Source organism: Cupressus sempervirens, chromosome 6 (genome assembly GCF_028749045.1).
Source record: "Cupressus sempervirens isolate cs-2001-9-10 chromosome 6, ASM2874904v1, whole genome shotgun sequence".
In the NCBI taxonomy this organism is placed as follows: Eukaryota; Viridiplantae; Streptophyta; class Pinopsida; order Cupressales; family Cupressaceae; genus Cupressus; species Cupressus sempervirens.
The window spans coordinates 662,502,085-662,646,263 of NC_143123.1; the positions used below are offsets into that span (position 1 = coordinate 662,502,085).

At 36.5% G+C, this 144,179-nt stretch overlaps 1 protein-coding gene across 2 annotated transcripts; it reads right to left on the reverse strand.

The window, feature by feature from the left end:
* Positions 1 to 16,226: 16,226 nt before the first annotated feature.
* Positions 16,227 to 113,040, reverse strand: LOC149553926 (uncharacterized). 2 transcript variants are annotated; one of them, XM_089789263.1, is made up of 7 exons: positions 112,561 to 113,040; positions 90,494 to 90,869; positions 30,922 to 31,118; positions 22,971 to 23,115; positions 17,357 to 17,516; positions 16,892 to 17,009; positions 16,227 to 16,631 (listed from the first exon to the last, which is right to left on the reverse strand). In XM_089789263.1, exons 1-6 carry the CDS (start codon positions 112,614 to 112,616, stop codon positions 16,984 to 16,986), a joined length of 960 nt encoding a protein of 319 aa, XP_089645389.1. In that variant the 5' UTR covers positions 112,617 to 113,040; the 3' UTR covers positions 16,227 to 16,631; positions 16,892 to 16,983. The 2 variants fall into 2 exon arrangements, with proteins under 2 accessions (XP_089645389.1, XP_089645390.1); XM_089789264.1 differs by having other exon boundaries at positions 90,494 to 90,817; positions 112,561 to 112,959.
* Between the last annotated feature and the right edge of the window lie 31,139 nt (positions 113,041 to 144,179).

Here is a 144,179-nt window from a genome sequence, read left to right on the forward strand (position 1 = left end):
TTCACATTCCTTCAGAATGAAAAGACACCATCATATTAAAAAACACCTTCAAAAAATTGATCAACTAATTAAAAAATAGAGACCTATATTTTGGATTTGAGCTTGGTCAGCAATCCAAAACACCTCGTGAAAAGATGAGGTTTTAACTGGAGCTTAGAAATCAGATTTTCTGAGCTAAGTCTTTTTAGACTTTGAAATTCAATCATTTTTACAGCAAGCTGAAATACCGACATTTTTCAAAAATGTTTTCTTAGAGATTTTCTTCTGATATAAATTTTTTAAATCGAAGAGCGTAGCTTCTTTGATATTTCTCTTCCCAGTTAGTCTTCGATGAGAATGATAAATATCTCCTTTGAAGATGTCCCTTTTGATGTAGTATTTTTCATCCAACAATTTTGTTCTTTGTTGACTAGTGGCAATTTTGGATCTCTTCGACCAACTCTGAATTACGCTCTGAATTTGTTGTATGAATGAATTTAAGTTGGAATCATTTTGGTAATACTTAGCTTTTGCAATGGTCTGTAATGGTCAACATTTCAAAATCCCATGTCAATGCGATGTTATCGAACAATACTTTGGCAACAATCAATTCAATTCCAGCCTGATCAACCATCACTGATATCTCCAGTCTCCAGATTGATGATATTATAAGCATCTTTCATTGATCATAATAATTTCGGTATAACATACAACTACGAGAAATTTACATCTCATTGAAACCCCTATTCTCATCGAAATCCTTTACATAACTCAGGATTTTTTTAATATAATATTTATTTGCTGATTTGGTCTCATGGAAACATATAGTTTTATTGAAATACTTTCCACCGCTTGCCGACGTGATTTCTTTTTATGAAGTATAACATGCCAATCAAGTTACGTTTTTGTCTCATGGATCCACATGTTTTCATCGATAGGATTTTATGTGGAAATGCAACTTACATGAGCTGCCATCTATCACTTTTAACTTCTGGTGGGATTGCATCACATTTATTTGCCTTTCGATGAATTTTTTTTCTGCCGAGGATTGCATTTTCATATTTTATCGATGCTCGAGCTTTCATTCAAACTATTTTCTGACATTGAGTGGGCTTGATCATCGAAAATGCTTTTCGATGAGACTTCCTTGCTCGTTGTAGTCTATTTTCAGCATATTTGATATTATAATTTCATCAAAAAAACATTTCTTTATTTTATTCATGGTAAGACCTTGCTATTGCTGAGAATTCTCAACTAATGTAACCATTTCTCGCTTTGTTTGATGCTTATATTTTCATGTAAAGGACCTTTTCGATAAGACTGAATCCCCTTTTATCGACATTAATAGGATGCCTTGCTCAATTGGTATTTGATGAAACATAACAACCATCTTTTAGATATTTTTTGCTCACAATGCAACCTAATAACTCAAACATGAATTCATTTTAATAAAATCCTGAGCTAAAGCACCTTCTGATATGTGTTGGAATATTTAATGCAGCGTTGACGTTTGCCCCTAGAGCTAAACGCTCACCTACCCCTTTGACGTCCAAAACAGACAGAAAAATTAATACGGGTAGGTGAAGTTTTTCAAATTCTGAAAAGAGGGGGAAAATGGTATGTGACAAAAGCAATGTTTATTCATTCATTCATTCAGTCAGATTATTCAGATTTTCAGTTCAGCAGAGCAGAGAAAAGGAAGAAGAAAAAAGTGGTCAGCAAATCCACTTGTTGCAGAGACAGAAAGAAGTATGTTCCGTGTCTCCAGTTGCACGTGACTCCCCTGTTCATTCTGTGAGTTTGTTGTTGTTTTTTTTTGTCCTGTTGAAGTAGTAATTGCTCCAGACACCATTGTATGCAGCCATTAGAGTCGCAGGTTTAAATTTTTTTTTTTTTTTTGAAGTATTAAAGTTGTTTGAAGTTTTACCAGTTTAGAGTTATTTTAGGGTTTTCTAGTTGAAGCCGAATGCTCCCAGATTTTGTAATAGTTTAAATGAAAGATTGAATGGAAAGCAAGCATGCATACTTGAATCTATCTCCCTCTTCTATTCATTGCATTTGACAAGTTTGTTTGAAAGGTTACAGCTTTGGGTTTCTGATTTTAATGGTGAAAGCATTCACGTTGAATTTCTCTAAGTTATAATATTTCAGTTGAGATAGAACACTCGGCACCTATTGCATTTGTGTGTGCCAAGCTCTTCTTGTGCCGAGCATTTCCTTTGTGAGTCGAGCTCACTCGGCATCCATTGGTGTTGAGCTTTCTCCTTTGAGTGCCGAGCTTACTCGGCACCTATTGCCTGTCACTCGGCACCATCAAGTGCTGAGCAATCTGTCACTCGACACCTTCAAGTGCCGAGCAATACTGGCACTCGGCACCTTCATGTGCCGAGCAAATATATAAGTGCCGAGCAAAGTTTTTTTTTTGTTAGAGTTGTGAGTTTTAAATTTTTTAATTTATATTTCTCACAATATGTAGGTGATTCATGGGTCACATACACTTTTTAGGGTTTTCTCATTATATAGACCCCAAAATTTTGCAGAAATTTTGAGCTCCAGTATAGTGGAATATGGTGGTTTCTTTTGAGCAATTTCTTATTGCTGCTCCTGAGCACAATTTTGATAATGGGTAATGCCCTTGACAATGACTAGACATCTTTTGTAACCATGAATATTTCTGCAGACTTATTGCTCCGTCGATCTGCTATGACTGGTGTCCCTATTATGGATGACGTTGGTGAGAAATATATCATGGGTCCTTATAGTGGAGGCAATATTACATGGGCAACTTTAAGTACACATAACCTACACATGTCACTCCCTATCAGCTGTTATCTTTCCCGACATGTAGTTTGTGCCGACAATGGAGGAGAAGTTTATTGGCTTCCAACATGGAGTTGCATTGGGATAAGGAAGTCTTCATTAACCATGTTTGTTTTTTAAGGTGCCTCAACTCTCCCATAGAATCTTTGTGTTTATGGTGGATGGGGATTGATGCCTACTTGTTTTGTTGCTACTGCATTTTTATAGTGGTCATTAACGTATGTCTGAAAGTTGATATATGGGTCTTCCTCAACCTTATTGGTAGTTATAAATCTTTTGTTCTATGTTAAGGATATTACTTAGATCCTCCCAATGATTTGGCCTGAGATGTTCTAGCTTAACATCTTGCTTATATGAGGCCGGCTTGGAAAGGATGTTTTCTTGCCCCCGTCTTGTTGCAATCTAGGGTCTCTAGTGAAGTTTATCCATGGTGTTTTAAATTTGGTGGAAGGAGCATGTGTGGTTACGATACTTGGATCCTTGTTAGTCAAAAAGGGTCTTTTACGTTTTGTTTGTAATGCTTTTCTATTCATGCCTTGTCTATTGTCATTATCCCCTACCTAAGTAATGGGGAATGGTGTTTACACTCACTAATGAAATCCTATAGCCCAAGTGTGTGCCTGGCCTTCAACCTATTGTGATTTTATGGGTTTTCATGTTGGTACTTTAAGGATAAACCTTGGATTCTGTCAAGGTTTGTTGTGCTTCTGTGGTAGTGGAAAGAATGTTCTTGCGGTGACTGGAGGTGTGGAAGAATGTGTTTTGCTTGATGGAAATGTGATGCTCCAACTCATAGAGGGGCTTGGGGATGTTTACGAGTCTTCTTAGCTTCTCCATATTGTAAGTTTGAAGATGATGCCTATCTCAATTTCTGTGGTTGATCTTCTTCACCCTCTATAGTTGGGTTATAATGGAAGTTTTCTCACAATCAGTTTTTTATTTTACTTTTACTAGACTAACCATTTTAGCTAGTATGAATAGTGGCCTTGTTTCTTCTAGTGGCGGTTGAAGTTTGTAGCTGACATTGGAGTTATTCTCATCCCTACTAAGGTGGGGTGTTTTTTATTGACTATGGTAAGGACTTAACCCACTTAGTTTATTTCTTCTTCTTTCTCAATTATTATTGAGGTGGAAGCATCTCTTATGGAGTTGGGGGCTTATTTAATGAAGGAGGAGGCTATTAACTTTGGGTGGTTTTCTCTTTTCGATCTTTGCTTAGTCGTGGTATGAGCTTGTGGATGGCTCTTCATGTTGACAATCTTTTCCTTTTCTACTCCTATTAAAGTAGGCTCCTTGTTTGTTGCAGTGCAAATATTTTTGCAAATGGGGGTGCCTCTTTTATTTGGGGGTGTTGTTCTTTAGTATAGGGTGGTTTCTAATACCACTTTCACCCATTGTGAAGGCTTGGGGAGCCTTTCAAAATTCGTTTGTTCTTTTGTCCTAGTCGTTGGAATGCTAGTTGTCTCTTGTTAATGGACTTTTTCGCTATGTACTATAAGTGGCCAATTGTGGCCCTTTGTTCCCTAAGATGCCTTTTTAAGGAAGGGAAGTAAATCTACTAACAAAGTGCCCTTTGTGCCCTTGACTTGTAATAACCAACACCTTTTGTAATGTGTTGTTGATCTCTTGACAACCCATGGACTATGATTGTGTAAGAGTTAGTCCCCTTGTTTAACTACTGAATTCAAATTAAAATAATTGACTTGGACTTCACAACTATTATTAACATCAAGAACATTACATAATATACCCTAATAGATGAGCACGAGAAAATTTCCTAGGCCCTAATCTAAGTGTCATGCATGGTTGAGTAAATTAGAGTGCATGTAATCATACGTAGACAATTGCAGGGCTCCTTCTACCATCTAAATTGTATGAGTACAACTATTTATTAAATGAACAAGAAGTTAAACCGTCATTGTGATATATGTTGTCCCAAACCTAACCTAATGTTTTAATGAGATTTTGATATATTTATCAAATCTTAAACTTGGATGTCAATGCATGAAAGACATTAACGTGTTCTTAAATTACTTCACCTTGTAAATGTTTAAGGCACCTTGACATATTGGTCATATAGTTTCCAACAACATAAAATGCAATAATCATATATTTATAATATAGTACCCTCTATAAATTGAGAGTATTATCTACAATATCAAAATCTACTTTGCTTTATGATAAAAACACTTTGTGATGGACGTTTATGGCTCTTCTCGCCCAAGTATTTCAAATGTTAGAGTTTTTACAAGCTAGAGTTGTCATTGCACCAAAAGATCAATTTGTCAATGCCCAATACAACCACTAGACTTACAGAACACAGGAGGCGGTTAAGCCATGTCACGAATCTCAAAGGGGAACATTGGCAGTTAGAACAATCACCCCCTCAGCGTTACCTGAGGAGATTCAAAATTGTGACCAAGCTCTGATACCACTTGTTACAAGCTAGAGTTATAGATGCACCAAAAGATTGACCTGTCAATGCCCAATACAACCACTAGACTTATAGAACACAGGAGGGGGCTAAGCCATGTCACAAATCTCAAAGGGAAAAAGAGTGTCTATGAAGGTTTGGGTGTTAGAGGGTTTTGTTGTTGCACCATCTAGCATCGATAGATCTCTCTTGATGGATATTTCTTTTGTGTCTATGCCTACCACTCCTATTTATGTGCCTAAGGTGGTTGGGGCACCACCTCTACAAACTTTAACGATCCCTCTTGTTGTTGTGTTGTGCTTGGGGAATTTTTCCCTAGGATCTTCTGGTTCATCGTGTCAAGGTGGATAGTGCTTGAAGATGTTTTCCTTGGGAAATTTTGCTCCCCCTTTTTGTAAGCTCCTTTTGTAGATAACTTGGGTCGGATGCTATCATTTCTTCTCCTAGCACTTGTGATTTTGGCCCTGGGGTTGTTAATGATGGGGTTCCCCCACCAAAATTTGTTATTTTTGGTGGAAGGGGATATGCATGTGCCATCAAATATGTTTCTCCCAACCCTTCTACGGTGAAAGCTCGACTTATTTCTTCTAGCAAGGCCTTCCCTAAGGTGGTTTGTGGCCTAGATGTGGACAATGCACATTTTTACTAGTGTTGTAGTTTGATCAAAAGATTCTTAGGTAAATTTACATTATTAGGCAACTATTTCTTGGTGGTCCTTAATTTCTATTAACATTGAACTCTACCTTTGTGATTTATTTGTTTATTTTTGCTTCATTTTCTTCTAATGAAGATCATGTTTTGGTTTTGAACACATTGTTAGTTTGGGGGAAATCACTCCCTTTCTGCCAAACCCTGAACATTATCCTTCAACCCTCTTATTGAACCACTCAATGTGTGTTCAATGCTGATTCTCTTTCCTAATCTCTCACTCCATTTTCAGAGATGTTTTTCTTTGAGACCATTAGAAATTATTTTGAACACTTTTCAAAGGTTGATGATGATATAACCACTTTGAGCCATTCTACTTTCAACCACAATCTAGTTGATATGGCTATCTCCACATTGCTTCTAGGGGATGTGGTGTTCATGGTTGGGGAGCAACCATGGACTCAAGTGTTTGATGATGAGGGCCTTCCCTTCTATTACCAACGTCATGTATACATGGTTTTTTATTGTACTCTTTTGCATTGTAAGCTTGTTGCTACTTGGTGGAGGGTGTTGACTTGGTGGTCAACACCTCCTTGGAGATTTGTGCCATGGATCCAGGTAAGTCTCAACATTTGTATCAGACATTAATAGTTTGAGCTTTTGATGCAATGAAAAATGCTACCTACAATTGGTATCAAATCCCTTGGGTCACAAGTTGAAGTCTCCCTTCAATTGGAGCTGAAGGCTTCGTCGGTGCTAAGGGGAAGATTATTGAGTGTTAACTTGGTGGTCAACACCTCCTTGGAGATTTGTGCCTTGGATCCAGGTAAGTCTTGACGTTTGCATTAGGTATTAATAGTTCAAGCTTTTGGTGCAGCAACAAATGCTACCTACAATTAGTATCAAAGCCCTTGGGTCACAAGTTCGAGTCTCTCTTTAGTTGGAGTTGAAGGCTCGGTGTTGAGGAGGAGATTGTTTAGAGTGTTGACTTTGTGGTCAACACCTCCTTGGCAATTTGTGTCACGAATCCAGGTAAGGCTTGACATTTGTATCAGGCATTAACAATCTAAGCTTTTTGTGCAACGACAAATGCTACCTACAGATACAACTTTCAACAATGATACTTTGTCTTTGTATATATATATATATATAAAATATCTATTACAACAAAATTATATCTGCATATTAACATTTGGGATATAATTGTGTTTGTCTTTCAAATAACCTTAGGCTTAAATCAATGCTATTAGGGTATATAACCTTGAATTAACAATGGGGTTCAATGAGTTTGGCATCTCATTCCTTTGCATATTCTTTTTTACGTAGTGATTTTTAAACTTTTAAATTGAGACCCTTTTTCTTACCTTCCTAGTTACTTTTCTTAACTCTAAGGGCTCGTTTGGTTGCTGAATACAATGAGAATAGGAATATTCTTTGTTTGGCACGCCAAATTGGAATTGAGAATAGGAAGACATGTTTTCATTTTGCCCCTAACATGAGTATGTCTATGCCAAAAAATATATGTTATTGGAAAAGGTATTCCCAATCTATTTTTTCTAAATTATATAATTTTTCGGGTCCGTCGTGGTTACACGCGTAAGGATTAAATCATATTGGCATCTACTCATATTACAATGACTTGATATTTTCTCTGTTATCGTTGTTTGTAATAGGTATGTTGTGTTGTTTTTTATTTGTTTCAGTCGTGTTATATTTGTATTCTATCTTCCTCTATTCGCTCAATAAATATAACATCAAGATCGACAATAAAAAATGACTTAAGATACCGATCCCCTGCAATAGTTTAAACTTGTTAGTTAAAAAGAAACGAATACAATTGGGATTGGAAAAACCTAAGGTACAAGAGAAAGTGGTGTACCAATTGCCCTGGACATTGCAAGTTCTCCAAAAATGTGATAACCTTTCCCCCTATCACCTCGATCCTTTCCATTTTAACCTCTCTGTTAGGCTACAATCATGTCCGATTCAGATACATATAGAGCATTTCATTTTGAAACTCTCCAATTTATTATAATGAAATATGATACAACAGAGAGAGCATTGAAATATACAGATTGTAACTATATCAGTGATGTGACCTCACTTTATGATCTACAAAAAGTGAAATGGCTCTTCCCACATGAGATAAAATAGCTCTTGAATCACCGCAATTAGAAACAATAATCTTGTGTGGATCCAATAGTTTTAGGGACAATTGGATCTCTAATGCATTCTTCAATCATTGCTTCACCATCACTATCTCTTCTAAAACCTCCTCCTGCAAACTCAACATCAATTCTAGGTAAACAATCAGAAAACACCTTTTTCCATTTCCCTTGCCAATTCTTGTACAACCAAACAAAAGAGTTTCACATCCTCAATCAAATTCTAGGTGAACTAAACAGGACTGGAATTGCCAATTCCCATTCCCATTTTCTATTCTAATTTTCAATTCCTATGCCAACAACCAAACAGGTCCTAACAAATGATAGTCAATTCTACATCAAAGATGTTGACAATGAACAATATCTTTCAATCCCATCAACCTGATTCGCTAAAAGCTTCATGTAGAGGCAAAAAATCCTACAAGCTACAATTAAAATTAGATAATCTTATATTTCACAAGGTAGCCTAGATTTTTTTTAATTATTTAAGCAACCTAACAAGGAGGTCAACCCTTACAAATACAAGGCTTGTAGGGGAAAAAACTAGGCCATCGATGTCACATAGAAAACACGAGATGTTGACTAGAAATTTATACACAAAGCTAGAAGGCTAGGACCCCTTCAAAGGAAAGGTCAAATTCACACTATAAGAGAGATGTGTGATAATTGGAAGAACAAATCTTCCCATGCCATAGTACAATTGCCCAAGTGATGTTAAGCTCCCCAATGAAGAAAAATCCACTATGGCAACTATTAGTCAATGACCAAAACATCGAAGAAGCTAAGTAGTATCAATAAATACACAATGTAGATACTTGGTGTAGAGTATAAGAACCAATAGGAGTAGAATGGTCTATCCACATAGTTGGAAGGGCTTGCTTCTGAAGCAAGTACAACATCTAGAATTACAACAAGAAGATAACTCTAATTAGCAGTAGAAACTTGACCCCGATCATAAACGAATATTATCTAGATTTTTAGCAAGGGTTTCTTGTTCAACATCAACTCGTGAATCCTCCAAGGAAGAATCAAAATTAGAAGCAAAGACTATCAAATGGTCCTCCCTACCATCCCTCTGTTGAGAGTGTTGACTTTGGTCAGCACCTCCTTGGAGATTTGTGTCAAGGATCGGGGTAAGTCTCAAAATTAATAGTTTGAGCTTTTGGTGTAATGAAAAATGCTACCTACAATTGGTATTAGAGCCCTTGGGTCACAGGTATGAGTCTCCCTTTAGTTGGAGCTGAAGGCTCAATCGGTGGTGAGGGGGAGATTGTTGAGAGTGTTGACTTGGTGGTCAATACCTCCATGGAGATTTGTATCATGGGTCCGAGTAAGTCTAGACATGTGTATCAAGCATTATAGTTTGAGCTTTTGGTGCAACAACAAATGTTACTTACAATTGGTATCATAACCCTTGGGGTCACGAGTTCAAGTCTCCCTTTAGTTGGAGCTGAAGGCTCAGTCAGTGTTGAGGGGGAGATTGTTGAGTGTTGACTTGGTGGTCAACAACTCCTTCCCAAGGAATTTTGTGTCGTGGATCCAAGTAAGTCTTCACATTTGTATTGGACATTAACAGTTTGAGCTTTTGGTGCAACGAAAAATGCTACCTACAATATCATGTATATTACTATAATGATACAAGAAATCAAATGAATGTGTTTGTATCTTCATGCATTAAAACACATTTAAAAAATAGTTCTATTGTATCAATATACATGGGGAGAAAAAAGATATATCATGATGATTACAAGAAATGCAACCACTATCTTGTGTCTTTTTGTTATATATAGATCACAAAACAACACTATATAGGGCCAACACTATCAAAGTTTACAAGCAACATAGAATATTGTAATCTAATGTTAATTCCTTGTAACTTTGACAAGACAAGTGTTTTGATTTTCAAATCAGTCTGATTTGGATGCATGAGTTCCCTTAAGTATTGTTCACTAGAACATATTGTCCCCTCTAGACAAATCAACATCTTCCTTGTGGCTTTTATAAGCCTTCTTATTTACTAGTGTGGTTAGTTAGTTACTAACTATTAGTAACTCTTGGAAAGGGCACCAATCTTGAGGAAAAAATCATGTTTTGAAGTAGGCTGACCTAGAGAGGGATATGTCCATTCAATGAACATGCCCGTTGAGTTAGGTATAAGGGAGGGCTAGATTGCAGATTAGAAGACACCGAAATCTATAAGTATGCTCTTCTAGCAATCTGCCCAAATAGGATCATCTATAGGAGTGTAAACATTTGCAAAAGATCCATGACCTTAAAATGGTATCAAAGCCTAGTTGCAAATGTATATATAAGAAAAGAGAATAAGATTCGAAGAAATAAAGTCAACAACACATTTTCAGAGTTTGATAAATTTGGTCAAAATGTTGTTCGATAGAGTGAAAATGAAAGATTCAGAAGATGGGTCCAAAGGAGGTAGACAAAGGGTCTTACATGGATTTAAATCTTTGCAGATGACAATACCAAATGTGAAGACACCCTCTCTGTCTCCAAAGCAGAGGCCTACATAGAAATAGCTTTTGAAGCATATTGAAGTCGAACAATAATTTTAAATCTTGGATTTAATTTCGAAGTGTTTTATTGAGATGACAAAGAAGTTCAACAAATATATGTTGAAATGATTACGAATGTGAATAAGTTATGAATAACGAAATCAATAGAAATGCTTCACTGCAACTATATATGGATAGTCCCAGACATTCAAACTATGTTGAACACATTCTTTGAATCCCTGCGACGGTTGTCTCTATCTAAATTGTCATCTTCCTCAATATTTGATGATTCCTATCCTTGTTGGCTGGAAGATGTACTTCTTCATATGTTCATTGGTTGGAAGACTCACTTCTCAGTATTTTATGGTTCATATGTTTGCTAGCTGGAGGACATATTTGAATTAGTTTGATTATCAAATGGAACGATCGAAGAATCATGTGTTTGGGAGCCATGTGCATACATAGTTGTTGGCATTCAAAGAGTTGTATGTTGTATAACTATTGGAAATCAAAGAGCCACATGTATACGTGGTTGTTGAGTTAGACATATCATATCTAGTGTCTTCTTTTGTAACGATTATGTCATGGTTGGTGATGTTTTTAATAAGGAGTGGTTCATTTATGTGTGAATTTCTATCCTTGGTATCATTATTCTGGTTTGTAATTGTCATCTAGTTGTATGTCGTGGTAGTCGAGTAGCTAAGCAATTTCCATTCTTTATGTTGACATTGAGCTTTATCCTGACTTGGCTCAAGGAATTCAAAGGGTTCGTTCTACTGTAATGGTTTATTATCAAGGATGTCTTGCAAATAAGGGAAATAACTAGTTATCTCATACCAACTAGGAGCGACATGAAATAATTGGCAGCCTATGACATGCATAGTCAATTCAATCAGAGATTGAAGATGGAAAATTCATTCGTTCATTCAAGCAAAGACCAAGGGTCAAGGGTCACTATAGGGGCACATATCTACGGCCACCATAATATCCACGACTTAATTGTTCAAACCAGGGAAAGTTCACGTTAAGTAAAGCATGACTAGCCACTAAGGAAGCCTACTCAAACATGTATGTGTAGGTTAGAGAGAGACGATTCACTGATGTGTTCCATTTTATTTATAATTTCAGAAGAGGGTGGATTGGAGGGATGGTTACCATCTTTACTCTCTATATTATATTATAGTAGAGGAGATTGAATATGGATTCAACCATGGAGAATTGAGAATCCCACTATGGTATTGCTCAGTTTTTAGAGTATCTGAGAAGTATAATTAGTAAATAATATGAAAGAGAAATAAAGAGACGTGTGACATCTAAACCACCAACTCTGCATGCAAAGGAGAAAGTTGTGTTAAATCTAGTGGTGACTGCATAAGCATGGATTTCCTTCCACTGGGAAAGACTCCGAGGAAACTGCACGCAGGAAAAGACTTTGTTTAAATTACGAGCTATAATTTAAAAGGGAGAGCAAAATTATTCGATATGCATGTGCACTAGTTGAAGGCCTATTTGACTTGTAATAACATTTGGCAAAATCTGAAGTATTGATGTGCATAATGGATTTGACTTTTGTCCTACCTATAGATTGCCTTTATACAAATTTCTTGAAAACAATAATATCTCCATCATCAATATTGGTTGTAGATAGATTTGAGGTGATCATCGACAAGTGTAAAATTGTTTGTTAGTTCTTGGATATGAAGACATTTGGAGGATTTACAGTGAGTAAGCCAAATGCCGCTTTACTGAAAGAAAACTCTCATTCAGAATAAGTTTGATCCACTATAAAAGGGAACCTTGGAATAAAAACAAATGATTCTATCATCTTAGACAAACTCGACTATTTTGTTTGAGAAGGAGTTCATCAATGAAGATAACTCGTGGATAGAATCACTGATGAGATGCACATGGATAAAGATTACATCATGAGACTATAGATCATTTTACTCAAGGCATTTCTGATCTTCTCTCAAGTCTAAGAGGGAGTGTTAATGATTGTGGACTAAAAAAGATGCATTCTATATAACCTTATAACTATTCAGATTATTAGTATTGGTTCTCTTAGAAAGAAGGGACATCATGCTATAACACTAAGATCATGGATATTAGCATGGTATGCTTTCTTGACAAAAGGAGAAACTAAATGATCTGCAATGGTGAATCTTGACTCAGAGGGAGTAGACTATGCTTTATTGATTCCTGAGTAATAAAGAATTTGTAGCAGAGAATCATATCATCTTATAAGAAGGTTATATGTCAGAGAGAATACCTAGAAGATCAAGTTGACTCCCCAATATCTAGGTTATACAAATTCAAACTGAGTGCACCATGTCAAGATGGTGTATACTCATAAAGTACAAAAGCTTTCATCAAGGTTATGATGGAAAGATAAGTATCTATTGTACTTGAGCTCTTCTTTTACCTTATGTCTATAATATCTTTCATTTATATTTTGTATAAGAAGAGTATATGCCTTGATTTTGTTTTCTGAAGAATGTTCTTGTAGGAAAGAATTTTGGATTTAGAGGGAGTCTGACATCTCATCAAGGCAACCTTGAATAAGGAGCTCAGAAGATTCGATATCCAGTAGGAGTTTGGAAAATCTAAATTAAGCAACCATCTGATGAGCCTACCTTTATAAACATCATGGTGTGGAAGCATTTCTCAGCAAACAGTCTTGCAGCATCATTTTGCAGTAATAGAAAACAATCCTCCAACACAAACTTGTAGTGATAGCAAATGATCTTATGGTGTTTTAAATTAGTAGAGGACTACTGGCAAATCTTGAATAGATTCAAGATTGTGTTGTGAAAAAGACATTTCGATGTCTATGAATCACAACTTTAGACTTTATCCTTGAGTACTGGAAATTAGAAAGAAGGTATTCTTATCAAACCTCTCTGAGATTGATCATCTCAAGAAAGATCCAGATATGATTGAATTGTTTTGTATTCTTATGATAATTTATATTATTGTCAGGATATTGATTGTTATGGGGCTTCACCATTTGTGTTTGTTATTTAGAAGGTGACGATCTTTGAAATAATGAACACTTGTATAAAAACATTATAAGAGGTGACGATCTCTGAGATAATGTTCTGACTAGTAGAGAATTACTGGTAGATTTGGATGAATCTAAGATCATGTTGTGATGGAGGCATTTCTATGTCTATGAATTACAACTTGGATAAAGGAAGAATTTAATTATTCTTTGGATTTTATCCAGTGTACTGGCAAATCTTAATTCAGGATCATGTTGTGTGCCTATGAGTCACAACTTGGATAAAGGAAGAATTTAATTATTCTTTGGATTTTATCCTATGTAAGGCATTCTAGTACTGGATTGCTAGTAGAATCTAGATCTTGGACGAAATCAAGATCATGTTGTGACAGTGACATTTCTAAAACTCCAGATGTCACAACTTGGGTAAAGGGAGAATTTAATTATTCTCTAGTCTTTATCCTAAGGATTGCATTCTATGCAATACTGTTATCACAAGCTCAAGTAATACTTCACATTACAAGCCTTGTCAAACACCCTGTGTTACAAGCCTAGGTGATTTGATAGTTTGCATTACGAACGATGCTTAATGATTTGATCACAAGCTCCCGTGATAACTCATATTACAAGATTTGTAATATGATGTGTTTTCAGGTATCATTTGTATAATGATACATCATGCTTGAAATTCAGAAAGGTATAGAGTGCATATCTATGTTTAGTCGTCTCTATTAATGTTGATAGATACGTTTCTATCACTTATCAAGTTAATAGGGAGTGTTAATTCCTTGTAACTTTGACAAGACAAGTGTTCTGCTTTTCAGATCAATTTGCTCTGGATGCATGAGTTCCCTTAAGTATTGGTCATTAGAACATATTGTCCCCTCTAGATAGATCAACACCTTCCTTGTGGCTTTTATAAGCGTTCTTACTTACTAGCGTGGTTGGTTAGTTATTAACCATTAGTAACTTTTGGAAAGGGCACCAAACTTGAGGAAATAATCATGTTTTGAAGTAGGCCAATCTAGAGAGGGACATGTCCATTCAATGAACATTGAGTTAGGTATATGGGAGGGCTAGATTGCAGATTAGAAGACACATCGAAATCTATATGTCTGCTCTTCTAGCCATTTGCCCAAATAGGATCATCTATAGGAGTGTAAACATTTGCAGAAGATCCATGACCTTAACAGCTAAGACATAGTGGTGCGATAATGTGTTCTTAGGATGTTCATGAAGCTAATTACAAATGTCTCATGTGTCATCGTATCATGATGATATTCAAGCATTATATTCTATCAAATTGATTGCCCTCTAAAAGAAATTGTCCTCCTTGCAATAAGTTACAAGAATGCATGAATGATGTTTTACAACTTAAATATTGATGAATCATTTTGCTTGGGAAGAAGCATACTATTATTTATTTTTTCTATTGGGTAATTAGCGCATTTCGATAGTAAAATTTTTGGAATTCCCCCTAAAGGGAAATTTGAGGTCTTGCTGATTTCATTTGTTTAAGTCACCTTTTCAACTAATTTTGCATAAATATCTATACCTATATAGGCCCATAGAACTACTTTTGCAAATATATCTGGAACTAAAACAAATCATAAAGGCAATAAAGTTAAATAAACTTCTTTAATCATGTACATCTAGTGATTGTTGACCCATTAGCTATTGAGGAAGCTGATAAGAAGCATCCTCCAAAAGATGGCATTTCATGCGTTCTTATGAGATAAAGGTTTTTTCTCACATCACAATGTATAATTTTATGTTGCAAGGAATCCTTATGCCCATTCTCGTGGGATAGAAGAAGAAGATGTCTTTAACATCTACAAGGCTAAACATAGCCTATGGGACAGCCAGCCAAATTCAGTAAATCATTATTTTCCTATGCAAGTTGATGATAAGTACCCCCAACTTCTCAATGTGCTTCTCGCTGAATAAGCAATGCCAAGAGCTAGCTGTTAAAATTTTCATACAATACAATGTTGTTCAGTTTCCACAATCCCAGAATTGCAAAAAGAACAAACTCGCTCTTCCCACACCACTTTTAATGCTGCAAAGAAGGTTATGGAAACTGTGCACCAAAACTTCCAAGGTGCAAATAGTTTTAGCACTTACCAAAGAAACAGAAATAATACTCAAAATCAATAATCCTAATCATATTGCTGGGTATGTCCCAGTCCTGAGATAATACACAAGACTGCACAAAATTGACCCATCCCACTTGAGGGTCAAGTCTGAATGTTCTTGACACTTCTTTAGCATTCAAGAAATTGATGATGTGGATGCTGATGTTTAACATGTGATTGATGCTCTAGTTACTTGAGCCATACCTAAACAAGATGAACAACATCTATTATTGACTTCACAGACTCTTCACTCATTACACTTACAAAATTCATGCTTTGAGATGGATTATTTTGTTTCTGATATCTATCACTGAATTTACTTACAGGTTCATTAGAATCCTTATCTGGTTTTGCTTTGGTATGGATTATTCGTTTGTGCTGGGTTTCTTGACTTTGGAGTATTTTGAAGTTAAGTAATTTCATAATCAATGCTTGGTTTGATGAATCCAATCAATAAGCAATAAAAAATATAACTGCATGGCTCCTTCACAGAGAACACAACAGAATCATTACACTGTTTTTTGCACCTTGAACTGATAATAGGAAAACAAAGAATTTAAAATTATTCATTTTCAGAGTAGTTGAGGAAAGAATCTACATTGCTGACACTGGCATGTTGTGATGGTTAAGTTGTGTTGTTGCTCTTGCCATCAAGGTTCACATCCCATTTGGGATGAGGTCCTTCATTTGTAGCCTCATGTTTACCCTTGAAAAAAAAAAGGAAAGAATCTACATCTACATAATCATCATCTGCTTCTGCTCTTGTATAACAAAATGCAAATGATCAGGATATATAACAATACACAAATGATCAGGAGAAAAATGTCCAGCAGACACCTCACTGCCCAAAACGTTCAAAGGACTCTTTCGAACATAGATCTATTGGGATTTCCGAGATCAATGTGAATGGAGTTCGTTGGTATGGAGAAGATTGAAGACCTGGATAAAAGTGCAACAAAATGAGTAAGTTTAAGTAAAAGTTTTTCACAAAATCTGACGAAAGAAAACACTAATCTCAAAATATTATAGATATTGAAATTGAAACTATTTCAGATATGGCTTATAGCTATTTCTCCACCTAATAAGAAAAACCTTTGGAGATGGACATCACATAAAAATTTAAAACTATAATTTTGTCAGATTTGCATTAATAATGAACATATATTGAGAAAAGATCGCATTGCTTTGTGCCTCTGTACCTGTGGTATATTATAAAGTTGCTACCACTTTGACTGTTGGCATTGACCCCTGCTGAAATTCATCTCCTGACCAGCTTAGATGCTCAAATATATCATAGATCTTTTATGGATAATCTTTCTGATAAGCAACATAAAATAGGAGTAAATACAATAGTCAAGAAATGCCAGTCAATTGCATTTCCTTCATAGAGAAAATTATGAAGGAAGAAAAAACCGTGAAAGATTATCTTCATAAATTGGGAGTTAAAAACGTATTGAGATAAAACCACTAAATATAGAAAAAAACAAAAAAACTGTATTAGAGACTTGCGTGAGAATTATTATTTAGCCAACTGGAAAAGAAATATACCAAGTAACAGTCTTATTTCTCAATGACAAATAAATTTCCTAAAGAGGCGAGGAAAGCTCATCATTAGCATATTCTACATATTTTCAAGATACAGAAACATACAACATATTACTCACTTATTAGTTCATAAGTTACAATCATAGAAGTTCCTGACAGTGACATGCTCAAAAAACGTGGTCCAAAGCCTCTGTACAATCCTTTCCAGCCATCTTCTTTCAATAGTTGTCTTGTTGTCTTCATAATAGATGGTCTACCTTCACCATAATTATCCATTACCTGAAAATATGGGTTGTAATATCCACATTTCAAAATAAAACATAACAATAAATAACAATATCAAAATTAAAATAGAAATATAATATGCTCAAAATATAGAAAATATATTTAAAATTTAATATTGTAATAACTAATAATAGTTAGTAATCAATTTTTAATATTAATCTTTCCTAAGATGATAATTATATCATGAGTCAAATCCAACTTTGTCTATGACTTAATATGGCTTAAGTTACCAGAGGATGTGGACAGGAATCTTAACAGGTTTCCAACAGACACATTCTTGTCACTAGAGCAACGAGAGTAAGCACCACAACATTTTTTAGATTGTTCATTATTAACAGATTACAGTAGTCTGCTTTTTATCGTTAATTACGAGATGTCTAGCAGCAAATCACAACTTTTTATATCAGACAAAAAACAATGGATAATAATTGACAGGTGCAATTTATATAAACCATGAGATGCTGCAATTAGGAAAGGAAGATAATCAGTGATTAGTCAAAACTTCACATTGTTATCACAAATTGATTTAATGCGGGGATGCGATCAGCTTGAGGAATATGCTTGTGAAGAGACATCCCCTTTCAAAAGAAAAGTCCACAAGAAGCAACACTCCCTTTGTTTACCGCATGGGTAAATAGATTAATGCACATAGACAATGAACAAGAACAGCAGATCTCCTTCTATTATTCGCATATGCTAAGAGATTACATACAGATGATGATTTACAATGATCTCCAATAGGTATATATACAACCCGTCGAATCTTCCCGAAGGGGTCCGTCAGCTACATGACAATGCTAATCTACTAGTCGGCTACACAATCTTTACCGACAACATCAACCTGTTGGCGACACGATCTTTACCGACGACAACAACCCATCAACTACACAATATTTACCAACAACCACCCGTCGGCTACACAATATTTACCGACGATAACACCCTGTCAGCTACACAATATTTGCCGACGACATCATTCCCCCAAAAGAAAAAGTTGTCTCCAGACAACAATTACAAAATATCCGAAACAAATTAACAAACAAAATACATTAACTGATGAACTACAACAAGATAAATTTTCTTCTGTCACATCACTTTCACATTCGTCCTGTGCCTGTATCAAGCTGGTCTCCAACCCATGTTGCATTTGTAGCCTCTGCTAACACAATACTATCTCCTTAATCAAGCTAACCTTGATAGCCACTCGTGTTGCTTTCTCTACTTCCAACTCCTGCGTACCCTGAGCCAAGTGTCATTGAACTGCCTTCAACTAGATGATCAGCTCCTCCCGAGCTCTCTATGCATCCACCAAGACAGCTTCACATCCAACACCTACTCCAAGTGCCTCAAAGTGTAACATCCCTCTTGAAAGGCTTGCTTCGCTGATCTCTCCACCTCTGGCAGACTATGCTTGCAGTAGCTCCAAATCTCATCAAACGGTCACACTTCCCATGATTGATAACCGCACCAACTGGGGGTCTAGGGGGCATCGCCCCAGCTCTAGGTCTCATCAATCGGTCACACTTTCCACGACTGATAACTGTACCGACTGGGGGTCGGGTCAAGGGGCCGATACGGGGCAGGGTCGAGGGGCAGCGCCCTCGCCGCCAAGACCAAATTAGCACTCCGAAACCCACAAAAAATTGCATGGAACACACCATTTTTGTGATTTTCTTCCAATTCCACACCCTTTCTGGCAACTGCTTGTGTTTCCTACCTGATTATATCTTTCTCTTCCCCTCGGCATCATACATTATTCATTTTAAACATCTTTGAGCTGTCGTCGTTTTTTTTTTTTTGCTCCTTTACTTCTGACTACTTCCTTCTGCCTTCACTCCTGGCAAGACCCCTGATTGCAGGCCTATGATGCCCTGGATATTATCACGAAGAACTTTCCTCTATTACTTGCAACAATTTACTAACCTCCACGAGAACATCAGCCACAAGAATTCATTACACGGAAGAATTAAACATCCCTGCCGAAATCATAAACACCTTCACCGAGATAGCATTGTCCGCGGAAGAGGTGCTCTACAAGAATGAAGTCTGCGGAAGAAAAGACTTAGCCGTGGTGAAAAGGTGAAGTCACTGACAAACAAGATGCAATCCGTGAGGATAAGGAGGTAATCGCCATGCACGTCCATTGTGTAGTGCTCTGCTTCATCAGTCCTAGCGCTGCTTTGTTGCCAATACAATGCCACTGACCTTGTAATGTCGCCCGTGGAGGGAGTGGAGGTACGCCTACGGGAGAATAGAGAGCCGAGGCTGTTTTAATGTAACCCGCGGAAGGGAACAAGATGAGACACCTGCGGAACACAAAGTAATACGCCAAGGAGACAAGGTTGCACGTGGAATAGTGCGTGGAAAAAGAAATGCCACGGATGAAAAATTGAGGCCGCGGGCACGAAAGGCAATCCACAGACCTTTCCGCAAAACACATTGCCCGCGAGACATTGTTATTGTTATTGTTCGCATTGTTGTTGTTCTGCCCACGTCTATTATTTCTGTATCCTCTGGACGTGGCACCCTCCGTGCTTGTGTTCCTGCTCCCTTCGAACACAAAAGCCTCCTATGTCAGGAACACTTGTTGAGGTCCTCTGGTTTTCATGTTGAAGGGGCATTCTTTTATGGAATGTCCCATGATCTGGCAGATCTCGCATAACTGGTTCTTTGGACAGGATCCCTTTGTGTGACCTTCTGTCTTACATTCCATGCACCATAGCTCACTTCCCTTTGCTTCTTTCTGCATGTTCTTGAATTCCTTCATCATCTGGATCATGTCCTTCTAGAGAGCTCGGACCTTTTTGCTACTATTTTCATCATCGCTGCTCTCTTCTTCCGAAGACGCATTGTCGTCTGACTCGAAGGAGCTACTCTTCTTCTTCTTTGTTTTCTGCTCACTTTCCAAGTTCATCGCCCGATTGTATGCTTCAGTGTATGACAACAGCGGCACAATCTTCATCTTCTTTTGCAACTTCGGGCGTAGACCCTCAATGAACCATCTTTTTTATAGCCCATTTGCCGGCTTATTTTCCATTTTATTTATTAAGTCTTTTAATTTTCGGGTGTATACTCGGACAGTTTCATTCTTCCCTTGCTTTGTATTGTATATCTCCACCACGATCTCATTGTCGTCACACAATAGTTGAAATTCTGTGATAAACTCCTTAATGTTGTCCAGACTGGTTAACTTTTGGGGATCAGTATCAGCAAACCAATCAATTGCGACACCTCGTAGGGTTGCTCAAAATTGCCAAACCCATTCGTTTGTATCTATTATGCCATTTGCCCTCCAAATCGTTTCGCATGTTTTACAGTGTCAGATTGGATTGGCCATACCATCGCCATCAAACTTCGGCAACTTTTCCTATGGTCCCGCCATCACTACTGGATTTTATGCACGGGCGTTGTTCGGTCCTGCAACACTGGCGCTGTTCGCTCCCACACCGACACTTTGCACTCCCACGCTGGCAATATGCACTCCCGCACCGGTGATCTGCACTCCCACACCGACACTCTCCAATAGTTGTCTTATCTCCAACAACTGTGTTCTCTAGTCAAGAAGGGTCTTCCCGTTCCGGAAGTGTATTGCAGACGAAGAGTTCACTCCACGCTTGTGCTCCCTCGGCACTCTGAGCCGTGCAAGTTAATTCCCTTCTGTCTGGATTCTCTTCCCTCGGCGAATATAGGTTCAAAAATTCCTCCCTTGCTTCTTCCACCAATTCCACCCGCTGTCAAATCTCCTCCAACAATTCCTCAGTGCTTTGGCGTCCGTTGGCAATCTTCTGAAACCTCCGTCGGCGTTCGGCCTGCTGCGCCAAAATTAAATTTCCTTGAGTTGTGCGGATTTCATCTTTGTCCTTTAGCTTATTCTTATTTTTGTTTAACTGATTCGGCATCAGTCTTCATTCCAGCCTTTGTTCCAAGTCCATCAGGCAACGGCGCCAAATGTTTACCGCATGGGTAAATAGATTAATGCACACAAACAATGAACAAGAACAATAGATCTCCTTTTATTATTCGCATATGCCAAGAGATTACATACAAATGATGATTTACAATGATCTTCGATAGGGTATATATACTACCCGTCGAACCTCCCCAAAGGGGTCCGTCCGCTACATGACAATGCTAATCTACCTGTTGGCTACACAATCTTTACCGAGGACATCAACCTATTGGCTACACAATCTTTACTGACAACAACAACCCGTTGGCTACACAATATTTACTAACAACACCCTTTCAATGATAAGAGATAGGATAAGTAGGAGAAAGGGATGGTGAAGGGAGGTACTGTGGGTTATATTGACAAATCAACAAAGTCTGAATTCATTGGCTAGCAATAAGTGGACAGCAAGAACACTACGATACTACTCTACTACATATAAAATTTAAATATATACAAGGGGTAAAGAACCTTTATATAGTCCATTATGTATATTATGTGTTAATAAAGATGAAATCAGAATCATCTATATATAATGTATATATCTAAATGCTCTATAACATATCTTTGAATGAGCTAATACACACACACACACACACACACAGATCTATCGCTACTTAGTAATTGAAGAGGAAAGGACTTAAGTGTTTCCAGAGAGGGGCAGTCTAAATCCAGCCAATAGGAAGATTTCCAATATAGGGTAGGGATCAATGTCCCTTACAACTTGAGTACGGTCCCAAGATAGCATAAAGGCTTGGATCTATAAACTTTGAGGGAGCTTATTGTGTTTGATCTAAGTCCTTCGGTTCCTTCGGTTATATTCATATCTTCTCCCTCCTCAAATTGTAGTAATAAGATCAACATTGACATTAAGTATTATAAATAGTAAAATAACCAGAATACCTAATATGTTTTGGCATGATAGACAACCATTTTTCTTATTTTGAACTATGGAGTGACATAGATTCGATTCAATGCAACTTAGTCCATTCAGTTTAAACCATAAGAATATTAGCAGGGTTAACTCTGGTTATAATGGGCCGATACCTAGCAGGGGACATTACACGGGTAGTGACAACTGAGATTAAAAATTGAAGCATGAAATGTAGCATGAAGCATAACCAATATTATCAAATTAGTAAATATAAAATGCATTCCCTAATTATCATCTTTATATAATAATACCCATGCTACAAGTAAAGCAGGAGCATAAAACAAAGAAATATAACTCATAAACCCAATGACCAGCCATAACAATGAACAAAGCTAGGGATTTATTTATCACTTATAATGTACAGAAAGAAACATGACTATGCAGTTTGTTCAGTTGTGCTCCTAGAACGGTCAAGTGTGTTCAAATCATCTAGATTAAAAAATATTGTTTTAAAATTGCAGTAAACTAAAAGTGTTGCAGACAAAATGCATTATACATGGAACTTGTTCTTCAAAGAAAGATAAACTAGTGCTTTGGAATAGATTCACAAATATTCTCAGGTCACCTGAAGACGAGTTTTTATTGTATCCAAAGGAGTGGTCAAAACAGATTGGACAGCACCTGCCAATGTTCCCGCTGTTGCTTGCACTAAAACAATATTCCCATGTGTTGGTGATTTTTTCTCTGAATCTTCTCCATAACCCAAGCCCCTAAAATCAACAACATTTGATTAGATCAAAATACAAAACACATTGAAAAATGGCAATAGACATCTGACAAATAAAGAATGGTAACCTTAGGCCTCTCATCTATAACAGTCAAATGAACAATGTTGATGTAGTAGAACTGCCATATAATGATATCAATTCAAGCTAATACCTCAATCATAGTACTCATAAGTTTCCTACTGTCCATGTTGAATAATAGAAGGAAAGTGAAGGAGCGGAATGCAGATTTGAACTTTAAAAAAAGAGGCAGGGGGTAGCAAGGTTTTTAAAAAGAGTAAAGACAAGAAAAATGAATTTAATTTTATATTTGATTAAAGTAATCCTAATTAAATGAAACATAAGAAAATTAGAAATAGTGTTGCAAGTGGCAAAGATTTAAAAAACTTATGTCTAATATCAGAGTACCCGGAAACTCCTTACCCCTCCTGTAACGTACAGATTCCCGTATCCAATATGGCCCAGATACACATTGAATGCTATACCCATGTGTATCCAAAATATCTTGATTTTCCAGCTGTGCCGAATACTATGTGATTTAATGTTTTTAAACTCTGACATACTCTTCCTAAGTTTTATTTTAAAAACTTCTTTCATGCAACATTTTAAATTTTTTTGGTACAAACAAAACCTACACCAAATGAGAGAGACAAATGAAATGTTTTTCTATTTCAAAAACCCATATTTTGGGTTATCTTCCAATGCAACTCTACTATTTTTGCATACTGTAAAGTGTTAAATTAACTTAGAATTATTTCTGCAGTATTTGAAGAAAAAACTTTGCTAATAACTTAGAAAATTGTTTTAAATGTGTATGTGTTTTGTATTAATGTTATCTCCAGCCATATATTGGCGGTCTTCAAAATGGCTGCATCTGTATCCGATACCGTACCCATATTTATATCCCTATTCATGTCCATGCAACTTTGTTTAATTTTAAAGGAAAAGATCCCAAGTTAGAATTGGAATAAAACAGCAAACCTAATGATAGAAAAACTAAACAAGGAAGAAAAATTAACTAAAAAGGGGGTTATGAGATTGAAAAAGGAAATTATGAAGTAGAAGGAAAGATGAACAAATTAAGACATGAAGTAGAGGAAACAAGATGAAGGCAAAAATTAAAATTCAAACAAGAAATTGAAATTGCATTGATAACTTAATGAAAAGTCCTAAATATCTTAAATAAAGAAGAAGCTTAAGGAGAGAGAGCTTTGAGAGAAGGTGCCACAGCTTGAGCAATAAATTGAAAACCCAGAGAGAGAGAGAGAGAGAGAGAGAGAGAGAGAGAGAGAGGGAATAGCTTTCGCAAATTGCAGTTCTAGGGGCTTCATTATGATACATGTATAGAAAATTATTTGTCTTTATGCTTCAACAATCTGCAATCTGACAACTGCATTTCACTCTTCATCTGTTCATTTCGGGTTAAAATTTTGAAGTAGAAAACATCTTTCCTTCAGAAATCTCAGACATGCATGTTTCCAAGAGCATGTGAAGCACTGGTAAAGTCCAGAGATCAAAACATTCATTAATGCTGTAGATTATCAACTAGAATAAAATAGACCATGAATGTAATAAAAGATCCGATCAAAATCAAGTCAAATTGTGATGCCCACTTTTTGTAGTTTTTGGGTTCTGTTTTTTGTTTCTGTGTTTTTCGTGCAAGGAACAACAAACTGGAAAGAAAATAAAATGCTGATAACTACTGTAGATAACTGAAACTCACTACATCAAATCCTCAATTTTATTAGAAAGAAAATATAAAACCCTTGGCACTTCATATCAAAGTTATACTCCACATATTACTGGAAAAATGTAAGACAACAGCATACATAGTCATCATGGTTCAGGTCTGATATTGAAACCATAGTTTAAAAATTCGTTATCAGCAATAGCTTGGCCGGCCCAAATTTTCTGAAAATCTCAGAATCGGTAAAAACTCAGCAATAAATCGGCACTTTTATCGAACATTTGAAAATATACAATTTCTTAAAATATTCGAAAATATGCATACATACACACCAAATTTGTAAAAACATATAATGATTTAAGATATTCACCATATATCAATCAAAGTTTACATTCGTGTATAATATATCCTATATCAAATAACTTTCACATGCTTTATACAATTAGACCAGAACAAATGGGATCTATATGAGTTGTTTGCATTCTTGTATAACATATCCCACATCAAATAAGATTAAAGTCAAAGTAGGAAATCAAACTGGTTGGCCATGCTCCACATGGTCAAAAGGGAAAGCTAAGTATAAATTGTAATCCAAAGCCTCCAAAGCCAAAGGATGAAGTCAAGAAGAACAGGACGATAGAAGTGTTTTAAAGCAATGAGCTGAAACAGTTTCTGTTGCATCTTAAGCTTAGAAAATAATGACAAAAAATGCAGAGGTCGTTACCTGTTCAAAATCAACTGCACCCGCAAAAAACAATGAGGCAACTGCGGACAAGCAAAATGGCGAGGGGCAAAAACAGCAGCAAATAAGCTTTCGTTCACAGCGTAAAGGTTTTAAAAAACCTAAAAAACTTTGACCGCCGCTGACATGGTTTGTTGACCGAAATTTTGGCAGAGAAACCGCAGGTTTTTGGCATTTTTTTCCAATAATTTCGGCCACCGAAATAGGAAATGTCGCTGCTCATTTTGCCCGATAATATGGCAAGTTGAGTCACGCTATCTTGCGGTATTTTCGTTTTTCACACGATATTTTAAACTATGATCGAAACATTAACACAAGTACAATCTCAATAATGTTACAATATTTCTGAATTTTTGCAATGTCAAATCTTTCTACAAGATGCAGAAATGGAGTAAGTTGATACCAAACAGTCCATTCAGCCACCAAAAATGCTAACAAAAAATGTGTCAGTGTTTTGTCCTTACTATGAAGCTGGAAAATGGTGTACAATGCAGATCCTAATACTCTAGGGTGTACAAATGATGATCATAGGCTGATTGCTCCTCCTGTACATGATTCAACCTCTACAAATGTCATGAAAAAGCATGGAAAATGCTGATCGGGGCCTTCACAACCCTGTCCAAACCCCTCAATCTGCTGTTAACCTTCAAAATGGATGATATTAGCAACCAATATGATGGTACAGCACCTCCAAACTCTCCCAAAACAGTGTGTATTTGATATACGGAAGACACTCTAGGTAAATATGCCAATGTCAGCAATAATATATGCAGAATAACTGATATATGTGTGACCTTGGGCTGGTTTATGGCTATAAACGATGTTAAATAGTCTATACAAAAATGGTGTTTCACATCTCGCAAAAAATAATGATGAGCATTAAATTCTGCAAATCCAACAATGAAACTCTCCAAGTGCCTATCACCGGATTTGTTTGCAAATCTAATCACCCAACCTGAAATATATGCACCAAAACTCTAAATCAGCACGCCATGCAACTCTCATGTAGAATTGCACATGCTAGAGGGTGGAAGTTTTTTTTTCTCACCTCCAAAATGAAAATCCAAGACGGTTTGTCTTCAAAGCTCTCTGAAATAAGCCAAAAATTTGTCTATGGAAGAGTAGAAAGGTCAATGTGGAAAGTGAACAACATGCCAGAGTGAATGCTAGATACAGAATGTGGCTAGGCAACCCCATTTTACTTTACCAAATTGGGTCCTTGGTTAATAATTTTACTCCAAAGTACTTCAAAATAGAAACACTTTTTATAACTAAGCAATTTAATCTTTCAAATCAAACACAATAATATTATAACTAGTATAGATATCTTAAATAAATCTATCTAAAGAAATGCCGATAGACATCCACTACAAAATAATTATAATTTAATTTACTACATCTAAAATTGTTTATATTTCCCTTATCTTCATTTATTTAATTTTTTACTAACTTGATCTTTTTATTTTAATTTCTTAAAAAATGGATGATTTATATCTCCAAATATGCTAATTTAAATGGATATTTTATGTGGTATTTATTTAATTATTTTTAAAAGTATATTCTATTTATAATAAGATTTAAACTATTGACATGTAGATGGTTGTCAAATTTAACCTATAAAAATAAAAGTTAACATTAACACGCTCACACCATCCCACTCCCCCGTTCTGCTATTGTAGAATGCCTATCGGCATTAACTATCGGCATTAACAAGTTGCCTCTTAAATTAAAAATTATTTCCCTTGCTTTTCCCTTTAGCCTACAGAAAGTGGGGATAGGCTAGAGGTCCTTTCCTTGGTAAAACCCAAAAGTCCACAAAATGGTAAAGGATGTGTGGGTTGAAAGAAAAAAGGGAACTGCGCAAAGAGAGGGAAGTTCTTTGGACCCAGCCAGAACACAAGTAAAACTGATGCATTTTTGGAAGAGGGACTGGTAACATGGCACAGAGGCCACAGAGGAACAGCTGGAGAATAACTGCGTAATGGGGCAGTGATGGGCATAGTAAGCTGTGTGAATAATTCCCAAGATTTCAGGCTGCGTGAGATGCCAAAAAGTCAATCCTATGCATCAGGCAAAGTTTATAGCAGAGGAAGTGGGTATTAAGAAGTTGCGTATTGACTCATAAGGGGCAGAGTGATTAAGATCAGCAAAGCTCATTTGCAAGCAAGAACATAAATTTTTTAAAAAGACCTGCAATTCTATAGAAGATAAATCAGTGTGCAAGAGAAAATGAATTGCAATAAAAACAGAGGAATTTCATTAGGATCCAAATTCCTCGTAACCATGTTTCTCTGTTCACTTTAAATAAATCTTAATAAACTGTCTTTGAAGCCTCCAAAAGTAGCATGTGCAGTTCAGGGATCGGTAATTGTTTTGGTATTTGAATCTTGTTGCTGCTATTTTACTGTCTGGTAACACATGGTAAATTAGACTCGCTTCAAATGGTGAGCTCATGAAATATATGTTTTGACTTTTATCGAATCCACGAATATGATTAGACATGTTTATACTGATCAACCCTATTTGGGTTAAATTTATGACTAATGAACTCCATGGTTGTCAAGACAAGAAACAAAACAGAACCCGAGAAGCATGATTGCATAAAAGTTTTTTTTTTAAAGTGCAAAAGATCATTCTTGATTATTGGAACAAGACCACCCCCTTGTATCTTCTACAATTTTCTTTGTCCCCAAAGTATTACAAGACAAAATTGGTGATTACTTTCTTTACCAAGAAGGGTGGCACCATATAGAGATGAAGAGATTGCTACTAAGTACAAGAGCACATTCAAAGGAATATTCCCCGATGTAGATATACAAAGTGCAGTCTCAGAATGAGTTTGGCCACTAGAAAGAATCGTGATGTTTACACTCTTTGAGAAAGACACAAGAAAGACATCCATGAATGGGATTACATACACGGCCAAGGCTCTATTTACCTACAATTTCTTTCAATAAAAACTTATCTCAAATATGCATCTTTTATTTGTTTTACTTCCTCATTTTTTCATTGCAATACATTATAATTTGTTTAAAAAATTGTAAAATGTTGGATGCAAATTCAAAAGTTGCATGTGCTTCAACTGAGCAAAATCAGAGAACATGCTCCTCAATCCACTCAGTTAAGCACAGCCAACTGACAGTGATTTTTTTTTTGAGGATTTGGTATTAATGCACTACAGATTGCTTGTCTTGTCATATAAGAAACTCACTGACAGTGGAGAGCTGACAAGGAATTGGGGTCTAACTCTACATGTGTCAACTTAGACGCTACTATTGCACAACTTGCCGAAGTCTATATTGATGAGGTGGCTTCTAGATATGACATTGCTGGTGGGAATGGCATTACAGCTGATTGTGGTTCAAATGAAACTGAGCCAAATGCTGAATATAAAGCTCCAGACAAAGAACAAAAAGTAGATTATTGAATACTGATTCTAATTTTCATTTTGTATGACTAAATTATGAGTTTATGAGTATTAGCCCCATTTGCCCCAGAGACGGGAACCTGGTACTTCGGAGACAGGTATGACTATTTATTCAAACTAGGAGACAGATATTTTAGGTATATCAATTTTTAATATAATATAATATTTTATAGAAAATCTGAAAATATAATGAGATTGAGTTTTCAAAACAAGAACACTGATAAAGTTTATTGTCAAACATTAACTTCGAAGATTAAGAACACAAATTGAAATGTCATACAATCATCATATCAAAGTTTCAAACTGATTAGTGATTATATATCAAGAAAATCTTGATCAACAGCAAAGATGATATACAAACAAAAAAGTGAAACAAAAATCAGAAATCTTAATCATGGTCCTTCGCTATGATGCCCTCGACAGAATACCTCACTGAGTAACAGTACTGGATACGTGTACTAGTACTTGATACACGTCCCAAGGGTATGGGTATGAATACCCATGTAACTAAGGTATTATCTTTTTCTGCAAATTATGAGGTATTTAATTATTATTTTTGTTTAGTGGCAATTATAAGTATTACTGATTCAAAAATTTTAATAAAAATAAAACAAGTTATATATATCCATATAATGCAAACCCATACCCAAGGGGGAAAAATTGGCATACTTGTATACTCAAACCCTAAACCCGTACTCATCTCCCTACCAAGACTGACAACTAAGTTTTCAACTATTTGAAAAGCGAAAATAATGTAACAAGCTCTTGTAATACTAATGAAAACTAACCAGTGGTTAATAATACAAGAAAATTGTACACAGATAAATCACAAAATAATTTATTAGTAGCTAATAATTCGACAAAATTGTAGGCCTAGGGAATGGCTGACAATCATTGATGTAATTGTGGCATTGATTAGAAACTCTAAAGCAACTCATCCTATTGAATATATAAAATAAGCAATAAAAATAACACATCAAGCAACTAAACTTGTGGGAAAAAACTATGCCCCAAAAAACTCAAGACCTCATTATTAAGCAGAATTCAAAGAGACTCAAAGAGCTCCATTCATAAAAAATTCATTAAAGATTCTATGCCTTCACTATCAAAAAAGAAAAAAATGAGGAATTCGGTATATGCATTGTGGGATTTAAGGACTCCACAATAACAGTGCACTTTGATGTTCAATTTGTTCCTTATATGCTCCAAAGTGAAAGATATTCACTACATTATAAGAATTATCACTTCAGAATAGTGCAAGAATAACTCAGTATTATCTAAGTGACTCGTACAGAATTCTAGTCAACATGAGTACAGGTCAACATACGTTTATCATTAGTTAATTGGAGTGCAAGAGTCAAAATGGAGAGCACATCTTGTCGACTTACAAAACCATCCATGCTGATCTTATTATGGTTCTCACAAGGTCCTTGATCTTACTTTCATGTAGAATTCCTTCTGTTTAAGAATATTGTAGAGCTGATCAACTAACTAAAACAGTATTCTGATGACAGAAAATAACTCAAAAAAAATTGGTTTTGAAGCCCAAACAATTGCACAAGTATACTCTTAAGACATCCATTGCCCTTCTCATAGGACAGAAATCATTGTTCAGTTGTCTCAGAAGCAAATCCATGACTAACAAAATACTAAATTTTCTGGGAAAGGGATTTTTGCTCCAGTCATTCAACAAAATGACTATTTTGTCATATTTAGAAATTTATTCATTCAAATGTTATAGAATCCAAAGAATGTATTCAATGAGCACCATCTATGAAAGAAAATGCAGTAAAATGCTACGCCAAAACACAAGAAGCGATTTAAAGTTTGGTGACTGACATTTTAATATTCTCAGCAGCTGATATGATAATAGTTCTCAAAATATTAAAGGATTAGATTTTTTGCTATCAAAGAAAATTATCAACACATATGTACCTCCAAATCATATGCTGTGCAAACCCATATGCTCCCCACCAAATTGCAGATGCTGGTGAATTAGAAACCAATGTCATCCCAAAGCCCCTATAGAGTCCACGAATGCCCTCTGTCATGTAAATTTTATGCACAGCATCCACTGCTCCATTAACCTTTGTCATATTAGGAAGGCCCTGAACCATTAACCTTTGACACACCTGTAGAAACATATAGAAAAGAAAAATTAAAAATAATCATACAACACGTGCAATCTTGAGTGGAAAGATGTATTGAAAATTCTTACAAAACAAGATAGGAGAAATACCACAGAATATTGAAAAGAATTGCAGCTTATCTTTTCTTATTTAAGTGCATATTTTGAACAGATACATTGCACTCCATAGAGTAACTTACACTTAATTTGTATTTGGACTATTTTTCAGGTTTTATTATTTTGTTCTTTAAAATATAATAAAAGCTTTAACTTTGATTCAATCAGCAAATGAAGTTATGTTAGTGTGATTTTGACATTCCTGCCATGTCCATGACAAGTTAATTGACAAATCAAGTACTACCAGCTTTTGTACTTTCAAGGTAGCTCAAGATACTTCCAAGATGAAAGATTTCCAATTGTTGGCATCCACCTTAAGTAGTATCAGATATAAATGTGTAAAAGGATCCAATGTTAAACTATGGCACCTGATGTCAAAAGCCATTGTCAGAAATATGCTAATTAAAAACTAGGATCATAAAGAGCATATGCCACATTGTAAATCTACAACCCTACAAGTACAGATCTAAAGACATGCTAACACTTAATTGTGCTTGTCAGACACAACACAAATCAAATCACTTATAGAATCTATAGTTAAACAAGTGCACAATATGTGTTATCTTTGAAGACTATATAAATACAAATGTACACTCTTCTAACTCAAAACAAATGTGCATCAGCAGGGAAAAGAAACGTTGGATTTAACCCAGAAATCGATGATAAACAACAATAAGGAAGATCCAAAAGATACAAGAATCACACAAGATTATCCTGGGACAACCCTTCTAGAATGAAGGAAAAACCTAAGCACACAACAAAAGATCATTTTACTGATAATAAAATTCAAGTGGACAATGCCTTCCACTTGATGCGATATATATAGCACAAGAGAGACTCTTCACTTAACAATGAAAAGTCTTTTGAAATTCCCAACAATATAACTCTTTATTACAAATACAACTCTTTGTATTTCCATACCTCAACGCATGATGAATGACACGTCTTTATATTTAACATTACAATTATCATAAATGTCCTTTTCAGCTGAAGGTAACTATAATGAAATTAACGCCCAGAGATTATTTCTATCGCAGCTACAAACTCCAACACTCTCTTCGCGAGAGAGAAACCTATAGCTGAACAGTCACACAAGGCTGCAACCAAAATGTCAATGATAATATCCGATCACATAGATCCTATAAAATGTCATGGAATCACTCAACATGAAAACATTGCAGGAAACACAAACAGTTTTCATGATGTTATCATGGAATCTCTCAACATGACACTAAGAGAGCATGCCTCAACGCATGATGAATGACGCGTCTTTATATTTAACATTACAATTATCATAAAGGTCCTTTTCAGCTGAAGGTGACTATAATGAAATTAACACCCAGAGATGATTTCTATCGCAGCTACAAACTCCAACACTCTCTCACAGTGAGAGAGAAATCTTTAGCTGAACAGTCACAAGGCTGCAAGAAAAATGTCAATGATAATATATGATCACAAAGATCCTATAAAATTTTATGGAATCGTTCAACATGAAAACCTTGCAGGAAACACAAATAGTTTTCATGATGTTGTCATGGAATCTCTCAAAATGATACTAAGAGAACAATTTAGTCATTGTTAATAATCCTGAAATCACTCAACATAATAAATTTATAAGAATCCCAAAGATGAAGATTTCTATCGCAGCTACAAACTCCAACACTCTCTCTTAGCGAGAGAGAAATCTTTAGCAAAACAGTCACACAAGGCTACAACCAAAATGTCAATGATAATATTTGATCACATAGAGCCTATAAAGTTTCATGGAATCATTCAACATGAATACCCTGCAGGAAACACAAACTGTTTTCATGATGTTGCCATGGAATCTCTCAACATGACACTAAGAGAACAATTTACTCGTTATTAAAAATCATGGAATCACTCAACATGATAAATTTGTGAGAATCCCAGCTAAACCTTTAATCACGGATTCTCTCAACATGAACTATCATGCTATCACTCAACATAACATCCAACTCCCATCATGAATTCTCCCCATGTAATGTCATCATGGATTTTCTCCACATAATGATCAGTCCCAGAGCAAAAGAGTTGTCATAGTTGATTCTTAAAATCTCATTTATTCACACAAGAATAGAAATAGGCATAACAAAAGAATACTTAATTCCATTTAAGTCTCAAATTTTACAAATACCACAAGCATACATGAGAATGAAGGGGGATTTCATAAGCACTCCCTCTTAATTATGAAGCCTCCCTCTGAATGCAAAACAATCTCATCCCATTGCTTTATCCTGCAACAAAGAGAGATCATAAAATTCACCCATTATACAAATTAATGCTAAAATGCATACACTGCTTCATGATCAATATTCAATGATAAGAAAACTTGTCTTTTAATTCCATATGATTCCTCGCTAACATGATCACTTCTATACCACTAGGTCCTAACTTCTTGCAAGCAAAACAAAGTGCTCAGGTTGCAACGTTGCAATGTTTCTTTACCTGACAACTTAAGCTTCCATTCTGTCACCAATGTTCTCATACTCATTTATAGTTCAGTCATCTGTAAATATATATAAAAAAATTGCAAGTATCTCACAAATACTTCTGATACACATTCAGTGATCACACAATCATATACAAAAGTGTTTCCTAATAAATCTTTGCTTCACAGGGAATATCTTCAAACAAAAATTCTAAAGAACCAACATCTTTTCACACAAGCTATTTAAAATTACACTCTTTTGTTCATTAAATAATCAAATGTGAAATACCTGAAAACCTATCTAGACAAAAGTCTCAAAGTAGAGATGGAAGACTCTACATGTCGTAGCATAATAAATAATTAAAAAACTTTGCATGAAAAATGCAAGTTCTTACTTGTGAGACAATGCTCTTTTTCATCAAACAAAAGTTCTTCTATGCAATCCGATTAAAAAGCAGCTCCAAGGTTGACAGAGCCAATAAACCATATGTTGCAAAATGATAGAATGCCTAAGAGAGGATTCTACATGACAGATAACAATTTTGGATGTTCCTTTTGCAGCAGTTGGAGGGCATTCTTTACATCGATATTATCTCTGATCCATAACTTCGAACTAAGAGAAATTAGATCCCAAGAAAATAAATTCAATGCACAACCATGTATCAAATTGCTCGAGGTAAATGATAGATGGTTGAAATTTTCTCGGGCATACACCCAGTCGCACATAACTGAAAATAATGAAGGAATATGAAGAAAGACTCAGAATCTCAATGTATATCTCCACATCATTGCAGTCTGAAATCTCCACCAAACATGTCAAATTGTCGCTGAGTTACTGCCCTTGCCTATGTTGAAAGCCTTGCCTATCCTTATCATCATGCAGAATAGAAGGCATTTGAAACTCCATCGCAAAATTTGCATATTGATATATGTTGTCCCACTTACCTTTGTCGTTTTAAAGTTGCAATGTCAAAACGTGCCTCCCGATAATGAGATCCAATCCCAATGATGGTGATAAAGTGACTCATTACAAATTCTTCTTCTTTTGCCATGTTATCCACTCTTAAGGGGTGAAATATGAAGAAGGTAGAAATAATAATAAAAACATTGTTGAAAAAAAAGTCGATTAATAACACAAAACGATTCCACCGCTCTTGAATCAAACACTTGGACACGCAGTCTCTCCATATTGACATACAAGGAGGCAAGGCAATTATGACAAGCTGACGATAATACATGGCGAAAAGAAATCACGTCGGATTATATACGACACCATCTCTTGCTATGTCATGTCAAGCAACTTGGCAAAGATAATAATATATAATAAAGAAATCTTCTGCAGAAGTAAATAAGATGGGAGGAACATGATGCAAATAAAGTTATAACACTAGCGATTCAAAACAAGCCAATGGCATCAATGCAAGAACAACGTTGGCTCCACAATCACAATGCACTTAAAAGGTATTACGTATAGAGATCATGAAACAACCAGAATGAGCTCAATAAAGACAAGCTTGACCCCCATAGTATAATAGAAGAAAGTCTATGATAAAACAATTTCAAAAAGAATAAACACGATACCGAATTGTACTAAAACCAAACACGGTAAGAGATGAATATAGAGATTTGAATGACAGTTAAAAAAAACTTGAACACTTCCTCATACAAGAGAAACTTCCCTAATTGTTGTTAAGAACTACGCTCTGATACCATGTTAAATTTAACCCAAAAATCAATGATAAACAACAATAAGGAAGATCCAAAAGATATAAGAAACACACAGGATTATCATGGGAAAACCCTTCTAGAATGAAGGGAAAAACCTAGCCACACGACAAAAGATCATTTTATTGATAATGAAATTCAAGTGTACAATGCCTTTCACTAGATGCGATATATATATAACATAAGAGAGTCTCTTCACTTAACAGCAGAAGGTCTCTTGAAATTCCCAACAATATAACTCTTTATTACAAATACAACTCTTCGTATTTCCACACCAACGCATGATGAATGACACGTCTTTATATTTACTACTACAATTATCATAAATGTACTTTTCAGTTGAAGGTCGGTATAACGGAATTAACGCCTAGAGATGAAGATTTCCATTGCAGCTACAAACTCCAACAAGAAATAGTTAAAATCAAGTGTGTACATTAACCAAATCACTAAATCCACAAGTTTAGTAGAAGGACCTCACAATCACCTTTAGATATGGACAAGAAAGACATTTCCCAACCTGTCTTATAAAGAACAAATATTATTTCATTTTAGGAGCATTTATCGGCACTAGATGGGGGCTATGACAAGCTGATTTGAAGAGTCTCCAAATACAAAACTCCAGTACATATTGTTTCAGCATACCACAACTACTTTTTGACAAGATTATCCCTCAAACATTGATATATCACAAGCACACATTATGTGGTTGATCCACATTATTGTTTACAAGCATACATTATGTACTTGAGCCAATTTATAATTTAAAAAAGCACATTATGTATTTGAGCTAAATCATAGTTTACAAGCACACAATATGTATTTGAGCAACATTATTGTTTTCATATTTATTCCAAGTAGATAAGTTTCTTGAAAAATCATTCTAATTCATCCCCTAAGCCACACAAACTGAATGGGAAAATAAAAGATATCTCTAATTTGGGATATCATGGATTACCATTCCAAATCAAGGTGCTCCCTAGTTAAGAAGTAGTTAATCCAAGACCTTTCTAAGTATAATTTCAAAAAATAAAGAAGACTGTACATCTCTTTTTTGAAAAAGGCCAACTTACATTAATAAAATACATTGATGATTAACCTAGAAAAAAGCTTTCATTCACAATGACTATTCCAAGATTAAAACAAAAGAAAGTTGAAATCGGGAAGATATAAAGAGCAAAAATACAGTTAGATCTAATTTAAGCAAGGTTGAACCAAGACGGGGTATTTGGAGAAGCCAATATTTTTAATATATTTTAGTAATTTATAGAAAACCTGAAAATAGGTATATATTTGTGAGACTAAATATGCATATAGAAAAGTTTATAAGGAAATTCAAGGCGATAGCCCAAATCAACAACTTAAACCTTTCAAGATTGCAAGTACTTCTACGATTCTATGTGATATACATGAGGAGAATGTGAATTATTTATATATATGAGAATGCAAATATAGATTATATATATGAGAAAATGGATATAAACATGTTCACAAAAAAGTTGTTACCAGATGCGCTTGTTGATTGCCTGGATCCAAATGCAGAGGCATTCAAAGGTGGAAGCATTGTCTTGTGCGTGGAGAAAAATGTATTTGTATCCACGGCTGACTATGTCATTGGAGGATTGTATGAATAGCTAACCGTCTCCTTGACACTGAATTACTGTTGATGCTGACTAGATTTGGAATATCGAATATAAGTTGTTACAATATTGATAACTATATTCAGATGTGAATAGGCAGATATTATAATATGCAGATTTGTTACAATATTTGGTCATTTATTGGAATATTAATATAAGATTATATATATAAAGATATATGAATATTACAATATCAATATTAATAATTATACACTATTATTCATTTAATATATTATAGTATCAATTGGCATTTAATATTTATCTTGATTCTTGATCAATGATGTAGTATTATACTATCAAACGATTTAATTCTCTATATTTCTTGCATTTATGCACCTAAAACCCCCCAATGAAAATTCACACATCTACGCACACGATTCTAGCATGTGCATCCACATCTACACCTGAATTGGCAACTTAGTTGAAAAATGAACAAAACAATGTATATCATATAAAAATACCTACATTCCACAAGGACAAATCCCCTAGAAGAAAAACCCCATTCACGTCCCTTTTTGGTACCAAGGACGCGGGGATGAATTTCCGAAGTTCCTTGGAAGTACGCTTTTCGTTCCCACACCCCTACATTTTATTTTTTTGCAAAAAAAAGAAGTTTTGGAACTAGGGGATGCGATTGGGTCCTGGGTACGGTCAAGACAGTACCCAATCCTATCTCAATTTCCCAGACAGAAAAAATGTTTGGGTGACGCAAAAAGGCCACTTATTTTATAATTTGTTTTGTTGTGGGCAAGTCTTGTGATCTCAAATAGGAAATAAAAAATGCCTAACCCTTCTTTGGATGCTAAAAGGGCTAAGTATCTTTCATTTCTGCATTTCATTCATTCAAGAGTCAAGACAAGAAGAAGAAAGAGGAGCAACAACAAAGCCTCCATTTTTGACTTGTAAACTTGTAAGAGGGTTTGGCATAAAATCTCCTTCATTTTAGATGTCTTTCTTATTAGGGCCATTTCTTTGCATTTCATTTTAGTTTTGCATTGTGCAACAAAGAGGGCACTTTAAATGTTTTTTTTCTCATTTTTTAACTTGCAACAATGTTATACATTTCACAATGACAAGCAACATCTGTGAGAGTGATGGATGTAGAAATCCAACAAACTCAACCCCAAAGGAAAAAAGCGTAGTACTAGGAGAGCCACAAGGGGCTCTTCAACTATTGCTAGCATGACTGTATTAGGGCCAGCATCCTCTTCCGCATTTTATTGCCCTTCTAATGTCCTCAAAAAGTATGCAAGAGGCTCATTTAATTATTTAATGTTGCTGAATTATTTAATTTGCAAGCAAAAGAGAGGGCTGAAGAATCTATTGGGAGGTTTCTTTTTTCTCATGGCATACCATTCCATGTGTCATGTTTCTTGTTTTATTAAAAAACGTGCAAAGATATTTATGACGTTGGTCCGTCAATTGTACCACCTAGTAGGATAAAATTATGCACCATTGATCTTGATAAAAAATATTCAAAAGTGATTATCTTGATGGAGGTAATGAGACAAACATGGATGGCTAAGGGATGTTCTATCATCATAGATGGGTGGACCGATATCAAACATCAGCCCCTCATCAACATTATTGTCACTAGCTCAATGGGCTCTTATTTTCTTAGAGCCATATATTATTCAAGGATGTAGCCTTCCAATTTCAGATTTTAATAGATGCTATAGAAAAGGTTGGCTTTTCAAATATTGTGCAGGTGGTGACAGATTCAGCTTGGGAGTGTAGGTGAGTTGGACTAATGGTGGAGAGTACTTATAGGCACATTTTTTGGACCCCATGTTGTGTACATGCATTGAACAACACCTTAAAGGACATTGGAAAATTTGATTACATAAAGGCTATGGTGCTTGAGGCTAGAGATGTACACAAGTTTATTTGCAATCATCATCACACATCTCTTGCATTATATAGGACATTTTCAAACAAAGGATTCCTCAGGCCCATGGAGACTAGCTATGCTAGCTACTTTGTTTTGATGGAGAGGATGTTTGCAATCTACGAGGCCCAACAATCCATGGTGGTCATGTGATGTTCCTGTCTAGGTATTTCCATCTAGAAGAGTGACTCAGGGGGTGGTCGTACGGCCTGATAGTCAGCCACACAACAATTGGGATTATATACGGTAGACTAGGCAAAGCATTGGAATTAGTCGTACGATGAGCAAGGAGGTGATGTACAGTCAAGTTGAGGTCATAGGACAAAGCAAGGGGAGTCAATGTGCTGTCCGTACAAAAGGGTTGTACGGTATGTCAGCAAGGTAAGGGAATCAGAATAAGTGGGGTCGTATGGTAGATCTAGGAAGGTTGTACGGTAGATATATGAGGGTCGTACGGTAAGCTTGCAAAAAGTACAGTGAACTTGGAGGTTGTACAGTTAGTAGAGTTGTAATACAAAAGTTGCAATGAAGGTTGCCAATCAAGGATAGGGTATGGATGGACAATAGTTAGGCACCATAAACTATTAATCCCGAATTTATCAAACAAAGCCAAAACAAGAATGGAGATTTGAACATGAACAACCTTCAATTAATATTTGCCAAGAGATGGTGCTCCTAATTTGCCAGATCCAAGCGAAGTATTACAAGTAATGGAATAGGGTGAGGGTTGAATCCCACTGAAATCAGACAAGCCAAGTAGGGAAGATCTTTCACTTCCGAAATGGCGAACAACAGAGAATCCCAATTGGAATTTGCAGTATAAAAAAATAATCCAAATTGCATACCTATGACTACCTACAAGCCGTGCTAAACTACCCATCGGGAAGACTTTCTGCGGGTGTACAAAGATAGACGATGGCTACACTTACGTACGAAAACAAACTAAAATGGGTCCAAGATATTTTAAATCAATCAGTCCAATAACAAAGATTTGATTAATAAACTTGTTACCTATTTTTGCCTCCCGCCAAACTTTGAATTCGAATACCTAAGACTACCTACAAGCCGTGCTAAACTACCCGTCGGGAAGACTTTCTGAGGGTGTACAAAGATAGCTGATGGCTACACTTACGTATGGAAACAAAACTAAAATGGGTCCAAGATATTTTAAATCAATCAGTCCAATAACAAAGACTTGATTAATAAACTTGTTACCTATTTTTGCCTCCCGCCAAAATTTGAATTCAAATACCTAAGCCCACCCAACAGCCACTTGCCATCTTTTATATTATTTAGTGCCTTGGAAATACAGAAAAAATAAAATGATTAAACCTTATGTATTTTCTTATTTTTAAGTGACTGTGCACTTTAAAGTTTCTGCTGGCTTGCACTTTCTGCGCCGTCAGATCTTTCGTGATCTACGATGGGCGCTTTCCCGCATTCTCAAAATGCACTACCTTTACATGATGTGGGGAAGCCCCTTTGTGACGCGTGGCAGGTGGGTCCGTCTTCTTTTGTGGGCTGCAAGGTTGGCAAGCTACTGGTGAGCTGGCAGTTTGATTGGCACCCACTTTCCCGCATTTTGTCTTTTTTCATACTTCTTGACAATGCAGGCAAGCGCCCTGGTGACACATGTCCAAATGACATCACAGAGGATATTTACGTGGGTTCAAAGAGCACAGGTTATGTACACCGTCTAATGCAATGAGATCGAGGGCTCGCGCTCCCCTGCAATATGAAGATGTAGGGATGTTAAGGAATGTGGGCAAGCACATCGCTGCTACATGTCCTTGTGGGGTCAGGTTGTTCCATATACCGCAGGGTGATGCCAGTTGGATGCCAGGTTGTGCTGAGTGGATTCGTGGGCCCAGAAATTGTATGGGGCAGGCACAGTATAAGGAGGATCTTTCACGATCGTTGATGTTATGGAGATCAACGATCGGCGCTTTCCCGCAATATGAAGATGTGAGGAAGTTAAACATTGCGGGGAAGCGCCTGAAGGACATGTGTCCTTGCGGGCCCGAGGAGATAATACTGCAATTAGCGTTGACAGTTAAGGCTAACGGTTGGGAGACTGTCACGGTCAGGGTTTTGAGGAGGTGGTGCAGTTAGTTAAGATGTGGTCAACTGCGTGGAGACTTCGCGGGGTGGTAAAACGAAATTAAATCATTGGTCCACGTGGCTCATCTTGATGACAGGATTCGGCTGACTTTTTGACTTTGCTGACTAATGAGCCAGAAGCAAGGGGAATCAAGTTTTCTTGCACAATCTGATCTTCATGATCGATTCCAACCACTTTCAAGTGAATGTTGTGCTTGTTAAATGAAGCACACTCCACCTCTGATCCTACCCATCTACTTGGTCAGAATGGTTTAAATGGCGTCATTTCTGTCAGGGCCCTGTTTCAACAAAATATCAAATTTCATTGTATCTAAATCTCTACCCAAATCATATTTTCTCCAGATCTTTATCAAGAATTAATGATGGTGGTTGTGGAGTGACTTCAGTCAGAAAATATCTTAGTTATGCCTGAGCTATAAAGGCAGTTTTTGTAAATTTTGTTATGGTCGACTCTTCTTTGGCTTCTCTGATATTGCTCTGCAATTTCACTCTAAATTCCCTTTGCCTCTGAACTGTATGACATTCTACCTTATCTCCTTCAGCCACTAATGTAAAGTGCAAGAACTATTTGCCTCTCATTGGTGTATTGTAGAGATTTGCAATCTTGCATGACTGTATCTCTTTTGGCCTATGAATGGTATATAAGTGAATCCTCCCTTTCCTTGTGTCATTCATTTGGGTTTTCTGATCTGCATAAGATTGTTAGATCAAACGAACTCTAGATGTGTATATCTTTTGGTGTCATGATGGTTCAATAGTGCATGTATAGGCAGAGATTGGTTTGAACACTCTATTTTGGTGCATCACCCCCTTAGGTTAGAGTAGGTAGATTTGCTTCTATGCATTCCTTCTCCCTTTTCCTCTCCAAGAGTAGTTAGGTACACCTTGATAGTAAAGGGAGCCGGCCTTCTTCGGAGACTCAACCTCACAGTTCAAGTCCCATAGCTTGGAGGTTGTTTCCATGTTTCACAAGGTTGTCCTTAGGTAAAAACTTTGGACAAGGGTGCAAACCTTTGTGACAACAGTTTTTGGCACGCTTGGTGGGACAAAGAAGATTCAACTATATAAGTCTGTTGGTTAGCCAGTTGATCCTGATACACTAAGAATTTGGGTGTTATTCTTAGTACCACTAGCCTTTGGAGGCATCCAATCAAACACCATGGCGACTCTAGTGCAAATCTATTGGTTTCAAGCAAAAACAGTGCTGGTATGCGTAAAGGTCATCTCTGATCTTTTATGTTTTCAAGATTTTTCTATGAGATTAGTTAATTGAATGCTTTATCATGGATTCTTTTCATAGAGATCCTTCCCACCTTTCCCCATATCATGAAGAGGCTATCCCTCATCCCCCTCACCCCCTACATCAACCTGTCCAGTCTCCCTTGGAACCTCGTAGTAATTGCATGTCAAAGGTAGGATTACTCTATGATCGCTTAGATAGCTTGGGTTTCAAGTTTGCTAAACTTGGAAGATTTTTTAGCCATGTTGAAAATCCATACCCAAATACAGATTATGGGGATTTCTCTCACATTAAACTCCTTATGGCTGCTTGGAATGTTGAGTTGCAAAATGACAGGGAAACATGGGAAGATGACCCTCTTCTTTGTAGCATGGTGATTGAGGTTTATGATATTTTTGAGTTGGCTCATCATGTTCCCTGTATCATGTGGCAAAAAGAAGAAGAGAGGGAGAGATAGAGACATTTTGAGGAGAACCTTGCAAGGCAAGTTGCTGTAGCAAGAGAGGAGGCAATGAGGCTCCAGCCACCTCATTTTCAAGTCAAGGAGGCAGATTCCCCCCCCTCTCCAAAATATGTCATCCCAAGCTTTAAGAAGCCCCCTCCTTCACAAGAGCCTACTATTGTAGCCCCTCCACCCCCTGTAAGAGAGAGTTGGACTAGTCATGAACCCCTCGGACCTACCACTATTTCCCTATTTTCAGGTGGGCCGGTTGTATGGACTCTTGATGGTCCAAATATGGAGTTTTGGGAGAGTGAATCCAAACCCACAAAGATTCCATTAGAGGAATTGCAGTTTGCTGAGGAGAACAAAGAGGAGGCTACTAAGCCAAAGGAAGAGGACCCAATCCTCTTATTTGAAGAGCTTCCATCTTTTGTTGAGGAAGAAGAAGAGGACAATAAGGTTGTTCCTCCTCTTGAGGAACAAGTCATGGCTTTTGAACCCTTGCCAGTGAATGAGGATCTACTGCTACAGAAGGAAGAAGATCATTTGTTGCAGTAGACAACCCTCTATGATGTGGAGGATGGACAAGAAAGCCTCAAAGATAGCTTTGTCCTTGAGGAGGAATATGATGCAGAGCCACACCTTGGAAAACTCAGGAGGAATCAGTCACTCAACTGAGTTGCTTCAAGGGGCATCTACAACCTTCAGGATTACACACTAAAATCAGATTCAATAAACAAAACTTTGAAAATAAATCCCCCCAAAAATTTCTTCTTGCTGCCTCCGGATAGACCTGCACTCGGACATGAATAACTTTCAAACCAGAAAAGATTTACTCAATCCAACCGTTGAGATTTGGCGTAACTAGGTTTCAAACAACATATAATTTTTTTAGAGAAATCCAACGGTTCAAACCCGAAATATTGACCACGCATCAGAGTACATTTTTCTGCAAAACATCACTTCTTGCTGTCTCTAGATAGACCTGCACTTAGACATGAATAACTCTTGAACCAGATCAAAACTCTTCAATCGCTCTGGTGAAGATGGGCGTAATTAGGCCTATAATAACATATCCAAAGCTCATGAAAATCCAACAGTGCATTTGGGAGATATTGCCCATGCACTGAGACTAATTTTCTACAAACATACCGAATTCGACCCAAAACTAAAACTTTTTAATCTTCTGCAAACTATCAACTTGTTTCCAGTGAGAAGATAAGAAAAATCCGTTCAAAACTCAGACCATCGAAAACTTGCACAAAGACAAAATAAAAAAACATTCCATATTTCTCCAAATTCGATTCATGTCTTACATAGCCGACTGGCTCTTTATTTAAAACTGACTCTCTTTTTCTAATTAAAGGATGTGAAACGTTTTCTTCTTATTTAAAAAAGAAGAACGTCTTCTATCCAAAAAAAAGGATAAGAATCTGAAACGTTTTTTCTACCAATATTAGACAGTCGTTTTCTAAGTCAGGAATATTCCAAAAACTGCCTACTACCTATTATTGGATTCTAAAAATCATTAAACACTCCACCTACGAACTAAAAAAAAACTATTCTAATTTAAGATCCACACACCTGGTCCTAGGTGGCTATATCTGGAGAGCTTATCGAACTGCTACTCTAGGTATGCCACCACATGTAGGACGTTATTACAAACTTCAAAATCTAAAAGCATTTAAAACATCACATTAAATTTTCTATTACATTTTCAACAATGTTGCCTCCTGTAGCGTTTCTCTTCTCTGCCACTGCAGCATACTCCCCTGTAGAATGAATCTCAAGTCCTCTTGAGATGATGTGTTGTAGAAATGAATCTCATTCTTCTTTCGAACTTTCCAATTTCTTTGAACTAGGATGAGCATATCTACAAGAAAAACAAAAATAATATCCAACTTCTCCACCTTGTAGCTTTGATTCTTTAATGCTGTAAATGTCACAGAAAATTCTTCAGCATGATTCACTATACATGAAATCTGCATCCCTGCATAAACATTATTAGAAGAAAACATATCATCAGCATTAAGATTATTTGAGTTCTCTTTTTGAATATGAGCTTCCTTATACACCATGTAATGTGCATCATATCTATCTTCATCAATAGTAACCATAAACTTATCTGCTTCTTGACTATCAACCAGTTTCACATCTTGAATCTTAAGAATCATATTTATCTCTTCTTCCTTTATTAAACATTTATCATCATCTTGATCTTCTGTAGTAATCTCACTTTCAAATATCTCTTTCTTATTACAACTTTGCTCAAGAACAATAACAGTATTGCACTCTTTCCTTTCTTCTTCAAGCTGAGTTTCCATACTACCGCCATGCCTTTTCCATTCTCCCACAATGACTGCAAATTTTTCCCATTAATCAGATTCTTCTTTAGAACTTGCTGTTACACATTCCTTAGCTTCATCTTCATGCCATTCCTCTTGACATTTTTCTTCATTATGCATATTTAAGGCTTCATCAGTTGCCTCCAAAATCTTTTCCGTAGGAGTACCTTCCAACATTGTACTCTTCTCTATTTTCAAAGGACACATTATTGTTCCAACCATAACTTTATCACACTCAAATTCCATAGGGCTTTCCTCTTTATTCTTTTCATCAACATTTACTTGCTGCACTCCTTCTTTCTGCATTTTATTTTCTCTCAACTTAGCTTCATTCTCTTCACGTTTCCTTCTAAAACTTTTTATTTCCTCTTCTATCTTGCTTACCTCTTCTCTTTGTTTTCTCATTTCTTCTTCCTCTCTTTTCTTCTTTTCTATCACTTCCACCTTCAAGTTTGAAGAGTCCATCTCTGAATTTTCTTCCTCAGTCTGATTTGCAGCATCATTCTGTAATTTGTCTTTGAGTACAGGAACCAGTGCAAAGAGTGGGCTCTTCTTTCCTTTCACCTCTTTAAAGAATTCTTTCTTACCCATCACCATAACTTTGGCTTCTGCGGCTTTTGATTCTTCTTGACTTGGCTCAACTAAAGGTATCAGTTCAATGACCTTTCCATTCTTTGTAATGGTATACGTATTCTTCACTCCATCATGATGAGCCTTGAGATCATATTGCCAGGGTCTGCCGAAAAGTAAATGGCATGCATCCATATTAACAATATCAAACAATAATCTATCCTTATAGGCTCCAATCTGAAATTCCACCCAAGCTTGCTCTTCTACTATAGTCTGTTGTCCTTTATTTAACCAAGATACTTTGTAAGGATACGGGTGTTGTATTCTTGGTAGCTTTAACTTTTCCACCATTTCAAGAGACACAAAATTTTTTGTAGAACCAGAGTCTACCAGTACCTTACAAACTTTTCCCCCAGATTTACAGGTAGTTCTGAAAATGGACTTCCTTTGTGGTGGTTCTTCTTTGACAGGCATTTTCAACAGTGTTCTTCTCATCATAAGTGCTTCCCCCTTTTCTGGATAACCATAACTGTCTAAATCTTCTTGTAAATCCACTTCTTGTGACAGGTGTATTCTCCTTTCACCATGAGTACTAGAGCTTGCTTTTGCTGGACATTTGTGTGCCATATGACCTTCCTGATTACAGTTGTAGCATCTTATTGGTCCATTTGTCCTTCCTGGTGATCTTCCTCTGAAATTTGGCCTTCTACCTGTGAAACTTCCTCTGAAATTATCAAACTTATTATCTTCATTATGCATCTCCGTTTGTGGCTGAAAATTTGGACTCCTTCCGCTAAATGTACCTCTTCCTCTGAATGGTTGTCTTTCTCTGCCTCTATTATTATTTTCTTGTCTCTTTTTGATTTTCTCTTCCACCTTTAAAGCCAACTGATAGCACTTAGCTACGGTGTTAGGACTCAACAACTGCAACTCTTCTTGTATGTTCATCCTCAAACCATTTAGGTATCTTGCTACCTTGATACTCTCAGGTTCTGCAAATTTTGACCTTAGACTTAACTTCTGAAATTCTTCTGTATAAGTACAGACATCCATATCCCTTTGTCTGAGATTCTGCCTTTTTTGATGCAACCGTACCTCATAGTCTTCAGGGAGATACGTCTCTCTTATCATTGACACCATCTTCTTCCACGAACAAATTTTTCTTTTATCCTCCTTTACCCTTTCTTCTTGCACAAAATTCCACCATGTAAGGGCTGCTCCCTTCATTCTGGACTTAGCCAACTTAACTTGCTGCGACTCTAAAACTTTCTCACATTCAAAATGATTCTCTAAGGCTTCAATCCATTCCAACATTAATTCAGCGTCCATCTTTCCTGTAAACATAGGTAACTCCACGGGTTTTCCTCCCAAAGCCTTTAAAGCTTTAAAAAATGGCTTCTCGTTCTCAAATATCTTATCTTCTTCACTGTCGGGTACGTCTTCCTCTTCTTCCATTTCTTCTTTCATTTCTTTCTTCTCAACTATATTCTGCATATATTCCAACTTACTGGCTAGTTCTGCCACTATCCCCTTCAACTCCCTATTCTCTTTCTGGATAAGTTCTTCTTGCTCCTCGACTTTCTTCACTAACTCTGCATTGGTCACCATCTTGCTTGACCCTATTGAGGAATCTTGATCAGGGACGTTCAACATATAACTTCACAACCTGCAACTCTCAAGCTCTGATACCAAAAATGATGCAGAGCCACACCTTCGAAAACTCAAGAGGAATCAGTCACTCAACTAAGTTGCTTCAAGGGGCATCTACAACCTTCAGGATCACACACTAAAATCAGATTCAATAAACAAAACTTTGAAAATAAATCCCCCCAAAAATTTCTTCTTGCTGCCTCCGGATAGACCTGCACTCAGACATGAATAACTTTCGAAACAGAAAAGATTTACTCAATCCAACCGTTGAGATTTGGCGTAACTAGGTTTCAAACAACATATAAAATTTTTAGAAAAATCCAACGGTTCAAACCCGAGATATTGACCATGCATCAGAGTACATTTTTTTGCAAAACATCGCTTCTTGCTGTCTCTAGATAGACCTGCACTCAGACAGGAATAACTCTTGAACCAGATCAAAACTCTTCAATCGCTCTGGTGAAGATGGGCGTAATTAGGTCTATAATAACATATCCAAAGCTCATGAAAATCCAACGGTGCATTTGGGAGATATTACCCATGCACTGAGACTAATTTTCTGCAAACATACCGAATTCGACCCAAAACTAAAACTTTTTAATCTTCTGCAAACTATCAACTTGTTTCTAGTGAGAAGATAAGAAAAATCCGTTCAAAACTCAGACCATCGAAAACTTGCACAAAGACAACATAAAAAAACATTCCATATTTCTCCAAATTCGATTCGTGTCTTACATAGCCGACTGGCTCTTTATTTAAAACTGACTCTCTTTTTCTAACTTAAGGATGTGAAACGTTTTCTTCTTATTTAGAAAAGAAGAACGTCTTCTATCCAAAAAAAAGGATAAGAATCTGATACGTTTTTTCTACCAATATTAGACAATCGTTTTCTAAGTTAGGAATATTCCAAAAATTGCCTACTACCTATTATTGGATTCTAAAAATCATTAAACACTCCACCTACGAACTAAAAAAAAACTATTCTAATTTAAGATCCACACACCTGGTCCTAGGTGGCTATATCTGGAGAGCTTATCGAACTGCTACCCTAGGTATGCCACCACATGTAGGACGTTATTACAAACTTAAAAAACTAAAAGCATTTAAAACATAACATTAAATTTCCTATTACATTTTCAACAATGTTGCCTCCTGTAGCGTTTCTCTTCTCTGCCACTGCAGCAGAATATGCTAACCTGCATGAGGTTGCCCCCCGACCTATGCATGTCTTTGAAACTGTAATAGAGGAGATCAATGATGAGGATGATCTTTTGGATGAGTTGGATGCTATCTACTCTTCCATAGATATTGAATCAGTATCTCCTTTATATGAGGAGCATGTTCCACAACAGCAACAAGTGGAAGGTCACACCATACCAATAGATCTAAAGGAAGTGGTTCATGGGCAGCATGAACAAGATGTGGAAAAAAGTTGTTTACAACAAAAGGAGGAGCCATTTCCGAACTAGTTCAAGACTACCATTGTAGAGCACAGTCAAGTGGTCAAGGATGATTCCTTTGGCCCTACACCATCAAGAGGATGCCCCATAAGGTATCTAGCTCTGCAACAAATCAACAAGTTGCCCCCAGTCATGCTCACTCCAGAGCATGAGGAAGATTATCACAAAGAGGAGTAGGTATGTTTTGCTCCACAAGGCAACAGCCTAGTGTTGGAAATCTTCATTGTTTTCAGCATTGGGGAGGAGTTGTTCCATGCAGCAATGTGCTTATCATACCTGCTGATTCACCTGACTTCTATTATGCGTGGAACAAGAAACCAGTTGATAAGGAAGGGCAGCTATTTCAGCAAACTAGTCAATGGGTTTGTTTGACACCTCTCTTTGTAAATATTTGTATATATTAGAGTAGTTTTCTTTCTGTTGGTTTCCTGTTTTCGAAGAAGTGCACGAGCACAAGTTTCTCTTTGTGAGATAGTCAGTTTCTTCAAAGTTTTGAAGGTTGCAGAAGTTTTGGTCTCCAATTCCAGTTGCAGAGGAGCAGAGACAGAGTTTTCGGTGTTTTGCTACCACAGAGGTAGGGTTAGGGTTTCATAATGCACTGATCCAAATCTTTTACGACTCTATAGCCCAATGGATGCATAAGGTCACTGGTCATACACATAGCTGGCTTGCGTCCCCTTTGAGTCGCCAAAAATGTTACCTATTTTTGCCTCCCGCCAAAATTTGAATTCGAATACCTAAGCCCACCCAACGGCCACTTGCCATCTTTTATATTATTTTAGTGCCCTGGAAATACAGAAAAAATAAAACGATTAAACCTTATGTATTTCCTTATTTCTAAGTGACTGTACACTTTAATGTTTCCGCTGGCCTGCACTTTCTGCGCCGTCAGATCTTTCATGATCTATGGTGGGCACTTTCCCGCATTCTCAAAATGCACTACCTTTACATGATGCGAGGAAGCCCCTTTGTGACGCGTAGCAGGTGGGTCTGTCTTCTTTTGTGGGCCACAAGGTTGGCAAGCTATTGGTGAGCTGGCAATTTGATTGGCGCCCTCTTTCCTACATTCTGTCTTTTGTCAGACTTCCTAACAATGCGAACAAGCACCCTGGTGACACATGTCCTAATGACGTCACAGAGGATATTTACGCGGGTTCAAAGAGCACAGGTTATGTACACCGTCCAATGCAATGAGATCGAGGGCTAGCACTCCCTCGCAATATGAAGATGCAGGGATGTTAAGGAATGCGAGCAAGCGCCTCGCTGTCGCGTGTCCTTGTGGGGTCAGGTTGTTCCATATGCCGCAGGGTGATGCCAGTTGGATGCCATGTTGTGCTGAGTGGATTCATGGGCCCAGAAATTGTATGGGGCAGGCGCAGTATAAGGAGGATCTTTCACGATCGTTGATTTTATGGAGATCAACGATCAGCGCTTTCTCACAATATGAACATGTGAGGAAGTTAAACATTGCAGGGAAGCGCCTAAAGGACACATGTCCTTGCGGGCCCAAGGAGATAACGCTGTAGCTAGCATTGACAGTTAAGGCTGACGGTTGGGAGACTGTCACGGTCAGGGTTTTGAGGTGGCACAGTTAGTTAAGAAGATGCGGTCAACAACGTCGAGACTTCGCGGGGTGGCAAAACGAAATTAAATCATTGGTCCACATGGCTCATCTTGATGGCAAGATTGGGCTGACTTTTTGACTTTGCTAACTGATGAGCCAGAAGCAAGGGGAATCAGGTTTTCTTGCACAATCCGATCTTCATGATCGATTCCAACCACTTCCGAGTGAATGCTGTGCTTGGTAAATGAAGGAGAACACTCCACCACCTCTGATCCTACCCATCTACTCGGTAAGAATGGTTTAAATGGCGCCATTTCTGTCAGGGCCCCGTTTCAACAAAATATCAGATTTCATTGTATCTGAATCTGTACCCAGATCAGATTTTCTCCAGATCTTTATCAAGAATTAATGATGGTGGTTGTGGAGTGACTTCAGACAGAAAATATCTTAGTTATGCTTGAGCTATAAAGGCAATTTTTGTAAATTTTGTTATGGTTGACTCTTCTCTAACTTCTCTGATATTGCTCTGCAATTTCACTGTAAATTCCCTTTGCCTCTGAACTGTATGACATTCTACCTTATCTCCTTCAGCCATTGATGTAAAGTGCAAGAATTATTTGCCTCTCATTGGTGTATTGTAGAGATCTGCAATCTTGCATGACTGTATCTCTTTTGGCCTATGAATGGTATATAAGTGAATCCTCTCTTTCATCGTGTCATTCATTTGGGTTTTTTGATCTACATGAGGTTGTTAGATCAAACCAACTTTGGATGTGTATATCTTTTGGTGTCATGATGGTTCAATAGTGCATGTATGGGCACAGATTGGTTTGAACACTCTATTTTGGTGAATCACCCCCTTAGGTTAGAGTAGGTAGATTTGCTTCTATGCATTCCTTCTCCCTTTTCCTCTCCAAGAGTAGTTAGGTGCACCCTGATAGTAAAGAAAGCCGGCCTTCTCCGAAGACTCAACCTCATAGTTCAAGTCCTACAGCTTGGAAGTTGTTTCCATGTTTCACAAGGTTGTCCTTAGGTAAAATCTTTGGACAAGGGTGCAAACCTTTGTGACAACAAAACTATTCTATGACAGGGATATTCCAATCCTCCCGTCCCAAATTTTGCTTGTCCTCGAGCAAACGCAATGTCAGATGCTGTAAAATGTGCTAGCCTTCCCAAGTTGCGTTGTCCAACGGCAAGTGTTTCCAACGTACCAAATATTCCCTCACCGTTTAGTTCCATAGGGTCTTCTCACATACTTCAATAATCTCGGCTAGTTCTAATATGAGTTTTTCTTCTTCACTGAGTGGCGGAAGGTCTGCAGCTACCATGACGTTCTGTCCTGCGGCTTTCTTCAGGCGAAAAACATGAAAAGCGTTGTGAATACGGCTCCCCTCCGAAAGTTCCAGCTCATAGACGACTTCACCAATGCGGCGAACTACATGATAAGGGCCATAGAATCGTGGCTTCAGGTTTTCTTTTCCCTTCTCCTTCAATGAGGATTGACGATATGGCTAGAGCCTAAGATAAACCAACTCTCTCACTTCGAAACTCCTCTCCATTCAGTATCTGTCGGCATACATCTTTTGTTGATTCTATGCCCATTGTAAGTTTTCCTTCAAGTATCTTAGCATGTCCTAACCCTCCTGAAGCTAGTCGCTTGCCCTTAGCATGCGACTATCACCAAGAACTATGTCGATGAAGGAAAGAGGTTCGTACCCATATAGTGCTTTGAATGGTGCGATCCCAATGGACATGTGGTACGTGGTATTGTAACATTATTCCCCTAGGTGTATCCATTTGACCCACACCCGTCGTTGTGCCGAGATGTAGTTCTAAAGGTAACCTTCGAGCCACTTTTGTTCACAATCTTCGTTTGTTCGTCTGTCTGAGGGTGGTAACTAGTACTTGGTGACAATTTCGTCCCTGTGAAACGAATCTGTTCTGTCCAGAAGATATTGATAAATCGCCCATCCCGATCACTGAGAATGTTGCGGGGTAACCCGTGCAGATGAAAGACTTCTCTAAAAAACAAATCAACAACTTGTGCAACTTGAAAATCTGAGGGGATGGCGAAGAAATGTGCATACTTTGTCAATCTGTCAATCACCACGAAGATACAATCCTTTCCGTTCACCTTGGGAAGTCCAGTTATGAAATCCATTGAAATACTTTTCCACTTATGTTCTAGAATTGGCAGAGGTTGTAGTATCCCGACAAGTAGAGTATGTTCGGATTTGTTTTGTTGGCAGACCGCACTCTATTACATACTGCAATACATCTCCTTTAAGTCCTTTCCATGAAAACCTCTCCCTGAGATGTCTGTAAGTTTTGAGGGAGCCCAAGTGTCTGGCCAAGGGTGAGTCATGTACCTCCTTCAAGATTTTCTGATTCAATTTGGATTATGGTGCTAAAAATATCCGATTCTTATAGTAAATGATGTCATCCACCACTTTGTACCGATCATCCCAAGTACTGCCATCCATACGATAAAAAGGCAAGTGTATTTTTAGAATATTCTACCAACAAATGTGCTTTCTAGTCAGCTAAAATCTTGGTTAGTAAGCAGATGGCGGGTTTCCTGGACAAAGAATCTGCAACCACATTGTTCTTTCCTTTCACATATTCAATGTCAAAATCAAAAGCCTGAACCTTGCTAACCCATTTTGTTGCCTTTCGTTCAAGTCCTGTTGCTCCAGAAAATATCTCAAACTATTGTGATCCGTACGAACGATAAACTTGGCACCCACCAGATACTGCCAAAACTTGGTTAGTGCATGTACGATGGCGAACATCTCTTTGTTGTAGATGGAATATAAGCATTTTGTTTGTGCAAGCTTCCTGTTCTCATAGGCCATGGGGTGTCTATCTTGCATCAGTACCGTGCCAATGCCTTCTTCGGATTCGTCGCACTCCATAATGATCGGTCAAGTGAAATCAAGTAAAACAAGCATGGGACAAGTGCTCATTGCTTCCTTCACCTTATCAAAAGTGAGTTGTGCCTTGTCATTCCACTGGAAGGACCCCTTTCTTGTCAGATCTGTTAATGGTGCGTTAAACTGAGAGAACCCTTTTACAAACCTCTGGTAATAACTGCACAGTCCCAAAAATCCTTGCAACTCCGTGAGTGATTTTGGGGGTCAATCAAGGATAGCCTGAATCTTCTCCTGATGAACTTGAACTCTATATTTACTGACAACATGTCCCAAGTAAAATATTTCTGTCATACTGAATTCACACTTGGAATGCTTGGCGAACAAAGATTGATCCTTCATAATCCTTAGGACTTCATCCAGATGCTTTAGGTGCTCTTCCCATGTCCTACTATAAATAAGAATGTCATCAAAAAATACTACTAAGTACTAACACAATTGTTTGTTGAAGATGTGATTCACGCATGATTGGAACGTAACAGGTGCATTCGTTAATCCAAATGGCATGACCCGGAACTCAAAATGCTCGTAGTGACAATGAAAGGCCGTCTTTTCCACGTCTTCCTCCCTTATGCGGATCTGATGGTATCTGAAACAAAGATCTATTTTTGAAAAATAGACTACGCTATGCAATTCATCCAGCAACTCATCTATCCTTGGAATGGGATATCTATTCTTTATTGTTTTTTGTTCAATGCACAGTAGTCCACACACATGCACATCATCTCGTCCTTTTTGACCAATACCACTGATGATGCGAAAGGGCTAGAACTAGGACGAATCCATCCTTTCTCTAGCAGTTCCTAAATTGTCTTTTCAATCTCATCTTTGAATTTCTTGGGATGGCAGTAAGATGTGGTTATGATCGGCTTGGCTCCTACTTCCAACTAGATAGTATGTTCAAACCCTCGATGAGGCAGTATGCCAAGAGGAATGTCTATAAAAACTTTATCATGATCGCTCAAAATATTCTGGAGATCATCATCCTGGGGCGGTCTTTGTTGCCCTTTAATAGGTTTTGGCGAAACAAAACAATGTACAACCTAGGCAACATCATCACACCAAAAAATAGCCTCCATCCTATGTGCAGAAACTTCCATCGAACCCTCATTTGCCATTCCGCATAGAACAACCTTGTTTCGATCGACAACAAAAGTGAAGTCCATCTGTTTGAAGCTCTGAGTGTATTCATCAAATTTCTCCATCCACTGTATGCCTAGAATAACCTGCATGTCATCAAGGTCCACTATGAAGAAATCCTCAATCACCGTGTAATACTTAGCTGAGGAACAAGGTGTGTATAGGTCAAAAGAGTCCCTCTAGCAACCTTGACCTAGAATCCTGCATGCATCTCCGTAGGTAGACCTCTTCGCTTCACCAAGGATGAGTTTATGAAGTTCAGAGTGGCTCCGCTATCGAGCATCACCATAACCCTTTGTCCTTGAAGGGTTCCTCGTACACGAAAAACCGTGCACCTCGGGCTATCAACTAAGGCGATAGCTCCTCCGCGTCGTACCAATGCTGCAATTCTTTCCGTACAGTTCAGACTAGCCATGTTGGTGTTGTGGTGTTGGTTGTCTTCGGAGGGTATTTCTTCCTGTTTGTCCTCATCATTGGACACAACCTCAATGTAGTGGATCTTTCCTTTTCCGAGGCATTTGTGCCCAAGTTCCCATGGTCCTTTGCAATTGAAACATAGTTTCTTCCTTCGAAGCTCCTGTCTGGTAGCTTCGTCCACGTACGACTTTCGCGGTGGAGGTTTGTTATCTTTGTCCCTCAGAAACATTGGTGGTTTGGAATGTGAGTAACTTCGTGAGGATGACACTGTTGATGATGCCATACTCCTTGCCTTCTTAATAGCCTTTGATAGGGTGGCAGGATTGAACCCTTTTATCCAACCCTTCAGTGGTTTTGTTAGTCCGTCCATGAAGAGCACTATCCATCTTCTTTTAGAAATGTCCGTGACCAAAACAAAGAGTTTCTGAAATTTTGCAATGTATTGGTCAACCGATCTAGTTTGCCTCAATTGTGCTAAATCTTTGAAATTGAGTTCCAGATCTTTACCATCAAATCAATCTATCAATCTCTCAGTGGATTCTGCATAGGTATTTATTTGATCATACCCCAGTGTGATGGTGTCGTAATCACACCATTCATGCGCAACTCCCTCCAAGTGTAAGGCCGCAAATTTAATTGTTTCTTCTTCTAACATGTGATTAAGCTGAAAGTATCTGTCTTCATTACCCACGATTGCGCAAATATGGATCCAGATCCATCTAATGGTGATAGATTTACTTTACTCAACTTCCTTCTGAGATCATCATTAAAATATCCTTTGTTTCTGCCTCTTGAATATCTCATTCTCAGATCTGCATAATCTTTGTAGGATATATCTTCCTCAAAATTTGCATTCTTCTAATCTTCTCTCAGTTGTTCTTGCATTTCTTTAAAGGTCGGTTACTTCCCTCTGTGTGGTGTCTCCGTTCGTGGGGGAAAAGATGACATGGAAGGTCGAGAGCATGCTAGGTGAGGGTTTGCTTTACCGAACACCAAGTTTGCGCTGTGACCATTTTGTTCTCTGGATATTTTATTGTCTGCCAACTTCTTGAGAGTCTCTTCCATGAGTCGCTGAGTATCATTGATCTGTGCTTGATTCCTCGCAAGTTCTCTTAGTAGTGCCACGAGTTCTGCAGCTGTGGGTTCCGGTTCGACAGCCATTATATCAACGGAATGGATTGTTCTTCTCTTCCAACTATAAACTCCCATTCACTGTCCACAGGCTAGCAGGATTGAAGCTCTAATACCACTGTGATGTTCCTGTCTAGGTATTCCCATCTAGAAGAGTAACTCAAGGGGTGGTCATACAACTTGATATTCAACCACACAGCAATTGGGATATGCACGGTAGACTGGGCAAAGTACTGGAAGAAACTGTACAAGGAGCAAGGAAGTGATGTATGGTCAGGTTGAGGCTGTACAACAAAGCAAGGGAAGTCAATGTGTTGGCCGTACAAAAGGGTTGTAATGTATGGCAACAAGGTAAGGGAAACAGAATAAGTGGGGCCATATGGTAGATCTATGGAGGTCATACGATAAGCTATGAGGGTTGTACGATAAGCTTGCAAATAGTACGGTGAACTTGGAGGACGTAAGGTTGGTAGAGTTGTAGTAGGGAAATTGCAATGAAGGTTGCCAATCACGGATGGGGTATGGATGGAAGATAGTTAGGCACCATAAACTATTAATCCCGAATTTATCAGACAAAGCCAGAACAAGAATGGAGATTTGAACACGAATAACCTTCAATTAATCCCATTGAAACCGGACAAGACAAGTAGGGAAGATCTTTCACTTTCGAAATGGCGAACAACAAAGAATCCCAACGAGAATTCACAGTACAAAGAAATAATCCAAATTGCATACCTACAACTACCTACAAGACATGCTAAAATACCTGTTAGGAAGACTTTCCAGGGTGGACAAAGATAGCCGACGGCTACACTTACCTACGAAAAGAAAACTAAAATAGATCTAAGATATTTTAAATCAATCGGCCCAATAACAAAAATTTGATTAATAAACTATTTTATGACAAGATATTACAGGTCAATGCAAAGTGGAATAGATGGCATGAATCTAGCACACAAGATGGATGAAGTGTGAAAAAATTAATCCTTGATGATAATTGGTCTACCATGAGGTAAGAAACTTAAAAAAATTGTTATTACTGATTTAATAAAATTATTTCCGATTTTAGCATTTGCTGATTTTATTATTTAAGAATTTAGAATTTTAAAATTTATGATGTTTCAGACTTCTTACTTGCTTTCATTTGCAGATACATTTGCTCCTTTATTTAGCCCATTGTGCAAGTTATTAGAGATGTTGACTCTAACTCTCCTAGCCTTGGAGAGATTTAACAGACCTTTGGTAGCATGCTTGGGCAGATTGAGCATGTTATTCATGCCAAGGACCCTACTTCAGAGTTTTATAAGGAGCGTCTTAGACCCATTGTGATGTGACAATAGAACGTTATGAACACTCTGCTCCATATGGTGGCCTATGTTGTGAATCCTAAAAGGTATGCACCAAGACCTGGGAGAGTCATTCCATCTAGGGATGAGGAGGTGAGTCTCAAATTTGAACTCTTAACTTTTCAATTTAAAATTATTTAATTTAATCGACATATGAAATAGCGAGCTACAAAGTTGTTAGTCTTCAACTTTCAAATTAATAATAAATATATTGTTTATTTGTTCAACTTAGGTGAAGGACAGCTTCTTCAAGGCCCTTTAAAAAATGTACAATCCTGATGATGCTAGTAAGATTCATCAACAATGGCTTGACTTTGCCAACCTTCGTGGAAAACCTTAAAGTAGATCAGAGGCGAAGATGGATAGAGCTTCATTAGCTCAAAGGGATCCTATTGGATGGTGGACATGGCATGGAAAAGATGAACCTAAGTTGAATGTTCTTGTTATTTGTCTTCTTTCACAAGTTACAAGTTCATCTGCAACAAGGAGGAACTAGTCCACAAATAGCTTCATCCAATCAGTGAAGTGGAACAACCTTCTAAATGATCAGAGAAGTTAGAGATTGTTCATATTGTATAGCAACTACAGGATTGATAGACTCCTCAGTATTGTCAGACTTCAGCATTAGGTTGGGATGTTAATCTTGAGGATGCTTCATAGGTTGAGGAGGATGACATACCTCTAGGACTAGTTGGGTTCCGTTGGATGAGGTCCTTCAACCCACTCCTACTAGCGACTCGGAGGTTGGGTTTGATTATGATTTTGATTTAGATTTGGATTCCTAGAGGACAGCCATATATTTGGTATATATCATTTGCAAATAAATACATTACTGATTTTGATTGTTATGGACATATCACTATGGAGTTGAACTTCTATGTTATTGTTTAGTATTTTAGAACACTTCTCTTTATGTCATTTTGATATCATGCATGAAACTTGGAGCCTTTGGGCAATTTTGATATATGTGCACCATATTTTTACAATGAAATTATGGAAGTGTTTGAATGCTGTTAATTTGCTATGTATTCAATGTATTGAATCAATGTTATGATATGCATATTTCAATCCTCTCTCTATACATAAAAATTCCCCTTTTTTTAAATAGTCGTCACTTGAAATTTGTCTTTGAACTGCACCTGTACTAGAAACACATCCTATTAAGATAATATCTTATACTTTCTATAATAGTCAACTACTTGTCTGTAGTCCGTCTTTCAGTCTAGATAGGAATGTTTCCTATCCCGTCTCTTTTTTCTTCAGTCCAGAGAGGAATATTTCCTATCCTGTCTCTAGTTTTGTTTCTAATTCCGTCTTCAGTCTACGTTGTTTCTTTTAGAAACAACGTCCTTGTAATTCTTTATAAGGAACACATTTGTTCCTCTGTTAATTAATTAATCATCCGGAAATCCGTTAATCTGCCAACTCTTCTTGTAACATGGTATCAGAGCCATTATAAGAAATTTTTCGAATAATTTATAATTTCTTTCGAAATTATTTGCTAAATTTTTTGAAATTATTTCTAAGGATTTCTCTATAGCCCATTCAGGATGATTTCTTCTTTGAGAAATTTATCTGTGCACATCTGAGTTTCGGCTAGGGTTTATGAATCTGCAAATCGCGTCCATGCAAAACGAAAGTCGTTTTTATCTGCTCATGCCTATGTCTAGGGTTCTGATCATGATCCTGTTATTATCGTGACTTGTCTTCATTCCTGCCCACACTTGGCATTCTGTTCGTGCCCGTGCCTGGTCTTCATTTCTGCCGACGCTTGGTATTCTACTTGTGATTGGTATTTCCACTCGCGCCTAGTATCCTTTTTTCTCTGCAAATCAAGACGGGAAGTTGCGTATTTCCTCCTGTGTTTACCTGCATTTGCAAATCGCGCCATATCCATCTATAAACTTGCGATTTTTGGAGATCGTTTTTGGCATTTTTTGTGCAAACGTTTTTTTACGACCCACAACTTGCGCAATTTCTTCTGTTTTTTCTTGCAAATACAGTCACGACCTTCACCCAGTACTTGTTGCCTCTGCAATCCCACCTATTCTTAGTCATTTTTCAGGCAGAATTGGTCGTTTTTTAAGCAATCCGCCATTTTTTCTACAACTATTGACCTCCATAGCCGCCGCCTGATATTTTGTTCGAAACCCTATTTTTTGGGGTCGAAAAAATATTTTGTTTGCAAATTCTTGGTGGGTTTTTCGAGAGCTCAACTGGGTTGTCATCCATTTTTTCTGGGTGCCTCAATTTTTGAGCCAGCGGATCCAAAAAACGACAGCAGATTCCTTCTGAGTTTTTCGAGCTCTCTTCTAGGTCATTCTTTGATTCTTCTGGGTTTTTTGTATTTTTGCCTCGAAGAACGTGCCTTCACAGATTTTCACAATTTTTCATTGAAAAACGTGCCATGGCATCTCTGACAAATATTCTACTCGAACATAATTCCAAATTCAATGGTCGCAATTATGGAACCTGGAAGCAGCACATCATCGCAATCTTCGAATATCGAAACACCGATCAACTTGTTCTAGGTGTTACGCAGTGTCCGACTTCTCCGGGTCTTGATCAAGATACATGGGATCTGAACAATCAAGAGACAGTAATGCTTCTCAAACTATCCGTAGCTGATGACCAGCTTTCTCAGATTCCATCCGGCAAGACAGCTGCCGAAATCTGGACACATCTAAAAGGTCTTCATGAGACTTCCGACAAGAGCAGAGCCTTCTTTCTGAAAAACACTCTATTTTCTATTGTCATGGATGAGCGCACCTCGCTCCAGGCACACCTGAATCGGATTCAGGAAATCCGTGATCAGTTACTTGCCATCGGTTGCAAGATGGAGGAAGAGGATATTGTGGTAATCACTCTTCGGAGTTTACCAAAATCCTATAAGCATTTTATCGAGACTCTCAACATCACATCTACTGGTGTTGATCTAAAGTTCACTGATCTCTGCACCTTGCTGCTTCAGCAAGATCGGTGGAAACAACAGTTTGGTAGCAGCTCCAGTTCCACCTCCACTGAGCAAGCCTTTGCTGCAAAATCCTTTCAACAGAACATTGGCAACCATCAGCCTTCTCAGCCTTCCCAGCATCAACCTTCTGCTCAATCCTTGGATGGCTCTACGAAGAAAAATGTATAGTGTAATTACTGTCACAAGTTCGGCCATATGAAATTCGAGTGCCGGAAACGTTTGGCTGCCCAAGCAAGGCAAAATGCTTCCCAGCCAACAGCACAAGTTGTCGAGCTTCCTGATCAAGGCGAAGCTGCATTTTTCGCCTTCTCAATCTGTTTCTGTTTGTTTGGGTTTGTTGATTTTCTCCTCAAAAATCATTTCAAGTTGTCTGTAATACGCAAGGTTGCGTGAGATTCTGGGTTTTACCGTTTTTTCCACAAAAATGAAGTTTTGTAATTGCAACCTATTTTGAGTCATAGCACTCTTCTGGCAAAGCTTCTTGGTTTCAACATTCTGTAGATCCAAGGAGGGTCTCAATTATCCCAGAATGTTTCGACATTCGTACGTTGACCATTAAGGGAGGTATTAAGATAATATCTTATACTTTCTATAATAGTCAACTACTTGTCTGTAGTCCGTCTTTCAGTCTACATAGGAATGTTTCCTATCCCATCTCTTTTTTCTTCAGTCCAGATAGGAATGTTTCCTATCCTGTCTCTAGTTTTCTTTCTAATTCCGTCTTCAGTCTACGTTGTTTCTTTTAGAAACAACGTCCTTGTAATTCTTTATAAGGAACACATTTGTTCCTCTGTTAATTAATTAATCATCCGAAAATCTGTTAATCTGCCAACTCTTCTTGTAACACATCCCATCCCCGAAACTCCATGGAACATAGGAAAATTCCCGTCTCTCAAAGATCTAATAGAATTCATCCCCATTGTGTACACTGCAAAGTCTACATAAATGAATTAAAAGACAGCAAGAATATAGAAAATATAAATATCTTTTAAGTTTTGCATTGAATTGCAAATAACTAAATGGATAATACTCTTGGTTGTGTTAGTGTGTGTTGACTCCTACCTTGTGTTGGCTCATGTTTTCCTTCTATGGTTTTTCCAGCTTCCTAGTGCATTTGACTTTTAACTTCAACGGATTTTTGTTTTATTTGTGTCGAAGTCAACAGCTTTTGCAAGGGATACAACATGAGTCTTAGGGAGATCACAGTTGAGTGTCTTCGACTATTGGAGATGTCTCGAGCAAAGTCTCCAATACTAGAGATGTCTTGAACTTCGAGATGTATCCACTAAGGGTCAGAGACAAGGCATTGTGCACCTATGATTTAAGCCATACACAACTACAAAATCTGATTTTCTATTCTATAAGGGCTTCCATAGATTTTTCAATATTTTTTACATGTAATTGATCATTAAACAAAACTCATAAAATGGATTTAATTGAGAATGAGGATCTTGTCCTTCTTGATTATCACTGGTTTACCATGCAATTAAAGTAGAGGCTTGAGGGTTGAGAAGCATCTTTGTCTTGTTAGAGTGGGGTTTTCGTTGCACCAAAACACCGATCTGTCAATGCCCGATACAACCACTCAACTTATAGTACAGAGGAGGTGATTAAGCCATTGTCACGAATCTCGAGGGGAGCAGTGAACAAATTTTCCAACAATCTCCCCCTCAACACTACCTGAGGGTCAAAGGATTCGAACCTATGACCAAGCTTTGATGCCACTTAATAGAGTGGGGTTGTCATTGCACCAAAAGAACGATTTGTCAATGCCCGATACAACCACTCAACTTATAGTACACAGGAAGCAATTAAGCCCTTGTCACAAGTCCCGAGGAGATCACTGAACAAATTTCCAACATGTTTGTGTTCCTCTCACATTAGCCTTCCTTGGACTTTTAACTTGTGTGAAGACTCTCTTGGACATTCTCCAATTACATCTACAATTTTCCTTTTGTAGATTCAAGAAAAATCAATTTGTAGATTTCCTCAAAAGACTTATATATTTTGCATCCATTCATTCACCTTCTTTATATTTTTAGTTCATTTAAAGCACGACATAAGAACATATATACAATACTTTCCAGATTTGAATTATGCACTCCTTTTCCAACAATTCTGTAAAGCCTTGATTTCATTGGTAGATGCTCAATACAAATGGGTATAGCACATTAGAAAGAAGATATTTTGAGGGTATTGATGTCGAGTGAGCAATAGTGGCCAATGACATCAAAAGCTTCAAAAAGAGTTGAGGTGAATGGGAAGCAAAACCCCATGAAGAAAAATGTGAGGAATAGCTGAATGGGAGAATTAGATTTGAAAGACCTAGTCAGAGTGAGGGTTAGCAAAGGGGGGTTTCTTCCTCAAAGTCCTAATTCAGCCCTAAATATTTAGTGGACTGAGAGGGCATTTCAATGGTGAATGAGAAGGACAACTAGAATATTCAATCATAGTATTTCCCATAAAGCAAATGAGATTTCATTTGTATAATATGGAATTTTCAATTATTCAAAATCCCAAGGATTAGGATTTCTGAGGTGAGTAGCAGTTGATGTTGCACACTGCTATTCTTCTAAAATGATTGTTTGTGATTAATCTCCTTGTACAATGCAATCTATTATTGGAGAATGTGCTCTAAGAGTATTGACAAAACATATATGGGTCCCGTATGTCTAATGTATACCTTGATTATAGGACTAGAAGTAGATTTGTGAGGTGCCAATTTTCTTTTTGGGCCACATATCTTCAAAACTCATTTTCTCAATTTAAAAAATGGCTGCAAAGATGTCTCACTATATGGCAATTTAACATTTGAATGGTGAATCGAGTTGTAGAGAAATAGAAAAGGCAGCTGCTTGATATTAGGATAATCATATTAATGCCCATGAGTGACCAAAAGTAAGTCAATCTCCACTCAATAATACATTAGTCTATGGTAGAGATTTAGAAGAGAGCACTCTGTGAAAGCAAACAAAATGAAGATAAACAAAATGAAGTGATGTGAGGAAAAAAAAATCCAAATTTCATCAAATATCTCTATCAAGGCCTAGAAGGAAAGGATCATTGGTGCCATAATCAATCATTGTGAAAGGATCAATACATGATTTGGTAACACTCATTAAGGAGATCCAAAACACAAGTGGGAGGCATTGTGATACAAAGATAAAGCAAAGAACTTCCTCTAGAATCTACTTAACATTCAAGGTACATATGCTCCCCATGGAAGCGAAGAAAGGTAGTGTATATCTACCATTGTGGCCCTAAAATCAGATGGGAAGGAATAGGTTTATGTTGTTTAGAAGAAAAACCATGGCATTTAGGAAGAATATGCAAGGGGACCTGAGTAATAATAATATGCCAAGAGAAATGTCATCTCACAAATCTATTCACCTCAATGGTGAACAAAAGCATCTAGAGAGCATTTTGTGCCATTAATCTTTTGAATGGGATAGAAACAAAGTGATCAAAATGGAGGCTCTAGAAACTATGGAGACTTCCAAAAAGAGTTTACATTAAAAGGCAATGCCTTTATCAATATAAGGGGCCTAACACTACTAGTCTAGATATCTAATGAAATTAGATAGAGTTGTGCCTAAGGTTGTGTAGAGACACCAATATCTTTCTTAGGTCACATAGTAAAAAGGCCATTCAAAATGAAGTGTTCCTCAATCTCTACATACTAGAAGGAATGCTAGCATTTATTTTTTATCCCTTGCAAGACGGCATAAAACAAAACAACATATGAGTAAAACCTCTCCTCAAATTAGCAAGTGAAGCTCCTTGAGATTTAAACAATACTCCTAAACCCTAAAGCTATGAATAAGTTTACACTTATGCACACTCTAGTAACTATAATTAAACTTGATGTATCTTTTTGGATCTCAAATGTTGAACATAAGCCCTTAAAGGTACTTTTTTCACAATGAAATTTTTTAATGAATATTGCATCTAACGTTTGAACAAAGCAATATTAAACAAGAGCACTTACTAGTTGATTAAAAATCTAGACTATTAGATTGACATCAACAAGAGAGAACTAAACAAACTAACACTAACAATGAAAACTTGTTAATATTTATGAAAAGAAAACCATTAGAAGTAAACAGTGACTCATTAAGATGAAAGAAGTATTAATACAAAGTTAATTAGTATTATTTACTCAAATAAAAAATGTGAATGAAAGTCTCTATAACTTAAGCCTAACTTGAACTATTCTTAATAGTGTATGTGCTCCTACAACTAATTTAAAGGTTACAATAAATTACATTAAGGGAATTAAGAATAAAAATAAAACAAGCCAAAAAAAGAGAACCGTTTAGAGATAGCCCATCCAAACGTTATAGAAAATGTCAAAAGAAAACAACTTTAAAGAGAACCTATTTTTATGTAATAAAAAATATGAGAAGAAAACAACTTTAGAAGTTAGAAGAGAACTATCATGAAACAACTACTAAAATACAACTAAATAAAGTAACCTAGAAACAAACATTTATCCATTACTAGAATATGACACTAAAATAGTCACTACAAAACATTTTCACTACTAGAATTGCAACATGATTTGAAATTTAAAGCAACTTATTGCAAAGAAATAGGTGAATTCTTTAAATCTTATGCAGAAACTAAAATGCAAGAAAAGAAGCAAAAAAATCATGATTAATCAAGGTTGCTAGAGGGGCCAAAATTTAAAAATCATGATTTTTCAATAAATTACAATGAATGGGTTTTGAACTTAGCTAGTTTAAATATGTTAAATTGGGTCAAAATCACCAAAAATACATTTTGAATTTTTTGCATGGATATTTGACCATTTTTTGACCAATATTGGTGAAATTTGCATCAAATTGGGTCATTCAAATTTGATTGACTTTATGAATGTCCCCGCGAACCTGAAGAGAAATTTGGTTAGACGTTGGTTATGCTGACTTTTCAATAATGTTTTAAACATTTTTTTTGGCAAATACAACCCTAAAAATGACACCATACACACTATACATAGCTTAGTAATATACGGTGCGACATTCTTATGCTTTATTGTAGCAAGCAAGTCATCTCGCACGACATAACATTCTTCTCACACAACATTTACAAGTCTTCTGGCATTCTTCTCACATGACAATTATGGTCTTTTAGTCTTCTAGCAGTGAGTGTCTAGTCTTCTCGTAGCATGTTTCAATCTTCTGGTCTTTTACAGACCCTGTGCATAGCAACGGATAGGTTTTGTAACTTGACTATTTAATATTTGCTTTGTTTTTTTAAGTTTTTTTTCTTACATTTATTCTACAAAATGATATAATGAAGATGTATTATTCATCTTCTATGAAATTTGTCTGTTGATTGAGATTTCTTTTTTTTGACAAAATGAAATAAGCTCCTTGGTTTTATTTTGTTTTTCTATTTTTGTTATTTTGCTTTGTGTGTTGTTTGTATATTTAAAGAATGGCAAGTGTTTCTAGCACCAATAACTTCCTCTTCAAAACAGATAAATGCTCTCCAATTTGGAAATATTTGGAAATGGTTCAACCAATGTGCGGTGGAGGTTTTATGTGGATTTGCAACCATTGCAAAGATGAATTTAGTAGCTCTTACAGTAGAGTGAAAGAACATCTATGCTCTATTCCTAAAACCGACATTGAATTTTGTATAGGGAATCTAAGAATTGAAGGGGTGCTACCTAAAACCCTTCTTCCAAGCCATATTGTGAACACATATATTCAAGAAAAAACACAAGCTGATGAAGCAAATGGGAATGCACATTCTCATCCTTTGAAAAAGTCTAGAAACAAAACAAAAACGTTACCTATGGCTTCAGTTTCCACTCCCAACGAACTATTCACAAAGGGCCATCCATTCTTGTGTGCTCCTCAAGAACCAATTGAAAGGGGCATTTAGCAATATCATTTCTGAATAAAGCTAGAGATATTGTCGAGGCAGACATAGCGAGATGCATCCATGCAAATGGATTATCATTTAATATTGTTAGCTCACCGTATTGGCAAAACAAGTTGAGATCAATTAATGAGGTTCCAAAGGGGTTCAAGGTCCTAGGTTATGAAAAAGTGTACATCACTTTATTAGATAGAGAGGTGATCAATGTAGTGGATGTCATGCAGTCCATCAAGGATTCGTGGATCGAAACAGATGTGACCCTAGTATCCGATGGATGGAAAGATGTGAGAAATTGTTCTTTGGTCAAAGTTATTGCATTCTCCACAAGAGGTGCAATGTTTCTTAAAGACGTGGATTGTGAAGGGAGGTGAAGGACAGTCCTTTCATTGCAAATACTTTTATCCAATTTAATGAGCAATTTGACACTCAAAATGTTGTTCAAATAGTAACCGACACTGCCAAGAGTTGAAGGGATATCGGATTATTGGTTGAGGAGCGCTTTCTACACATTTTTTGGATACCTTGTGCTATGTACTCACTCAACCTAATGCTACAAAAAATTGGCACTAAGATGGAGTGGATAAAAAATGTATGAAGATGCACAGGAGATCCGAATGTTCATCACAAACCACCATATGGCAAGCCATATTTAGACAATTCTCAAAATTGGAGCTCTTGAAGGTAAGTTAAATTATTTATACGTTTTAGACATTTAGTCACTTTAGTTTAGTAAACCTTCTATGTTTTTTAATTTAAAAACTTGATTTTAATTTATTATTGTTTTGATTTTAAAATAGGTTATTGAGACTCACTTTGCATCCAAGACTATTGTTTTCAGACACCTTGTCAAGGTTAAAGATGCATTGTCAAGAATAGTAATCAGGGCTAACTGGAGCATAAAAAGGCAATTTAATAGTGCCAATGCAATTGCCATTAAGGCAATGATACTTGGCGACTCTAGATGGGATCCTACTGTGTACCTCTTAAGGTTCACTAAGCCTATGTTGAGCATGACCTAATACACTGAGATGGATAAACCTTGCTTGGGTGAGGTATATGATGGCGTAAACTCCATGATTGAGAATATTAGAAATATCATAAATGCGAGAGAGGAAGATCCTGAAGAAACATTCTTCAAGGAACTAAAGATAATTATGGTAGAGAGATGAAACAAAATGGCTACCTCTTTGCATCTACTTGCCTTAACATTGAGCCCCAAATTCTATAATCAATCGTTCCTCAGGGAGAGTACCAATAGAGTTGCCCCATATGGAAATCTTGAAGTTTCTCAAGAGTACAAGACAATCCTATGAAGACTCTTTCCTGAGCACATCCAACCTATAGTGAAGTCTGAATTCTAGAGTATTGCAAGCACCAATGATTGTGGTCTTGACACTCTTGAAGACAAAAGAAAATGTTGATCCTGCTCATAAATGGTGGTACTTCCATGGACAAATATACCAACACCTACAACCCATTGCCACAAAATTTATCATAAGTTCTTAACTCTTAAGATTCTAATTTCTAAATTCTTTTTGATGAATATTGAAATTTTATTTTTAATAAAATATTCAAAACTCTTTCTAACTCTCTAATTTCAAAATTGTGAATACTCCTTCATCCACTCAATTAAACACAATAAACTAAATTCCAAGAAGGCAGATAACTTGGTCTTTGTGCATTCAAACTTGAGCTCACAACACACAAAGACAATGCTTACGAAAAAGGGGAGGCAAAGCATTGGGATGTTTTGTGGAGTTGGAAGCCCACTTTGATGCACTTGCAATTGATGATGGTGATCATGAGCTACTTAGTGATGTTGAGGCTGATCCTGAGGCTGCTAGTATTGATTCTAATGGCACTTTTTGTGCTTTGAATTTGCAATAGAATAATGATGGTGATTTATTTGATGATTTTTGATGATATTTGATCATTGATGCCTGATTATTAATGTTGATATTATTGTTTTTGAACCAAAACATTACATGGTGGTGTATTTTGGCATTTTGTTATGTCATCTCAACTAAAACGTTGATATATGTGGTAGTGTATTTTTCTATGTTGCTTTAATATTAGCATACTGTTGTATGAACTTATTTGATGTATGTATGTATGTATGTATGTATTGGTTTTTAAAAATCTTGTATGGAAGAACCCAAAAGGAATCCAAACCCAACTCAAAAAAAATTGGACGAATCTCAAACCCAAATCTCAAACTTGCATCTGTACCAGAGTTCAAACTGACAACTTAGCAAAACAAATGCAAGGAAATTCAGAATTTTATAAGAGGAGCAGGATTCCTTTGGGAAAGAAAAAACCAACAGATATAAATCTGAACAGTTTAACCATCCAAAACAAGCAAAAGACAGGCTGATAAAATTCACATTGTAAAGGTATATCCTTTTCTGATATATGGCAAACCATTGACCTGCTTGGGCACAAATTTAAAATCAGTACAAGGGCAATTGGGTGCAAAGTGTGACAACTCAAAATTTGCCCAGCAATTTCTTTCAATTTGAATGCAAATTGCAGGAGAAAAAAGAAACAAAGCCAGCACTTGGATAATCGATGGAGTAGGCCTTTGAACCAGCAAAATTTCAAATACACCACGGTGGATAAGATTGTACAATCCTCCTTCAAAATACTGGAGTGCACTGATTTTAAAGGAAATCAGAAATCACATCAAATCTTTCACTTCAACTAATGAGAATATGTAGAATTTCATCTTGTATATGCACATCTGTGTATACCTAAATTTGGTTGAGCAAATTTGTTCACCCATTAAATTCCATATACGAGAAGAATGTTGGATTTAGAAAATTGAAGTTCAAGGACCCTCAAAGAAAAATCCTGAAAACCAGAGAAATGGTAATCAAAAGGAAATAAGTGGGAAAATGATTACTACCACTAAAATAATTATGTTTCAAAAAGAGGATCACATGTCTGACATCAGAAAACAAGATTCACAAATACCACAAGAGAGTCATATTGAGGACAATTAAGGGAAGAAAATAAAATTTGGAAACTCTCTATTTAAAAAAAAGTTTAGTCTTCATCAAGAGAGACATTTTCGATATAGCATTAGAATGGTTTGGAATTAAAAACAAAATCAAAATTACTCTCATGTTGGAAAAACTTATGGGAACTCAACGATCATTTGCTCATAATTCAAGAAGAGCAGAGAAATAGACCAATGTCAAAAACATAGATAACACTGAGGGAATCACAGACGCTACTTCTAAGTTGAATGAAAAATAAGATTTTCATTAGGTCAATTCGTTAAATAAATAAACAAAAAGAGGACATAGCCTATCATTATCAAAAATTGGTAAACCAAGTTGTGATGATTCAAGAGGGAAAAGAAATAAATCTAATAAGGACATATACATCAAAGAAGCGGAGGCAAACAGACTAATAAAGATAAACATGATGCTTAGAATTGAGAATTGAAAAACACTTCCCAGTAAGCAATGAAAATCACCTGATTGAATCTTAAGTGCTCGAATGCCCAACAAAAAACAACTACTTAAGAGTTGTCTGGATTGATTAGACATTGATATTTTCTGCTACAGGAAACTAAATAAATAATAGAGAAGTAGAAATAATGTTGGGTAAAGCAAAGAAATGGAAAGGAAATTTTGTGAAATCAATTAGCACTTCCAAAGGCTTGGCTATTGTTCTAATACCATCAACAATTAGGCTGGAGATCATTAAACAGGATCAAAACTCTCAGGCAAGTAAGGTAAACGGGTTTTCTTTTGAGTTGTAGTTATTCCTGATTAATATTTAAGGCCTGTTTATATGCACGCAAAAGTTTTTAAAAATGAGAAATATTGTAAAGGAACATTAGAATTTGGTATAAGTATCATGAGGAAGATTTCATTATCTCACAAAGTGGTGATTAGCTATGTTGATAGTCATTTATTCCTCATTGAACAGAGCCAATGTCAAAATCATTGTGCTAATATCATTTTAAATCAAATCAAGAGCCTACTGCTTCTCTCTACCATATATAACGTAGACTATGGAGTTGGTAGTGCTCTTTAATGTGTTTAACAAGGCTTCCGCTTTTCTTCTTTGCAATTTGAAGCAAGCATTTTCTAGTGAGATGATTCTTCTGTATGTGTTTGGATTTGAACATTTAGCTAAAATTGATTAAGAAAAATGAGGATCGAAATAGATCCCTCATTTTACAGATAAAAAAACAATAACCATACTTAAGTAATCATTGATTTTTCATATTTTTCATTAATAAACACCTAACAACGGTGTCAAAATAAAAATGCATTGACAATCAAGTTGCATTCCTCTTGTAGGTTCCTCTGATGAATGTAGATCCTTCTATGCAGACAATAGCCATGTTTCAAGCAACCAATTCAAGAGTTTCTCTTCTATATATACCATTAAATGTGGGTTGGCGTTGCTCTTTCAAGTGTTTAAGGAAGGAGACTTCAACTCCCCCACTGCAATTTTAGCTAGAATTTTCTAGTGATGTGATCTTTATGCAATTGACCATTTGGCTGACATTGATTCATAAATATGTGGGCCCCAAATGGATCCCTTATTTTAGTAGATTAAGAAAAAAACACCAATCATATTTTATAGCTCACTGAATTTTTTCATTAATAAACACCCAACTAAAGTATCAAAGTGAAAATGCAATGATAGTCATACAACGATACTCATATGGATTCTTCCTAAGAATGTAGAACCATATATGCAGACAATAGCCATGTTTGGAGCAATCATTGTTCTTTTTCATCAGGCATGGCCCAACCGAATCATGTGAATAAAAATAAAATGAATTTACTACTCCATCAAGTGGTGGTATGAGGAAGTCGAAATGCAATATTTGTGGGACATAATAGTTTGGCAACAGCACGAGAGTGAATGCACACTTCTCTTTTGGACATGAAAAGATCTGGGTGCATGAAAGTTCCTAATAAAAGCAAAAAATTTGCATTACAGAATTGAGCTCACCATGCTTTGGGATGTTCCAGATAACTTGGGAGTTGAGTTACTATTATGATAATAAATAATCGTCTATTATTAGTTAATAGTTATGTATTTGTAATCTATTGCAAATATTAGAATGCTTCTAATATTTAGTTAGCTTTCGTTAGCTGTAGCTTTTTTAGCTTTCTTTCAGCTAGAATAGAATGTTTCTATTCTTTACAATCGTTTCCTAAGGAAACATTGTTCCATTCTTTTGTATATAATGACCTCTCAATCTCTGTTAATAATAAGCAAGTATTTTACCAGTTATATTGTAATATGGTATCAAAGCCACTAATTCGAATTTTTTTGAAAATTTTATAATTTCTTGCGAAATTATCTGCTCCAAATTTTCAAAATTATTTTCAAATGTTGTATAGGGTTTCCGATTTTTCATGAAACTCCTCTATTCTCAGTTAGTTCTTGGCTAGGGTTTTAAGGATATGGAAATTGCGATTTTTCTACAAGCAAAAGCAAAATCGTGGCATCTACAGCAGCTCGTGTTTTTCAAAAAATTTCACCTGGAGTTTTTTGTTTGGTCTGCAAACGCTAGGGGCTTGTTTTTTCTTGCAAATCGCTGCATACAAACTAATATTCAACTCACATTTTTGCTTTGCAACTTGCGATTCTGATCAGTGTCATTTTTTGGTGTTTGAACACCTGCTTTTCACCCATCCGCGTGCCCTAAACACCATTATTTGGAGTCATTTTTGCATACTAAGTCATTTTTTGCTTCATTGAAGCTTCGATCTACTACAAAAACAACCTGTTTTGGCCTACAAACTCCATTATTCTCTACAAATTCGACCTTCAATGGCTCTCGACTAGGATTTTCTTCGGAAACCTAATTTGCGAGCTCTGATTTTTTTTTATTCCACATTCTTGGGTTTTTTGAGAGCTCAATTGGGTTGTCATATTTTTCTAGGTGCCTCAATTTTCGAGCCAACAAATCCAAAAACCGACAACATATTCCTTTTGGGTTTTTTGAGCTGTCTTTTAGGTCACTCCAAGTTTTTTGGGTTTTCCATTTTTTGCCTTGAAGAACGTGTCTTCATAGATTTTCACATTTTTCATTAGAAACGTGCCATGTCATTTCTGACAAACATTCTACTCAAGCATAACTCAAAATTTAATGGTCAAAATTATGGCACTTGGAAGCAGTGAGTCATCGAAATTTTTGAATATTGGAATACTAATCATGTTCTAGGTGTTACGAAGCATCCGACTACTTCTGGTACTAATTCGGATACATGGGATCTGAATAATCATGAGGCAGTGATGCTTCTCAAATTATTCATAGCTAATGATCAACTCTCTCAGATTCCTTCCGGTAAGACAATTGTTGAGATATGGGCACATCTCGAAGGTCTTCATGAGACTTTTGACAAAAGCAAAGCTCTCGTCTTAAAGAACACTTTGTTTTCTATTATCGTGGATGAGCGAACCTTGCTCCAGACACACCTGAATAGGATTCAAGAAATCTGTGATTAGTTGTTTGCCATCGGTTGCAAGATGGAGGAAGAGGATATTGTTGCTTGCCATCATTCTTCAAAGTTTACCAAAGTTCTATGAGCATTTTATCGAGACTCTCAACATCACGTCTTTTGATGTTGATCTGAAGTTCACTAATCTCTACACACTTTTGCTTTAGCAAGATCGGTGGAAACAATAGTTCGGTACCAATTCTAGTTCCACCTCCACAGAGCAAGCCTTTGCTGCTAAATCCTTTCAGAAGGATAAAGACAAGTTTCAGCAACCATCTCAGCAAAAGTCTTCTGCTCCTGCATCATATGGCTCCCGGAAGAAGAAAATTCAATGCAACTCTTGCCATAAGTTAGGGCACATAAAGGTTGAATATTGGAAACACTTAGTTGCACAATCTAAGGAATTAGGTTTGTAGCGCAAAGCGAACAGTGCAGAGCACACAAAGAATATATAATCTGCCTTTTATGCCTTCATGGCTAAAAGACCTGTAGATCATATGAAGTTGTCTACCTAGTACATTGATTCAGGTGCTTCTTGTCACTTCACTCATCGCAAAGATTGGTTCACTGACTACCAGCCTTATTCAAACTGTTATTTTTGGTGGCGAAGAAGAGTACACTGTTGTCGGCAAAGGCAACATTCAGATTCAGTCTACTGGGTAGAATCCCATTTTCCTCATGTGTACTACATTCCAAGGATGGAACTAAATCTACTCCGACAATTAGTTGTTACGACATTCTCCACATTTGGATGCCACCTTAAATTCACACCAATGTACCATTATTGATCGGGTGGTTCGGTCTACCATTGCAATGGGTCTTGAGGATCATGGTCTTTCCCAACTTACTAATTCTAGTGATTCTTGGGACTTAGCTATGGTTGCTCGACAATCTTCTGTTAGCACACTTTGGCATCAATGATATAGGCATTTAAATGTGCATTATCTCTCATAGCTTGCTCAGGAAGAGCTTGTCCTTGGATTGCCAGAGATTCAAAGTCAGCAGTTTGAAGTTTGTGAGGCATGACAGTTGTTTACTGTACAAGGTAAACAAATAGTTATTGCATTGAGACTAGAATGTAACACAGAACACAATAGTACTTTATTCATTTAAGCAAGTATACAATCACGAGTACAATAATGCTTCATAATTCTATTCCGATGATGTACATATATCTCCCGAAAGGGTGACTTAACCATTACGCAACCTTTTGGACACTAAGCCCGTCAGCTATAATATAGTTTTTACGTGTGATAAAAACATCGGACCAATTAGGTTGGCTAAATCCAAAGTTTCAAGCTGTGGAATTGAGTTTTGGGGTCCCAAATGCTTGCTGTAACAAAACAGTGTATTGGTGCACACATGAGATATACGCCTAGGGCATCATTTTTCTCCCTTTTCCCTGCATCTTAACAACTGAAACAAAAAGAATCTTAAAGAGGACTAAAGGTACAAGGATTCCACTAGAGGCCATTAATTTCCCATGGTGGAATCTGAAGTTATGAGCCAATTTCTCCAGCAACCCTAGAAACCCTCAAAACTCGGGCTGTCTACACTAAAACAAGTATAACTTGAGTTTTATGGCATTTCAGGACCTCAAACCTTTTGCATGTGAAAGCTAACTGGATTGTGCATCCAACAGTACCAGGCTCACACTCTTATGTGTCTATACAAGTCCGTACCATGCAGAAAACTCATCTAGAATGCAGGAAACAGGGTTATTCTTTATTGATTTCAAGGCAAAAACATACATCATACCTTCCACCTGCCTGAAAGGGCTATATGAAGGTCTTCCCCAATTGATCCAACCAATTTTCAAAGGTTGTGACCGTTGAGGGACAAATTACAATCATTTTGCCTAATTATGCAAATAGTTGCAAAGTTGCATAACAACTTTTGCAACATTCATTGCATTTTTACATTTTAAAGCCTCAAGGGCATTTTAACCATCCAGATGAGTCCTAATTGACTCAATGAAACTAATAGACCCTAGATTACAAGTAAATGCATTCAATTACATGAATTGTGCCCTTCTGACCTCATTGAGCAATGGGCTTATAAAAACACCCAAATTGCTAATGGGCCACACAAAAGGGTTAAAAGTAAACCTAGGAGTCTAGAATCATTGCCTTATTGAAAACATAAAAATAAACTAAAACAAGGTCATAAATGACCCAAACAACTTTATTTCATTGTTTCATGAGAGGGTGCTCCTGCACCATGCTGCCCTGGGGAAAAGAAACTCAAGTTCCTACTTGAGGTGAGTTGATCAAGAGTGTATCCATGTTGCTGAATCTCATCTCCAGTCATCCAGGTGGTGGCATAAATGACAGGTAACCCCTTCCATTTGACCAAGTATTGATAGTAGGTGTGTTTCCTTGTCTTCTTGGCAATTTTTGTTTCCAAGATTGCTTCCAACTCTAAGGGTTGTGAAGGTGTGTTGATGCGAGTTTTGTATCACTTACATAACATATTAGTAATTGAATATCCGATACGGAGTATCAAACATACAATTCCTCACTTGAAAAGTTATTGCTCGTAGGATATGAGAATAACTCCAATGTTCGTTACACTTGTGGATACTCGCTCAGTTTTATCGATGTGATTTGCTGGTAATCACGTAGGCGGCCTTACGCTATTCATTCAAGGATGACTTGGTTTTTGGTGAGATGGTGATGATTTTGTATGAGTGCCAGGTGATGTTGATGGTGACAGTGATGGTGGAGGATATAGGGCCAGATAGTGTTGATTGCGCGAGGAGGCACTAATGCTTCTAATGATTTCTACCTTCCTAAGTTTCTTAGAGTGAAATTTGACTACCCAACTACTCGCTATTCTACTCCTACTCCTTCAACTACTCACTATTCTATTCCTACTCCTATAAATGGAAAGGTTAGCAAATGGACGGGGATCGAATCTAATGAAAGCTAACCAGCGGCCCCACCTTCACAGATGCAATGATTCAAAAGAAAAATAAACTAGTTTGCCACACAAGGCTTCCCAACAAAGCCGCTAAGATGCTAGTGGTCTAGTATTGATCCCTATCAAACACTTACTAATGCTACCATGCAACTATCCATCTTTTTTACTCTTACTTAGCAACTTAAAATGAAATTTGCTTCAACAACTTGAAAAGAAATCTACTCTAACTTTTTGGAAGTAGAAACCATGCAATAATACCAAAGGCCCTTAATCACCATGCAAATCACAACAATGAGAAAGAAATAGCGAATTTTGATATTATCTTATGCAACAATTTTCTCCGACCCTTACAAATGAGAGCAAATGGCCTTTTATAGATGCCAACATTACAACTGACGGTAGAGATCGAAAGCAAAGCCAACAATCCAAATTGAATCCCAGGAACCTTAATTAGGGTTGCCACCCCATCGACCAATGAGAAAATGCCACCTCGTCAATGGACCAATAAAAAAAGTGTATAGGTGGCAACCAATGAGAAAGCACCAAAATGACGGCCAATCGGAAATAGACACTTGTCCTATCCTAGAAGAAAGAGAAATTGCCACTTGGGCTTACATTAAATGATCTTCTAATACAAATCTCCCTTTTTCTTTCATTCTTCTAGCTAAGGCAATGAACTTAGCTAGCCTTTCGTTGATTTCTTCCATAGGAGGACAAGGTATGTGCTTTATCTTAAGCTCCGCCAATTTCATCACGTTGTTTGTTGCTTGTAGTGTCTTCTCATGATCTTTCTCATATTCCTTTGCGAATCCAATGAAAGCATTTAGGGAGGAAAGGGTGTTCAAATGTTTCTTCTTGATGGCAACCTTTCCTAGCTCATCCAATCTTAATCCAAGTCTTGTCTCATTGATATCTTCCTCTCCGATGTCTTCAAAATCAAGTGTCACTCCGATGTCGCTAATCATGGTTGTAATGGAAGTATCGATGCCTAAGCTATGATGTGCAACCGCCTTTTGTATATCTTCATTGCCAAAGGGGATTGTCCTTCCTTTAGTCTGGCCTTTACCTATATCATGTTTACTGTATCAACATTGGTATCGATTATTCACTTCATTTTCGAGAAGGTGTTTTGGGCATCATATCCTCTGTCTTTCTTAGTGTTTGTCCCCTTAGGATTCTTGCTTGTACTAACATCCTCTATCTCGTCGCCCTATTACGGGATGGTAAAGTGGTGGACAATGAATGCAAGAAGAACCAAGGGAGACAATATCTAGACAAGAACGAAAGAAGGAAATCAGCTTAAGGACCCCTTTCAACTCTAAATGATTTGAAATTACTTCTACCAATAGCCGGATCTTCTTTTTGGAATTTAGGATCAGACTTTGAGAATTTCAAACCCCTTGCAAATCTTGAGGCCCTAGCTCTAGGAGAAAATCGCAGCCCCTCTTGAAAATCAGAATTTTATCTTCCACAAAATTCGGCTCCCACAAAATTCGCCAAGCAAGAAGAGTGCAGATCTGCTCTTGCAAAAAATTCATCCAAGGAAAATACCAATCTGCCCTTGCAAAAATTGTCCAAGGAAGAAGAAATCTGCCCTTGCAAAAATCGCTCAAAGAAGAAGAAATCTACCCTTAGCCAAAAATCGCCAAAATAAGAAGAAAATCTGTTGTTGCAAAATTGCTCACACCATGGAGAGAAAAAATGAGAAGTGAGGAGAAAAGAGGAAAGGGGTTTCCTCTTATACCCAACTTGCCACTCCCTCCTAGTTGGCCGATTGGGACCCTGGGAGCAAGAAAAATAATAATTAATGCACAATTATGGCCCCCAATTAAATGCTTAGCTAATTATTAACTTTGCCAAGATGAAATTTACTTCTCTAAATTGCCAATTAGACCAAAATTGCAAAAAGAAAATAAATAATGCCTTGGAGATGCTAAATTTTTCCATTTAATGACAATTTAGCAATTAATATATCATTAAAATCGGATTTTGGCTAGCCAAAAGCCATTTCTCGATATTAAATTACCAATTCCATTAAAGGCTAAGAAGTTTTCAAGGCAATTTTAATCCATTAAAGACAATTTTTTGCAATTTAATTCAAATCAATTTTACTAAGCAATTTTAGTTTTTTAACACAAATAAAATTATTTCTCTAAAGTCTAAAATCGATTTTGCAATTTGCTTTTATCATAACAAAAATTATTTTTCTCACCAAAAAAATTTCAAGATTTTCCAAAAAAAGTTCAAATCTAACAAAATTTCATTTTTTGAAAATTATCCAAATTTACACGATTATATCCAAATTTTCAAAAGAAATCGATTAAGTACAAATTTTACAATTTTATCCTACCAAATGTTGTTTTTGAAAATTTTGTCCAGCCTAAGGATGAAATTGGTCATTCTGGAAAATCAAGCTAGAATTGGGTGAAAATAAGCTAAACCTCTCCCCATTGGCTTGAAGGTGTCCATGGCTTAAAAATCTCAAAAAAAATCAAATCAAAATTGTTCGACAATCCAAAAATTTGCCAAGGCGATTAAAAAAAAGGGGGTCCCCAAAGTTTTGGGGCGATGGTGTGAGAACCTCACAACAAGGTGGTAGATCCTTCAACCAATCTTTTTTTTAAATATTAATAAACAATAAGCCTTGCCTATTTCGATTGTTTGTTCTTTGGTTGTAACTTGTTTCATTTTGTTATAGTTATGATTATCATTTATAAATTTAAATAAATTATAATAGATTAAGATTCTTGATGTTTTAGTTTTACAATTTTTTTATTTAGCTTTATTAATTTTTCTTTTTTCATTTTGTGAAATGCAGTGTCATAATGAGCTCCTTCATTGGTAGTCATAGTGATGATGAGATGGAGTTTCATTCAGAGAGTGGAAGTGAATCAGAATATAAACCTAAGCCTGAGGTTGGGGCTGAGGATGATGATGACACCATTGAGAGGGGTGACCATGAGAGTGACATTGGGATTCCGGTTGGGCCAAATCAGCAAGGGGCCCAAACTAGTTCCACTTCCATGGATACTGATTTTATACTATCTGGTACTCCATCTATTGATTGCCCTCCCCAGCTTTGGCACAGTGGGCTAGGGGTAAGTTTGATCCAAAATCTCCTTTAAAACAATTTGCCACTAGAATAACAAGCGGATCAGGAACAGGTGGCACAAGAAAGTGGAGATGCAATATTTGTGGTGAAGATTGATATGGTAGCATCACTAGAGTGAATGTACACTTCCTCTTTTGGATAGGTAAAGGTGTCTTACCATGTAAGTTTTTGGCTAAATCCAAAAACTTGAAGATTAGAATTGAATTCAACAAGCTTTGGGGTGTTCCAGAGGACTTGGGCCTTTCAGTGCCTACTACCTTGGCTGGTAGGCAACAGATTTAGACTATACAGGAGGTGCATGAGCAACAAATACAAGAGCAACCAACGCATGTCTTCTTCTAAACCACAGCATAGAGCTTCATCTACTACATTGCTAGGGGCAGCCTCCGCACCTTCCTCTACTTATAGCTCTATAGGTGTAGCAACAGCTGAGATGAGCAAAGGGAAACATAAAGCACAATCTAGTGACAACAACCCTATAGCAGAATTGTTTGCAGCCCAGACGAGAGAGAAGTTAGAAGCATGCATTGGGAGAATGTTATTTGCCAATGGCGTTCCACTTCACATTGCTCGGTCTCCTTATTTTAAGGAGGCATTTCAGAGAGTAGCGAAGGTGGGATTACCATCATATGTGCCACCAGGTGAGCACAAATTGAGGACTAAAATCTTGGATGATGAGTATGCCAAGATTAGTGAGTCCATGGAGACCATGAGGGTTGTTTGGGAGGAATCAGGGTGCAACATTGTCATGGATGGGTGGACGGACATTAGACACCGTCCACTCATCAATGTCATAGTTACATGTACAGAGGGCCCATTCTTTCTTAGGGCGGTTGATTGTTTAGGGCATCAAAAAGATGTTGATTTTCAGTTTCAGATTCTTCAAGAAGCCATTGAGGAGATTGGGCCACAAAATATGGTCCAAGTAGTGACAGATGCAGCTCATGTGTGCAGAGCTGTAGGGAGGCTTATTGAGGCCACATATTGGCATATTTGGTGGACTCCTTCTTGTGTGCATGCTATTAAGAATGCTCTAAAGGACATGGGGAAGATTAGTTGGATAAAGGAAGTGGTCAGTGATGGTAGAGATGTGCAGATGTATATCTGCAACCACCACACCTCACATGCACTATTTAGGAGCTTTGCCAAGAAGGAGTTCTTGAAGCCATTTGAGACACGATATGCATCCTATTTCATTCTCTTGGAGAGAATGCTTGAGTTGCAGGAGCCACTGCAACTAATGGTTATGACGAATGAATGGAATAGGTGGGATGGTTCCAGGTCAAAGCAGGGGATGAGGGTGAAGGATATAGTTAAGAGTGATGTATTTTGGAGCGATGCAAGATACATTGTCTCTATTATTAGGCCAATCTTTGAAGTGATCAGTTATGGAGATGGGGATGTGCCTACACTTGGAGAGGTGTATGAGTGCATTGATTCTATGCTTGGGCAGATGAGGGCAGTTGTACGAGAGAAGGACCCCACATTAGCCTTCTACAATGATCACATTCGGCCTATTATTCAGCATTGATGGGACAAACTTAACACACCCTTACACATGGCTGCATATGCATTGAATCCGTGGTGGTACATGACTAGGCCTGGTAGAGTTACACCACTTCATGATGATGAGGTGATTTATATTATATAACACTTTAAGACTTAGATTCTTATCATTTTATAAATTAAAATCATTTACATTACTAGCATCTTGATTCTTCTATTTGCTAATAATTTGTACATTTTAAATTTTTTCAGGTGAAGGAAGGGTTCTTCAAGTGCATAGATAGGATGTATGACCTTGAGACAGCAGCTAAGGTTCGCATTGAGTGGACCAAATTTGCTACTCTTAGGGGTTACAATCAAGCGGCAAAGACAGATATCAAGACTATGGCACAAGAGGATCCCATTTTGTGGTGGTCAGCTTATGGAGCGAAATCTACAACTACCACACTAGCTATTTGTTTGCTGTCCTAGGTACTTAGTTCCTCAACTTTTAACTTTTCATTGTTCATTGTTCAATGATCATTGTTCAACTTTTAATTCCGAAGTCTTAGATTGGCCAATTATTTTTCATCTCAGGTTTCTAGTTCCTCAACTTCTGAGAGGAATTGATCTACATATAGCTTCATCCACTCTCTTGAGAGGAATAGACTTACCTCTCAGAGAGCAAAGAAGCTAGTGGTTGTACACAGTGTGTTGCGTATCGATGACCACAAGACAAGTGTGTACAAGGAAAGCCCAGCATCACGATGGGATGTAGAGCCTGAGGAGCCATCGTAGATTGATGAGGAGGATGCTTTAGATCCAGCGACAGGGCTAGTTGGTGTTCCCTTTTCAGCTCTTGATTTTGGAGAGACTGATAGTTCCAGTGGTGCTGAGTTTCAACTTCCAGCCTCCAGGGGATGATCATTGATCATTGATTTGGCATTTTGATTTGGACTCTTGGAGACTTGTAGCTTTTGTTTGCATTATATACTTATTTTGATATCATGATTCATGGCACATGATACTTATTGTAATCATCTTTATGTCATGACTCATATGATCATTGATTACTATTAGATAGTAGAATCTAGATACTCATACTATTGATCTGAAGACTGATATATAGACTAATATTTATTATTTTCTGATGTTCAATGTTCAATGTTCAACGTTCAATGTTCATTGTTTGTTTATCATTTGATCATGAATCATGACGTTCTAGTTGAAAACTTCAATGCAATGTTCAATGTTTAAGGTTTTTACATCTTTGTATCTTATATTGTATAATTGTAATACATCTTTTCATAACTAGCGTTTTAAGTATGATATGTATAGTATATACACCCCTGCTCCCTCCACCACCCCTCGTCTCCCCCCCCCCGTCGTCCCCCCACTATCCCCTCACCGTCCCCAAATCAAGGCCCCTCTATCCCCCTGTCTCAGAAACTTGTACCCCTGTCCCCCCGTCCCCCCATCTCCCAAGGCGGTGTAACTACGTTAATAAGTCATTCTATGCAAAGGTGCAAGTGTGGGGTTCTAGGGTCAATTTTGGCTCTCAAACCTTTTTAAGGTCTACTTGTGGGTTGATCTCTCCCAACTTACACTATCTTGACCCTTTCCATTTGCATCAAAAGGTATAAAGCCCTTAAGTTGATCCTTGTTCTTTACGTTGATGATCTCGTTATTATAGGAGATGATAAAATGTTTGTCAAATGCAAAAAGGATTTAACTTCTGAATTTGAGATGAAAGATATGGGTTTAATGCACTTCTTTGGTGTAGAAATTTGGCAACAATCTAATGAGATTATTATCAGTCAAGGTAAATATGCTCTGGATATTCTTAAGAGATTTGGTATGCTTTGATTGCAAGCCAAATGTGACTCCTATGGAATCTAATTTGAAGAAACTTCAAGTAGTTTCAGCTGATTCAAAATTCATTGATTGTACTCCTTATAGGCAACTTATTGCTTCTCTCGTGTATCTCGTCAATACAAGGCCTGATACTTGCTTTGCTGTTAATACTTTGAGCCAAGAAAATATCATTTCATTGCAGCTAAACATATTTTGAGATATGTCAGAGGGACCTTACAGTATGGATTGAGCTTCTCTTGTTCTAATGATCTACAACTTCATGGTTTCTCAGATTCTGATTGAGCTGCTTGTATTGTGGACAGAAAGAGTACCTCAGGTTTTTGTTTCAGCCTTGGTTCAGCCATGATTGCTTGGTGCAATAGGAAGCAAAAATGTGTAGCTCAAAGTAATACTGAAGCTGAATATATGGCAGCTTGCTCAGCAGCTCGAAAAGTTGTTTCGCTTCGAAAACTTCTAAGTGGATTATTTGGAAAATCTTCTGAATCTACTACAATTTTCTGTGATAACTAGAACTGCATAAAGATTTCTATAAATCCAGTTTTCCATAACAAGTAAAAGCATATATAAATAAAGTATTATTATTTAAGGGACATGGTACTCTGAAAGGTTGTGGAGCTGAAGTATATCTGCATTGATGATTAGACTGTTGATATTCTCACCAAGCTCCTTTCTAAGGTGAAATTTCATCATTTTAGAGATAAGCTAGGTATGGTAAATCTTAAGACTTAAGTGGAACAAAGTCTAGCTTTGTAAGATTTATCTATTATCATTTTTTAATTTTATGTGTGCACTAATAAATATTGTAAGATCAGCTATGACAACTCTTTCACTATGCGAAAGTGAAAATCATGTTGAGAGAGTCCATGATATTATCACGTTGAAAAATTCCATTATGAGAATTGGATGTCATGTTGAGAGATTCCATGATTGTTCACGTTGAGAGAGTCCGTAAGTAAAGGCTTAGCTGTGAGTCTTACAAAAAATTTCATGTTGAGCAATTCCATGATTATTAGTTATTGAATAAATTATTTTTCATGTGACATTCCATGATAATAAATTGATTGAGTTATTGTGTTAAGCATATGAATGCATTCTCATCTAGTTTCTAAATTTCATATCAGCTAAGAGGGAGTGTTAAATATTTTAGCCTTATATGAAATTCTGGATATTACGATTTAGAAATGACAAATTTGCATTAAATATGAATTAATGTTTTTCTAGAGAAATTTGTTTGTGTATCCGTATAGGTGTCCTATATTCCATTTTTTTGTTCTATTTTGGGTCTCGCGTATTTGCTGGCAATGGTCATCTCCTCTTTGCGGTTACATATTGCCAAGAGGGATATCGCTGAAGGCAGAAGGCAACTCAATTTAGTTTTAAAAATGGCAATCAACGTGATTGTTCCTCCTTCAATCACCACTTGCTTTAACGTCATCAATTTATTCTTCAAGTAATAAAGGAGTCGGCAGCAGTTATAATATATTTATATATCATCTCACGGCCATCAATTATTCCTTATCTACGAGTTGATTAGTCTTCTTTAGCAAAACGACATCATAATATGATTTGCTTCCTCTTCATATACAGCATCAGTGATTCATCGACCACTATATACATCAGAGTTGCATCTTTCATGGAAGTTTTTTTACTGTACTAATGATTCTGATGTGCTCAGAATCATCGGGTTTTTATTTGCCCTGATCAGAGGTGATCGAATTCGATTAATGGTTCATGTGCTCATAGAGCAGTACCTCTGATAGTTTGTAATAAAGTTTTATATATAAATGAAGGGTTCATGTTTGGGGTTGGGTTGTTTCCCTCATTCAAGAGGGTTTTTCCTAGGATATATGGAGATGTTTGTTTTTTAAGTTTCTAATCCAAATTTAACACCTTAAAGGGACATGTCTATTCATGAATTATGCTTATTTATATGAGGAGAGCTGCCTTTAAAAAACATTTACTATAATATGGCAGAGCCATTACATTTGCAGCAGATCCTCCAAAACAAACACTTTAGGAGAGAATAATTGAGTTGCAGAAGTTACTACAACTCATGGTTATAACGAATGAGTAGAATAGGTGGGATGGAGCAGGGGGTGAGGGTGAAGGAGATAGTAAAGAGCAATGTATTTTGGAGTGATGCAAAATACATTGTCTCTATCATCACTCTATTTTTCCAGGTCATCAAATATGGAGATGAGGATGAAGCTACAGTAAGAGAGGTGTACGAGTGCATTGATGCTATGCTTGGCCAAATGAGGGCGATTGCGCAAGAAAGGGACCCCAGTTTAGCATTTTACACTGAGCGCATTTGGCCTATTATTCAACATAGATGGGACAACCTCAACACTCCCTTACACATGGCTGCTTATGTAATAAATCCATAGTACATGCCTAGGCCGGGGAGAGTTACACCACTAAACAATGACAAGGTAATCTATTATCAATTTAATAAATTTATCAATTATCATGTTATTGTCTACTCATTGTAATCCTCATCATCTTTATGTCTTAGAACTTAGAGGTTAGTACACTTATTCTTATGGATTTTTTAATTTTTTTCTTTACTGATTTTAAAATTTGAATCTCCGATGAAGGAAGGGTTCTTCAAGTGCATTGATAGGATGTATGACATTGAGAGAGCAAGGAAGGTTGGCACTGAGTGGACCAAATTTGCTACTCTTAGGGGTTATCCTACTAGAGCAAAGGCAGACATAGAAACAATGGCACAAGATCCTATTTAGTGGTGGAATTGTTGTGGATCCAAATCAACAACTACCACACTAGCCATTAGTCTCATGTCTCAGGTTTCTTGTTCTTCAACTTTAGAACCTAAATTCTAATTATTAAAATTATATATGTTCACTTACAATTTCACTTTTAGTTATGAAATTCAATTTTTTGATTCTCATACTAGTATTTGATTGCTATCTTAGGTATCTAGTTCTTCAGCTTCTGAGAGGAACTGGTCTACTTATAGCTTCATCCACTCTCTTAAGAAGAATACTTACCTCTAAGAGAGAAGAGAAGCTAGTGGTTGTACATGTAATGGGCACTTACCAGTTGTAACTTCGTAAAACACTTTGCAAGCAAGCTCTAATACCACTGTAATGGGCACCCTGGAAATGCCCAGGAATTGAACCAATTGCTAAAAGAGATTTTAATGTCTTTGCATAGATTTAAAACCACATAACATGAACAAGAAGGAATTTATGCAAATTGAAAATTGAACTACTGCTGAAAAAACATTACTTCTCAAACTAATAAAATAGCAACGCACTAATTACTCCAGCATCATCAAATACATAACAAACTGTTCAACTCACTAATTACACCCAATCTGCCTGTAGCTAGAAATGCGTCCAAGCTGCCTATTAATGAGTTGATAGCAATGTATTCCAAAGGCCAAACCCCAAGGGAATGACGTCTAGAATGTCACAAGAGAGGATGGATGTCCTCCAATGCCAAGAACAGAACTGTATATCCACATTCCTATAAAATGCAATTCACCATCATCTGATGCTAAACAATGAAGCTCCCACCTCTATTTATACTTTCCCTACACCCTTCTAGAAGGAAATCAAATACTAATTAATTGCAAGTACTAGAAGCTTCCCCCTTCCAATAATTAGTGCACTCTCTAAAAACTCCTCCCTTGCAATACAATAATTAATTAGGCTTCTAGAAAATTAAATTACTAGAGGCTTCCCCTTTTCTAATAATTAATACACACTCTAGAAGCTTCTCCCTTGTAATACAATAATTAATTAAATTAATTAAATATAAAGTCACCTTTTAATTTTTAATTTATTTAATGACTTTATAAGAAATTAATTTAATTTCCTCTTATGCTCCACTTAGCCTTTGGAGAATGTGAAGGCTAAGAACTCCCCTTAGTTGCTAAAAGGTGGGGACATTACAGTACATTCTGCCTTGCATATCAAAGATCACAAGACACGTGTGTACAAGGAGATCCCTGCAGCATGATGGGATGAAGAGCCAAAGGAACCATCATAGGTTGATGAGGATACCTTTGATGCAAGGTTGGTTGGTATTCCTCTTGCGGCTCTTACCCTTGGAGAGCATAAAGTTCGAATGATGAAATTGATGAGCTTGGGCCTCAGCTTGACATGGATGATTAGAGTCCCCTAGCCTTCTAAGCTCTACAACATTTTGGCAGCCCTTGGGCCTTGACATTTTGATTTTGTAGTTTGTACTTGTTTTTTATCTTGAGACTTGGATATGTGAACCATCAAAGTTTTGAACATTGAACATTGTGAATTTGTGATCATATAATGCTTGATGCTACTTGATGTAATTATGATCAGATTTATCTTTAAGTTTATGATGACATTGATGAGACAAAGAAAGTGATACTCATACTTTTGATAAATTGATTATAGATATCTATGACTTTTGAATCTATATCTTCAATCTTTGATTAATTAATTTATTTGATAAAATCATAGGAGTTAGAATTTGGAACTTAGATCTTTTTATTGTTCAGAATCAATGTTCAATGCAATGTAAAACTAAACTATACTTCAATGTGGTCATGATGAACTTATACTTCATATTTATGTCTTATATTGTTGTACATCTTTTCAGAATTACCATTTTAAGTACCATATGTATAGTAACATGATCCTAGGTTGTTGAGACCCAATTTGCAAATCATACAATTGTTATGTGACAACTTTTTTAAGTGTGAGAGGCATTGGGTCAAATGGTTATGAGCAACCAATGGGGTATTTGGAAGCGGTCATATTTAGAGAGGGCCTAAAAGGTCAAGCCATTCATCTTGGATGATAATTGCTGGGCTTGTGTGGAATATGTATTAGATTTTACCAAGCCTATCATGACTATGCTCTATTTTTTTGATACAAATGCACCATGTTTGGGGGATATCCATGATGGCATGGACAATATGATAGAGAAAATAAAAGCAGTCATACATATAAGAGAGAACAGCCCCAAAGAGACCAAATCGACCATTCTTCATCGTTGAAGCAAGATGACCACATCAATGCACCTCCTTTCATAGACATTATCTTTCAGGCACTATAGTAACAATGTACTTTCTTTTTATGGGAGATTACCATCATATAGAGATTTTGAAGTTGCTACTAGGTACAAGCGAGGTCTTCCAAGATCCAAAAGTGGAGGAAAATGTCAAGAGAGAATTTGGCTTGTTTGTCTTCGAAAGAGATTATACTCCTTGTGTTGTTAATGACCAATCCAAAATGGATGCTACTACATGGTGGTACCTCAGTGGTCAAGATTTTATGTCCTTTTGACCTCTTGCAATCAAAATTCTCTCACAACTTTTCATTTTTACTATTTGTAATGCAAAATTTAGTACCTAACATTCTTCAATATATTTGGCATTTCTTATTTTTATATTTTGATGATTTTCTCTCCAATTTCACTTGGTTGCAAATTCTTTTGCTGCTGAATGTAATTGGAGTGCATACCCCTTTATCCACTCAGTGAAGCATAACTAGTTGGCTGTAAAAAGAGCAGAAGACTTGGTTTATATCCGTTCCAATTTGTGTCTTCCATCACGTAAGGATCTCCAATACATGGGGCAGAAAAGCTTTAAGATATAATCCTGAAGTGTACCGAATTAGATGCAACCATTTAAGATCTTGTTAGGGTGTGAGTGAGTATGGATGATGATGATGACATACCTACACATGGTGCATCTAGCACAAACGACACTGCTTGGATTCAAATGATCTTGAACTTGCAGCAGCTGATAATGCAATAGATGGCAATTTTTCCAATAATCCTTTTGATGATTGATGAGCTACATTTAAGATAGAAGATAATTACTATGTTGAATTGTCAATTTTGTAACTGTAACAATTTTGATTTGAATCATGAATCTAGCTAGCCATATATGATATGACACATAGCTTAATATAGCTTAATATTTATCTATGGCATTTGAGATTGATCAATGATGGAGTATCATATTATCAAATGATTTAGTTTTACAATGCTATAATGGCTGGCGTATGCCAAGATACTCAATGAATGTGAGTTGGGCTAGCATAGTACTACGGTAACTAAATCCACAGGTGACCTTTGCAGCAGCGAAGATATTATACAGGGCATTAGGAGGTTAGCAGCAGGTAAAGCCCAAGATATTGACGAGCTGCAGGCTGAATATTTAAAATGAGGTGCTGATATTCTTACACCTCATATCAATCACATCTTCAACAATGTCAATGAGAAGGGTTTCCCTATAAAATGGACCACCAGCGTGGTGATTCCTCTTCAAAAAAGTGGAGACATAAACAACCCTTCAAATTACCAGACTATTATGGTCAATCCACTCCTTGGCAAGCTATTTAGCACCATGGTAGAGTGGAAAATCAGTAAATGGGCTGAAATAGATGGAAAAAGAGAAAAGGAGCACATAGGTTTTAGACCAAAGCATTCCACGATAGATCACAAGGTTACACTAAGATACTTGGTTTTAAAAATATGGGACACTTAGGTGGCTAAGGACTTTTGTTGTTTTGTAGACTTTAAAAAAACATTTGACACAAAGCCATGTAACAAACTCTAGGATAGGATGGAAGAGCTAGAAATTCCTAGGGAGCTTAGAACTATAGTACATAGATTGTATGAGCATGTTAAGGCTAAAATTAGAATTGCAGATGGGCTGTCCGAATGTTTTGGCAGCGACATTGGGGTCAAACAAGGGTGATCGTTATCACCAAACCTATTTGGGCTTTACATTGACAAGTTAGAAGGCTGGTTAAACAAGACCACTGGCGAGGGGGTGCCACCAGCTAACTATGTGATTAAGCTGCTTTTGTATGCGGGCAAGCTCATCATAATCGCTAAGAGAGCTAACGGTTTTAGAAAATACTTGAAAGAATTGGAAAGTTTTTGTCACTAGGTGGGAATGAAAGTGAACACCAGTAATGATTCTTATTGAAGGGAATAAAAGGTCCTTAGACAGGTTTCTCTTTGAAGGGAATCCTCTAGAGATAGTGAACGATTATAAATATTTAGGAATCGATTTTCAAAACAAGCTCAGCTGGGAAACATGCAGACCAAAAGAATTTGAGGATGGAACGTGCTGTATTCGCAATAGAATAAGTGCAAGAATGCAAAGTTATTGGATTGGACGACCAAGAAAACACTCTTTGGTCTACTTGTCACCCCGGTGATCTTGTATGGGTGTGAAATTTGGGGCAGAAGTATGTCAGATCAGAATTAGAGACAGGTTGAAAGAATTCAAAAGCACTTTACTATAAGCAGCCTCCAAATCAAAAAAACTATTGTGCCTTATGAGTTCTTATTGGCGGATGCTGGTTCCTTCCCATTAGAAGTCATTGCTTTGGTCTGGATGCTAAGTTACTTAAAAGAGAACTCAAAATATGGAAAGTCATCACTGGCCTAAGTTAGTCACACAGGAAAAGCTTGATAGGAGAAAAAGAACATGGATGAAGCAAAATGAAAAATGGATGCAAAAATGGGATGTTATCATTCATATGTGCCTAGTTAGTGTTGGAAAAATTAAAAATTATGTCCATGAAAATTTTTGCAATATCATGTGGACAAGACACAAGGGGCAGAAAAAATCTTACTATATCAAGAAATTTAATTCAGCTACTAGTCATGACTAAAAAGCGTATATTGGAGCCACTATTAAATGGGAGGCAAAAATGCTAATAACCCAGCTTAGAACTAGCTCTCATCAGCTGAGATGTGAAAACAAGAGGAATGGGAAAACAAGACATGCTTATTCTGTGACAAGGAGGCTGTGGAGACCAAGCATCACTTTGTTATGGAGTGCCCAGCATACAGGGAAATCAGAGCTGGGTATGCGGAGATTTTAGAAAGCAGCAACCTGAACTACTTATTTGAAGAAAAACAGTTGGGCAAAACAGCAAACCTAATTATTAAAATCCACTGGCGAAGAGAGGATTTAGCGTACTTAGGTTTTTTCCTCTTTTTTGGGACGTTTACTGATTGCGGGTCCCATAGGCTGTTGTGGTCTTGTGGACATTATTAAAATCTTTCATTTCATATATTTCTTTGGAAAAAAATTGTATGTGTGTGAATACGCATACCCAAAACCAAGATTTTGTTTGCCTATATCTAGATGTACCAGGTTCTCCTGCCCCTACCCGAAACAGTAACTTAGGATGGATGTAGAGATCTGATGAGTACATTACCACAGACTTCCCTTCAAATGCTATATCCCCATGGGGGGACTGAAGGGCAAGGATGCGTTCCAGCAAAGCATATTAAATTAAATGTTAAATGACTGCATTAGCTACAATTAATCGGTGACTAATGATAACTGCAGTAAATGGTGTGTTAGTTGAAGTGAAGGTTAAATGACTTGTTTGTTGGAGCAATAGTTAATTAGACTACAAAATATTCTAATCAGCTGCTAGGTTAATGTAAAAGAAGACAGAAAAACAAATGTTGGCTCTCCATACCACATCAAGTGGCACAAAGTAAAACCCAGCAACAACAGCTGAAACCAATCCAGCAGTAGAATTAGCTACTGCAGTACGTGTTGCTTCTGGCAAGTCTCCTGTTGATTTTGTAACAGAATCCTTTGCCATCTCTAAAGCAGTTAGACAAAGCACTCTGCCAGGTACTGATCCTATTGCAGATGTACCATAACCTCGGAAAAGGCCTGGAATTCCATCTGTCCTCAATATATTACGAAACATATGTAAGCCATTCATTTGTGTAAATCCAGCTTCAGCCACCTGAATTCTTGTCTTTACAACTGCCATCGGATGCAAAACTGCTGACTGCACAGAAAAAAGGACTGCTCCAATTACATGGAATCTAGTCTTGTCCAACCTACAATTCATGTACAGGAAAATGTAGGTCATTTCCTACAGTCACCTATTGTCACTAAAAATTAACAGAAAATTTGACAGAAGATGCAAAGAATAAACGAATCCTACTCAGATGGCTAATCTATAAAAATTTCATGCAAGCTTAGCATCTCCTATAACGGCAAAAGTTTCAGTAAATACATATATAAGATGCCAGGAAAGGAATAAGCACAAATAGTACAACTAGACTACTGAGACAGATCCTTTAACAGCATAGTCTTATTGTATTTAGAATTTAGGGAACATGACAAATTCATTGTTTAATATACTATAATTTAGAAATTAGAATATCCACTGAAGAATTTGGGTAATGGCACATCTAATATTTGGAATTCCTAGCACAGATTTTCTTTAGGTTATTAATGACATTAAAGCAAGAAAAGACCCTCTAAGACCCACCATCTACTTGATTTTTCCATTTACTAGTCAAACTCTTAAATTTAAAAATTTATATTTTATATATAATGTAGAGCTTGATCTTGTGAAAAACTGTGTAAAAATTACACTTCTCTTGCATTGAAAGGGATCATCAGAAGAAAAATGCTACAGCATCACACATTCAAACAATAAAACCAGATACCAAAAATGTCCTATTTGAACAACATATTAAACAGATAAGGTTACAAAATAAAAAATGAATCACTGGAAACAGTATGTTAGCATCATTTACAGAATAAGATCAGATATTATCAAAATCAATGTAACAACCCGACAAGACTTGCAGTAAGGTCATTTAACATAATCTTTACAATATTCCAATGTTGTTTGGGACATTTATTCAGTTTTCTGTAAATTAAGACATTCCCATAAGCAACATTTTTTGAAAAAGCAATTTACAATTTTAATATTTATTATTAAGCAAAAAAGTGTGACCATACAACAGAGCTCAGCATCATAAACAGTGAACTGCAGGAGTGCAGCAAACAACAAGATGGTGCAGGAATCTATGCAAGATAAGAAGACAAAACTGCACCCAAATTCAACTGGAATATCTAGAAAGTACTCAGTCCTTATGGTCAATGCTATACATTCATAGTTTAATGTAATTACGTATGCTAGTCATGAATAATGTGTAACCACTCTTTGTTAGATACAACGAGGGGAGTGAAAATTATCAATGTTGGACCTTAGACATGTTTCTGGTTCACACCAAGCGATCGGGAATATAAGATACCAGTGTCAGAAAAAATCCACAACCTTCATGTAATGTCCCCAATTGAACAACCTTCAGAATACATAAATCTCAAACAAAGTGTAAATTCTGTATTCGCTTCTGGGTGTGATTGTGTATGTTTTTTTAACATCAACGTTTCGGATCATACTCTATGATCCATCATCAGGATGATAAAGAGAGCTAAGAAACAAAAATCATTTACCCAAATTGATGATAAACAAAAAACATTTACCCAATTGTAAAATGTGACTAAAATCAATGTTTATCAGCAATATATGATAATTGCAAACCTTTGTCAACCATATATGCAATTCCCAAACAGGAAAAGTAAATCCTCACAAGCGATTATTTATCATCACGTACAATATTGATTAACTACAACAGCAGAATTAAATCTTATGTTCCAAAATGCTCATGTATGATAGTTGAAATATAACTGATTTTTAGAGTGGAGGATAAAATAATGCACCCCCCTAAAGACCAGTTAAAGCCTCAAGGCGATACACAATTCCCTTCTAACCACCTCACTTAGCTGACTAGGAGTGTCAGGAAGATATGGTTAAGAGATCTAGTAATGCAAGTTGGTGTTTCGAAAATATGTGCATGTGTGTGGTAAATTATTCCAATATGAATTAAGATGTATTCGATTAAGTCCAACTATGTGTATGTTAATTGATTAAGTGATCAGAAAGAGTGAGTGATGCGCAAGTGGAGTTTTAGTGTGTTTTGATGTGTAAATGTGAATAGGAAGTGTTATTGGACAGGTACAAATATACTGATCAGAAGGCTGGAAAAGGAGAACTCAGAGCCAAATCCCTAAAGTCAGAAAGCTCTCTGTCATGGATGGGCATGCAAGTCCAAAAGACGACAACGTGGCCTAAGGATGTTCACGCGGCACACTAGAATCCCAGATAGATAGAATTCCAAGAATGGGATTCTGAGCCGATTAAGTACTAAAAGCTTAAATAAATGATAAGAAACGAGATCTACTGAATGTAACAAAAATAACATAGTACTAATAGGATCCTATATGAGTGAAATACTGAATAAATGAAATGATTCAAAACCAATTAATGGATATATGTGATATTTAGATTATCGAAATGGACAATGCAAAGAGAAGGGAGAATGGACCTGATTCAAAGATTGATAATGCGTCCCTATTGAGCAAAGTAGAATGGCAAGCTTGTAACACTCAAACGACTCTCTGCACGTTTGTAGATGCACAGACGCGACTGTGTTGATTAGACATCTCTATGGGGCAAACGTGTCTGAAGCCATTAGGGTCTGCCCACGTGGAATTTGGTTATGATATGATATGATATGATAGATTTTAATGACATCCACAAGGCTAAAGTAGCCTATGGGACCCACATGATCACCCCCCAAGGTAGGAGAGGAACTAATCTAGCTATAGACTCTTGGTTAACTTGTCTCTTTGTTGCTGAAGTTTGATAATCAAAGTCATTCTTCTCTCCACTTTATCCTCCTCAAACAAGTAGTTCAAGTCCTTGTTCTGTAGTATCTCTGTATAACCAGATCTGATATCACTATATGCCAGGCAATCTTTGACAAAGTGTTGCTCCATCTCTACCGCTCCCATATTACAAAATAAACAAGTTATGTCTGCCCTCTCTTCTTTTGGAACTTGTCATCTACCAGTTTCACATCGTAGCCAGTGTAAACTAGTTCTGAGTTGCGCTATCAACATTTTCGCTCTCCAATTAATAGGTGCTCTTATATAGGCCTTTTCATCATGACTAGAAGTGGGATTAAATTCTTTAGTGTAATAAGATTTTTTCCGCCCCATGTGCCTTATCCATATGATATTGGGAAATTTTTCCATGACAAATTTCTTTATTTCTTTAATACTATCTGGGCAAGTATGGATGCTGATATCCCATTTTCGCATCCACTTGTCATTTTGCTTCATCCACGTGCAATGTTTTTCCAGACCTTGGGTTTTCTTTAAATAGCTTAGCATCTGGACCAATGCGATGGCTTCTAAAAGGAAAGGAACGCACCAAAACCAATAAGATATCATATGGCACCGTGGTCTTGACTTTGAGATTGCATGTGATGAAGTGTTTTTGAATTCTTTCTACCTATCGCCATTTCTATTCAGACATACTGCCATTTATGGTTTCAGCTAAATGATAATTGAAAGGGTTAAGGGGTTTGGGTTTGTGTCTAGACTAAAGGGTTACACAATGTGTAAATGGCCCACACTTGAGGGAATCTAAATCTTAAGCCATTACATTTTGCCCCCACTTTAGCGAGCATACCAAATGTCAAGGGATGCAAAGCTGAACTAGGAAATACATTACCTAAATTACCCCCAACTAGGATTCCATTTAGAGATGTTGAACTAGATCTAACATGCAAGGGTATGCTAGATGATTGTGGTTCATGTGATGAAGATATCTGAGAGGTGCTCTGATATGGCTAGCAATTTGTGTTATGTTGAGTCATGTCATAGGGAGACTTCATAAACATTGATGACTAGATTGGACCCCACAAAAGCCAAGTGAAGAAGAAATGGGCCCCACGAAGGCAAATGACAAACGCAACGATGGATTGGCCCCTAAGAAGGCAAAGACAAATGGTGGTTTGGCTCCCACTAAGGCAGGACAGTGGTTTGAGAACCACTAAGGCGAGTTGCTTTCAAATACCATAAAAGAAAAGACCTTGTGGTATAGATGAGACGTCAATGAAAAAGTAACCATTACCGTTCAGTTCAATAATGAGCAGTTCAACTTGATAAAAAACAGTTGATGCACCAGGAGAGGAACTAGTGCTAGAAAAATATATAAGGGGGCACCACTCACTGGATCGGATTATTGGAGACAAGGATGGTGGAGTGATGACAAGGAGAAAGGCAAGAGAGACAATCTTTCTACTTTCACATGTTGAACCAAAAGCCACAAGGGAAGCTTTAAAGGATGAAGACTAGAGAAAGGCTATGGAGGAAGAGATTGACCAATTAGAGAAAAATGAAACATGGACCTTAGTGACTTGGCCAAAGGACAAAAATGTCATTGGCATGAAATGGGTATTTAAATACAATATGAATGAGGATGGAGAAGTAGTAAGAAACAAGGTCAAACTTAATTGCAAAGGGTACGTGTAGGAGGAAAGATTAGACTATGGAAAAACCTTTGCACCGGTATCAAGATTGGAAGGAACCAGGATACTCCTAGCCTTTGCAACATACAAGAAATTTAAAGTGTACTAGATGAATGTGAAAATCCACATTGTTGAAGGAAGAAGTGTACATAGAACAACCAAAAGGGTTTGAGACCGTAGAGGGCAAGAGCCAAGTATGCAGACTGAAAAAAGCCTTGTATGGGCTGAAACAAGCACCAAGAGCTTGGCATGAGAGACTACACTCACACTTAATTAAGATTGGATTTGTGAGAAGCAATGACAACAACATCTACCTGAAGAAGGACATAGGAGTAAGTTTGCTAATTGCAGAGATACATCATTTTTGGAGGAGATGACAAGATAAGCACAGAGCTTGCAGAAGCAATGAAGAAGGAATTTGAGATGTCCATGATCGGTGAAATCATGTTCTTCATTAGATTACAAAAGTCCCAGCAAAAGGAGGGAATCTTTGTAGGACAAACGAAGTATGTGATGGATATTTTGAAGACGTTTGGTCTCAAGGAGGCCAAACTAGTAGGCACCCCAATGGTGACCGGTTGTAGATTATCAAAGAAGGATGAGAGCCCAGAGGTAAATGAAACTCTTTACTGATCTATGATTGGTAGACTGTAGTAGGTAGTGCACAATAGACCATACGTTACACAAGTTGTTGGGATAGTGGCTAGATTCACAACCAATCCAAAAGAATCACACTTTGTTGTTGTAAAAAGGATCTTCAAATACCTTAAGGGTACAAAAGAGTATGGTCTATGGTACGTTGTGATGAGCCTAATCAAACTTAGAGATTAATTTCTCACTTTATTCGGTGTGACTTCCCCTTAGATTATTACTATAGGGGTTTGTTGGCAATGCCCCTTATGGGATCCTCGAACAAAGCTATTTTATTGGACGACTCATTCTAGCCCTAGTTTTGTAAGCGACAAAAAGCTTGTATAAAATGGCTTAGGGTTAGGGATTTGATAATGTATGAAGAGATTGTAGCTTCTTGAAGTGGTATTGAGTTGTAAGGGATTGCGAATTGTAATCACTGGATATTGGACTTGTTGTTGGTGGATGTAGCCCAAGAATTGGGTGAACCACGTTAAATCTTTGTGTTTTGCGTTCTCTTTTGTGTGATCTATTATTTTCTGATATTGGTTATATTTGCATGTAATTTTTATTTCTGTCTATGGTTAATCCTATCAAATGGTATCAGAGCAAGGTGTCGATGATTTTTTTTTACCTATCCTCTGCAAGCAGGTCTCACGATTGAGTGGGAGTGATGGCAAACGAGGGTAAGATGAAGGTTGAGAAGTTTAATGGGTAGAACTTTCAATTATGGAAGATGCAAATGGAGGACTATCTTTATTAGAAGGATTTGTGGTGACCATTACAAGGAAAAACCAAGAAACCGACAACTTTGACAGAAGAGGACTAGGAAATTCTAGATCAAAAGGCACTTGGAAGTATTCTTTTATGCCTAGCGCAATGGTGGCATTTATTATTAAGAAATCTAAGACAATAGAAGAGTTGATGCAAATCCTAATGAAATTGTATGAAAAGTCCTCCACTTCAAACAAGGTATTTCTCATGAAACTTTTATTTAATATGAAGATAGCAAAAAGTGGATATGTTGTAGATCATTTAAATGAGTTTAATACGGTTACCAGTCAACTATCTTATGTAAATGTCAATTTTGATTAAGAAATTAGGGCTCTCTTGATTCTGTGTTCTTTGCCTGAAAGTTGGAATGGCTTGGTAATGACTGTGAGTAATTTTGTTTATGGATCTAATACCCTAAAATTTGATGATGTGATTGGTTTTATTTTGAGTGAGGAAACTTGTAGGAAAAGCTCAAGCGGATCTACATCAGGAAGTGTTTTGAATGCACAAAGCAAAAGTAAAACGACTGAAAGAGAAAACAATTCTGGAAATTGTGGAAAATCCAAAGGAAAACCAAAGGGAAAGAGGTCTCAATCCAAAGGACCAAGAGATTGTTGGTACTGTGGAAAACCAAGGCATAAGAAAAAAGATTGTTGGACTCGAAAGAATAATGAAGGAGACAAACAAGAAGGGAACAAGGAGGCAACTATGGTAAGTAATAAATCTGAAAATAATGCTTTACTTCTTTCTTTAGAAAGTGTTGATAGTTAATGGGTTCTAGATTCAGGGACTTCATTTCATGCTACTCCCCATTGAGGTTATTTTCTTGATTATGTCCAAGGGGATTTTGGGCTTGTTTGTTTGGGGGATAATGAACCCTATCAGATTGTTAGAAAGGAAAAAAATAAGATTAAGTTGCAAAATGAAAATCATTGGTTATTGCAAGGGGTTAAACATGGTCCAAGGCTGAGTAGGAATATAATTTCAGCAAGGCAACTAGGTGATGAGGGTTGCACAATTACTTTTAATGGTAAAAATTGAAAGGTTTCAAAAGGTTCCCTTATGGTAGAAAAAAGTGTAAAAGTGGGCACCCCATATCTTTGTACAAGTCATAATGTTCCTTCTACTTTAATTGTTATAGAGAAAAATGAATGTTCAAGAACAGTTGCTACAATTGAGCAGGGAGAACAAACAGTTGTTGTAGATTCTGAAACAACACTATGACACAACAGACTTGGGCACGAGTGAGAAAGGTATGAAATTATTTCAATCAAAAAAAAATTTACCAAGTTTGAAATGTGTCAATATGGATTTCTGTGAAATTCGTGTGCATGGAAAACAAAAGAGAGTTAGTTTTGTGAAGAGTGGAAAGGAAAAGAAAAATGAGAAATTAGAGCTTCTACATACAGATGTATGGGGACCAACTCATGTATCTTCCCTTGGTGGCTCTCATTATTGTACTACATTCATTGATGATGCAACTAGAAAAGTATGGGTTTATTTCTTTAGACAGAAATCTGATATATTTATAACTTTTAAGAAATGGAAACGCTTGATTGAGAATGACACTGGTAAAAAGTTAAAATGTTTCAAATTTGATAATGATGGTGACTATTGCAGCAATTAATTTGAAGATTATTGTTCCACTAATGGTATTCGTAGACAGAAAACTATAGGACTCAACAGGAAAATGGAGTGGTTGAATGCATGAACAAGACAATAATGGAGGGTACAATGAGCATAAAGTTGCATGTTGGGATGCCCTTAAACATGTGGGTTGAGGCTGTCAATACTGTTGTATATTTGATCAATAGAGGTCACTCTTGTAATGACCCTTACTATAAAGGCCACTGAAACCCTCAAACTGGACTTAGGAATTTTGTCAAACAGTTGGCATGTAACCGAATAAGGCTGCAATATTACTAATTGTTGTACAACGAAACCTCAATATATGATGCCAATAATGTATGAACAACAATTTCCAGATTATAACACTACCAATTTAAGAGATAGATGACAATATGAAACTCAAATCTGAAGTCCAATGCAATTCTGATTTTATGACAGCAAATAGAACTGATTACAATGAGAGACTGTCACAATTATGCACTTCTAATACATCAAGCTCTTGACAATGCAATGTTATGACATGAACAATAACCCAGTTCAGATTTGGAATGCAAATGACGAAACTTTTACAACAGTTATTAATGACTGGAAATAACTATTTATGCAATGACAGTGCTGACTGTTCTAATCCATAACATGCAATATTTTGGCAATCAAAACTTCAGTTTGTGCACTTGGAATAGCTCCAATTTTGCCGGATATAAATGCTGAATTGATGCCACATGAAGACCTCACAATCTGCCCCAAACCAACTCACAAAATTGCTGCTGCTGCCCAACTGACAGGGCCGTACAGGTACGGCTTGGTACGGCTGCTAGATAAAAATATTGCAACGTTTTTTGTCACTCCAAAGCAATAAATCTGGGCGCCTAGGGTTGCTGAATAACCCCCTAAAATATGAAATTCATCCGTCAAACCAATTAGGAGTTATGAGCAAAAACGTGGGTCCAAACCTGGACTGGCAGTCTGAAAATAATGCACAACTGTGTCTTCAAACCCTGTTAATCAATCCACAAATGCTAGGACACAACTGAAACCCTTATTCCAACCAAAGTAAACCCTTATAACTAAATCTCAATGAAATCCAAATGAGATGGCTGAATTACCAACTCCTCAAATGCAACAATTCAGGTGATATTTCACACCCTCAAAGTCGCCAATCCAAGGGAGTGATTCATTCCCAAAGATCAAATAATAATTTGCAGACCCAAGAGACTACAAATTTGCTCCACAATGGAAGAAGTAGAAGAAATCTCAAATCCAAGCATGTCCAAAATGAGAGGCCCAACCCTCTATTTATTCACTTTTCTAAGAAGTTGCTAGAACTTCTAGAAACATCCTTTATAAAATCTCATTATAATGCACTTTTTATCATAAAGTAATTTTATAAAATAAAAAGTGCAACTCAACTTAAAATTATAACATGTAGGCCCCAATAACACATAATAATAAAATATAACCTCTTAACACTTCTTCAAGAGCAAGATATGACCATCTGATCCGCAGAATTGACTCTCTCTCCACACCATTGGCCTACGAGAGTCTGGAATAGGCAAAATCCATGATCAATGTCATGTCGAACTAAAGAGGGGACATTACAACTCTACTCTTTTGGGTTGTGATATTCCAAAAGAAGCATGGACTGGTAAGAAGGTGAGTTAGTCTTTTCTCAAAACCTTTGGTTGTGAAACTTTTGCACATATAGATTCTGAGAATAGAACCAAGCTGAAGCTAAGTCAAAGAAATGTGTATTTGTTGGATATGACATTGATGAATTTAGTTATAGGCTCTGAGATTTTGAACATCTTAAAATTCTAAGAAGGATGTCATAGTCAATGAGAAAATGTTGTTAAAAGATCTGTTGCAGCAACATGAGAAGAAAAAAAATGATTATGTTGTAATAACCCCAATAGGTTATAACTTCTTCAAACACCAAAAATCTTTATACTTCAGTTGTTTGACATTTCGTCAAACACTTTGCAAGCAAGCTCTGATACCACTGTAATGACCCTCCTCAAATCTGCCCTCAAAAAATGTTGATGAAAGCTCAAGGAATTTCATCAAACAATTCACATGCAAGGGACGTATGGCTGATATAGTATTTCAGCTAGCTTCGAATGACTTTTTCTTCAATTTGCATCAATGAGAATCTTGTGCTAGAAGACTACAATGGACTACACAATGACCTAACATGAGTGTGCTACTAATTTTGACAATATTCAGTGCATATATATGATCTAAGCATGAGAAATGAACACCTACAGCGAACTGACATTTTTACAAACAGTTGGTTTGCAAACTAACTAGCTGATAAATAATGATATTAAATTGCTTAAATGACATCAGCAACTATTATCTTCTTAATTGCAATAAAAAATACAATGCTCATGAAATATGGCCAAGACTTTGGCATTTACATGGATTACAAAAGGATAATGCTGGTATAATGCACACTTACAGCTGAAAGCTTATAACACCCTAAAAAGCAATACTAACAAAAGAACCTGGTTGTAGATGGCTGTAATAATTTCCTTCAATGTTGTCCCTTCTACTTTGCTTTTTTCGAACTACTTTTTCGGCCTACTTTTTCAGTTCCGCTTTTCCAGACTGTTTTTTCGTACCCGCTTTTTCAGCCTGATTTTTCGATTCCGCTTTTTCGGACTGCTTTTTCGTATCTGCTTTTTCAGATTGCTACTATGTTGAATCTCAAGACCATATCTTTCAATGGCGTCAAGATTTCCAGCTTGAAGGGATTTCGTCCTTCAAACTATTGAGACATAATCTCCAGAAAATTCCCCAATTTCTTTGATATTTCCAGGCATGCTTAAAAGAAGCTCTTCCATTTCTTTTATAGTGTTCTCACAAGAGCTCCATCCTTCGTTTTCTCAATGTGGGATAAAACATAACTCCCTTTATGTAACTTATGTCTCCAATGTGTTATAAAATAAAGGGGACTCTTTTAATTTAAATATTTCCCACAAACTATAGTCTATGCATTAATAAAGTTAAATATTTAAATTTAACTTTATAAAATAGCTTTATCAATGCAAAACAAATCTTATCAATGATAAACAAGTCTTCTTGCCGATTTTAAACAATTACCATCGACATACCGCTGCCACTGGATGTCCACCCATGCCCAAGATGACTTACTATAAATAGTAAGTATGCCCAAAGTTGCCTTAAAACCCCTCAGAAAGACCTGCAACTGAAACTATCTAGACCAAATGGCCTCTAAGCCCCTTTAATGTCTTGGTTAGCCTACGGGACCGTGGGGAAATAGGCTAACGACAACATCATGTTATGAATGCTAAAAAGGGGACATTACATATGTAGTGCTAAATGATACTCAAAAGGATGATGTTCCAGCAAGCCCTCATGCTTTGCAACAATTGCAACAACAAATACCACACACCTCAGTAAATGTTAGACGGTCAACAAGGCTAAGTAGACCTCCAGAAATATTTTCTCCCTCTTTGTGTTCTATTTTATTAATAGATGCTAGCGAACTTGAATGTTATGATGAAGTTGTGCAAGTGGATATAAAGATTCAATGGGAGTCTACAATGACGGAAGAAATAGACTCTTGCTGAAAAATCAGACTTGAGATTTATGCAAGTTGTCTGCAAGTAAAGGGATTTTACAAAATAAATGGGTTTACAGGTTGAAAGAAGAGAATGGAGGTAAAAAAAAAATTTTAAGCCAAGTTAGTGATAAAAAGATTTGCACAGAAAAATGGCATTGATTTTGATGAGACATTTTCTCCTATTGTTAAAATGACTTCTATTTGTACTGTTTTAAGTATTGTGGCTACTGAAAACAACTTTTTTTCATGGTGATTTGGATAAAGAAATAAATATGGTACAACCACAGAGATTTGAGGTCAAAGGTAAGAAGAATCTAGTGTACAGATTGAAAAAAAGTTTATATGGCTTAAAGCAAGCACCTTGGCAATGGTATCTTAAATTTGACAGTTTTACGCATGAGCATGGATATACTTGGTGTCATGCTGACCATTATGTTTATTTTAAGACGCTAGATAATGACAGCTACATTATTTTATGTTTATATGTTGATGATATGCTTAGAGTTGGGTCTAACACAAATCACATTAAGGGGTTAATACAATAGTTAGCACATTCATTCGCTATGAAGGATTTGGAGGCAGCAAAACAAGTCCTTGGTATGAAAATTTGCAGAGATGGGAAGAATAGACAATTGACATTATCTCAGGTTGATTATATGAAAAGGTGTTAGAATGTTTCTATATGGAGAATGTCAAAGTTGTCCAAGGTACCTTATGCTTCAGTTGTAGAGAGTTTAATGTATGCCATGGTATGTACTAGGCCAGATATTGCACATGTAGTAGGAGTTGTTAGCAGGTATATGGGTCATCTAGGGATTGAGCATTGAAATGCAGTCAAATGGATTCTGAGATATTTGAGAGGAACATTCAGTAAGTGTTTATATTTTGGGAGCTCTACTACTAGTTTACAAGGCTATGTTGACTCAGATTTGGCAAGAGATATTGATACCAGGCAGAGTACTACAAGTTATGTATTTACTATTGGTGGGACAGTAGTGAGTTGGATTTCTCGATTGCAAAAGGTTAATGTTTTATCCACTACTAAAGCTGATGCAAGAGCATTGTGGGTTTTCTCGGTGGCTACTTTGGAGTTCTTGGGAGGAGGCTCAATAGTTGCTTTGGAGGGTGCTTGGAATGGTACTCGATGAAAGGAGTGGTGCTCATTCACTGAGGAGCTCAGTAGATACTATTGTACTCGGCATGTATTGGTTTCTCGGCACTCACTGTTGTGCTCGGCATGCATTGGTTGCTCAACATGTGTTGGTTTCTTGGCATGTGTTGGCTACTTGGCAATGCTTGGGAGTTTGTTGACGCTCAGCAGTGTGTGGGTGTCAACTAGAGTTCTTGACAAATTTAATGCATGTAGCATATGATCATGACGTGGATCGAACTGGGAGTTTGTGTGGACCTATGTATGGTCTTGGTTATCTCTCCCATGTGCATTTAATCAGTGTTGTAAACTTGGGGCTTGTCCTAAGTATTTTGTGTAGTTATCGCGTGTTAACTGCGGGTTAACACGAGGGTTAACGTTTTGTATTTAATGTTTGTTGTGAGCCGATTTGTGGCTTAAATATGCATTTAATGCAAGGCCTTTTATTTAATTTGCAATTGCTAGATCGACTTGTGGCTTAGTTGGGTATAAGTAGGGGGTCTTGTGGAGTATTTATTCATTCATTCATGGAGTGATTCATTCATTCCAAGGGAGTGGATCCTGAGTTCAACGTGGAGTAGCTGAGAGGTGAGTTTTCCTGAGTCTGTGGACAGAGCACTGAATGTGAGGCAATTTACAATAGGATTGTGGTGGAGTTGCGAGTTTGTGAGAAGAGCTAGTGGTTGTTATTTAGAAACAAGGAGGTTGCTTGGTGGCTTGCGAGCACAAGTTGAGATCTTGGAGGTTTCTACCAGAGTGTTGTTATGTCACAGATCTAGACTAGCTAAGATTAGGGTTTGGATTGGATCTTGAGGGATCTTGCAGAACTATTTTGTAATTGTTGTTGTATTTGGCCCTAACCCAAAAGGCCTTACAGCCAGGCATATTGCATGTAAGCAGTTATATTTATGAATAAAGAGATGCATTTGGCATCAAATCGTGCATCTTGTGTTGTGTTTATGTTGTGTGGTTATTTGTTGGGGGCTAGGACATCTCCTTTGGAGATTCTCCTACTTTTCACTGCGTCAGGTGGTATCAGAGCGAAGGTTGTTCCTAAGTGTGTAGACAGATCATGGAAGTTGTAGCAGTTTGCACCACGACTTGGGTTGACAGAAGTTGATCCGAGAAGATTTTGATCTAGTGGTGGATTTTTCTTTCTAGAGTCCTAGATCTCTTGGTTGTGAGGTGGCAGATCATAGTTCTAACTTGCAATTGCAGAGGACTTGGTGATGGATCGATGGATGCAAAGATGGAAGGTTGATCTTGTTGAGGCATGATCGCAGGAAGTCTGTTGATTGCAGATCTATGTTCTTGGACTTATGATTTGGTTCCTGATTGTTCATACGAGGTCGTAGGTTATGATCTGACTTGCAAACAATTCAGTTTTATCACAAGGAGCATGGGTAGGGTTGTTGTAGAAGGTTTGCGAAAATCTTGGAAGATGGCTCTAAGAGAATTGGTCCTTAAGGTGATTGCGAACCTCTGTGATGTGCTAGAGAAGAGGTTTTCAGAGATGTCTGCTCGATTTGAAGCTAGTTTGGTTGATCGAGTTAAGGAAGGAATGGTTGAGTTTCGTAGAAATTTATGGAGCTGGAGTCTACCGATCTGGAAGAGAGTTGTTTGGCCAATTAGAAGACATGTTCAAGAGAGAAGATGGCATGGCAAGGTCGAGGTGGAAGAGGTTGGTTTTGTTGATTAGTTTGTGGAGTATGATATAGAACTTGCAAAGCAACTTGAGGCTATTGCTGAGGATATTCCTAACATTGTTGATGCTGGGATGGAGATTGGTTTTCATGATCAGTTGGTTGAGTCTGACATGGAGATTGTAGAGCACTCGGTCATAGATGATCTGGTTGTTGTTGGTGGTGAATTGTCTGTTCTAGAACATCTTGTTGTGAGCAATGAAATTGTTGATTTTGTGAGTTTGGAATGTGTTGATGGAGATCTACATATTGTTGTTGATGTGGGGTTTGTTGCTGCTAGTGTGGATTCCCTAGTTGGTGGTGCGAATGAGGGTTTGTTGGTGAAGCATTATGTTCAGTTTGCTCCTGAGAGTGAGCATGCTGATTGGATGGTTGAGATTCTGGTGTATGACAGATTAATGTAGATGTGGATGATTTGCATGCTGTTTTTCTCGTCCCTGTTGGAGTGGAAACCTTTGGTGAAGATAAAGACAGATGTAGATTTTTTCATTGGGCATCAAAGTGTGGGACGCACTTTTCTTTTCGCACCTAGGGTAGTTGGCTATCCTGTATGATTAAGGGATTTTAGTAGAGTTGAGTGGACCTATTTGGGTCTTGGATAGTTAATTTTGATGTATTTAATAAGTATTGTAAGCCTTTAAAGGCATTTGGTATTTAATTTCTGCTGAAGGCCGACTTGTGGCTCTTCAAGTAGTTAATGTAAGGGATATTTAATTTTTGGCTTACTGGGCCGACTTGTGGCTTAGTTGGGTATAAGTAGGGGGTGTGGTGAAGTCTTTAGTCATTATTCATTCATGAGGAGTAAGTGTGGAGAGTAGCTGGAGAGTACCTTTGGTGAAGATGAAGATGGTTGTTGATCTTTCTTTGGGCATCAAAGTGTGGGACACACTTTTCTATTTACCTGGGGAGTCTAATGCGGGAGCATCTTGGGTTTGCTCGATGGCTACTTTGGAGTTCTTGGGGAGGCTCGGTAGTTCCTTAGGAGGGTGCTTTGACTAGTACTCGGTCAAAGGAGTGGTGCTTAGTCACTAAGGAGCTTGGCAGATACTATTGTACTCAGCATGTATTGGTTTCTTGGCACTCACTGTTGTGCTCGGCATGTATTAGTAGCTTGACATGTGTTGGCTGCTCGGCATGTGTTAGTTACTTGGCAATGCTTGGGAGTTTGCTGACACTCGACAGTGTGTTGGTGCTGACTAGAGTTCTTGGTGAATTTAATGCATGTAGCATGTGATCATGACGTGGATCGATCTGGGAGTTTGTGTGGACCTATGTATGGTCTTGGTTATCTCTCCTATGTACATTTAATCAATGTTGTAAACTTGGGGCTTGTCTTAAGTATTTTGTGCAATTATCACGTGTTAACTGTGGGTAATGCAAGGGTTAACATTTTGTATTTAATGTTTGTTGCTAGCCGACTTGTGGCTTAAATATGCATTTAATGCAAGGGCCTTTATTTAATTTGTAATTGCTAGGTCAACTTGTGGCTTAGTTGGGTATAAGTAGGGGGTCTTGTGGAGTATTTATTCATTCATTCAGAGGGAGTGGATCATGAGTTCAGTGTGGAGTAGCTGAAGGGCAAGTTTTCCTCAATTTGTGGACAGAGCGCCGAATGTGAGGTAGTTTACAATAGTATTGTGGTAGAATTGCAAGTTTGTGAGAAGAGCTAGTGGTTGTGATTTAGAAACAAGGAGGTTGCTTGGTGGCTTGCAAGCACAAGTTGAGATCTTGGAGGTTTCTACCAGAGTGTTGTTATGTTACAGATCTGGACTAGCTAAGATTAGGGTTTGCATTGAATCTTGAGGGATCTTGCAGAACTATTTTGTAATTGTTGTTGTATTTGTCCCTAACCCAGAAGCCCTTACAACCGGGTATATTGCATGTAAATAGTTATATTTATGAATAAAGAGTTGCATTTGGCATCGAATCGTGTATCTTGTGTTGTGTTTCCGCTATGTGGTTATTTGTTGGGGGCTAAGACATCTGCTTTGGGGATTCTCCTGCCTTGCACTGTGTCAGAAGTAGAGTATGTTGCTACTACAGAGGCAACCAAGGAAATGATATGGCTTCAATTCTTCACGGAAAAATTGGACACCACAGAAGGATAATTATTTGTTTAAAGATAGCCAAAGTGTCATTTATCTTGCCAAGAATTCTGCTCTACATTCAAAGACAAAGCACATATAGTTGTGGTACCATTTCATTTGGTCAATTTTGGATGATCTATAGTTAAAGTTAGAAAAGATACATACAGATGATAATCCAGCAAATATGTTTACCAAAAGAATAACAAGGGAGAAGTTGAACTCCTCTTTAGCTTCGGTTGGTCTTCTAAACTGAACAAAATAAAAGAACAGCAGAGTCCAGGGTGGTTTGATATTCTAGTGGAAGCTACAGGTTTAGCAGTGTTATGATCAATTTCCAGGTGGGAGGTTATTGGTGTGGAGTCTGATCAGTCTCCAAGTGAGAGATTGTTGTAATGTGGAGCCTAATTAGACCCATAGGTTAATTCCTCTCACTTTATTTGGCGCAGTTTCTCCTAGATTATTTTTGTGTGTTTAGGGGTAGCGCCCCTAAGACGAGGTCAAAGGGCAATGCCCCTTGCGAGGTCCTAGGGCATAGCCCCAGGTGCGCTCCCTATTGCAATACAAGGTGAGGTTGAGAGGCAACGCCCCCGCGGGGGTTTCCGGGGGCAGCACCCCCGAAGGCTCAAATGACTTTATGATTGTATAAGGCGTCGACTACTTTTTTCTATTGGACGACTTATTCTAACCTTAATTTTGTAAGCTGCAAAAAGCTTGTATAAAATGGCTTAGTATTAGGGATTTCATAATGTATGATGAGATTGTAGCTTCTTGCAATGGTATTCCTATAAGGGATTGCGGATTGTAATCATTAGATAAATAATAATATTGGACTTGTTGTTGGTGGACAAAGCGCAAGGATTGGATGAACCACGTTAAATCTGTGTCTTATGTTCTCTTTTGTGCAATTTATTATTTTCTGATATTGGTTATATTTGCATGTAATTGTTATTTCTGTCTATGGTTAATCCTATCATGGTATCCCCACATGGCTAAATTTGAGCTCAATGTCTTTACTGATGCAAACTGGACAGGGAACATAAATGATAAAAAGAGCAAGACTAGAGGTGCATTCTTTCTTCGAGGTAGGTTAGTGGCTTGGACTAGTAAGAAGCAGAAATGCATATCGCAGTTAACAGTAGAAGCACGGTGTATAGCAGCAACAGTGAACTGCACTTAGGTTTTTTGGATCAAACAATTTCTTGAAGGAATTCAAGAAAAAGTAGAGGAACCAGTGGTTGTCAACTATGATGACACAAGTGTGATAAACATATCAAAGAACTCAACTATGCACTCTAAGACAAAGCACATATCAATCAAATATCATTTTCTCAAGGAGCAAGTACAGGAGAAAGAGGTAAGGTTGGAATATGTACCAACCAAAGACCAACTAGCAGACATATTCACAAAACCTCTTTAGAAGGATACATCTGAGTATCTTAGAGAAAAGTTAGGGGCATTACCCCTATCAAGCTTGAAGTAAAACAAGGGATCGGGCATTAATCCATAATCTCGAATGGCCAATCATAAAGTGGATTGATGAAAAAGGTGGGACTACTCCATAGGGGGAGCAGTTATTGAGACAAACTATGCACCTTTGGCATTATTGTTAAAGGGGGAGAAGTACGAAAGAGAAAAATAGGAAGAACAAGAGACAAAGGAATTATAAGACAGTGAAGGGGAAAAGTTAAGCAAGTGATGCTTAAAGAGAATGACACAGTGCGGAAGAAGCAGACAAGGAACTTAAGCGAAGTAAGGGGAGAAACAAGCAAGGGCAAGGCAGAGAATAGTAGAACAAGTCAGTGAGCATAGAGATAAGCAATGTAGAAATGGAAAGCACCGAACTTGCATCAAGTGGCATGATCTAGGGGGGGATGTTAATCAAGAACAAGGTAAAGTCGTGAACTTATTTGCTAAGTATGAAGTAGTCAATTACAGATAAGTTGCCACCAATGCCAAAGAGGGAGATTGTTGGCATAACTATCAAAAAGACTAAGGAACAAGACTGGTGGAGCTTATCAGTTGACCAATTACGAGTTGGTTATCATTGATGTCAAAAGCCAAGACATGGTATCAACTGGTACAAGGTTATGATCGGTTATGAAGTATGTGTGCACAATGAGTGCATCTCCTATCCACAGGTGATCAGAGACGAGACAAGGTTATGACAAGCGAAGGAAGTTGTAATGACATTCACACTTAAACAAATTAGACCAAGTATGCAAATACAAGTTGCAAGAAGCAAGGAAGCGTGAAGGGTGAAGTGATTGGTGGTCACGAAGATAGATGCAAGCTAAGGGTGAAGTGATTGGTGGTCATGAAGATAGATGCAAGCTAAGGCAATCGGATGAAGTACAGGAGCAAAGTAAACATGATTGACATGTCACAATGCAAGTGGATTGCGCCTGAAATTTCATTTAATCAAGTAACTGTCACATCAATGGAGGAGGAAAGAAATTGAACTTGAATTCTTTCCAAACAGTCAAGCTATCAAAGTCATAGAAGATCTATGACTTTTGTTTGTACAAGGTACATCTAACAAGAACAACACATAATAGTGGCATGAGTACATGCTAAAGGTAGGGTGATGAATTCAAACTTTGAATTCTCGAAAAGTGGACTGTAGCCAAGTGATCAAGGATCATATTAAAGACTATTATTTCAAGGAAGAAGGTCGAATTGCAGATTGACAAGGAAAACGCTAGAGAGTTGAGTCGTGTGTAATGTTGAAGAAAAGAAGAGAAAGAGAGAAGAGCAAAGTGCAAAGGTGAAGTGTGTTGAAAAGAGTCAGTGTGTCGATCAACAAAGTGATGAAGAGTGTTGTAGCCAGCAGAGCCAAGCACATTAGCGATCGTGTCTGACTTGCAAAGCCAAGGGAGAGCAAAGCAAGTTGAAAACAGTCCAAGGAGCATCAAAGTGATCTAAATCAAGCTAAGTGAAATAGTTATTCTGTTTAGATCAATCTCCCTGTTATTTTCTAATCACTACAGTAGAAAATCCCATCGAGGGTGAACTTTAACAAGTTATTTGTATCAAATCCCCTAACAGCCCTAACAAGTTGACACATTATTTTGTGTTGTAAGTCATTTAACCAGGTTGCTCTTAACTGAGCAAGACTCTCAGAAATCTATACTAAATCCCTTCACTGGGTGATACTTGACAAAGTTTTTGTAATCTTTTAACAGAGATATCCTCTTGACTGGACACACTTGAAGAGAGTGCAAGCTCTGCGAGAATCATCTCACACACTGTGGTTTTTACCCTTGCCAAGTTTCCACGAGATAAATATGTGTGATATGTGATGCTATTTGTGTTCTAACTATTTTTGCTTAATCCTAACCAAAGTTGTAGTTTCATATCTGGATAGATTGGTGTAAGATAGATTTTGAAGAAGTTTTTTGAAGTTATTGGCAATATACTAATTCACACCCCCGCTCCACCTTGCACTATATTCATTAGTGAGTGGACCAAGAAATTCGACAATTTTATATAAATCATTTTTATTGGAGAAAACATTGTTTGCAATGTCCCCTCTTTCCACTTGATCAAATGGTTAATCCACTAGCCTATTTTTGAGACCCGATAAGCTAAGTGGTCTAGGTTAAGAGGCTTTGTGGTCTGGTTGAGTTTGTGTAGGAGTTTCTTAAGTTTTCAAGCAGGTTTTTTATTTTTTATAGGAATCTATTTTGAGAACTTACTATTTATAGTAAGTTAGTGGGCCACCAGTTCTTCAAAAGTAGAGGGCTCCTATTTATATCTTTGGTGAGTCAATGGGTTTGAAGAGATATTTGATTTGTTGGCCTTATTATTTTTAAAATTTTGCTTTTTAAATCTCTCAAAAAAGGACCCCATGTCCTACTCGGACATTGTTGTTTTAAAAGGGTGCAATGTATTTCCTAGAAATAAGATTCATAGTATGCCTTGAAAGTGGTGGCCCAAGGTAAAAGGCAAAAAATGTTTTTAAAAGAAAACAATTTAAAATCTACGAAGGGGATATAAGGAGTTGAAAATATAATTAAAAGAGAACCTTAAGGGGGTTTGGAGTTTTGGAGGGAAGAGGGTTTTTAAACTTGTGTAGAACATATCCTCTTCCTTTCTTCTTTTAAAGAACAATTTGGCTCTCATTTGATCATCTTGTTTTTGGCAACATAATAAAGTACTGTTGAAAGACCCACTCGTGCTGGTTATTGTTAGGAGATCAAAGATTTTCATTTTTGGGTGTGTGTTTTGGGATGTAAAGATGAAGGATTTTAGCATGCTTTGATGTGGATTTTCAACCTACGATATGGTGTGTGTGGTTTTCAGTGTGTTGGCAATCGTTCTTCGTTTTGGAGTGAGCTAGGGCGTGTTTGGCTTCAAATTCAGTGTTATTAACAGCTTTTTAAAAGTGATTATTCAGGATGGCTTAAGCATGTTTTTTATCCCAACTCTTAGAAAGATTTAAATCTGCCTCTGGGTATTCGTCAAGGGATCGTCTTTTAAACCATCACTAGTGGGTTTTGAAGAGGGTTTGATTTTATTATGCAAATCGGCCTATTCTAGAGGGCCGTACACTTGCTCTTTGACACATACTGTTTGGTGAATGAAAAGAGTGCAATTTGAGTTGCTGGTAAACACTAAGCTTGGACACAAATTGCTGCTAATGAAGATTTATTAAAGATGCAATCTTTCTGAGCATATATCAGCAAGACAGTAGAAATTCTCAGGTCTGATATACTGTCATAGAAGTGTGATTTCAGTTTGTAGCTCAATGCTAATGTGATTTGTAATGATTTCCAGTACCAATTAAGGCAAGAAATGTTTATTCTCTTCATTGTAATGTTATTTCTATGGGTGCAAAACCTATGAATAAATTCTGAAGTAAACAATCAGCAAACTACTTGTTTGTTTCGCATCTTGCAAACACATGCCACAACAGAAAAAAAACTCAGGGGTGGTCATTACATTGTTGTAATAAAAAAAGGATGTACAATACCATCGAATAGTTTAACAAACAAGCTCAGTAGCATGCACGGCTGAAGTCTACCATAGGCCAGCTAAAGTAGTACATTTCAATCCCAGAGTAATGCGAGAGATCACATCAAAAAAACTAATAACTTCTGAGAGAGAACCGAATGGGATGCACTCAAGAAATAAACCATCTGGAATTTCATTACAGAAATCCGTCTTCAAAACCTTAGGAGATGTTTTGCACGCTCATACGTACACATGTTGAAATAGGGTAAACTACCATTTACAGCTCCATATATATATACATGTTGATTTTCTATCAGCTAAAGTGCCATATATATACGTGTTATATGTTGAATCAGGAAAACTTCCATCTCCAATTCCTGACGAGGAAATTGGAGGTGGGCATACTGATTGTTATATCCACCAAATTTATACCTCCAATTTTCCGTGTAGTGTAACCCAAAAACGAGGGCAAGCGTAAGTTTTGGATAAATTCGCTCCAAAATACGCCCCTCTATTGTGTCATCTAAGTTGAAAGAGACCCAGCAGGTAAAATTTGCATATAAGATCTTTCTGAATGCCATATACACAAATGATAGCTGGAATAGACATAAACAAATAAAAGTATCCATAGAAAAACAGCAACAGCGGAAAAAGTATTCATAGAACTATACACAAGCTAGTAGAAGAAAAGGATCACCAAATTTAGCAGTAAACTTAAAAGCGTTGGAAACCTATTGTAAATCAAAAAAAAAATCGGTTGGTAGCTGAGGAATCCAATTTGGCTATAAATTTAACAGATTGGGGGAAATAAAAATGATAAATAATTTTTAGAATGAAGCACCTGTGCCAGTTGATGTCCGTCTGAGAAAGTCCATGTTCCTCTGCAGCACTTGCCATTGTTTCTTCGTGAGATGATAGTCAAATCATCCGCTTCAGAAGCAACAGAAGAAGGGGAGTGCTGTTACAAGAAATTGCAGTGCTTCGAAAAAGAGGGGCGGCGTCTAAGAAGATTCTGGAAATAAGCGGTGTGGACTGTGAAAATAGCACCTGCCCTATTCCGTGTTTGAATTTAAATATTGTTCAACGTACTCCTGGCCATGGAAACCATGAATTCAATGGGTTAAACGTGCCAGTAGGAACAAGTCAAGTTTAATATCGGTACCATGAGGTACTGCATGTTTCCCTCTCTAAAGGAAAAATAAATGGCATTTCGTTGCTCGATGCCCATGTCATCGTGCATGTCAGACTTGATAACAGTTGAGTGCATGTAGAACTTTAGGTTAAACGTGCATTTCAGACTTTCCTATGTCGTAAGTCAAATCAATAACAATTTCTTTGCTTTTGATATTTTTAAATTTGTTATTATCAATTTTTACTAAACTTATTATATAAAGTTATTTATTATTATTATATTTAATAAATTTTTGAATTAAGGAAACCTAATCTAAAAATAATAAAATCATATACTATAGTTAATTATATATTGTTTTTACTAAGTTATATGTTTAACTTATTTATACTTTACTTTTTAATTAAAATTTTATCACTTTATTCTATTTTGTGTGATTATTATTATTATTATTTGCATAATATGGTGGATTCGTCGATTAGGAAATTACATGTGATTTTCACAATGATGATGGGTTCGTGCATTAGGAAATTACATGTGATTATAAAAGTTGATAGAAATAGTCAACATAATTCATCATTAAAAAAACTTTTCTTCTTGATTTAATATTTTTAATAATAAAATTTTAATCTATTTTTCAAATCTTTTGATATTAATTTAATTACTATATTATGATTTATTTTTTTAATATTAAACATCGAGAGTTCAAAGAATCAAAATACAACCAGAAACCCAAGGGCAAATAGGTAGCCCAAAGGATCAAGATAGAGTATCAAAAATACATAGTATGAAGCACGAGAATACAAAAAGAAAAGAATAGCCAAGGGCAGCTAATAAGAATATCATCTCAATTTTCCAACCAAGTTGTCCATCCTTGCAGTCCTTCCTTCCTATTCAAAATTTGGGCATATATATCCAACTTTTCAATAGGAGCATCGTTATTTCCAATTTCTTTTATCAGGTTGTCCAGGGCTTTGTCAAAGGAATTTTTGTCCTCTATGAAACTGGCCCACTCATATCCATGTTTCATCTCATATATAAACATAGAGGCGTGACCATCTTTAAGGAATCTCAACAGCTTATCACGTTCCAAATTCATAATGCAGTAAACCTGAGAGGCAATCTTAAAACGAGTGAGTTTTCTATAAAACCTAGTAAGACTTCTATCAATGCCTTGAAATTTGGCTTCATTTCTAAATTTCCAAATGAACTAAAGAATGAAATATGAAAGAATATCCCATAAAAGGTTAGCATCACATTATTTAAATTATCTATTTGCAAATATATATATGACACTAGCCTATTTTTAAAAGTAAACTACATAATTTATTCTCAAAATTAAATCTTTAATAAAAATAAGTATTAATATATTTATAAAAATAATATATATTTATTAATTAGCAAATAATATTATTTTGCTAAGATGTTCTTTTTTTATTTTGATACAATTATCAAACATCACCACGATAACGCATAATTATTGTTTTAGAAATTAAACATTTCTAAAGTTTGGATAGTATTTATTAATTTTTTATATTCTAAAATTTATTTAACTCAAATATTATTGGTTGAATTGGCTTTGTATTATAGGAGCTCTTTTTTCTTTAATATTCACTAATTTTAATTTTACTTTTACTATATAAAACTTTTCCTAATTTAAGCTACCCACCTTTATAATAATATTTTAAAAATAATATCAAATAAACAACTAATTAAAAGGTGATAAATAAAATGATCCTTAGTAAAATTAAAATATATTAAAAAAAACTTAACATATTAAAATGTTATTGAGAAAATATTAAACTAAAAAATTTATGTTAAAGTAACAAACAATGTAATATTTTTCATAAAAAATAAAATACAATTCGAATAATTTAATTACTATTTTCGGCAAGTACTTGTTTATATTTATGAATGTAGAGCCATTTTTACATTATTTTTATATAAAGTCATGTTTAATATTATCATAATTATTGTTATTATCAAAATTTTACTTTCTTAAAACATTAAAATAATTTTTTTTATAGTTTTATATAATCAAATTTTATATAACAAACTTTATTGAAAAACAAAGCTTACTAATATAAATATTGTATAACAAACTTTATTTGAAAAATAAAAGTTTACTAATTTAAACTCTTTTTATTTCAAATACATATTTCATATTTTTTCAAAATAATTCAAAGAATAGATAACTTTTGTTGAAATATTTAATAATTATTATTATTATCAAATTATAAAAAATAAATTTTAATCTTAAAATGAATTTTTTTTATATTAACTATAAGAATATCACAGATCAAAAAAAGGAATAGTAAGAGTTCAAGTGGGAGAGGCCTAGCCTCATCCTCACGAGACCATGAAGAGTTTGAGAGTTAATTACAGAGCATAGAAAGTTAAATCTTAAGCATGGGCATCATTATTGTCATCAACCCAAGTCATCCAGCCCCTAGGGCCTTCCATCCAAACAATATTTTTGTTGTTGTGGATTTGTTGAAGAATAGCAACTTGATGGTCAATGGTACTCTTGTTGATATTGATCTCTTTGGTGAGCTTTTTCAAAGTTTCTTCAAAGTTGGCGAAGTTATCAATGTGCTTCCTCCAATTGTAACCATCTTTCAACTTGTACACAAACATGGTACCGTGCCCAACTTGAAGGAACCTTCTAAGTTTCTTCAAATCCAAGGTCATATTCATGTTCACCTACGAGGAGATTTTAAAGTATGTTAGTTTTCAAAAAAAACTCGGTAAGAGATCTAGGGGATTCTTGATACCTTTCTTCATTCCTACTTTTCCAGATCTGCCAAAGAATGTTAGAGGAAAGCATATGCCAAAAAACATTCATATCCTTCTTAACATTATCAATGAAACCAATAACAATTTCAAAAGTAGTAACAACCATAGGGTAATAAATCCCAAACATGAGCCAAATGCTTTTGGCAAAAGCAAAATCAAAGAAAATGTGCTTATTGGTTTCTAGTTTGCCACAAAAAGTCCATATAGAATTAGTGTTATGATCCTTTTTTATAGGCAGTCTGTCGAGAAGCAGCAACCATTTAAAACACTTAATTTTTGACTCAATAAAAGACTTCCGAAGTCTATCAAGATGCTTTTCCCAAATGTTTTCATCCAGGTTAGAGTACCAAATTCTATTGAGATGATCAATAATAGTAGAGTGATTAGCAGTAATATTATAAATGTTTTTAGCTTTAAGTTTACCATAATGGTACCATCTAGCCATTTCATTTTGAGAAATCTATGAGAGTCAACATGGCATTTAGTAGGCATATTTTTACTAGCTTTGACAATCATGTTATAAGTTTTCTTTTGAGAAGGAGGGATATTGTATTTAGAGCTGATATCCTTCCAACTGATGAGTCTGTCACTCTCAAAGAGAGAAATGAATTGAGAAATGAAATTAAAATTCAATTAATTTAATATATAAATTCAAACTTTATTTATTATTAAAAATATTATAATACTTTGATTTTTTTTAAATAAAAAAATTCAAATAAACTTAATTATGTAACCATAAAAAACACTTTAATTATTAATGTTGACTTGAAAAATTGTTTTATACATAGTGAATTTAAGTTTAAAGCTAAAAGCTGAGAAAATTGTCCATACAAAAGGTAAATAAAATTTATTATAATAAAAATAAAATAAAATAAAAAATTAGTGTCCTTGGCTGCAAACAAGCACGACAAGTACTAATATGAAGTTAAAAGAGTGTGGCGCATTGGTATAGGATGAGCATGACCATCCAACCAACGAAATTTGTGGCTAGATACCCACTGCCAAAATGAGTTGTAGCTATCCTGACGCAAAAAATGACATGGTAAGCTATGTCATAAGTATGCCCCATACATAATATAACTAGCAGTCGCAAGCTTTTGTGCTTGCAACAATGAGTCCATAGGTGTTTACTCTAAGTAAAATAAAATTTAATTTTGTAATAAATTAAATAAATAATATTTATTTATTTAATATATTATATACTAATATATTATCATCTAAAAATATTCCCATAAAAATCTATTATGAAAAACTAAAAAGAAAATAATATGAAAAAATAACACGTGTAAAGTGGAGCAAAAAATATAAATTGAAATAATTATAAAAACTAAAAACTAAACTAAGGGAAGTTTCAGTGCTTCACCTCTGTGAGCATCATCAAGATACAATGATTGGTAGGTGTTTTATTTATTATCATGAGAGATGGATTCTTGTAAATCGCTACTCATTAAACATGAGTCAATGAGTTTGACTCAAAAACTACATAGTTAAACCCTAAAAACAATATTATAATTTAACTTATTGTGGAAAAATATCTCCTACTTATTAATTTAAAGTCTAATAGCTTAAATACATGAAAAAACATTTTTTAAAATTAAAAATTAAACTAATTTAAATCTACCATCTTAAATATATGAAAAAATTAATCATTTAAAAACAATCTCATAAAAAAAACTATTATCAAAAGTTAATATAAGAAATATTTTTTTAAAAATATTTTAAAAATAGCAACTCCCACAAATATCAGATTGGCTAAACTAAAAATGAATATTTAAATGAAAAACTATACTAATTTAAAAACTAAAACTTTAATCATACAAATATCCTAATCGTTAATCATATTCGCTAAACTCAAAGTCAATATTTAAAGTGAAAAACTGAAGCAATTTGAAAAATAAATTAAAAACTAAAACTTTATAAAATAATTATAAAAATTAAAAACTTAACTAATTTAAAGTCTATTGATTTAAATATATGAATTTATTTTTAAAATTTTCCAAAAATTAATATATGAAATTAATATGAGAAATATTAAAAAATATAGTACAAAAATATGAACTCCTTCCACAAATATCCTATTGGCTAACCTGAAACTTCAATCAATTTTAAAAATCAAAATTAAATAAAAAGAAAGAGAAACATGAGTTTTAACAACTAATTAATTTTCTAAATAAATAGAAAAAATAAGAGTTAAAAGTATAGATAATTTAATTTATAAATTGAATAGAAGAATTAAAAATGGAGATAGATAAATAAATAAGAAAAAAAGAGAGTTAACAATGTAGATAATGGCTAATTAAATTAAATAAATAGGAAAAAAAAATAAGAGTTAAAGTTAGCGTGAGATAAAATTGGTTCAAAAATAATTAACAACAAGGGCTGACAGTTTTTCGGTAAAAGGCTGACAATTAGTTAGAGTGAGATAAAATTGGTTCGAAAATAATTAACAACAAGGGCTGACAATTTTCCGGTCAAAGGTTAACAATTTTTCGGCCAAAAAAGTAATTTTATGGGAACAAAGTCCCCACATATAGCCTATCGGCTAAAAAATCATATCTCATCTCTGTTGGGCGTTCGTTTTGCACAAGGTCAACGGTAGGAATCCATAGTGTAATTCCTCTCTTGAAAAGCAAATATTTTTAAGGATCCACTCCAAGGTTCAGTGTTTGTCTTGCGACGTACCAAAATATGCTCAGTAGAAGATAAATGTGAGTGTTCACAAGGAGACCTTTGCTGGTTCTAAAAAATTCTTTTACCTTGGAATCAAAGTAAAATCTGTTCACTATCTCAAAATATCACACCAAAAGAACAATATTTTTTGTATTTTCTATTTTTTCAATGAATGCAATTTTAACAATGTAGCTAATATGAGGTCATATTCTAACAGGGGGTTAGCAAAGAAAATAATGAAACTGAAAGCAAATAACATGAAATCAAATAACTTGAAATTGAAATTCCTAAATGGACATAAGCTACAGAACACAACACGCTGCGAGTTAAACCTTCGAAGAAATTGGTAGGAAACCAATGAAAACAGGAGCAGCGCTTCCTAGAATCCATTGATGCAATCGTCGGTGAGAATCTTTAAAAAATCGAATGATGTTTCGCTCTTCATCAAATCGCAAGGCCATGGAAAGTGCGCTCATGCGAGACAAAAAAGCTATGTAGACACAATCGGGTGATCTCTTATCAAGCTTGTTACATCAACGAAATTCATATATCTGTAGCAAACACCAGAACTAAAAGATCGCACAACCAAAAACAATGCAATAAACCTTTGGCTCAATCACAATCTCATGAATAAAATCCACAAAATAATGACACATTCAGGCAAGAATAACTACACTATGAATGCTAGCACCAAAAGCATAACTTTATTGCATAATAACAACGGCCCTTGTTACATTTTGCAATGGGGTATTTATAAGAAATCGTCTCCTTAATTTGTGTTGAGAGTGAAAGATATATTAATACAATAAAATGCTTTTAAAACATTTAAACAAACTAAATATATACAAACTGATAATCTAATTGGTGCTTAGAGGGACTTCATCCATATTTTATTCATTAATTAGATGCATGAGCCCTTTACATGTCAAAAACAATGAAAGCATGAGAGAGAAAGTAGGAAGAAGCCATCAGTCGAAGTAGAAGTGCATGGAGACACCAAAAATAGAAGTTGCCCCTTCACTAGGCATGTGTTGGAGTTAAACTATCATCAGAATGTGTTCCCGATGCATGGAAAGTGTTATTTTTGGAACTGGTAGTCAACTTTCGGCACACCTCTAAATTGCAAACCTACGAAGCTGCGGACCTCGACTGGGTCAAAAATCTCAAAATTTTACTAAGTGTCAAAATTGAAATTCTGGCATCTAGGTTTTGCTCATCTTTATCCTAAAGATATGTTTGGATGTTTACCCTTGAATTTCTCTATAATCTCAGTAATCTTAGCAACATCTGAAAGATCCAGAGCCTCATACTTGTCTTTGAACTTCTGTCTATAGTTGTCCACCTCAATTTGAGTTTTTGTAAAATCTTTGAGTGTGGTGTCCAACTCTAACAGTGCTTCCTCTGTCCTGAAGGCTTGTCTGATGTCTTCATCACTAGATGCTTCCTCTAAAGTCTTTTTAAAATTTTCCACAACTACCTCAACAGGTAAAAGCTTCTCTCATTCTTCATCTTCAAAAATGTCCAAGCATGCATCACTGTACAACTTTTCTGCTTCCAAAATTCGCTCTCAGGCTTGGTCCTTGAGCCTATGTATCTCATTATGCAATGTTTCCATCACTTTATTTCCATCTGCAATCTTTTCTATCCAATCATCTATCATGTCTTACTCTTCTCTAGTATATACATCAATCAGAATGCGGTACCTTTGCCCTTTTATGGCTTGTAGAGTTTGTAAATCCTTGCTCCATACCCGTACCTCATCTATAATACTGAAGTCCTGCCTCAAAATTGCCACGATCTTGTCAACATTTTCTTGTGTAGCATGCAATAACTTCAAACTTCTTGTGATTATAGTAACACCCCTATCCTCAAGGCTGTCTCGCCAATCCTAACAGGCTCTCAAAAATGGACTGAGTTGTACACCTTCCCCTTCTCTAAGAATGATATTCAAAGTCTCCTCAGGGCGTTCAGAATCAAGAGGACCAATAACTTCATCCAAATATCCCTTTAAGATCTCAACTTGCCTTTGAAGTGTTCTAATTTCAACCTCATCCTGTTCCATATGGCTGAGAACCTCCTTGACTCCCATAGTCATCATCTGTCAGGAAGTATCTCGTGTAGGCTTTCCTAACATGATATATTTCACTTCATAGTCCTGAAGGCTAGTAGCTTCTTCATCTGTACCTTTCAGAGGGTGAGCCACTTGTGCAAATAAGTCCTGGTTCTAAGTAGTAGTAATGAATGCAAATGGCGTTGCATCATGTAATGGAGAGTCAAGCTTGTTCAAAATCTCTACAATGTCACAAATATCATCCTCTGAAGCAAGGAATTGATGTTTAGCAGTTCTCATTATTTCTTTTCGAAACCATCTTGGGATATGTCTTTCTATAACCTTAGCTCTGGATGATGAAGGGATGTGTTCAACTACCTCCTTCCCTCTATCACTCTTGCTTGGAGTCTCCTGTTGTGAGGGTTCTTCTTTTGTAGTCTCAGTTTCTGTAGATCCCGTAGTTTGATCCTCAACTTCCTGAGAAGGTTGTTGTATACATTCTAGTACCTGTGCCTCTTTTGATGGCTCATCAATATCCCTTGGTTCTGGTTCTCCTTGTAATGAGGATTCCTTCTAAACATGTTCTTCTGAACTTAGAGGTGGAGGTGTCACTAAAACCTTATCTACCATCATAACCTGAGGTGAAGATGGGGGAGTTGGATGAGGACCTTGTGTCTTGAGCGGCATCTGTGTCCAATCTTGTTGTTGAAGTTCACCTGTAGGAGTATCTCTAATCTTATCTCCAACCAATTCTATACCCATTGGCATGAAATCAAAATCTGGGATGGAGAGAACATCATCACCTAGCTCCCTTTGCTCATTCACCCATCGTTGTAATTCGTCTTCTGAAGAAGAGAGTTCTACTGTTTCAGATTGGGTGGGTGGTGGGGTATTTGTGACACTCTTCCTTCTTTTCAATTCTGTATCTTTGGCCAGCTGAGTTCTCCTTTGTAGAGGCACTTGCTCCTCCTCTTCATCTGACTTCGATTCCCTTTCATCTGATTCTTCCTCAAGAATGGTTTCAGGGACAGACGAATTAGGCACTAATCTTTTATGAACTCTTTGCCTCTTGTTCATTCTAACCTTGATCCTCCTTTGCTTTTGTGGAACCATAGGAGAAGCAGGCTCTTCGTGCACTGGATGAATGGATGTCTCTGGAATTTCTCCCTCTTATTGTTGGCTTGACAAAATAGGAGGCAATGGAAATTCAACCTGAATATGAGGAGCTCCACTATCTTGGGGCTCTTGGGGAGTAGATTCTTGTCGCTACGAAGGGGCCTATTTTTCAACATGCTCTACCTAGATCCTCTGAGGAGAGGCTCTCTTCCTCTTTTCCTTCTTCTTCTCTAAAGGATGGTAGTATCCCACTGGATGATCAAGTTGGTAGACTGTTTCTGGCCTGATAGGAGACTAGAGCGTGAAGATAGGTACTGTGACTTTCTTCCCCTTTACCCTTTCTGGGTGAGCATGTGCATGGAATATCACTGTATCCAGAATTGGATCAAGTGGAAAGGGTTTCTTGATCCAACTCTTTTTCATTCTGATGACATGTCTTGCTCGATGATTAATATCATCTCCTTCCTCTCTATCAATTTCTGCATTTAGGATGGGCCTCTCACCAACTTTATCTGTATTGAATAAGGGATCCAGTAGCTCCTGTGAGTCCTATAGCCTTATCTCATCCAAGATGATCAAATGGAGAGCCTTCTCTGCTAAATACAAAGTCATTCTACAATAGTCTCTGATACGAACATCGTAGTCATTTGTGGTATTCATCTAGTGATCTTCAATGGCATCCTCGTGATAGAACTCTTTTCTTGCCAGGTTTTCCACTTTACCAACATTGTTGAAGAATGGTCAGGGAGAGTTATATTCTTCAAGAGGATAATTCTCCTATTCCCACTCGAAAGTCGAGATATCCTACTTTCTCTTTACCTAGTATGCTCCTATTACAAAAGGCCAATCCCAACAAGGCCTCTGTTGTTTTTTGATCCTCTCATAAGCTGACTCAATTTACCAGGAAATTTCCATTAGAACCAACTTGTCACTTGGGTGCCTTGGGAGTTTGTTTGGATGGATGGATGCACCACTAACCCGAATGTATGTGAATATCCGAAACTAGATGAAATATGCACCGAGAGCTATGATCTGCATCTTGGCCTCATCAAACAATCTCTTCCCATAATCCCCTTCGATGAATTGAATGATGGAAAAGATGAAGGCATCATTCACAATTATGTACTCCTTGCTCTACGGTGAGAGCTTTTTCTTCACTAGCTGATGATAGACTATATACAGCCATGCATTAGGATCCTGCATATTGCCCTTCTTGTATAACTCGGGATAGTCGGTGGCCCTTGCTGCAAGTAGATATACCACATAAGAAGTCATATATAACTTCTTCTTGTCCTTTACTGTCCGCAACTGGTCACACAAGTTTTCACTAAGTGTGGTGGCCCAATCCAGTGGCATCTTTCTGTGTCTGATGATCTTAATGAAGTTGACCATGAATGGAGCGAGATGACCTACTGTAGGCAATCCCATAAATCTGCTCAGGAGAATGATTGAATATCCAATGTCATCCTTCATGTATCCTCAAGTCATATCCACTTTGTTGATTGTCTTCCCCTGAGGTGGTTTCTCAATGAAGTATGAGGAATATATGATGTTGATAGCCTCCTAGTAATGATCCTTATGCCACCTCTCAGCTGCTTCATATGAAAGCCTGATGAACTGATCGGCTCTAGGTAAACGAAAAACCTTCTCGATATTATCAAGTTGTAGATCCAAGACCACTTCCCCAGTGATGCTCTTTACCACCCTTTCATCAGGGACAAAATGTCGAGATAGGGTCATAATCTACTCAGCTGATTGCATGGTCCTAGGATGTGATGCTGCATTTACTAATCCAGAACAGATTAAGGTAGATCTCAAAGATGATCTTTCGGTTGGATTGTTACAAACTCTCAAGAACTCTCCCAAGTCCGTGTGTCCAAGCTCTGTGTCTTTGATCTCAGAGTATTCATTGTGCAACCATGATTTCGGGGTTACACCTTGGAACTTGTACACAACTGATTTTGCTGTTGATCCAGATGTGGATGCCATTTGATTATATTACTTGCGTGTCACAAAAAAAAGACCATGATTAATTATTAGATACCGAAAAAGAAAATAAAAATGTTTTAAAAAAAGCATCCCCCACTTAGGGACTTTTTTTTTTTTTTTTTTAAATTTTATTTTATTTAATTTTTTTAATTTTTAATTTTTAAAAAAAATTTATGGCTAAAGATACATTACAAAACAAAGTGTCTTTAGCCATTTCAGATCTCTAGAATCCTTCAGACTTAACACCGTCTTTTTTTTTGTTCTGTATCTTGACTACGTTTAGATTGTGTAGCCAGAACATCGGTGTCATTTCTTGGATTCGATCTCTTATGAACATCCCTTACGTTCCTCTTTTAGAACTTTTAAGAAATTCTCACGCCAACAATGATCTTAGTAACCTTTCAAGGAGACCCCTCCTGCTTGAACTAGTTGAAGTTTAGATCATTCCACATCGTCTTTGACTTTAATTCAATAGCACCCAGAACAATCAAAATTTTAAAATTTTCAAAGTGTTGAGAGCTTGTTAGTCTAGGCTTCTAATTTCCCAACTGAAAATCCCCTAATTCCACAAGAAATGTCAATTGCTCAGTTGGTATGAGACACACAGCCATCCAAATGTTTTGAAAAAGAAATACCTCCTCTTGAAATCGAGACCAAAGAGTGGTTAGTAAAATCTTGAGAAAGATCCCAAGTACACCTTACCCCTTAGGATTGACATAACTTTGAAAATGAACACACGACTGAAAGCAAACACACAACTTGAAAAGAAACACACTTGCAAAAATAAACACGCTTGCAGAAATGAAAATCTAATCTAGATGCGGAAATGAAATCTAACTATTTTTTTTTTTCTCTTAGGCTTCAAAATAATGTTTCAAAAATTTCCCATTTACAGGCAAAGGTAGAAATTCCCCCTGTAAGGAACTTATCCTAAAAGTGTTTTCTCCGAGAATTTTCACAATCTAATATGGGCCTGTTCATAAGTGTTGAAACTTGGTATGGCTGCTCGACTTTTCTTTCACCTTATCCCAAAGTAGGACGAGGTCAAAAATCCTGAAGGATTTTATTGTGGCCCTCTTGTCGAACCATCTCTTAACAATAGCTTGATGTTTAGCCATGTGCTCTAATGTAGTTGTTCGTTTCTCATCCATTTCTAGAAGATTCATCAATCAGATTTGTACTCTGTTAATGTCATCAGCATACCCACTCATGAATTTTAAGACAAGAATCTTGAGATTGAGTGGGAATATTGGTTCTTGCCCATAAACAAATAGATATGGAGAAGTCCCCATGGCTTTTTTAACTCTGACCCGATCCGTCCATGAGGCATATTTCAACTGTGTATGCCAATCCCTACGGTTCTCCTTCAATAATCATTTTATCACAGTGATTAAGTTCTTGTTTGTAGACTTTGCTACCCCATTTCCTTGTGGGTAGTAATTTGAGGAGAATCTAATGATGACTTTGTTTTCAAATGCCCATTGTGTCAAGAATACAGATGCAAATGCAGATCCATTGTCGCATACAAGAGTGAATGGCATTCCAAATCTAGTAACAATATGTTCTTCCAAAAAATTAGTCACCACCTTAGCAGTGCAATTTCTGAAAGTCTTTGCCTCTGTCCATCGTGTGCAGTAATTTGTAGTTGTAAGAATGAATGCATGTCCAGTTGATGATGGTGGGTTTACTGGACCAATGAAATCTAGTCCCCATTTTGCGAAAGGGCGCACCTCGTATACCGGTTGTAATGGCATTGTTGGGTGCCTCTCTTTGTTACCACTGGTTTGGCATATATGAGAAGAACACACATGTTCAAAAGTATCCTTGAATATCGAGGGCCAAAAATAACTCGATCTTAAAATCATGTGAGTTGTTGCTTCTGCTGAACCATGTCATGTACCATACTTGTCATGAAAATGTTCCAAGACATCCTTAGCTTCTTCACATCCTAAGCATTTCAAATAAATTCCTTCATAATTCCTTTTATATAGCTTGTTATCAAGTAACTTGTAAGACTTGCATTTCATCTTAAGTCCCCTACATTGTGAACTGTTCATCCATTTGCGGCATTGATCTTATAAGAGATAATAGACAATATCCTGGTACCACACATTTGTCACCACACCTTGATTGATATCAACTTGTGATATAACCATCTTCTTTTGATCATCTTCATCTGTTTCATCATCAAATTTGAATTCCTTTTGATTTCCTTCCTAGTTGTCAGCGATCATTTTGGACAATCCTTGGCCTCTGACTAATCTCATAGATTGAATTTCAATATCAAATTCTTGAAGTATTGTCATCCACTTTCCCCTTCTTTCACCAAGTTCATTCTGCATCAAAAGCGTCTTTACTGCTAGGTCAGGTACAATTGCATACACCTTACTTCTGAGTATGTCGTAACATAACTTCTTTACTGCCTTGATTAACACAAAGGACTGTTTATCAAGATTTGAATATTTTAACTCAGCGTTCTTTAGAGGACAACTCATAAAAGCAATTGGTTGCTCATCTTCCTTCTCTCTTTTTTGTGTCAAGATCCCTGCGCAAGAATGTTCAGAAGCAAAGGAATAGATCTTGAATGGTAACTCGTAATCTGGACTTACCAAAACTGGGGCTATGGAAATGGCAACCTTAATATCTTGGAATGATTTCTTTATCTCTGGTACCCATTCTATTTTAGCTCCCTTTTTGAGTAAATCATTGAGGGGGCAGACTATCTCTGCGAAACTACTTATGAATTTGCGTACAAAGTTTATCTTTCCAAAGAAAGATTTCAATTCCTTCTGCTTATGTGGAGGTGCTAACTTCAAAATAGACTTGACTCTATCTAGATCAATGGAAATTCTAACTTCAAAAATGACATGTCCCAGGAGCTTCCCTTTAGTAACATCGAATGAACATTTCTTGGGACTGAGTGATATGATGTACCTACGACATCTATTGAATACTTGCCTTAGATCAGCAATATGAGTACTTTGATCTTTTGAAAAGATAGTCAAGTTATCCATGTAGATGACTATACACCTGTTTATCAATCCTTTGAAAGCTTCATCCATTGCTCGTTGAAATGTAGCTCCCGCATTAATCAACCTAAAAAGCATCCTTCTGTAAGCAAACGTTCCCCACTTGGTTGTGAAAGCAGTCTTTAGCCTATCTTCTTCATCGACCATCACTTGGTTATATCCTAAGTAACCGTCCAAGAATGACATCATCTTTGAACCATTAACAATTTGCAACACCTCACCTAGTGAGGGTAGAGGGTAGTTATCCTTCTGAGATGCTAAATTCAAGTTGCAAAAGTCAACACAAAGACAAATCTCTCCAGTCTTCTTCTGTATAGGAACCAAATTTGCCACCCATGTGGAATGACGGATAGGAAATATGATCTTAGCATCCATAAATTTCTTAACTTCTGTCATAATCAGTGGTTCGATTATTGGATTTACTGGTCGTTGTCTTTGTCGGAAAGGTTTAGTGTTTGGTTTCAACGGGATGTCATGTGTGATAATCTCGGGATCATAAGTTTTTAACTCTTCATAGCTCCAAGCAATAACATCTTTATACTCAGTAAGTAATTTGGGCATGTCATCCCTTTCGTTTTGATCGCATGCTTTTCCTATTTGCACCATTTTTGGTTCTTCATCAGTACCCAAATTATACGAGTCACATTCTTCGTTTCCTTTCTCTTGAGTTTCCCTTCTATTGAGTGTTGATTCGTCATGGTCAAAGATGCGTTCAAGTTCAACCATTCCTTCTAGAATGTTGTTGGTTTTTAAATTAAGGATTCCATCATCATCTTCAAGCTTGTCCTCAGGTGTATCATCAATCTCTTGCCCTTGAAAATGGCGACTGCACATAATAAACTCGAGTATATGTTGATCATCTTGAAAGACCTTAAAGTTCGTGATATTGTCAGGAATGGAAGGAACGACAACTAATTTGACTAAGAATCTTTTTAACTTCATCTTTTCAACTAGTTGCAAAGCGCTAGCTAAGATAGCAAGGGTGTCTTCTACCACATTCTTTCTTCTTGGAATGGATTTGATGTTTAGAGCTTTAAAGTCATTCATTATATCCCATACCCTTTTCCTATAAGCAATTAACCTTTTGTCATTGCATGAGGATATGGATTTCACTTGACGTATCACCAGTTGAGAATCCCCTTCGATTATAAGAGTGGTGACTCCTTTTTCCAATGCAAAGAGAAGTCCTCAAATCAAAGTTTCGTATTCTGCACCACATCTAAACTGCAATCGATATGCGGCATAGAAAGGCCTACCTTTTGGGTTGATTAGTTCAATACTTGCACTAGCTCCTAATTTGCATCTGGAACCATCGAAGCAGAGTATCCAAACTGCATTTTCCTTGGGTTTTCTGACTTTGTGCTTATTCATCCTTAACTTTTCTCTTACTTGAGTCTTGAATGACTGTTTCTTGGGAACCCATTGTAATTTTTCTCATGTAGGGCTTGATTAATCTCCTTCATATCCTATGGATAGAGGAAGAGCGTGTTTTTCTTGCTTCTCCTGAATTTCCCCTATTAGCTCATTGATTTGTTCAACTTTAGGTTCAGGATGAATGACTACTGAAGTCCATCCTTTACCTTTGACATATCGTCTTCTTCTCTGAACTTTAATCATCTTGGGAGGAGGAGAAGATAAACCTCCACCATCTGAAGAGGTATCACTGTATGATATATTTAAATCTTCACTTTCTTCTTCAGTCTGTTCAATAAGGTTGGATGAATTCATTGAATCTTGACTTTCAGTAATTTCATCTTTTGAGGTCTTTGTACTCTTGTTTTCCATCATTTGTGTCAACACCTTTGCTACTGCTTCTTGGCATACTGAACATTCGAACTTTGAATGACTAAGTTTGTGTAATCGAAAAAATCCTAGAAGGAGGAGGATACTAGGGTCAGCTTCCTCTCCTAAACAATGTAAATTAGTCACCATACTCTTTATGAATTGTGTCACGATCTCACTTTTGGGTATCGATACCTTAGGTTCTTCATTTTAATCTTGAGATGTATTGTTTGGAACCATGTTCAATACCATCACTTTCTACGAACCCAAATCCGATTGTAAAAATGCTATCTCATTCGAGGCATTGTAATCTATGATCATTGTTTTCAGTTTGGGCTCAGCATCTATCTTGATTTGATTGTTCAATCCTTTCCATGGCAACCATAATTGAGTGAAGTCTATAAAGAACCATCCTCTGAGACATTTTGTCCATTCTCTGCTCAGGAGTAATCCGTATGTCTCCAAGATATCAACCACATGTATGTCAATAATATCTTGGATCCGAGGATCAACTGTTAATTGTATCCGCACATCTTTCAATACTCCATTGACTTTTATCTCTATTTTATCCAACTGTATTACCACTCGGTTAGAGGGTTGAGGATTAACTCCTAGCCTTTGAGCTATTGATAATGGCATCACATTACATGAAGCTCCTGAATCAATAAGACAATTGTGAAGATTCTTTCCATATATCCTTATGCTTAGCAAAAATGGGGGTACCTCAACTTTGTCCTTGAACATAGTGGGCATTGCTTCTGCAACATTTACTTGTTGCAGCACTGTCTTTTGAGGGACATTATTCATATTATGGGAAACCTTTGTATTATCCAATGTCTTCATGAATGCTTCTCTTTGTTGTGGACAATTCTGCAACATGTCGAACATGGACATATTGGCTTTCGTTTTCTTCAGATCTTCAACTGCATTATACTTTTCAGTAGACCAAGTAGGGTTCTTTAGAATTGTTGGTATGTTCACTTGATTCTGATACCATTTTCCTCCTTGGGCTGGCCTTACCGGTGGTGGATTTTTGTTTGCTCTAGGATCAGGTGGAGTTGGTTGCAAACCAAGAGGAATTCCATTGGTCAAGGGATCCTTTTTGTTTCTGAGATTATATGTATTTCAATTGTCATTTCGAAAGGAAAACATCTCATCGTGTTGAAGATCGAGTTCTTGACTAAAAGGGAATGAGAATTCTTCACTTGCTTGTTGTTCCACTTGTACATTCTGTGTAGAATCGTAAGATTCTAATAGCATTGAATTGAATTGAATAAGAGGAGGATTATCATTCACTTGTGAGTTTTGGTTCACCTCCTAATTACCATTATAGTATGCACCATCGTTGCTAGGCATATTTTGGCCATCATCATACTGATTGATATTAGCATACTGAATGTTGTTGTTATCAACAAGAATGCTTCCATTATTTGGTCGAGTATTCCATTGTCAGTTTTGTCTTTGGAAGCCATTGTTGCGATCAGGACGATAGAAGTTGTTTCCTGCGCCATTGTTTCCTGCGCCATTGTTACTATTGTTGTTGAAGTTCCTGTTGTAATTTTGACCAAAATTGTTGTTGTAGGGGCCAACATTATTTCTTTGGAAGTTGTTATTTTGTCCTTGTGACAATCTAAGACATGTCAACTCATTGTTCATTCGTGTCATGGTCTTCTTCATTTAACCAGCTTCTAAAAGGAGATTGTTATCTGCTTCCACAGGAACCGTTGCTTTTTTTTCAAAGAAAGCTATTTTTGGGGGCTCGTACCTTGGATACGTTATCACTTGAGTTTGTGGAGTGAGTGCTTGTTGCAATGGGACTGGGTTCATAGGTATGAACTGACTAGGCACGATAGGTGCTCCCATGGGAACCGTTGGCATTGTAGGGATTGTTTGTGTAGGAAGCATCATTCCTCCCCCATTAGGATTAGCTTGCTTTGTGAACGTGATTGCTTCTGCAAAGACTTTGTCCAATTTGTCAATATTTGTTGCAGGAAGTCTTCTCAGAAAGATCGCAGTAAGAGGGTCCATAGCATTGAAATAAACTTGGATGGTGGATTCAACCGATATTGTGTATGGTGTTTCCAACTTGCAATAGGCCATATGAAAGCGATGGTTGAAGCGTGAAACTGTCTCAGCTGGGTCCCTTTTTATTGATATGAATTGTTGATGTATCACTGTCAAATTGATGAATGTTTTGAATTGTTCCAAGAACAATTTTTCGAAAGTGTCCCAGTCTCCAATACATCCTGGTGGTAGGTTTACGTACCAATTGAAGGCAATTTCCCCCAAAGAGTAGGGAAATAAATGAAGAACCACATCTTCATTAGTAATTTGCTTTCGGTTGAAAATTTCCTTAAAAACCTTGACATGATCTTTGGCAGTTCTTGTTTCTCTGTAAATGAACCTTGGACAAAATTTCTTCGGATTCTTAGGGAGGTCATGAAGGGCACCTCTCAAGTTAATGGGTGAATCAACTGCGTTTGTGAAAAAGGGCATTGGAGGATTTTGTGGACCTAAAGGTGGTTGGGATGGTGATGGGAGTGTTGGAATATATGGAGGTCCACCTGGCAGTTGAATGGGTGGTGGAGTAGAAGTAGATGACGAAATGTCGAATGGAAGTGGTTGAATTCGGGGTACTCCTCTGTCACTACGTGGCTTACAAAAATGAGTAAGCTCTAGAAATTCTTGGGCACTTGGTGAAGATATTAACACTTGCTGGAATGGGGATCTTGGATCAATATCTTCTAGCTTGTATCAATTCTGGAAAAAGTGCACCTCTGCAAAAGTACACCTCCTCACTTCTTCTAAATTTTGCCCAGCACAGAGTTCTACGAACCTGCGGATCTACGTACCTGTGGACCTGTGTACCTACGGACCTGCGGATCTGCAGACCTGAATTTCTAAAAATTTCAGAAGTGATTTCTAAACTTTTATGGAGTGCAGATTATTGCAAGGGTGCAAAAATTTTGAAACTTTATCAAATTTTCTTTGTTTCCAATAGTAGGTTCTTGGTTTTTAGGCCCTCCATCTAGTGCCACTTCTGTTGGGCGCTCATTTTGCACAAGGTCAATGACAAGAATCCATAGTGTAATTCCTCTCTTGAAAAGCAAATCTTTTTAAGGATCCACTCCAAGGTTCGGTGTTTGTCTTGCGACGTACCAAAATCCGCTCAATAGAAGATAAATGTGAGTGTTCACAAGGAGGCCTTTGCTGGTTCTAAAAACCTCTTTTACCTTGGAATCAAAGTAAAATTTGTTCACTGTCTCAAAATATCACACCAACAGAACAATTTTTTTTGTATTTTCTATTTTTTCGATAAATGCAAATTTAACAATGCAGCTAATACGAGGTCCTATTCTAACAGGGGATTAGCAAAGCAAATAACAAAATTCAAAGCAAATAACATGAAATAAAATAATTTGAAATTGAAATTCCTAAATAGACATAAGCTACAGAACACAACACGCTGCGAGTTAAACTTTCGAAGAAATCGGTAGGAAACCAATTAAAACAGGAGCAATGCTTCCTAGAATCCATTGATGCAATCGTCAGTGAGAATCTTTAACAAATTGAATGATGTTTCGTTCTTCATGAAATCACAAAGCCATGAAAAGTGCACTTATGTGAGACAAAAAAGCTATGTAGACACAATTAGGTGATCTCTTCTCAAGCTCGTTACGTCAATGGAATTCATATATCTATAGCAAACACTAGAACTAAAAGATCACACAACCAGAAATAATGCAATAAACCTTTGGCTCAATCACAATCTCATGAATAAAATCTACAAAATGATGGCACATTCAGGCAAGAATAACTACACTTCGAATGCTAGCACCATAAGCATAACTTTATTACATAATAACAACGGCCCTTGTTACATTTTGCAATGGGTTATTTATAAGAAATTGTCTCCTTAATTTGTGTTGAGAGTGAGAGATATCTTAATGCAATAAAATTCTTTTAAAACATTTAAACAAACTAAATATATACAAATTGATAATCTAACTGGTGCTTAGAGGGACTCCATCCATATTTTATTCATTAATTGGATGCATGAGCCCTTTACATGTCAAAAACAATGAAAGCATGAGAGAGAAAGTAGGAAGAAGCCATCAGTCGAAGTAGAAGTGCATGGAGACACCAAAAATAGAAGTTGCCCCTTCACTAGGCATGTGTTAGGGTTAAACTATCATCAGAATGTGTTCTCAATGCATCAAAAATGCTATTTTTGGAACTGGTAGTCAACTATTGGCGCAACTCTAAATTGCGGACCTGCGAAGCTGTGGACCTGCGAACCTCGATTGGGTCAAAAATCTCAAAATTTTAATAAGTGTCAAAATTGAAATTCTAGCATCTGGGTTTTGCTCATCTTTATCCTAAAGATACGTTTGGATGTTTGCCCTTGAATTTCTCTATAATCTTAGTAATCTTAGCAGCATCTGGAAGATCCAAAGCCTCATACTACCTGTGTGTCACAGAAAAAAGACCATGATTAATTATTAGATACCAAAAAAGAAAATAAAAATGTAAAAAAAAAAAAGTCCCCCCTTAGGGACTTATTTATTTTTTTAAATATATTTTTTAAAAATTTATTTCATTTTTAAAAAAATTTTAAAATAAAAATAAAAAATTGAGGGAGTGCACGCATCGCGTGCGGTGGCGAGGGCATCTGTGCGCGCGCGCCAAAAGGGGCACGATGGGCATGTGCACACGTGCCCCAAAGGGGCGCGCGGCCAGGTGTGGGCACTGCGACAGTGTCGCGCGCGTGCCCCAAAATGGATGCACAGGCGCTGCACCGTTCGGGTGCGACGAGCGGTGCTGCTGCAGCACACGTACCTCATGGGTGCGCAATGTTTGAAGAAAAAGGGGGGGGGGGGGGGGGGGGAGTGTTTTAGCTCTCCCTCCTTGCTCCTTGGTCAAAAAATGAGTAAGGAAGAAGGAGAGGGAGGGTTTTTATAACCCTCTGTCCTTTTTGCAAGCGTGGCATGCCTCAATGTGTGTGCTAGATGATGTTTTTAAAAAATATATATTATTTATTTATTTATTTTTGTTTTTTTATTTATTTTTTATTTTTTACTCTAAAATTTCTTCTCCTGACTCTCGAACTATGAGTCCGGGAGTCAAAAAAAGTAGGGGGTCCCCATTCCTATTGAGGAATGGGGTGTGTGTTGTGGACACCACAACAATATCCCATGTGATGGGCCTACTAACGGAGGATTAGATGGCGACGATGATGGCAACAACAATGAAAATTAAACTGGCATTTTGACCGAATACAGAAAAAAAATTAAATTCCTATTCCACACACCATATTTTAAAATTATCCTGCCCAACATATTTAAAAATTCTACCTCATGTATTTAAAAATAATCCCACCCTACAGCTGATAAATTCTAGTTTTGAATAATTACAGTTCAAAATCAAATGTCTAATTCATGTATTGCAGGTTCTGAAATACAGGACAGGAAGGCGACAATATGCATGCCCATATTTTTGTAATATCGGTTCTTTACATGACAAGTCCTAGTAATTAAATTTCTTTCATGTTTGTTTTATTTAGCTGATAGGCTATTTGTGGGAACTTTGTTTTCAGAAATTGATTTTTTGATGAAAACGTTGTCAATTGGCCGAAAAAATTATCAGTTTGGCCAAAAAATTGTAAATCCTTCCCATTAATTATTTGTCTCACTCCACTCTTAACTCTTGTTTTGATATGTATTAGTTTTTATCTTCACTTTTAACTATTTTTCTTTCTTTTTTATTTATTTAAAAATAATAATTACTTGTGATCTCCAAAATATCTCATGTTGTGATTTCTATTTATTTAACTTTTGATTTTTAAAATTGATTTAGATTACAGTTTTTAGATTATTTTAATTTATTTTTTTATATTATTTTTTTCTTTAAATAGTGTTTTTTTAGTTTCTATAATTTATTTAGTCAATCTATAATATTTTTTAGAGACATTATTTTTCATATTAATTTTTTGTATTTCTCTTATTATTTTTTCATAATAAATTTTTTGATGGGACTTTTTTAAATGAATATTTTTATTTTTATTTTTATCATTAAACGATCGAAGCCTTTTGATTATATTAATAAATAATAATAAAATATATCCAAGTATCTCCATTCAAACAGGTACCAAAGTCCTTAAATTTTACATGTTTAAAAGGGGCATACCCCAATTTTCAACTGTCAATTTAAGTTTATGGGTACAATATCAAAGTTAGGATGCCATTTCTATCAATACAGTTTAAACTTGTGATCCTAGTTGGTAGTTTTTAGGATCAGAATAGAAGGAAACATTCCAAAAATGTGAATAACAAATGAAGTGTAGTAACAGGGGAGAGAAGAGCGAAAGAAAGATCAACCATATCTATGTTTACTTGCAGAAACTCTGCAAACTTTCTCAATATAAAAGTTTCACCAAGATCACCTGCTACTAAGAAAAGCAGCTTACGAGTATCGTTAGTTCAGTTAGAAAAAAGTAAAAAATTATAACCTTGCTTACCATATTTGTATAATTTGAATTAAAAGATATCTTTAGATTAATTAGGGCTACTTTAAGCCAAAGTTAGGTTTTATTATATAATAATGCTGATCAAATTGCTAAACACCCACTGAATGAATCTGATAATTAAGAGTTTCCTAAGAGGGTTAAAGCTAAAACAAGATGGTCAACCCAAAGTCACCAATAAAAAAGCCTCCACTGAAAAGAAAAAAGAAAAAACTAGAGCCATTTTAGGCTAAACAGGAATGAACGCGGATAATTCAATAAGCGTAGCAAAACAAAATTAAAGAGAATAAAACATGTCAACGAAAGGGGGTTGGGCTCGAGCACATAAAGTTAGATTAGATAACACCATGAAAAGATAAAGGCAGATATAATATTAGTTTTATATTCATGTTAAGATCGATATACATCAAAACCAGAGAAATAGACAAGGACCAAACAAGCTAGAGAGCCACCCAAAGCAAAGAAACAACCAAAAAAACTATCCAGGACAAAATGTAGATAACCTAATATCTGTAAATATATAGTATATAAAAAACACCACCACCCTATCTGAAGAGACCTAACAGAATATAAACTGAGAAGCTTACATACAATACAACTCTAATGCCAGACATAATGAAAGAGCAGTATCCTCCATGACATCGAGAAGCTTCTGAAACACCAAAAAGGCCCATCAAAGTCAAACCAATGACCCCATCTAAGCTCCAACATCCATCTTCCAAAAAACCATGATGATTTTAGTTGCTTCCCTTATATCTTTAGCCCTAGACCCAAAAGGAAATTCAAAGGAGTTTCTGGCTCTACTCGACTTGTCTAAATTTGGAAGGTAGAACTCCACTGCATCCAAGTCTACAAAATCCACTCCCAAATGAATGTATGCATTAAAGGAATGCATATAATGCAAGAGACAACATTTAGAGGGATCCTCCACAATACCTCTCTAACGAAGGAGGAACTAAATGTTGGCTTCCATCCTTGGCCATTCATAGAAGAAGATTATATTATCCTGGATGACTAAGGTAGGGCATCTAGGTACAATTGCAAGCTCAAAACTCCCTAGTAGTTGAGACATGTAAGCTTCTAACAAAGGAATGTTAAGCTTCTAATCAATGATGTATACCACCTCTTCTAGTCCTACCAACTAGACATGATTAAAGGCATTATAACAAAGCCAAATAATATCCCATTTCCTGACGTTAGCCCTAACTAGGTATCCAATCCAAGCACCTACAATGTCGTTGTTTGTTCTCCATGAAAAAATCATAATTAAAGACACCTTAACCTAGCACTCTACTAATGGCTACCCTGCTCATATCATCTATGGGATTGAGCAAGAAATTCCATCTCTCAGGCTTCACATTACCTCAAAAAGCCATAATACGAACCTCTATAGCATGACACAAACTGATATTAGTATAGATACTGACACCTAACCTTACTAATAACTAGACACCTTAGTTTGAACTAGAGATGAAATGACACAACACCAATTTATAAAAGATTTCTACTAAGTCAGGAAAGATCTAGAAAGATTTGATCAATGACAAAATCAAGATTCATACGAGGAATGATTAAAACAACTCGATGGATTTTTGATAAAATAAAATGCATGAGGTCATGGGTTATCTGAGTGATGAGAACAACTTGTGATGAGAACAAGTAACAGATTTCACACGTTATGAAATAATCATATAACCTAGTTCCAAAGGAGAATGCTTAATAAGGTCTAGGATTCATGATTACCTAAGAGAACTGAATTTTGATTAACTAAATGAATGTTCTCTCTGTCTGTTCCTTTGTTAGCCAATAGGTCTACTTCTATATTACCTTCTCTATATATATGTATAAACCTTACTTCTTCAAATTTATTGAAAAGATTGATGGTTTTTTCTAGTTTTGAGTTTAATATCCAATTAGGGGTTTTCCCTTTTCTAAGAGCATTAAGGATGACTTGCGAGTCTCTTCGATTATAATTTTCTTGATTTTTAATTTAATACTTTGTTTTAACCCTTCATGTATTGCTCCAGTTCTGATATATTGTTTGAAGCTATTCCCAAAGGCTTAGCTCATTTCATGATCCAATTTTTGGATTCCTCCCTGATTATACACCCTATTCCTACTACCCTTGGGTTTCCTCTTGAGGCTCTATTAAAATTAAGTTTCTTCCATGCTTTAGTTGGGGTTCTCATTTCTATTCTTTTCTAGCTATATTGTTCTCTCTTTTTTTTTTTAATAAATAAGAGGTACATTAATTAGATGTTGCCAATTCTTTTTCATTTCTGCATCCCAATCTGAAAAAAAACCTTCTTCTTTTGTAGTTTTTCTAAAGATTGCAATTTATAACTTCTATAATACTTGTTTCAATCTTGTTAAGGAGAGATGAAGTTTTGAGTTCTTCATCATTGAAGATCCATATGTTTCTTTCCTTCCATATCTCCCATGCTAGGATAGCTGGGGTGATATTCCAAACTTTTCCATATACTTTTGTTATTTGTTTCTTTAGGCCACCTTGCAAGGTGGTCTTGCCACTTCCCCAGGAGTGGGGTTGACTAATTCAGTTTGAGTTTTAGCCATTCCCAACATTCCTTAGTGTATTTACATTGGTACAAGAGATGCTTTGTAGTTTCTATGTTTTCTTTGCAAAGGATGCATCTCGATGGGCCTTCAAAACCCATTTTCTTGATTCTATCTTCTGCTAGGATTCAATTTTGGGAGGCTGCCCAAAGAAAGATACCTGCTTTAGGTAGTTCTATTGGGTCCCAACATAGGTTTATTGGTATATTAATTGCTTCTCACCTTTTTGAATTAATTATTTGGTTATAACCCTCCTTTACCTTGTAAATTCCATCTTTGGAGGCTGCCCAAATGAGTTTGTCCTCCCTATTATAATAGTTGATTGAGTGCTCTCTAAGAATAGAGTATAGTTTCTCCCAGTCTACAAGATTAAGAACACCATTTTCCAGGGATTTCCATCTCCATGGGGCTTCTTCATTTGAGGAATCATATTGGATATAATTTGCAACCTTGGTTCCCCATACTGATGTTAATAGATTTTTTGTGTTTTTAGCTATATCAGATTGATCTAGCAGGGGTGCCCATTCCATGAATCTTCCCAAAATAGGGCTTTGTTACCTCTACCTATGTCCCATGTTACAAATTTTGAAATCAAGGGGTGATATTTTAGCATAAAATTCCATGTTGCAGAGCCTTTGGGGGGGGGGGGGGGTGGGGGGGGTGTTCCTAGTTCTCAATAAAGATGTATTGTATGTTGCATTTAGATATTTATTATACAAAATTCTTGCCCATTTACTGTCTCTTTCTTGATACGTTCTCCAAACTTGTTTTGCATCTAATGCTTCATTTTGCCATTGTAGATTTTTAATTCCTAATCCCCCTACTTCTTTAGGCCTACAAATTTTTTTTCCATCTTATTAGAGCTACCATCTTTTTATCCTCTATACCTTTCCAAAGAAACCTCTCTGTTTCATTTATATTATCTGATTGATATTCTTTGATAGTTGAAGACATGATAGTTGGTAGGTAGGTGTTGCTTATAGAACTACTATGATTTTTGTTGCTTTCCCAACTTCGGTTAACCATTTTCCTTTCCATGCTTTTGTATGGTTATCTATTCTTTCCAATATTTTGTCCCAACCTCGATTCTTTTTAGTTTCTTTTTCCAAATATATTCCTAGATATTTGCAAGGGAAAGCTCCTTTCTTATATCCTAATTCATTGCAGATATATTCTTCTCTTTCTAATGGTGTATTCAAGCAAAAAAAAAGGTTTTTCTACACTGATTTTTTGCCCCAATGCTTTTGTGTAGTTGTTAAGGATTCTTTTAAAATTTTTTGTTTCTTTTTTAGTGCTTAATCTAGCTACTATTGTGTCATTTGTGAATTGTTGATGTGTAGTATTAGAAACATTCTTTGTTACCTTAATTCCTTTAATTTTCTTTTCATTTTGTGCTAGCTTTATTGTTCTCCCAAATGTTTCACCCATAATGGTGAAGAGTAAGGAGGAGATAGGGTCACCTTGTCGGATCCCCCTAGAAATACTTAAAAAACTTTATGGGGTTCCATTTATAAGGAGTGATATTTTTGGGGTAGATATGCATTGATAAATGATGTTAATCCATTGGTGTGAGAACCCAAATGCTTCTAGAGTTTTGCAAAGGAGTCTCCAATCTGCTTTATCATATGTTTTTTGTATGTCTAGTTTTAGTAACATGCAAACCTCTTCATTCTTTGATGTTGAATGGATGGTTTCTTGAATGATTGAGATGTCATCTAGAATGGATCTCCCGGGTACAAACCCTATCTGTTCTTTTGATATTAATTTAGGAAGATGTCCTTTAAGTTAGTTTGCTAACACTTTAGATAAGATTTTATAGATCATATTGCAAAGAGCTATTGGTATGAAGTCTCCTAGTTCTTTAGCCTTACTCTTTTTTGGGATTAGAGTAAGGAAAGTATGATTAATTTCTGATAGTAGTTTCCCCCCATTTCTTGATACTTTAATAGATTTCCACAGATGATCTCCTATAATTACCCAACATTTTTGGAAAAAGAATGATTGAAATCAATTTGGTCCTAGTGATTTATTCATACTAATATTAAAGAGAGTTGTTTTAATCTCTTGTAGAGAGAAAGGTTTATTGAGAGCTTTGTTATCCTCTTTTGTGATAACCTTAGGAATTGCTTTTAGCATTTCCTCTTGTGCTACTCGGTTAGAGGATTCATAATTATTAAGGATATCTTTAAAGTAATCAACAAAAATCTTTGTGATTTTGGCCGGATTTTCTACTAAATTTCCCTCTGTATCTTTAATTTTTGATATATTGTCAATAGCTCTATGTTGTAAGGCACTAGTATGAAAGTATTTCATATTATGATCTCCTTCTGCCAACCATTTCTCCCTAGATTTTTGTTTCCAGGACACCTCTTCTTTAGCTAAAATTTCTTCTTGTTTTGATAGGAGTTCTTTTTCTTGTGTGTATATTTCATTATTCATTCCCTTTTTAATAACTTCTTTATTTAATTTTTTCAACATTTCTTCTATATCTAGTTTTTCTTTAAATATATAGTTGAATTGTGATTTGTTGCATTTTATAATTTTTTCCTTGACCATCTTTAGTTTAGATACGAAGTAGAATTTTTTTTATCCTTAGACTTGTCCTTCTTGCCACCAATTTTTTATGTTATCCATGAAATTTTTGTCTAGGAACCACATTTTTCCACATTTAAATGGATTTCTAGTAGGTTTAGATGGTTCTATAATATCTATTTTTGCTAGAAAGTGATCCAAACCTACCGATGGTAATATTTTTGCCTTGATTTCTCTGTCTTAGCTACTTTAGTCTCCTTTAAAGAAGAATCTGTCCAATCTTTCTGCTATATAGTTGAAGTCTTTTCTTCTATTATTCCATGTATATGTTCCATTCATGTTTGGAATATCTATGAGTAAGTTATTTTCTGCCCATTCTCTAAAGTTCACTGTTGCTCATGGAATTGTCTGGATACCCCTATATTTTTCCTCTTTTTAGTATTGCATTGAAATCTCCTCCAATGATAACGTTCTCATTTTGATGATTAATTATAAAGGTGTTGATCTCATTCCATACTATTAATTTATCTGTTGTTTGGGTAGACCCATAAGCATTTATCACTATGATCTGAAGATTACTTTTAAGACTTGAAACTCTACATCCCATCCAATTAGAATTAGTAGCTATTATTTTTAGATTGATCTTACGAGTATTATATAATATTCCTAGTCCTCCTGAAGCTCCATTTGATTCTCTAAATTTTTTTTTTCCATAGACCTAACTTCTGTCCTAACTTAGTTCCTTCTTCTTTATTTAATTTTGTTTCTTGAATTAATAATACTTATGTTTCAAATAATGTGAGGTTACACTTAGGCAAGTGTTTCTTGCTAGGGGCATTTAGGCCCCTAGCATTCCATGTTGTTATTCTCATTAGTCCTTGGTGATCGAGGTGGATCTACCACTAAAAATTTAGGTGTTCCAAAATCTCTTGGAAGTAGTGCCAAATTAAAGAACTCGTCAAATTGAACCTGATGAAAACTGAACGAGCTCGAAAGGAGTTCATTTGCACAAGTTATGGCCAGTCAAAGTTTTGGTCAAACCTCGTATAGAGGCCATCAAAAAGGTGAAAATTTGACCATCTCAAAAGTGGTCAAGAATGGGTTTCAAATTGAAGAGCTCATTGAGAGCTTTCTGACGACATTCGTTTCATCAAAAATGAAGATGTGATGTAGAAGTTATGGCAATTCAAAGTTAAGGTGAAAAGCATCATTTTGATGATCTCAACATGACATCATCATGCTAACATGGTAGAAAATTATGTGGCTTGTCCACCAATCAATGCTTGACATGTGGCATGATAAAGATTCAGCACATTGGTCATTTTTATCCAATCAAACTTGGACATGTGGCATTTGAAGAATGAATAAGAGAGTGCCACATGGTGCCACCATGTGATGCCACATAACACCTTAGGTATAGGACAGGTGAACTATTATAACAAAATTTCCAAATGTGGGATTTGAACCCATGACGCCTTGACCTCAAGCAACCACCTTTACCACTAAACCAACCATTCACCTTTCCTATTATTGGGAGCGGATTTTTTATTAACCAACCCATCCAAAGAAGGAATGAAGCTGGTGGGATTTGATCCTCCAACTACTGCACCATCAAATTTTTTAACCACCATTACACCATTTATAGTGTTTGAACTATTTTTGGATAGTATTTGTCTTAATCGATATGTATCCATTCAACCTTATTAAAATAATGAGTATCATCAAACTAATGACTAAATAATGAGTGGTGCCAAGAAAAGTAATTTGTAGGGTGGTTGTAAACGAAATTATATTTTCCATAAAAGGGTTTTTTTTTGGTTTTATGGTTAAATCACATTATAGCATAATTTTATGTATAAAAAGGGGTTAGGAGGCTTATGTAAGGAGGGAACATCTAGGGGACATTCACATTTGATTCAGTTGATGCCGAGAAGAATGTGAGAGTTTCTCAAATCAAGAAGAATTCTTGAAAGAGGAGATGATGTAATGGTGTTATGTCTCTGTAGTAAAGCCTTTTTTGAAGCAAAGTCTTTCTTTCTCTTTAGAAACCAGTCTTGTGCCTTTGAGGGCTTGTATGCAAGGTGGTTCAAGTCAGGATTTGTATAATGACTTTGTGGATGGACTACAATATGTTGTGAATCAACTTGGGGAGCATCAATAATACATCGGTCACTTAGTTGAGCTAGACTTGGAGACATAGTCCGCTTAGATTAGATGAACTCTGTAATCAAATTGGTTCTCTTCTCTCTCTTTTCTCCATCTCTGGTGATATAACTCTATCTTTCTATTGATCATGTTATTTTAATATTTAATGTCTTTTCAGTTATACATTAAACATTAAGTATTTGTACACCTTAATACAATTTTACTTAGCATATAATTGTCAAGATCCTAAAAATTAGATCACTTGGGAAGGATCTTCCCCTTCCCAACTTGTAGTATTTCGATTATCTTAGTTTGTTCCTTTGCTTGCCCTGTTGCCTCCCTAAGCTCTTTTAGTAATTTTCATCCTCTTTTTAGTTTTTAGTTTCCACACTTAGGTGTTTTCAGACCTTTTTGGTTAATGGATATCCCCAGATTTTCCAAATTTGATCTGACCATTCCTAATACTTGTAACTCTTCTGCTTCCCGTTCTCCCTCAGTTAAAAGCTCTGTCATCATTTGATTGTTTATTGGAGTTTCTTCTTCTTCTACATTCTTACCTTCCTCCTCCATTCTTAGGTTTTCTACTCCTTCTTCCTTGGAAGTTTTTCCCCCCAAGATTCCAAATTCTTCCCAGTTTGTATTGCCCCCTTGCTAATTTTTATGATCTTCTTTTTGTATGCTTGATTGACTATTATTCTGATCTGCTTCTCTAATTAGAGTTTCTATCTCCATTGGTACCAGGGGCTCTGTAGGAATATAGTCCTCTGTCTTGATTTCCTCTTCCTTATCTAGGTCAAAAATATCCTTCCCATTGATGGGTGTCTGTCAGAACTTGTAGCTTTTTTTCTTTGATTTTTTCCTGATGGTCACTTTACTCCATTGAGTTGAATCTGCAGCTTGTATGCTAGTGTTCTATTCTCGCTTCTTCCTTGTTTGAAAGGTTCTGTTCTTGAGTTATATGTTTATCTGTTTCCCCAATTTTTCTCTTATTTGTTACTAACTCTAGCTTGCTTTCCTATGCACTCTGTTCCATGTTTATCTCTTCTTCTAATTCTTTTGTCACTATTTTGCATACTCTTTCTGTTCTATTTTTTTTATTCTGATCCCATAACTGACTTGCCTTTGTGCTCTGTATGATTACAATTTGCTAGAATAAATTGATCTTCTAGATCATTTTGGAGGAGCAATGCCTCATGAGAAAGCATGTTCATTTTTTTCATATTAAGCTCTATTTCTTCTAGGGTTTCCTTTTTCTTGTCTACACTCTTTACAATTTTTGTATTTTTCCATTATGAATTGATAATCCTTGTTTTTCTTCCTCTCTATCTTTGGATCTTTTGTAATCCTTATATTTTCCTTCTGTTCTTCTTTCTCTACCTCTTTTTCCCTTAAGACTCGAATGTTTGTGTTCTCTTTGTCAATTGATTTTCTTTTTTCCTTGTTGTCTTCTATCTTCTTCTCCCTTTTTCTGTTATTCCTTAAGGCTTCTTTCAATTGTTCTTTATGTTTTCCTTTCTGAAATTTTCTCCAATTATTTCATTGATTTCTTCTTCATATTTAGTGAAGGTTAATTTATATATTGATCTATTTGTTATAAATTTTTTCATTATAGGCTCATTTTGTTCTGCTTGCATCGAAACTAAGAATCTAATCTTACTTCATTTATAATGGTTTACTTCAAAGCCTATTAGATTTCCTAAAGCTTGTCCTATTATTTTTATGATTTTTAATGTCATTTAGTTCTGGAGTAATCTTTGCACATTCCATCATTTTGTTATCTGTAACTTTTGATTACTGTTTTCATTAAAATTAGGTTGGCATGTTATACATTTGACTGGGTGCCCTTTATAGTAACAATTTGATATTTCTACTAGTTTGTTCCCAATTCTATGATCTTGACATTGGAAATACCAAGAATGATTATAAAAAGGGGTGATGTTACTTACCTTCGCACAACATATCTTTATTAGGTTCTTTTCCAATTTAGCTTTGTATCTTTCCAGACTGTTCCAGATTGCATATACTCCTAGATCAGAGCATTCCTGCTATTTTGCTTCACTGTACTCATTGCTAATTATGATCGTATCAATGTATTCAACATGGTTTATTTCTTTGGGGTAAGGGT

Bases quoted from the DNA above. Each gene is read 5' to 3' on its own strand.
- LOC149553926 (XM_089789263.1), bottom strand. From the start codon at position 112,616: ATGGCAAGTGCTGCAGAGGAACATGGACTTTCTCAGACGGACATCAAC. The intron at 90,870-112,560 runs GTGCTTCATTCT...CATGAATTGTAG, and splicing joins ACGGACATCAACTGGCACAG to GTTGGACAAGACTAGATTCC. The intron at 31,119-90,493 runs GTATGGAGAGCC...ATGTTTCTACAG, and splicing joins ACTTTGTGCCACTTGATGTG to GTGTGTCAAAGGTTAATGGT.